We start from the raw sequence: 144,179 nt of genomic DNA, 5'->3' as shown, positions 1-144,179 counted from the left end.
GCATTCACTTATTTCAGGAAGTATACATGCTGTCCATTGAAAGCCTGGCAGAAGTAACAGCACGCTGTATCGAACAGCTTCATAAAGTAGCAGAATTAATTCTTCATGGACAAGAAGAGGAAAAACCAGCTCAAGATCAAGCAAAAGTTCTGATAAAGTAAATGTTATTTTTAATTTAAAATTCAATTTTTTATACACGTGCCATTCAAATACACACACACACACACACACACACACACACACACATCTCTACACACTCATTCACCTCTCTGGCTAACTACTCTTTGCTTATTACTGCATTTGGCATTATGGGTTGGGGAGCAAATTTTTAGTGGAAGAACCTTCCAAAAATTCAATATCAGTGTCTTTGTATTACTGGTGGCAATTTTCCCCACTTGTAAAGATTTGTCATCTAGTCTAGATTGTCATATCTAAATATGTGAAAATCAAAGATATAAGAACTGTACATTCCTGCTCTTAATATGTCTAGAAAAAATAGACACTTACCTTCAGTGTATAGAAGGAAGAAGAAAAGGCAAAATAAGAAAAGTTTAGAATATTCAGGAAAACATCTAAGTGCTATTTTATGTTTACTGTACTGATTTGAAAGAGGAGGGCTAACGTTCAGAAGTCCCTGAGTATAGATAGCTCTTTTCTGATTTCCAGCCCTGACTGTCCCGTCTTTACCAAGCTTCACAGCAAAGGGTAATAAGGCCTCACATCTGTCTGTATAAGAGGTGCCTCTCCACCCACTTGCCCCCAAATATACACAGAATGGCTCTGGGCTATCTCCTAGCATGACTCCTGACCCTTCCTGCAGATACATTTTGGGTGAAGGGATGGATGGATGGATAGATGAATGGATAGATGAATATCGTTCAATAAACTTGAATTCATAACTTAGATAAGGACCCCTATTTCTCAAAACAAAATTTACCTCTGCTGACTTTACTAGATTTTTTTTAACATGTAAGACTCTTACTTAGAATTATTGTTTTTCTAATGGTGTTTTAATTACTATTCATAAAAGTCATATATATTAATTATTTTTAAAAATCTGACAACACCCACATTGTTAGATGATTAGATTGTTTTCAGTTTTGTCATCATCTGTAATGTTATGACAAACATTGCTTTGGTGAAATACTTGTGATCTTGCATTATTTTCTCGGATAAAGTCCTAGAAGTAGATGGCTGGAAGAAACTTGGAGTTTTGATATGTCTTAAAAACATATTCTATAGGATCTTTATTTTGAGGCATCCAATAAAAACATAATCAAAATTTCAAGACACCTGAGTTTGAATTCCAGTTCTGTCACTTACTACTGCAAGTCCTAAGCAAGTTACTTAATCTTCTTTTTATAAATAATTTTTTTTATTTTTCAGCTACTGTTGGCATATAACATTATATTAGTTTTGGGTATACAGCATGGTGATTAGATATTTATATAACTTACAAAGTGATCACCCTGATAAATCTAGTACCCATCTGACACAATACATAGTTCTTACAATATTATTGACTATATTTTTTATGCTATACTTTACATCCCCGTGACTCTTTTGTAGCTACCAATTTGCATTTCTTAATCCCATCCCTTTTCTCACCCATTCACCTTACTTAACCTTCTTAAATGTCAGTTTCTTCATCTATAAAATGGGAATAGTAATATACCCTATGAGGTCACTATGGGTATTAAATGAGAGTATGTATACATAAGTATTTAACATAGTACCTCCATGCATGTTCATTATTATATAAAAGTGACCAAAAGCCTGGAGAAAATCCACTTGACAAAAGTCTTATACCCTACTACATGTGGAGCTCAAGACTACTATTTTCCTACATGTGGTTTTGATTCCAAAAAGGTAAGCTGAATTACCTTTACATGTTCTTTAATGAAGCATGTAAAGAAAACCAATATTAGATTAAACTGCACTTGTGAATCATGAAAGATTATTGAGAAAAACATTTCTACAGAGCATCTTCAAGCTTGTGTGCCATTCTTTTAAGTGGAATACTATATTTATTATCTTTATGGTTAACTTATTTTACTTTATTAAAAATCCCAAAACTAATTTTTTTTTTTTAAATTTCAGATTAACTACTGCAATGTGCAATGAAGTGGCCTCCTTATCGAAGAAGTTTATGAATTCCTTAACCACAGTTGGGGTAAGATTACAGTACTAATTCTTTTTTTACCTTTTTAGGGGAGATAGGTCTCTGAGGGGTCCTGAGGAAAAGTGGAGAATGCAGTGCCTTCTTTGATGGCTCCACAAAGCAGAAGCGCTGCCGTAACATTTACTAAAACCAGGCCAAGAGCACCTTCTCTAATGACAGGCAGCTTAAAGCTCTCATCTGGCTGGGTACGAGCCCTGACGCTGCCTCATCAGACATCTGAGATGCTGGATGGGTTTTCAAACCACTCTGAGTGATTTTCTTTCTTTCTTTCTTTTTTTAAGTGTCAATTGAAAGTTCCTTCCATTACTTAATATCTGGGATGTATAATTCAAGATTCTTTATTAAAATAATTAATTTTGAATATTTGCATTCACTGTTGCCCTCAGAACCTATTTGATAAGCCACCCAAGATGAAAAGTTTCTCGAACTTTTTTGTTACACTTCAACTTTAACCAAAAGAAAAATATTTTTTTACCAATTGTCTTAAGTGTCTCCTCAGCAATGAGTCACATTATATGACCACACCTTAGTGGGATGGAAGAAGACAAATGGAAAGAAATCATTTTTAACCTTTCTACTTTTTCTTTTAAAGCCCTGGGTGTAAGGGCAGATGATTCTTTCTATGAGAAAGCGCAGGTTTTACTTCCTGTTTTAATTAGAATGTCTTTTGGTTACAAATGTATTAGTTTCCTATGGCTGCTATAACAAGTATCACAAACTAGGCAGCCTAAATGCAGAAGTTTATTGTCTCACAGTTCTGGAGGCTGGAAGTGTGACATGAAGGTGCTGGCAGGGCCAGGCCTGCTCTGAAGCCTCTAGCGGAGCATCGTTCCTGGCTTCTCTCAGCTTCTGGTAGCCACAGGCATCCTTTGGCTTGTGGCAGTGTAACTCACCTTTTTCTCCCTCTTCACATTGTCCTCCTAAGTGCATGTCTATGTCTAAATTTCCCTCTTCTTATAAGGACAGTAGTCATATTGGATTAGGGTGTGACCAGTATGACCTCATCTTAACTAATTACACTTGCAATGACCCTATCTTCACATAAGGTCACATTCTGATGTATACTAGAGGTTAGGACTTCAACCCGTCTTTTTAGAGACACAATTCAAGCCATAGCAGGAAGTAACAGAAATAAGCTCTAAATAATGCAGACAGAAAAAGGACTTTATTAAAAGCAGTGGAGGAATGTAATAGCTGTGGGGACCCAACACCAGGGCTCATGTATCCTGTCGCTAAACTGTCACCATTAATGGGACACAACTAGAGCAGTTCCCGTTTCTCTCCATTCAGATTCTGGGTTCCTGGGTGAGAGGATTTGAAAGGCTCATCAGCAGGGGTCATCCCATGCATACCATACCTCTAGGTATCACCAGTAGTGACTGGGGACAGAGTTCTATCATGTAGACCTCCCTGGCTGCTAGGGTGCACCCCACCCCAACCCCAGGCAAAAGGCAGTTCTCGAAAAAAGTGGAAATGATTGTGGAACTGTCAGGTGTGTGTCTCCCATAGTTCTACAAGTGACTCATGATAAGGGGTGAGCTATATACCATCATTTCTTCTGGTTGTCTAGGAATCTGGTTTATTCCTCCTATTTTATAAAACATTAGCTTTTATATTTGTCTAATTTTAGGTTTTCGGCAATAGAGCATCACAGTATGCAGGCAGAGTGAAGGGGCAGGTGGAAGCTCGTTGATGTGGCAGGCTCAATAAAATGCGTTTATGTCCTCACTGTTGTCTAAGTTAACTGACACCCATGGCCTTTGGTGTAACTGCTGGGTTTACAGAGAGGTGTGAGATCTTAATCAGCATGGGATGGCCTCAGCGACTTGCTCCCCAAGGCTCTACAGTACCCTCATCTCACTCTTTCCACAGTTTACTAGGTGAGAAACTGAGCCCCAGAGAGGTGAACTGATTCACCCAGGCCTTGCAATTGATCTCTCAACGTCCACTTGACTGCCTATCAAAACATCAGACAGCCAACTGTTTGGTTCTCTACGGTCATCTAGCAATATGTCTCCATGTGTGTGTGTTGTATGCTGTCTATGATTCATGTTAAACATTAACTTATTTACATTAGTGGATAATAGTTATGGTATTGCTTTCCATTCCTTTTAACATATTGTATTCCAGTACAGTGCTTTTCGACTCTTAATGTGCAAGAGAATCATCTGGAGATCTCGTTAAATGCAGATTCTGATTCAGTGGGTCTGGGATGAGGACTGAGTTTCTACATTTCTAACAAGCTCCTAGGGTGATAACAGTGTTCCTAACCACAGTCTACATTTTTGAATAGCAAAGCTCTAGTAGATGAATGTTGTACTTGAACTTATATACATATATACAGTTGATCCTTGAACAACATGAGTGTGAACTGTGCAAGTCCACTTACACACATTTTTTTTTCAACAAACACTGTAAATGTATTTTCCTTATGATTTTCTTAATAACATTATCTTTTCTGCAGCTTCCTTTATTGTAAGGACACAGTATGTAATATATATAACATATAAAATATGTGTTAATTGACTATTTATGTTATTGATAAGACTTCCGGTCAATAGAAGGCTATTAGGAGTTAAGTTTTTGGGGACTGAAAAGTTATATGCAGATTTTCAACTTATGTGGGAGGGTATCAGTGTACCTAACCCCCACATTGTTCAGGATCAACCATATATACACATGACTATAAACAAATGTTTAGTGCACAAAATCAGGAACACACAAGTTATTACTTTAGAAAAAGAAAAAGTTAAGTCTAAATAGAGTTTACTGAAATGCCATCTCGCCACAATAATCCTCATCTTGTGTTGTGATGCATCATTTACATTAAGTCATTGTTTCTGTTTTCTAAAGCGGCCATTATTCATAACTTGAAGTTAATGAGTGTGTATTGCTCTCCAGACTCTATTAAATTTGCTTGCACATCTCATTGAGTCTGAAAACCAATGTCATTTTATTGCCCCGATTTTGATTATATTTTAAAGGTTTATTGATAATCAAATAAACATGAAAGCAAATGCCATAATGGATTTTCTGGTTACTTACTAAAATGACTGGGTTTTTAAAGATTCCTTTTTTCCCAAGACTCCATTATGGTCTCCCCAGTAAGACGTTACTTCACCCTCAGCAGAGTAGTGTGAATGAAAGTGGGCTCTTCTGGCAAGATGTATTTTATTTACATACTTTTGTTTACCATAAAGTCTTCTGAGTACAGTGAGGAAAATCAACCAATTAAGATTGCCCTCTTTCTTTCCAGGCCCTTTAATATTTATTGTCTAAGAATAAGTCGAACATTTTAGATAGAGAAGACTTATGATGGATAGACCTATAGTGGAAATAATAATCATGATGATACTAACAGTAGCTCTCATTTTTTGAATATCTACTTTATATTAATATTAGGCTTATTTTTGCAAACTGGGATCTGCAGACCTGTTTGCAAGTTATATTTAAGAATGTTTTTGTTTTGCTAGTAACCTGGAAGGCACATCCTATAACCAAGTACCCATATTTATATTTAGAATAAAAAAAAAGACTAAGAAACAGAGCTGGGACTAGGATGGGGAGTGAGGTACTTAACACACTTGCAGAATTTAAGGGGCCCCAAGAGAGACAAAGAAGCAACTTCAGTCATCTAGATAGTAATTATAGTGCAATATTTTAAAAAATCAAAATGCATGCAAGAACATCATGATGATGAACAAAATATCAACATCTTAAGTAAAGATAGGATTCAACTTGCACTTGTACAACTCAGCCTCACTCACCTCAGCCTAATCCCAGACCGGCCGGCCATAAGCTTTTAAATAGTTATAAAGGTCTGAGTTTAAATTTCTAGCTATGTGACCTTAAACAAGCTCCTCAACTTTGCTGATTCCTACTTTCTAATCTTTAAATTAGAGTTATCATGGTACCTATCTACCTCCTAGGATTTCTGTCAAAATTAAATGAGATCATATAGTAGAGGCAGCAAATATGACACCTGGTCTAGAGTATGCATTCCACTTCTCTTCCCCTTCCTTTCTAAGAGATCCTTCAACAAAGCCAGTATATGACATTTTATGTAGCAAGCCTTGTAGTATGAGTACCTAATCTGTCAATTTCATCCTTTGATTCCACAGAGCAACAAGAAGGCTGAGGTCCTTAACCCCATGATCAATAGTGTATTGTTAGAGGTAAGTGGCCCCAGAGAGAAAGTACTTCTGAATCAAAGCAAATGTTAGAGCTACATTTTTGTTGTTGTTGTTTTTCTCCCAGGCAGCAAGTGTTACTGCAATTCTAAATCTTATCATCAACAGTCTTTTTGAGTACATTTGTGAAGCTCAACCAGCTGTAAACCCTCGGGTGAAGCAACAATACCTAATTTTCAAGAATTCCTGATTATAAAGAGAAACGCTAAGCTTGCATGTTATTTCTGTCACTGTTTCCTCTGGCAGAAGCAGATTTTTGCTGCCAAGTTTGACATCAGATTTAACACTATGATTATTGACTGCAATGAGGGATTCTCATTCAATGGCGATTTCTGTAAAAATGGGCACTTCCTTCCATTTACAAAACCTTTGATTTAGCTGGGTCTTAGCTCCAGACTGGAAAAATGATAAGTAGACAATTTAGCCTCTGCCTGTTCAGTGACTAGAGGCACCCTCTCTGCAACCACTTGCCCTGTGGCCTCTCCACTCACCAAGACTTTATAGCATAGGTAGAAGGTGCCCCGATACTACTGCGTCTTTATCAGAAGCAGTGATATGAGAAGAAAAGAGTCCCAAGAACATTCTTGAGTCATAAGGCACTGTGTTCTACCTGTGGCTGGTGGAAGAAGACCTTCTGTTAAGGGCCACACTATAAGAAACTGGCATATCTATAGCCACAGAGCACCCAGCTGAAGGCATAAGGTGCTGACAAGTTTATACATGGGCAATGCATATGCAATAGTTTTTTTTTGCTGTCTGAAGTAACTGTCAATTGCATAGTTTGAAAATTACCAAACTTCAGGTCACAGAGGGCTACCTGAATGTTTATAGCGATGTTTTTAGGAGTCATGCCTTACTGTTAAGAAAATACTACCAAGGTACAAAAGTAACAAAGTGGTGGACCAAGTGTTATTTGTAGGGCACAGCCACACAGTGGAATGGAGTCGACCAGAAGGAACAAGAAATACAGGGGCAGTTTCCAGAGGGACAGACACAGTTGAGAGGAAACCTAGGCAGTGATCAGAGGCAGAATCTGGAACAAGAAAATATCTCCCCTGGCTGCCCAGAAGGCATTAGCAGATTAATTTACCACATCAGTCACGAAGAATATGAGGGCAAATGTTTATTCATTCTCCCAGTGGAAAATTCCTCATAGTTTATTTACCTGAAATTTTAAATGCTTCCTCCCCACCAAATACTGTACATTGAAGCATCACAGAAAATGGCAACATCAAACATCCAAACCAAGTAGACGGTATCAATATGTGTGAGAGGATGAGAGTGTTCAAGGTTTGCTGTGAATAACTGCACAGTAATACTTCCAGTTAGCTTTATATAGACCATACTTGTTTATTCATGTATAGGTAGGACAAACTATAGCCTCCTTCATACTGTGCTTTTGTGTTATTTCAGGGCAGTGGGGTTGGTCTGGGAAGTGGATAGTTAAGATTGGACATATTGGGTCATTAATACACATACAATGATGTGCCCTAAAAGTTTATGGAAATGGCTTGCCTCGTTTTGAGTGAATTCTTCTCTCTGTTAGTACAGATAATTAAAAGCCGGACTCACACCATCCGAAGGAATGTGTTTACCTTTGCTTTAATCACCAACATTACAAGAAAAATATTATAAAATTAGGTGAAACTTGATGAGAGGAAACATTATCAAACTGGAAGAATTGTCAAGATTGAACTATGAAAATAATCCTTTAACCACATTTTTCTCCTCTCTCAGGGCTGCAATAGCACGACATACATACAGGATGCCTTCCAGCTGCTTCTGCCTGTTCTGCAGGTTTCACATATCCAGATCACTTCAAAAGCACAGCCATGACCTAGCCAGACTCTATCAAGTTCAAGGAAACAGCAGGCTTTGATATGTTTATTATCGAAGGTGATGCTTTCTACACATCTGGCCTCAGACACCCATTTGAGGACACTACAAGCAACTTTGCACAGACAACATTGAGAATGCAAGTTTAAAGCGAGTATCATTTCTCTTAATGCACATTTTTTTTTTTACAAATAATTGTGTTTTCTTTATGTTAATTTAAATGTACAGAGCTTTGTATTGATTATTTCCTTTAATATGAAATTCATTCACAAATGCTTATTGCCATTTTCCTGGTCAAGCATGCTCTATTTAGAAATCTGTGGGCAGACCGTAGACTTTTTTTTTAATCCTTTAAATTTCCACCTTTAAAATTTCCACTCTTGTAGTATTACTTTAAATTCATTCTTATACTGAACTTAGTTTCGTTACATAATTGTCATGGGCAAAGATAACACTATTTATATATAGATTTACCAATTATGGTTAAAGACTAATATAAGTATCTTTTTATAGCCATTCATTCTTGAAACAAGCATTTATTGAGTTCCACTGTATGCTCACAATAGAGGAACATGCTCTCACCCCAATACAAACAGATATTCTGAAAAAGGATTTATAATAATTTTTAAACTACTTTAAAATACTAATAAAGTTTCTAAACCTTAAAAAATTTGAAGAACAAGGTAAATTGGTGGTTTTAAAAATGTTCTACCCTTCAATTTATTGTATTTTTCCATACTCCTTGAACATTTTTATCCCAAACTTTACATATGGGATGAAAATATATATGAAAAGGGGTGCTAAAGAGTATTTAGTTTAAAACTGACTTCTTATGACCATAAATACATGATAGCCTAATTACAAAGCTTGGAAGTAGTCAAATAGAAAATTAAAAGGAAAAATAGAAAATTAAAATTCAACACAATAGACTCCCACGAATGCACATTTAAATCTACTGCAGTTGAGTCAGGCTGTTTTATGAATATACAGAACATACTCACCAGTAGCAAATACCATCATTGCTTCTAAAGTGCAGCAAATACTGATGTGTGGGTTGACTAACTGGCTTATTGATTCTTGAGAGGCTGCACAGAAGACCCTGCGAGGAGAAATGTTGTCAATGGCCACTTCTCTTGAGCTCCAAACATTCATATCGGGGTGCTATATGATGCTATTTCAGGGCCCCACTGACACCCCTACAGGCACTGTCACGAGACATCTAGCCCTGTGTCTCTCTTCAGGGCAAATGAGACCTATACTTATGCAAGTGTGAAAAATACTTCCTTCAGATTTGCTTTTACTCCCCTGATAGAGTAGACTGCCTTTGTTCCATACAGGCAAAGTAAGGATATTTTTATATCATCCTACATCTTATAGCATTTCATTTGTCTATATCCTGCTAGATTCCCAGAATTAAACTTTAAGCCTAACTGTACCCATTTAGTGCATAGCAAAATTTTAGTCAGAAAATAAATTATCAATCTGTAAAAGAATGAGATAATTATTTTTTAAAAAGTGGGTGACATCATTTACATTGTATTTTCATTTGTGTATCTTCTGAAATGGCCACATAGAAAACATAAGAACAATTTATTTACAATTTTGAAAAAAAGATCCAAAGGAATCAATTAAAGTTGCTTTATTTTTTACTTGCTTTTGGATTACCTAAAATATTTCTGCTATTAAGTCTAGAGAACAATTAAGTGATGAACGTGTTGCTTCTACCTCCTCAGAAATTTTAGACTTTTAATATATAGATCGGAGAAAAGGACTTAGATTTTTAATTTTTTACATCAGATTTTTTAGCATCAGGTAAATTTATAGACGTTAACTGGAAATGTAAAAGAAACAAATAGTTTCAAAGAAGCTAGATTCTCAGAATTTGACTTTAAGCCTAACTGTACCCATATGGTACATAGCAAAATTTTAATCATAAAATAAATTAGAAATCTGTAAAAGAATAAGAGAGATAATTATTATTTTTAAAGCAGGTTACATCATTTACATTGCATTTTCATGTCTTTTGATCAGGTGAAGACATAAACTGAGAGATGATTCTCTGGGCCTACTTCTATGGTCTGTGGATTACATTATTTAAGAGAGAATACTCACTTAAAATATATCCACCCTCCAGGATTGCTCTCTTTCAATACTGCTTTTCACTATCACTTTTAAATAATTGCTTCTTTGCTTTGCTTTAAAAGCTGGCAAAGCACAGGATCCAAATTTGGACAAGATGTCAATGAATGATTTAACAGACTGACTTTGGAAGTTTTTTATTCCTTCAATAATCTTTTACATAAATTGGGTTCATTTCACTCTGTGCAATTACCCTGAATAAGCGTGCCAGATTTTTCTTACATCAAGTGCAAAATAAGTTCTAGTCTAAATAATGAATGTAGCCTTGTGCCTGTGCCTTATTAAATCAAAAGCTTCGAAAGTCTATTTCACATTCAAAGCAAAATGCATCCAAGAAAAACTCCTTTGGGGTATTGATATGTACACTGCTAAAGGGCAAAACTGAGTCCCAAATCTTAAAGCAGAGGCCTAAACTTAAATATTCTCTCCCACTAAGAACAGAAATCTCTCTTTTCCCTGGGTCTCACTCTGGGCTGCACATCAAGCTCATGGTTAAATGAGTGGTGTGACTAGCTGAGGCAGTGTCAGGAGTGAGCTACTAAGGAAACATGGACCTGCAGAGCTCACAGGAGATGAAAGAAGCACCAACCTTGAGCAGTCTAAAGGAAAGTGCTAAGTATAGGGTAGATGTCTGAACCCAGAAATGAGAATGTGTCTGTGCTTTGTAGAAGTCACTGGCCCAGGTGCTCAAATATCGGGGAAATTACCTTCTGCACAGGCCAGCCATGCTCTGCTTAAGTTAGAAACAAAAGCAGACAGATTCCAATCATAGCCATCCCAGTGGTCCAGGACATAACTTCTTAGGGAAGCAATTTAGCAAAAATGTGAAACAAACATATTTCTCTTCTTCCCTGAAAAAATTACACACACACACACGTATACACATGTGTGTATGTGTATATATATGTATATATACATACGATATATATGTATATATATATATACAATATATATGTATATATACATACTATATATATATATACATGTATATATTGTATATATATACACATATATGTATATATATTGAACAGATGGGGTAGATCATGATACATAACTTCAATCTGTATTTAATTTTATAAAAGCAATTATTCAGGGTCAGGCTAATTTTTATAATGTAAAAACTACCCTTTGAGCTTCCTCTTAAGCGTGCCCTACATTTTTATATTCAGATCCAGGCTTCAACTTGATTTCTTAAATTCTTGTGTTTGTAAAGGTGCATCAGAAGAGATCATATAGAATGTCCATCTTAGAACTACAATTTTGCCCTGATTTTGTGGTTGGTTAGAATTTTTGAAACCGTAGGAGTAGATTCAGGCCAGCTATTCATCACATTAAAAAAAAAAAAGAATCCTGTGGTTTACCATTTGTTTTGTTTTTTAGATATCGTATAACTTATTCAGGTTTATGTTCATTTTCTGTATGTTCATTTATAATAGATGCTCTACTGCTAATATCTGCTATTAAAATCTGAGAAAAGACACCATTCTGGTTTTTTGGGATTTTTTTTTTGCTTAGATCTTGAAAATAATCTGAGTTATTCTACCCTTTAGGCATTTGACCTTCAGCAAGGATTAAATTATTACAACCCAACAGTAAGAAATGTATCGATGGCATTTCTGATATCTCTGATGTCTAGGGTCATCATACACTAGGAACAGAGGCTGATCACAGAGGGTTAAGATTTTGTGTTGGGATTTAAGCTACATTTACCTTTGGATCAAAGAGTATTTTTCTCTGCATGAGCTGTCAGCCAAAAAGCAATAGGATTATGTCTGCCGTGGCCACTGCTGACTCACTTGACAGGCCTGTCTCTTGTATTAGTCTAAAAGGAATTCTATCCTGCAAAAGAATAATATGTACATTTCTTATATGCCTTCACTGAGTACAGAAATTTGGGGTGATTCAGAGATGGTCCATCTGCCTGCCCTGAGTTTTACCACCAGGCTTCTAGAGCTGCCACTTGGAGGGAAAAACCAGCGTAGAAGCCAAGGCCAGATGGATGAAATCTCGGCAGGAAGCAAAGCTAAGCCTCTGCCTTTGAGTTCCTGCCATCCTCATTATTTTTCTCTCTCATGCTTTTTTAAAGTCCTGCCTCTCTTTTCCACATCTTTTCTTTCACTTTCTCTACATTTATATTATCCTTTCTTTCTCTATCTCACCGGAAAACAATCCATCTAAAAGACTTCAATAATAATAATTAGTATGTATTTACCATGTGCCGGGCACTGTGTTTTCTATGCATTATCCAATTTAATTTCCACTATGTGTTGACACATATATCAGGTAGATATTATTACAATCATCATTGCACAAATGAGAACACTGAGATCCAAAGAAATTGTATAACTCAGCTAATATTACACAACTAGAATAAACAGCCAGGATTCAAAACCATTTCAGTGTGACCTGACTAGCTAGCATTTTAAACTATTACACAGTGTGTCTTAATGAAAGAGAAATGTAACATGTTATTTTTAGAGGCATATAAACACTTAAATGTTTAGCTCTCTTTATGCTGTGAGGTAGATTTATAGCTGAAAGACTTGGTTGTCAGCTTGGTTTTTTTCCATGCAACTGAGAACAAGCTGGGACTAAAGAGACGCAAAATGAAGCCACACGAGGTTATTGGGACCCTGGGTTGTTCTCACCAAAGGCCTCTTCACTGCTTCACACACATTTACATCAAGCAGTTTCCTGGTCATCATGAATACAGCATCCTGTCTCACAGGTGCCTTTGCTGTTCCTAAAATGGTTTTATTTCCTCCTCCTGCTCTCTTTTCTCTGCTGCCGGAAAAGCCCATTTGTAAATCACCACCCTTCCTGAAAATCCTTAACCCTCTACTATCTGCCTAGAGTACTAGAGGATGAGTTTTTAATGCTTTCCTTGCCTTGAAGATTTCGATTTGTCTAGGCAACCTTTCAGCTGACTCTTCAGTACCAGGTGCTATGAGTTACAGATAAATGTTTTAAAGACGTGCTAAATAATGCCTTGCTTCTGAACTTGGTGCTGTTCCCTATTAAGCTTAAGAAATGGTGTTGGTGGTGATACTGGTGATGATGATAATGATGACGGTGGTGGTAGTGTGACTTATTCACTGAGTACTGACTGTTAAAAAAATGTAACTTCCGTGGCTGAAAGCATTTTTAAAAAGGAGGGTTTATTGAGCCATAAAACACCAGGTCCTGGCCTGTGAAGTCTAAACTATGTCCGTCATCTTGGAGTTGACGGGCTTTTTTTTTTTTTTAGGGGGAAGAAAGATGTGAATTGTTTTGAAAATATTTATACTGGCTACAGATTCAGGAGGAGTGGAGGGATTAGGTAAAGCAGAGGCAGTTCTGGGATAGGTAGAAAGAAGTGGTTGCTCCTTTGGATTAACTGTGGGCAAGTCTGGAAAGTTCATGCCTCAAAAGAAGTGGAGGTTTCTGGGGTGCAGTGCACCTGGCCATTCTCTGTTTGGAAATTGAAGAAACTGCCACCTGGAAGTTAATTCAGAGTTCCAACACACACTCAGGAACGTGAGCAGTCTTTAGTCAGCTGGCCCTGCAGTTGTTAACTGATTAAACTCTTCCTGGCTCTCCCTTCTACCCTCTGGTCTGCTGTAATTTAATTTAGGACATCTCAGAATTTTCTCCTTGTCATTACTAAGTTCCAGACACTTTATCTCCATAATCTCTTTTAATCCCCAATGTCAACCTTCTGAGAGAGCTACTATTATCATACCCATTTACAGATGAGAAACAAAGCTCAGAGAGATTAAATAATCTGCCTAAAGTGACCCAACTAATAATTGGAAGAGCTAGGGTATATATCCAGGCAGTTCTTGACACATAGTAGGTATTCAGCTATTACTTGTTAAAATGCTAGATAGAGCCCATAGACAGACAAGGAGCTACCTGGTCATAAAAAGGAAAAGATGCTAATTTTCCCCTGGGTTAAATTCTTCTCTTCTAGTTAATGCTTGGGTTCTCCTCTCTCTATCCTCTGGCCTCAGGCAGAAACAAATTGCTCCATAAATCTCTGTCAGAGGGCTAACCACATTTTTCCTGCCAATGCCTCTGATCCCAAGAGAAAGTGGATAACCTATATGTCCCATACTCCCTTACGTTATAAACCTCATGTTGGGTGATCCATTTCTTAGAAAAATATGCTAGCATTTTGACACTTCTTCAAGAAAGCTCTGGTCTGCTATCTTTGGAAAAATTCCACTGCTGGGAAATGTGACAAAGGACAAGGGACCAAATGATGAACTGCAGGGCAGAAAAATCGTGGCCATTTGTCAGGCATCTAGAGGGCATCTTAGTCAGGGTTGAGCAGGATGCTTTTCTTGCAGACAGGCTCACAGCTCCCTCCCTCACTTCCTTCACATCTTTATTCAAAAGCCACTTTCTCAGTGAGGTCTCTCCGGGTCCAGTGTTACCCTCCCAAAACTTTATATACCTTTTCCCTGCTTTGTTTTTTTTTTCTCCCTAGGATATATCAGTATCTGACATCCTTTGTATCTTACTTATTTGTCTATTATCTGTCTCTTGCACTAATATGTAAGTTCAGGAATAAGACACAAGACATGGATTTTTTTTGTCTGTTACCATATTCTCAGCACTTGAAGCAGTTCTTGACACATAGTAGGTATTCAGCTATTACTTGTTGAATTAAAAAATGTAAATGTATAGTCTATAAATACCAGATAAGAGACTGGAGATAGCTTTTTATAGGGTAATTAATGATTTAAAAAATCTGGTTGAGTTACATTATAAAATGTTAACTATAGAAATAATGGAATCCGTATTAGTGGTATTTGGTGTTGTAGCATAAATAGGTATGATTTGAGGGCTTAGAAATGTACAAATTTTTTTTCTATTAAAGTGAATTAATTTACTTTTTTCTCACTTAGAAAAATTCGCTCTATGAGGGATTTTTCAAGACTCATCATCTGTCAGGGGTAGACTATAGTGAAAAATTAGAACCACCTAACTAAGTATCTGTGGTATGCCAATACCGTGGAATAGAAGGCAACAGTTAAACGGAATAAAAAGACTATCTTCGTCAGTTTGGTTTGCTATAAGAAATATGGCATAAATTAAGTGCTTTAAATAATTAACATTTATTTCTCTAGTTCTGGAGGCAGGAAAGTTCAAAATCAAGGTGCCAGCAGATCCAGCGTCTGGTTTGCAGATGACTGTCTTCTCATTGTATCCTCACATAACAGAGAGCAGAGAAGATGAGGGGAGGCAAACTTTCTTCTGTCTCTTCTTATTAGGACATTAATTCCAGTTATGAGGGCTCCGTGCTTATGACCTACTTACTTCCCAAAGGCACTGCCTCCGAATACCATCACATTGGGGATTAGGCTTCAACACTTTAATTTTGAAGGAACACAAATTTTCGGTCCATACCAAGATGAAACAGACCTCTATACTGACAGATCAAGCCTAAGGTGTATTATTGACTGTAAATAGAAAGCTACAGTATGGTACTTATAATATATTTACATAAAATAACACATACATGCACAAACACAAATGGGCCACACACACATGCACATGCATACACACACATGCACACACATAAACACAGTTATTGAAAAAGATCTGGAAATATAGACACAAAACTAACAATGCTTATGACCAGGGGTAGGAAGCGTTGTGATAGGGTGGGGGAGAATGTCAGAATTTGACTTAGTAATCCAAGGGAACTCCAGTATTATTTTTAATATTTAGATATTTTTATAATGAAAATGTATTAATGGATGACTTATGTAACGAAATTTTCAAAAATTAAAACAAGAAGCAAAAGAAAACTGCTTCTTATCAGGGAGAAAAGACGATAGGGTCCTGACAGAGACTTAAAATATAAAACCCACAGATTATTTTTCAATTGAAGAGCCAGAAGTATGTGAATGAGAGCATCTAAATGATTTGAATTTCTTTGTCATCAATGTTCCTACAAGGTTCTAAGACAATTTTGATGACTATGAATCTCTCTTTGCTTTCCTCAGAAAAGGCCAAAGTATTTCAACATAGTTTGCTAAGAGATGCAATGATGTAAACAGGAAAATTTGTCATTTCCATCTCCTTAGAAGAGGACTCTGTCTTTAGCCAGATAGTCTCTCTAATCTTCCTATTCAACCTAAACAGCTCAGGGATACATCACGACTACAGAAGCAATTTCAGAAATTTCTGGAGGGAAACACCACTCAAATGAATAAGTCTGTGGTTCAGAGTTATTAGCTTGATGCATATCATATTTTCAAGAGGCAGTTTACAATCTGCTGATCTTGACAAATGTAGCACAAGGGGTTTTAATTCCTGCATTTGCAATTGCTGTCTCTCCCTCTCCAAATTTATGGCAAAATTGTAGACGCAAATAAGTATCAGGGTTGGATGAATCGAGACCTCTGCTCTGCTCCTGCAGCTTCCTCTCACACAAAGGAGAGTAATAAATGGAAAGAAAGTTAAAAAAAAAATCTCAGCAGATAATGAATCTGAGTCCTAATGACCTTCCTGAACTATAAAATGGATTTGTAATTTACTTGGCATGGCCCAAACCATTTGGTGCATGTAGTGAAGTGTGAAAAACATTTTGGCTATTTCGGGCCACAGCTGCATTTTAAGCATTTCCTCAATGATTTGTGAAGGGTCAAAACTACCTTTCCCCGGAAAGGTAAAAATCATCTGTCAATGATAATGGAAAACTTGTTTCCAATCTGCCCTGTATATTGCCTTGATGGTGGTGTGATTGATTATTAAAGAGTGTCGATGTATTCTGCAGCCCTTGATACCGTGGTATCACTATCAAATGTGCGGTTTTTACAAGCCAAGGTCTGGTATCCCACTCCTCTTTCTTTTAAAATCATTTGTTCTCTGACAAGGAATGTAGACTAAACACTCACATTTACACAAGGAAAGTCAAGTGCAAAATAACATGTTTGTTTGCTGAATAGTACCCAGTGTGTCACCTGGCTTGTCATCTCCATTTGGATTTGCTGCAAAGGCAGAAGCGATTCAGTCACCACTTGGGCATCGTTACCTAATGAGAATAATATACATCAAACACATCTGAAATTAGCTGGCTCATTGATTTTTAAAGGCAAGAATAAAGTCTTCCATGTATCACCTCCAAATGTTGCCTTATTGCTTCTTGGAGGTTGTCATGTTTTTTTCCTTTCCAGAGCAAAAACTGAAACAAATTATGCGATAAAGTCTAAGAGGAGAACATCTATTGATGTTCAAAAACCTATACTCTTTATTCATTCAATCTTCCATCCAACTATATATCCATTCAGTTGGTGCACAAACTATTGCAACTGTTTTGCACTCTACAAAATGAAATAAGATTCAATTTGAAATTCACTTTGCACATCTCTCATCTAAAATTGTACAAATCTGTTTGAGCAGAGAAATCCACTGGGTGTATTCATGGTTTCTGCAACCACCCACCTATATGCTGATGACACTCACATTTCTACCTGGAGCCCTGACTTCACTCCTGAATTCTAGCCATAGAGTCAACTTCCTACCAGACACCTGTACATCAGTATTTGGGTGTCCCACTAAACTTAATCGAAACATGTCCAAATGAAATTCATCATCTTTCTCCCTCTTCCTACATCCTCTGTCTTAGTTGGATGCACAGCGTAACTTCTTCCAGAAGCCTCGCTCTCACTCTAGGCTGTTGCTTTTCTTTCCCCTCAACACCAAATCAGTTTCCAAGTACAATCAATTACTCCTTCTTTGTGTATCTTCCCCTATCCTATTGCCTCATTCTTATTTATTTTATTCTCTTCCTTTATATGAACTAGTGTAATAGATACCGAAGGATAGCAGAATATGCTACCCCAATACTATATGACTATAGGAGTTCAGGACATGCACCCCAAATGTGCTGCTTTGTTATGTTGATTATTTTGAGCTGTAGGCACTTGAAAAACAGCAAATACAGAGAGAGAGGCTTTCTCTGAACTCCCCTTAGCTGCCTAAAGACAGGTCCTCTAAAAGAAACTCAGTTGTTCAAGAATCCCCTCCCCAGGAGTTTCATCATCCAAGGAAGATTGACTCTTATCACAGGAGAGGAGGCTAGAAGTTGACACCACACTCAGACTGTCACAAACTATCATACTACCCATCTGGGTCCATTTATCTTTCCTAAAGTCATTTACTTTCCCCTAAGAGGCCTGCATCCCCACTCCTCTTTCCCTATTAAGATAGTATTGAATCCTGAATTCCAAGCCACCTCTTTGAGTTACTCATTTTTTCCTGGGTACTTCCCATGAGGTTACATTTTAATAAACTTTCATTTGTTTTTCTCTTGTTAATCTTTCCTTACAGGGGTCTCAGCTAAGAACTTAGAAGGATAGGTTATTAATTATTTTTCCTCCCCTACAATACCAACCTGGTATCAGCACAGGTCTCAGGCCTCTCTAATTACCCATGATGGTAGTGTCAGTATAGACTCTCTAAGATTTCAAATCTGGTTATTCCTTTGATTAAAACCTTCATTGGCTGGCCCCAGCACTTGGAAAATACACAAATAAGGTCCTTAACAGTTTGACCCCAGCCTTCATCAATTTTCAGGCACCTTCATCAATTTTTCCCGTCAATTCAGGCACCTTCATCAATTCCTCGTCAAATCAAGGGTAAAACCCATAAAGACCCTTGTGGACTGCCATTTGCGTTGTGTACCCCCTCACCTCTATACAGCGGCAATTTAATTTCTATAGCTGCCACCATGCATTGTTTGGGGCCCATAGAGGACCAGTATGAATCAAAGGATTCAACAGTGTTGATGATGTCATAGACTAATGCATTCCTAAAATTAGTACAGGAGGTCCTTGAACAAGGCCATTTAGTTGAATGTCATTTTGTTATATTGTTGATGAGATGCCGTAGAACTTAGCTCTTGTTAACATCAATTAGCCTATGGTAAAATCAGTTTCATTATACTTTGTTTTGCATAAAGTTGAAGAACCTATCAGCGATGCTAAGTGACGAGTCGCTATATAGCATCATTAGCGCAAATAAAATTGTACTTTAAAGAAATTTATCTTTGACTTTTTTCTTTAAATCTGGCTATAGTATAATTCCAAAAGGGGGATAAAATTTCATAAATCCTCAATGTCTCAATCTTCTCTTACTGTAATGATTCAAAAACTGGTATTTAGGGGACAGCTGAGAAGGCTGAAAAAAAGGATTTTCCTGGGAGATGTGTTTAACCATTAATAAATTTTCTTTTTTAACACTAAAGGAACATCCCGAACCCTTTAGTTTGTAACTATGCATTGGAGCTTTCCAAAAGGGAGATTTATGGTGCCACTTTTCTCCAGGTTGAACAGAGAAGCCTGCAGTGGCGTCCGTGGGAATGCAATCTGCTTTCCTCTATTCCAGTAACTGCTTGTGTTATAAATCATTCTTCTAGTTGTGCAGTAGCCTTTCAGGCCTGCCTGCTTAATCTCTAATTGGTTAATCAGTTACAAGCTCAAATTATGTGGTGCAAAAAATATCACAATAGATCACAGTATTGTCACTTTTCCCCTGTAGAACTCTGACATTCTCAAGCTTCACAAGGCTCATCTCTTGCACATTAATTACTGTAATGTCCTTGAAATAGAGAAAAGCATAGATATTATTATTTGCCAAGAGATCATACTTCTGCGTCCTGCATGTCAGGAGCGTGTGTGTGTGTGTGTGTGTGTGTGTGTGTGTGTGTGGAGTCCCTTTTCTATATATGTGTTCCTTCCACCCTAGCCAACTAACTTATCCTTTAAGACTCAGATTGTGTCTCCTCCTCCAAGAAGTTTTCCCTTACTTCTGTCTTCCTCCTTGACTCAAGTTCTTCTTCGTTACCCTATAAGCCGCAAACACTTATTGGATAATTTCTATATAAAGCACCTGGCTTGATACTGGGACTTCAAAGATGGATAAAACCAGCTTCTCAGAAGTTAAGACCCAGCCCAATCCTTTCCACATTGCATTATAACTGTTTGTATAACCTGTCTCTGCTATAGGACTGTGCCTGGCATAAGCTGGGTGTTGCATTAACAAACAGATGGATAAATAAAAGACCTCCACTTCAGTTATGTTAATAACCAAAAAGGAGCCCATTCAAGGCTTTACTGTATAATGAACTCCAATTAAATTTTACTGAAAAAACTGCTAATAAACTAAGTCTGGGTGTTGATATGATGGGAAGGTTCTGCACTGCTCAATTGTTGTGGGGTGTTAATTAAACAGGAAGGAAAGATGGGGTCTCGGGCACTGGCTTGGTAGGGGGACAGGTGGGCCTATACATCTGGCTCCCAAGAGAGATGGAATAACCTCCTTTCTCCTCCGTCTTTCATCTCCCTAATGTTCCTCCACCACTTTTCATCCCACCCAAACCAGCAGATTCCTTAGAATATAGCCTGAGTGACATCTGTCTCCGATGAAATTTCTGGCACTAAAATATGCCATTGAAAAGGATCCTTTTTGTTCACATCGATCTAATTAATCTGTAACAAACCAAATATTACTGAATAATGGGAAACTTTTCTCCTAGGATTAGTCTGTTACTTAGATAGCTGAAATAAAGTAGAGAATTTTTTAAGTACCCTTTTTCTACCAAAGTTTTCATTCTGAATAAAGAATAATATTAAAAAATCTCACTGTGATGTAATAATTAAGCACGATTAGTTTGTCTTAACATAGTAGACCTTTGTTTTGATAAATTGCTTAAAAATAAAAACTATATTGTCTGTTTGCCAAAATCGGAAGGGATTAGAGATGTTTTGTCTCCCTGAAGTACATTTCAAGTAGAAAAACATGTTTCAAACCCAGTTAAGTGGAATGGGACTGTTCAGATACTCGGTTCACAGCCTTTCCTCATCAATATTTGGGTGTTTTTGCATTGTAATTAATATCTTTCATTATAGGGAATCTTGAGGTGAGTTAAAAGAATTTCACTCTTAAATAATCGATGGAACAATTACTTATTGATCCTATGTTATGAGCATTCGGGACAAAAAGCTTCATTCTGTGCAATTCTCACAAATCTCAAATAATTGAGTTCTTTAAAGGTACCTTGTTGCATGGGGAGAGACAAGAGAAGTGTTTGTTGAGTAGGAGTACTCTGTGGTGGAATATTGTTTGTAAGTATACCCTTCAGCATTGTTCAGACACAAAAGAGTCACGATGCAGAACCTCCTGTTAGATGTGTTTATGAAAAGCCATTAAAGTCTGCATAACGTCTGCATTGGGCAATCTTTTCTTTCCTAAAAACAAACAAACAAAAAATCTACTTTTACCTCCATAAAGAAACTCTGTGATTAAGATGTAACAAAGCAGAAGGTTAAGAGCATGGACTTTGAAACCAGACCACCTGAGTTCAAATCTCAACTCTGCCACTTAAAAGCTGTGTGACTTTTACCAAGTTACTTAAGTTCCCTCTGCTTTAATTTCTTCGTCTATAAATTGAGATGTTGATAATACTTACCTACAGTATTGTAAGATAAAATGAATCAACTGATTAACATGCTAAGTGCTTAAAATAATGTCTGCTACATAATTAGTACTATTATTATTAATCCCCTCTCCTCCATTGAGCTATTTCAGCAGTGGTTATATGAGCTGTGACTGCCCTAAAGCTACTGAAAAATAGAGTATATATATATATTAGTGTGAGTCAATAAAGGGTCTCCCCAAATGCACACAGCCAGAAGCTAGACTTAGGAATGGTAAATAATCACTGTCAGAACCCTAGCCTACGTGTTTCCCTAGAGCACACCACTTCCTTTCCAAACAGGAATTTTATGCCTGGAGAAAATAAACACTTAAAATAGCTGGAAAGAATCAAGGCACCATATAAGGATATAAACTGATGCCTGTCTTTACCTGATGCCAAATCTCTGAGAGAAAACAAAACAAAACAAAAAACTATCTCTATAACAAGTTTTTAAGCTACACAAAGCAAATAGTCAGTTTGGAATAAAAATTAAGATTTTCAAGTTATTATTTTCTATTAAGCATTGCAGAGAGAGAGAGACAGAGAGAAAGGATGTGTGTGTGAGAGAGAGGAGAGCAGAGGCTGTGGTTTATACTAACAAGGGATTAAAATTTAAAGTAGACTGTACTACCATGGGTAAAGGGGAGCTCATTTTTTTCAAAGTTCTGTCACCGACAAGCTCTGTTACGTGAACTTTGGTAAAATCCTCAACCTCTGGGGCTTCAGTTTCCTCAGCTATAAAATGAGAGAGTTGAGCCAGATGATTTATAAGGTTTCTTACAGCTCAGACATCCTTGACTTCGTGAAATAAAATAGATGTTCGATGTTGTATTCAGCAAGCAACAGAAGCCAACTCTGGAAACTTAAGCAGGAAAAGGATCTTTCTGCAAAGATCTTGCAAAAAAGGATCTTGCTCACGGAATCAAAGGGAAGGATGGAGAACCAGGATCAGAACCAAGGCAGTTGGTGGGGATGGGGTGGGGAGGGGGCTTGGGGGTGCCTAAAAGCAACTCTGCTGCTAGAATAAATAAGCTCCAATAATTTTTTTCACCATCATGTCACTGAACCCATGACATGAGGAGAAATGTGCTGGGTGAAGGGTAAGGCAAACTTTTTGTAAAGGTTTCTTTACTCTTAAAAAGAACATTGTGGTCTAAGAATGTGATTATTGTTGGGCCTGTGGTACCACCATTTAATACAATCGTGTTTTGAAACTATGACAGGTGAAGCCTGAAGACAAAAGCCAACAAACTAAAGATGGCAAAGTGGAAAGAGAGGAAAGAACCAGGATGATTGATAATGTGAGTTCTTGAATTAACCAACCCTGAAAACACTACTCAGAATTTATATTAGGTAAAATAATAAGCCTTTTTATCTTTTAAGTTATTTTGACTGGGGCCTGCTGTTATTTGCAGATGAAAGTGTCCTAACTAATAACCTACAAAATGATATTCCTCTAGTAAGCAGCAATATTATCTCCATATTTTCTTCTGGTAACAGCCTTAATTCTTGGTGGTGGGGGCGGGGGGTATAACTCTTCTACAATATTTTATGAAGTATTACATTTTTGCTAAAATATTTTGTTTTCTCTCTGTCCATGAAAGGACTTCATCATGTCCTTCAAATCACAGAAGCTTCTATACTACTCTGTCTTTACTAAAGTGTGGATTCTCATATAAAAGATATTTTTTAAAATTTATTTTTGGTTGTCATACCCCCAGGGTAATCTACTAACATACTTTATTTAGATTTTTAAAATATAAGAATGTTTTTCCACTCATCTTAAGATCATCACCCACCAGAATAGAACCAAGAGTTGAAAATGATTAAGAAAGATGCAGACAGAAAAGAGAAGATAAAAAAAGAGAGAGGGAAGTAAACAACGTCAAATTATGAGAATAAGCTGTCAGAAAAATGAGTCCAAGTCTTTATTCTACCATTTTTACATGAAGGAAAGAAGTATAGTTGGGAGAGAGAAAAAGACAGACAGACAAATTATCTACAGTCAGAGGGTAAAAAGAAAGATGCAATTCATATAATATTTGTCTCTTATAAAATTTGGTTTTATTAAATATCAAGTAGGTACAAAAGTATATTTTAAAATATATGTAAGCTACATAGAATCATGACAATGAACTCTCACACACCCACTATCAAGTCTATAAAAGAACATTACCATTGTGTTAGAAGTCCCTGATATGTAGGTATTTAATCCCACCCCCTTCCCCATCCCCTGAGAGTAACCACTGTGCTGAATTTACAGCCAACATCTGTCAAACTCCATTAACCAAGATGAGTATAACAAGGGAGGAGAAGGTAGGGAGAAGTGAGTACTGGTCCTTGGGGACTCAGAATCTAGAGAAATAAGGTTTCTAGTCTTACTTGTAGACCAGTGGAGAAGCAGACATGAATACAAGTAGCTGTAATATGAGGTAGAATGTGAGAAGTACTATAGTAAGCAGACTAAATCTTAGAGAAACACGGAAAAGAGAAACATTATTCCAGCTGGTGTGAGCAGGGAAGCTCCATGGACAAGGTAGCCTCTCTGCCTTCGCAGGGTGGAGAGGATTTCTACAGGCGGAGGGAAAGGACCAATGTAACAGACAGAAAAGAGGCAGAGAAGAGCAAAGTGGTCTGAAGAATGCGAGCTTCATCTAGGTTGACTAAGTATAGGAAGGGAGAGACTAGAACCTATGGCTAGGAAGAAAGTTGAGTTTGAAGGGCATCTTGGGGAAAATGAAAATTCTTCTAGAAACCAAAACTAGCTGCTATAGGATTGGGCAATATTGTTTCCCCCACATGGAAGTCTGGAGGGTTGCCATCTGTGTCTCTTCTCTTCCCCTTTTCCTGCTCCATCCTCACTCTCATCCCTATATCAAGTCAGTGCCACCAATTCTCCCTTCAGATCTTCTCCTCTATCTGTCCTTCTAATTCCACTGTGTTCACTCAATGACTGAACAATTCTGGCAGCCTTCTGACATGGTGCCGTGTTTCTTCTCTGCCCTCTCCAATCTACACCTGCATTCATTTGTGTGTAGGGCTAGGATCCTGCTACTCAGCGGGACAGAGGTCAAGGAGGGAGTATGGGTCACAGCTGGAGAAAGAAGCCTGCAGTGAGAGCCACAGATGCAAGACTGGGCTACAAGTCATAGGGAAGGGGTGCAGGGTTGGTCAAGGTCAGACTTGGAACCAATTGAAAAGCTGGGTGCGCTAAAAGCCAAGGTCAGTGGTATAGATTGGAAACCATGAATCACACTGGGCATCAAGGACCACAGATTCATTTTTATGGGAGCCAGTTGGGTGGGGAGGAGAGCAGGACTACCAGGCCAAGGGAGACATTCAGGACTAGCGACCGGGCAGCAGTTGCAGTAAGATGTCTTCTTCAAGGGCATGGTTAACCCAGCCTCCCTGCACTCCCAGAAGAGCACGTTGCTGGTGCTCTCAGCTGGAGCCCCTTTTCTCAGACTTCCCCTCCGAGTGGCCTACTCCCTTTGTGCTTATACAGCGAGTAACAAGGCTTCACAGCCCCATAGACCTAGGACCGAATCCACATACTAGTCCTGAGACCAAAGGCAAACTAGTGAGCTTCTCTGGACTTAGCTTCCTCAGGAATAATGACTTCTGTTTCAAGGAGTCATTTTGAGAAAGAAATGAAAGTATACACGGCATATGCCTTGTGTATAGGGGGGCTCAATAAATGGTTCTTCATCCAACGGATATTTATTAAGAACCAACCGTGAGCCAAGCATCATATCAGATGCCAAGGATACTGTGGTGAGCAGAACCAGTCTAGAGAGGGAAACAGACATTAATTTGTAACCACAAAAATAATTGTAAGTAGCAGACATGAAAGGGGCTATAGAGCTGAGAAAGTGTATACTTAGGAGACCTATTCTGAGAGATTGGGAAAAGCCAGCTTCAATGCTGCTCTAAAGCCACTTTCTTAAAAAGTCTACCCTGATTACCCCGACTGGAAATGATTTTTATTGGCCTGCGAGTTCTCAGCAGGAAGCATGGAGCCTGCAAATGACACACTTATCTCACTCTATTGTGTCTAGTATTATAACTAGTGGTATGCGTGTCCCGTCTCCTCTACCAGATTGTAAACCTTTGTGGGCAGACGGCAGGCCATCTACATCTTTGAATGCTTCACAGTATCTGTTAAAGTCTTTTATTTTAAATAAGTGAAAATAGCTTCCAGAAATCTGACACAATTTAACAGAACTTCGAAGCTTAATTTATGCCTTTTGTAAGCCAAGTTCCCATTGATTTCCAAGTCATTTGTCTGAAACATAATAGAAGTGTACATGGAAACAATAATTTGGCTTCTCAGAAATTGTATAATATCCATGCTTCATGAAGTGTGAGACCCCTAAACTCCTGCTGAATGTTCCAGAGCTGAGCCCGACTCACCTATTCATCAGGGACACAGATGAGAAAAAGTGAGACTAGTAGAATCCCACTTGCCAGATCTTTAAACCTAAATTTTACAATTAGAATCTCAGTTTGTGATCTAGCAAAAAAAAAAAAAAGAAGAAGAAGAAGAAAGAAAGAGCGAAGAAAAAAGAAAGAAAGAAAGAAAGAAAGAAAGAAAGAAAGAAAGAAGAAAGAAAGAAAGAAAGAAAGAAAAGAAAGAAAAAAAAAGTACCAGAAAAATTTCTGTGTGTTAAAACTTTGTTTCTGCTAAGTTGCTAAATAGTATATCTAACCCTACACTTTAACTCTGGAAATCTACTCAGCTAAGCAATTTTAACCAAATAATAATGCCAGGAAATTAAATCTCACCATAACTATGAGAAGGTATTTTTATAGTTTTCAATATTAAGAGCTGCCCTCTAATCTACATGTACTTTTATTGTAATTGATAACTATAATTATTGTTGATATCAACATAACTATCAAAATACAAAAGCCAAAAGAATCAGAGGAAACATTTTGCTATTAAATTTAAATATTCAAGTTTCATTTAATATTTCACTTAAATTCATTTCATTTTAGTATCTTTGAAGTTTTTTAAACATCCTCAGTGCCAAAAGGAGGCAAGAGATTTATATATCCATACAAATATATAAACAAACAACTCAAGCCCTCTGAAGTAACTTGCCAAAGAGAAAGAATCCATTTGCATAGGAAAACCCACCAAATCAGAATCTGCAATGAGATTTTCATCTTTGACCCTGTTTTTGATTTTCAAAACCAAAATCTTGAGGCCACTGTAAGCTGTATAGTGATGGATAAACAAGGAGACATTCTCTTGCTATTTCCACAGGTTTCATCAGCTTGTTTCTGTGACTCATAATGGCTTCCTGAAAAAAAACCTCTCATTTCTTTGATCTCATGGGTCCAATGAATGCTCTCGAGTTAGTTTTCATCAACCAGCCAGCATTCCTGCTATTTCCTACCATGTATTCTCAACTGGTCTCATATATTTACCAGTTAATTCATTCCCCAAATAAAATTATGAGTATTCTTCAAAAAGAGTTTGGTCCAAATTGTCCAGAAGAATTGTTTAGAAGGATATTCTGAAGATTAAAGAAAAAAAAAACAAATATTAATCACACAAAAGTTTTGTTAAGTATTACTGGAAAAGAATTCATGGAAAACAATTTAAAAACCATTTATCAAAACGGTATCTTATAAGAACACCAAAAACTTCCTAAAGATACTGATTAAGTCCTCTTTCCAGCCCTGTGTTAAGCAGTGGAAGCTCCATTATATCCAAGAAGACAATGTTATTAGTGGTAATAAACTTCTCAGCTTGGGAGCCAGATAACCTAGAATCTTCTCCAGCCTCTGCCACTACAATATGTTTGGGTTATTCTCCACTTATATAAAATGAAAGTGTAAGTGTTCATGCAAGTTTCTTTTGATTATAGAATTCCATGATTCTAATAGAAGTTGGGACTTAATCATTCACTCAGAAAATATGTATTGAACATCTGTTAAATGCTAGGCAACATATCATCTAAATGAGGAGGTCTTTCTATTATGCTCCCCAAGTCCCCTGTGAATACATCTATTATGTTACTTGACACTCTATTGGAATTAAGGTTTCCCTAATCCAATTCCTCCTCTGACTGTATGTTATTTTCGCCAATGAGTAGCAGAATTCTTGGCACACAGTAGGTGTTCAAAAAGCATTTGGCGAATGAACAAAAGGGAGCTCTTTTTATGCAAAGTTGGGCCAGAATGAGAAATATCAGACAGAAATCCAGTAATATTTCATTAAAACAATTGTGTGATTACATTATAGTTTACTTAGGAATTTCTGAGCCATCAGCAGACCCTGATTGCACTAAGAGCCAAGTACTAAGATCAGCTTCTCTCTAGTGCTAAACACAAACATATCCTTAGTCTCAAGTTTAACATACTAAGCCACTTACTCTGGATCCCTTCAGTTGCCTCTCCTGATCTGCTCTCCACTTTTTCCCACCCTGCTTGGTACCCTGAGAGGCCAATCTATGTGAAGTGCCTCAGTTGGGTTTCAGTGTCCTCTGGCTCTGGTTGGGATTGGCCACTGGGAAGTACTAGCACACCGTGTAAAGGGAGAACAGCAAGTTGGGATATTTATTTTCCATCTTCAGGGCAACCACAGGCTGTTGTGTCCCTTGACCAAACGTCACAGTTCTTGTCAGGCATCCCTCCATGCATATTGTGTGTGTGTGTCTGTGTACATGTGTGTGTGCATGTGTCTGCCTCTGTCTCTGTCTCTCTGGGTTCCCTGCCCCTTTAGTCAGAGACAGTAGCAGTGCCCCATTGTTACTAGTCCTAGGGCTCTACACTCTCCTTTTTGTTTTTCCCACATCCTGGCTTGGTTCATGCTGTGAGTGATAACTGCCCAAGTATTATGAAGAGTAAATGATCTATCACCACCAAGCACGAAAGGATACTAATAAATACTAGTGTCCCTTCTCTTCCCTGTTACAATTTTTATACTCCCTATAATGGCTATCAATAGTGCCTTTAACATAATAGCTACTTGTTAAATATTTATTGAATGAGTAAAAAAGTTTTCAAAGACACTTCTGATTCAGATACATGGAAATTAATGTGTATTAATCTAGACTATCAGATGTTAAATTTAGAGAAGATTTTAATTCCAGTAACTGAGGATAATGGGTAGTTCTGCTTTATAAATTTACATTCTCTCTTCTCTCATTCTTCAACTGAAACAACAATTGACCTGCTAGAATTATGACAACCTCAGGAAACAGTACCAAGGAACGAGGTGACATTCCAGGGGCACGTGTTTTTAACAGACTAAAAGTTGAGTTTACTGGTCTTTTCTACACCTTGGAGGAAAAAGTAATTTTATTTCATGTCGTCTAATTCATATGAGCTGATTTTGCAAGTTCGTCACTTTCTGTCTCCTACACCAACATAGAAATGTAGTTTGAGATCTACTTTATCTTCTTGGATCTCGTCATGTTTGCAACAAAGTCGAATCATCGATAAAGCCAAATCATTACTTACCGTGTATACTGATCGTGCTGATGCACTGTGGAAGGAACTTCTAGTTCTGGTATTGGAGAAAGCACTTCCTTGACTTGAGTCAAGGGCAGCCTCTGCGGGGTCTCTGCTATTTAAGAAGGAGAACTGTTTTAGTCTATAGTCAATAGCAGTATGCAAAAGCAGATACAACATTTTCTAATGTAGTGAGAGAAATATGCCTTCCATCTAGAAAGGATTTGGGCATTTCCACCACTCACTAAATTTCCTACCTACAACTCTGATAACTTTAACCCATTTCTTCCAACTCTATTTCTTGCTTTGCATTCCTCCTTTCTACCACTTCCTAGGCACAAGGCCTGAAGCATAGTTAAGAAGGAACAAAGTAGAGGAAAAAAATTTTAAATACAATGTCATGTAACAAGACAGACATTTTAGTTTGGAAACTGACTTCAAACATTTCCTTCTATCACATATTGTTGAAATGTGTCCCTAAGAAGAATATTAATTTCAGAGACAATTTTATCGAGATGCAAAGTTATAAATTAGAGGAATTCCAATCTGTCTTTCTTTACTATGACTATGTGACTTTATCAAATTCTTCCTATATTATCTTTAGCTGACTTCAAGGGCAGAGATGAAACTTCTTGTCCATGGTATAATGGTATCTCTTTTATTCCACGGAATCTGGAGTCTTGCTTTTATAGTTTTTATATTAAAACTTGTGGGGTTTGCTTTACAAATGTCTTTACTTTCTATACAAAGCCCTGAACAGGGATGGAAATGAGGTGACCTATAATTTAAAGATAAATTTGGGTAGTTGCTCCTTAAGGAGAGAAATCAAAATGAAGATTTAAGTGTAATCAAGAATACAATGCTTCTTGTCCATGAAGATGATTAAACACTGATATGGGTTACCAAAATAGAAATACTGTTAAATTTTCTCTTGGAATTTTATTCTTTTAATTAGAAAAAAATGTAATGAGAATAACTTATTTTTTGGATTTAATTTTTTGAATACAGAATACATTCACATGATTAAAAATTTTTACACTATGAATGGATATTCAGCGGAATGTCTCCCTCTTACCCCATATCCCAGACAATCACTTCCCACCGCATCACATATTTCCATTCCTTCTCCTCTTCCTTTGCCATAGGCAACCTAGGTTATTGGTTTTTTGTTTATTGATAGATGATGGATGGATAGATAGATAGATAGATGGATGGATGGATAGATAGATAGATAGATAGATAGATAGATAGATAGATAGATAGATAGATAGATAAATAGATAGACAGATAGTTTTATACCTTTATACATATGTATATGTTATCTTTGTCATTCTTTACATACTATAGTAGCATACTATATACATATATGCTTAAAGATATGTCTTAGAGATCTTTCCACATAAGCAATTCCTCATTCTTTTTTTATAACTTCCTAGTATTCCATAGTATGGATGTATTATCATTTCTTTAAACAGTCTCCTATTTAGATTGTGTCTAATCTTTTGACATTGCAAACACACTAGCAATAAACACTGCATATATGTCATTTCTTTCCCAGGTGAATAAATCTATAGGACAAATTCCTAGAAATAAGAATTGTTGGCTCAAAGGGCTTATACATTTGTAACTTTGATATTCTGTTTACAGACATCCAAGTTGATTCTGATACACATTAAAGATTCAGAATGAACTTACCATGCAAATGATTGCTTAGACAATTAGGTTAAAATATCTAAAGAGCTTATTCATTAAACTAAATAATTATTAAAGAAAATTAACAGAGCTATTTTGGTTAGAAAGCCAAACTGCTCACCATTTGCTTACTCATTCAGTTTGCTGATGTTTTATAGTATGGTGTAACTATAATTTACTGTAGAAAGCTATTATCTGTCAAAATGATGGCTACTCCAAAGTAACTCTCTAGTGGGGTATTATCTTCTGTTTTTCCTAGTATCCAAAGTCATGTAACTTATATGCTAATAGTAAAACCTCTGGAAAATTGATAAAAAAGCAAAAAGGTAAAATATATGACATTTTAATATCTTCTTCAGAATAGTTAAAACAGGTAGAATTTTTTTTGTTCTACACTGGGAAATAGAGTTTCTTTCGAATTATATTAATTCACTAACACTAGTTAAAACAGTAGAACAGTCAGAAATGTTTTAAAACTTCACAGAAGTCTTTTCATGAATTTGTCAAATCTCTGAACCAAACATTTCTTTGACATTTTTAGGAACCTCAGAAGAGCCTAAAAAATTAAAAAGAACCCCAGTTGGAGTTTTGACCTGGCTGAATCTAGTGAACAGCAGCAGAAACTTTGATTAAAAATAAAACTCCATGCCTTATGTTCTCGAATAAAGCCCCTACCGCACTGCCCGTGACAATGTCCAGGTTGCCCTCTGATAATTTTTTAAAAAGATTACTAACACTTTTCAAAAGTGCTTTATACCTATAACATCTGGCATCTAACTTCAACTTATTCTTCCAAAGTAATTTTTAATTCCCACAGAGTAACAGAAACTTGCAAGGTGCTGTCTTCACTTTGTTCCTGGTAGTTTTCATGTCAAAGACGAGATACATCTCCTGCAGTAAAGACACGTCTAAAGTGTCCTCATCCTACTAGGCTCTCTTGGCTGCTAAGGGAATTTACTCCATCAATTTTTTATACTCTTATCTCCAAAACTATTTGTTCAACTAAATTTTACTTGGTTATTACATTGGAAAGCCCAAACAGCTAAAAACAAAACAAAACAAGAAGTAGTAACCAGTGTTAGGTGTCCATATTATATAGGACCCTCTGTGACCTCTACTTCCCCAATAGTGAATGTATCCAATTTTGCTGTAATTGATTATTTATCCTCCTTTTTGTGTACAGAGATTATATTTTATGCACAGTTATAATTCCTAGAACCCACCTTGGAGCATGACACCTAATAGGTACTCGGTAAATACGTGTTGAATGACTGAAAGAATGTCATTTAATTTCTTTGTGCCTCATTTTTCTTAACAAAAGGGTGTGGGAAGAAGCACTACAAGTTAACTGGGCTGCCATCTAGGAATTTGGGGAAAGAAAAATAAGTGACCTCTGAGTGTTAATCAATAAAACCAACCCATGATCAGAGTGGAAACATGAAAAGTCATCTTCATAAATAATCCCCAGGCCAAAGCCTATTAAATGTTAAATGAGCCTATCAAGCTACTCCTAAAATGGGGAGGAAGGCCTCTCAAGTTATTGAAGAAAAACCTCTCAAGTTGGCAGAAGAATCCACTTTAAGATCTAACAAACAATACTTGGCTATGATCTGACATCCTGCTGTGGTTCTATCTAAGGAGAGAGAACCACATGTGTTTGCTGTCAAAGTTTTTTGGTCCATATTTCTCTCAACTGCATTACTCTTTGTGAATTAATACATTAGTCTTCTGGTTATATAAACCTGTTGGTGTGAGCTGGATTATGCAATGGATCATTCTTGGTGTGCTGCCATTGCAGGAAGCTGAACCCACAGGCCTGAAAGAAAACATTAGGCCAGGTAAATTCACCTACGTGAGGCACATGTGTGGCCTTGTGGGCAACAGCAGCCAGGCAGCCCCAGATGGCAGCTTCCTGTCCTCACCCCACATGTGCCGTATAAAAGTTCAGGAGTGGGTAATGACACCTGAACTACTGAGATCATTTCCTTATGACTTCAGCAAAGCTAGTGGGTGCCTTGAGGCTAAAAGGAAGAAAATCAAGGTAAGGGTAAAATGAGGTAATAAAGGTGTATTTTGATATACTGTGAAAAATAGAAAGTACTATTAAGTACAAAACAGAATGTTTTTACCAGCATATTTTAAGCCCACTCAAGGAGTATGCTCAGAATTTAGTTGGACCCACATCTGTGCTCAGCAGGGGAAGGCTATGGATAGCTAACCTTGGAGGTGATGACCTCAGTGCATCCTTCTTCTCCTTCATACTTTTGGGGGAAAAAGAAAAAGAAAGTGGTCCCCAACCAATTTGGCACCAGAGAACTGGTGCTTCTATGATTATTTAATGCCTAATGATCTGAGGTGGCGCTGAGGTGATGATGCTAGCGCTGGGGAGCGGCTGCAAATACAGATGAGACTTCGCTCGCTTGCCCACTGCTCACTTCCTGATGTTGGTTCCCAACAGGCCACAGACTGGTACCGGTTCGTGGCCCCAGGGGTTGGGGACCCCTGCTTTGGAAGATTCAGCTATGACTCTTTCTGGAAACAATGGCAAGAAGTGTCTAAACTTACCTACAAAGTACTTGTTTTTTTTCATAAGAGCTTCTCCAAAAAAGGAAGAAATTCAAGTTCATATTCACAGATTACAGTGTAAGATAGATGTAGAAAATTTCAGATGATTTGGCGATTCTTATTTAATTCTCTAATCTGGCTTCAAAGACCTTCCATTTGTAATGATTTCTTCTTATTGTCGTAGCAAAGCAGAAATTCACTATTGCTGTACATCATTCTAACATCTTCATCACGTAAAAATATTGGCACTTTTGTACAAGCCCAAGATAGCTAGAAGCCTTTTAGGGATAATAGAGCCAATTGTGGTAGCTTAAAATAGATTTCCATTATTCAAGGTGCCAACTCCCTACTATATTCAAAGCTCCATCTGTTATTGTTAACAGTGATCCCCAAACTACTCCTCTGCTCCCAATCTGACCAATGTAAAAATCAAATGAAGATGGAAAAATAAATGACTGCAAAATTATCTAGATTTAACAGCTAAAGTGAAAAACACCCTCCTTCAAAAGACAGTTGTCAATATTCTGCGCCATTGACTTAGTTTCCAGTTTATTCACACTGCAGATATTTTTAATACTCCAAGGAATGAATATTAAGGAATTTCTTTAATTTCCTTTTAAAGGAAAGGAATTTTGTTTTTGTTATTTTGCATTATCAAGAGTTATGATTTGGGGGGGAACATATTTAAAAGATCTTTGTAGACTGTGGCAGTCATTCTTTCAACATAGTCGATGTAGAGTCATGCTTAGTTGATAAATAGTTGCTGGGCACTTACTAAATGCTCTTATACGCTTGATGCTATGATCTGGGAATATAGCGATGAGTATAATCAGAGTATCCCTACCTCAATGAGCTACCTGGGAGACATATCAATCAAATAATAATAAAAATATTAAATAGCAATAGTAATAATTGCCCCAAAGAGAAAATTGTGGGGCTCTGAGGATATGCACTGAGGGAAGTCGACCTCTTCTGGGAGGTCCAATATGAGTTCCCTGTGGAGGTGTTAGTTAGACCAAGATCAGAAGGCAGAGTTGGAGTTTAGCAGACAAAGGCAAGGTGAGAGGAGGGGAGGTTTTCAAGAGGTGGCACAGGAGGCAGGATGGTTCAGCCAGGGAGAGTCTGTGCAAATACAGAGAAAATGTTTATCTGCATATGTTGTGTCATCAATTATTTCATACCTGGAGTAAATGGCTATCACATAAAGGCATTCAATGAATGAATAGAATAAGTCACCCTATTCTGCCTATAGATTCTTCACACTTACAAATTTCTTCCTTCATACAGAGTCACCCTCTGCATTTTGACCTATTCTGTAACCAAGCAGATGGCTATAAGTTTTATGAACTCAAATCTGTATTTTAAGTCATAAATATTATAGTTAGAAAGTAAAAATTAAATTTTCATGTTATCTTGCTTGGTTGCTATCCATCTGGCACCAGTAATTTATCTTCTCTTTTGCAGGAAATTGAAACCTGCTTAGTCTTCATTATACTGGCCATAAACATGTTGCAAATTACAATTTTACACTGCCACTAGTTTTATTTTGGGGTAATACAAATTACTGGGTCATCCACTTTTGGCATGCAGTAATTCTCTTTCACAATAAAATTCCATTTTCTTTGCTTCATAGTCGCTACGAACTCAACCACATTAACAGCATCAGCTGAAATGTTACTTTGCAGATGACTCGCATTGTCTCACAGAAGCTTCTACAGCCTTATAGAGGAAATGTCTCATTTCTCTTTCCAGTATTAGATGTTAAAGGAGCATAAAGAGTTTTGATCTGTGGCTTGAACCAGCAGAGGTAAGCTCCCCTGTTCACCATTGCCATCGATGTGCTAGAAAGTGCATTCGCTGGACAGAATGAGTTTGAGCTCTGACCCTGCTAGGGGTCAGAATGGACCTGTGGGTCCATTATTTAAACTCTCGGAGCTTTGGTTTTCTTATCAGGAAAAAAGTGAGGTTTCTATGAAATAAAATGATGTGTGTGAAAGTACTGTGCATATGGAAGTTACTTAATGAGTTTTTATAGTTTATTTAGTTTCCCTTCTCCCAAGGCGACTGGGGGTAGAAGCTCTTTAACTGTGATATCAGCTCTGTGAAGGCAGGGACTATTCTGTAGTACATGCCACTGTGTCATCCAGGCTTGACATAACTGCTGTTGAGTTACTGATCAGTAGATTTTGGTTGAATATTTGAAGGTGAAGAATTTCAAGTTTAAAAAATTTCAGTAGTTTTAATGGACATAGAGGTGAGAGATGAAATGACACCTTTAATGGACCCATGCAGCGAGAACATGTGGAAGCCCTAATCCCAGAAACCTGGTATTACAGAGATTTGTTTATTGACTCTCCAGCATATGGACATCTCAAGAGTATTTTCAAGTATTCAGGAAGCCAGAAGGGCAGTTATTTCCACTCTACTGCTTCCTGGCACCCAGAGTACAAATCTGTGGCCTGCACTCAGTTAGTCAGATACTCTCCCTTGGGACTTGCCATCCTGGGCATCAATGCAAAACAGCAACGTGGTCTAAGGGTAGCTGTGGCAGCCCAGGGGCAGCGTCCAGTGGTGGTGACATCAGCGAAGGCATTCTCACCAAACCAACCCTGTGGTAAGACTCTGGCTGTATTTTTAGTTGCCTGGCCTCTCTTAACTATTTATTTTCCAAGCTCAGATTCCCTAACCTTCCTGCTGCTTCCACGGGTTCCCTTTTGGCTTTCCAATAAATTTTCTTTCTGCCAAGTCAGCCACATTGGTTTCTATTGTTTGCATCCAGTGATTCAGGTCCTCGTTTACTGCTTCTGCCCCTGGCTTTGGTCTCCCAGCGTGGCGAATTCATTAAGCACTGTTTCTAAGGGTATGTTTCAAAGTTACTTTCGTATAATTCTCAAAATCTCTTCTTCAAGATGCTCAGCGTTTTTCATTATTCTTCACTATCCTTAGCAATTCTATGAAATGTGTTATATGTTCTTTAAGGAAATAGAATTATATTCTCTCTGATCACCCTTTGTCTCTTTGTTTGCTTCACCTTTCCCAGTCCCCAAGATTCATTTCTTGCTCATCTGCTCTTTTTACTCTATACTCATTTCCCCTCAGGGTTTGTGTGACTTAATAACCTTTTATCGTGCATGAACTACGTGCCAGATATTATGCTGGGACAAGATTCCAAAGGTGAATAAGACAGAATCATCGCCTGTGTGCAGATAATAGTCGAATGAATAAAATGTAAAGTAGATGAATGGCAAGACAGGCAACATAAGCCACCGTGCTTCTCAAAGCAAGGAAGAAAATATTAAACTTATAAAAGCTTGAGATTTGATTCTGTCTGACATCTCCTACAGCAATGAGATTCATTTATTCCATCAGTGTTTCCTGTGCCCTCAGTACATGCCAGGCCCTGTGCAGTGCCAGGGTCTTGATCATCTCCCTTTATTTCTCTCTAGTCTTTTTGAGGGTGTGAGTCTATCCATGTCTCTGTGTGTACGTGAGTGACAATACTTACTTTGTAATACATGAACGACTGGAGAGACGTTCTGGCATGTACAGTCAGAGCCGGCAGCAAGCTGTTCTGCTGAATGTGGCTACAGTCACTGCTCTCTTTGAAAGACATTTTTTTCAGTCGTGTTACTGCTTCTCCAGAGAACCATGCTGGCACATTTTTTCCTGCATTCTCAACTGCTGCCTATAACCCATCATTACAAAGAGAGGCCTAAAAAACGGCACTCAGGGGAGATATTATTTCCTTTCCATTTCTCTCTCAGAAAGAAAAACTTATATTGGGATAGGGGAAAAAATCACTTTTAGGTTAAAGAAATATAAATAACAAGAAAGAAGCTGCTTCTTTCCCCCTTTAAGAGGCCAAACCTCAAAAACGACTTGGTTTTTTAAAAAAAAGGCCACCCCCCGCCCCTTGGCCTGCTCTAAACATTAATAATATATACCAGGTAATAAAGCTGGGGGTGGGGGGTGGTTAGTGAGTGCTGTGAAAGGGAAAAGGACAGCTGTGGCAGGTTTCTCTGGGGGATGAAAATCACAGGCTCATAAATACGATGTGTGAGGTTAGCCCGTTGGTTAGCAAGAACTTTAAATTTGCGATTCTCCTGATTATCTGGGTTGATAGGGGAGCTATTGACTTTTTCTCAGATAAGGCTTCAGTGCTCAAAATTATGACTTGAAAAGAGAAATGATTGGGATTCCTAAGACAACCAAAAGCCCCTCAGAGCCAGGTTAAAACATTCCTGGGTATGAATGTCAGGCATGTGTACTGGAGAAGAGGAAAGACCAGGGGAAACACCGTTTTCTCTCTTTAAAGATTAATTTTGCCACTTGAAACAACCCTGTTATTTTTATTTCATTAATCAAACAAAATAGTCATTGATCGCCCAGAATTTCCATCAACTTTCCCCACTTTTAGCTGGTGTCCAATGACTATTTAGCTAATGCTTATTATTACCCATAGGTTAGTAACTTTACTGCTAGTGATGAGAGGAGAAACTCTAATTTTTTTTTAAGGGATCTTTTAAGTGCACCCAATCCAAGTTTTCCTCAAGCTAGGGGGCTGAATACCTGCTAATTAAAATAGCTAAAAAAAAAAAAGCCTGGGGAGAATAGTCCACAGTGAAATGCCTTTCGAATCTCCATGTGGCTACGGACACAGCTGCAGTGAAGGGCTCAGGGTTTGTTCAGTTTCCTTTCATTTTTGAAAATGGTTTACATACCAGACGTGAAGCTTCCATATATAACTTCTCACAAAGTATAAAATAGCCTGCTCTCTGGCTGTGCATAAGCAGCTGTAGTAATATCACACATAATTCTGTAGTTTTCAAAGACTCAAGAATATTATTTCTCCCTGATGGAGAATAAGCCTTTGCCCGTGTCATATTCTCCATCTCTTTCTTTTTCATATGATTTGACAGCCTGAATCCAGAAGGAGGCTTCACAATTAGAAGAAGGAGATGGAACCACAGCATCTGTGCTAACAGCCTCCTTGCTACTCGAATTAAGATTCCCTTATTCCATTTCTATTTCTTGGGAGAGGACAGGGGACTTTTTAATTGGGGCTATTAGAAGTTCTCTTTACACAATGACACCCTGTGCTAAGTGAAGGCTCCAGCAAAAGCCGTGCCCACTCTGCAATTACTTCTTGCAATTCTGAGGAATAATGGTATCTTGTCTCATTTAAAAATAAATCTGAGGCTTATTCCTTATTGCTTTTCCTCCTCTGCCTACTCACATGAATGTCTCCTTGGCAATTAAGCAAACTTTCCATTATTTAAGGAGGTAGTTTTGATCGTAACTGTCCTCTGATATGATTTGCCCATAGCTCCATTCTTCCAGATACAAGGCTAATTTAAATGAGCTCAGATATTATGATCTTGAGTTTATACTGCAATGATGAAGCTTTGGAATTTCCTAAGCAGTGTTCCGTTTGCATGTCACCGAGCTCACCTGAAATAACCCGCACATTCAACGTTTGAAGTTTCTCAGAATCACTTCCTCTTAAGAGAACAGATGAAGGTTTGTATTTATGACCTATTCCAAGAAAAGAAATTAAATATTAAGATGAAAAACAAGCACATTCTTCATATGTACTCCCCATATTGGTTCAAAGGATTACCAAAGAAAAAGGGCCATTCGCAACAGGGCCTGAAGTAACAAAACATGAAGTTATTTTCCATTAACAAATGCAGGTTCTTTCTAAAACCAGTGGTCTCTCCATTGTACCATCTCCTCTGATGAAAAATCTGGCTCTTATGTACAGAATATTATATTTAGATTGTACACATAGATATGATATACAGAATATGTAATGTTATTTAATATTTAATAATAATAAATGTCCTAAATGATGTGACATTTTTCATTACTTTATATGCTTAGATTTGTAAGGCAAGACTTTGAAAGCCTCTAGGCCTGTCATTTGGGTTGATGTTCATAAGTGACTTAGTGTCACTCCCCACTATTCATCTCTTTCTAGACATTTTCCATCTGGTTTCTCTCTCTCTCTTTCCTAATGTGTAATTATATGAAAAATGAATCAAGAAACTCAAAACTATGCACTATTTGCAAATAACATGCATTTACTTAAAATAATATAATTTTCAAAACTAGAAAGACCTTGCATCTTTTTATTAGTTATATAACTGGAATAAACACATAACACTTAATTTCTCTGAAGCTCAGGGTTTTTTAATCTATAAAATAAAAATAATAGCACATATCTTGTTTATATACTTTGAGAATTTAGTAAAAATCTTGTGACAATGGTTATTCTATAAATATACATTATGATTATTAACCAAATGCTTTTGGGGTCTCAAATACCAAGGTATCAATGACAATACTTGATATGCAACTTCTCTCAGAAATTTTTGCAATAAATACTTAATCAAAAGAATTAATGGCTCAAACCTAGAGGCAACCCCTTGTTTTGCCTATTGAAATGACTAAGACAGCCTTACCTGGTAAAGAGCATAAGAGCCCTGGGAAACGGCACAAGCGGCACAATACTACTCTCCTTTATTGAGAATTACTATTCACTAGACACTGGGGTAAATTTCTAGTGAATAGTAATTCTCAATGAAGGAGAGTCTCTTTAGTTCAATCCTTACCTCAACACTGTGTGGTGATGGTGATTAGCCTTGTTTTACAGAGGTAAAAAGGAACACTCGGATACAGTGAGCGACTTGCTCAAAGTCGTGTAACTAGTAAGCGGTAGGATTTGATATATTTTCTCTTGTCTTTAAGACACAAACTACTTTCCATCAGGCCTGATACTCAGGCAGTGTACTCCTGGGTACACACCAGCAGGGCTGATGTATGCGTGGGTCTATCAGTAGGACCACACCAGTAGTAAACGATCAGGGCCCATCCTGACAGGTGGGTATCGTATTAGTTATTAAATATTTTATCATCATCTCTATTGTCCTGATTTCTAAGTACACATTTTAGCTCAGCCCAACCAAAAATCTACTGACACACTCACACTTATTAAAGATTGGCTCCCACTCACACTCACTGCCAAGAGCCAATCCGATCAAGGTCCCCAACTCTAAAATTCTTCATCTCCACTCCCCATTCTTCTACCTCTCTTCTGCCTTCACTTCCACTATTGCCCCTGCTCAACCTCCAGTCTATCAACTACTTCCAATTCACCCATTCTTTCTCCCCTCCTACTCACTTGTCTGGATAGGAGAAAGACACATGAAGCTCCTTGAATGTTGGCACTGTGTCTTACTTATGCTTATATTCCTAGAATCACTGCTTACACACAATAGGTGCTCAAAAAATGGTAAATTGAACTAAAAAAAGAAATTGAATCTATAGATAAGATTAAGAGTTCCTTGAAACTAAATTGATTATCCCAAATGGTATATTTATTTCTCAATACTTACTCTGCCACTTCTGCACTCGCCTATGGCCTTCGAGTATTTTGTGGATAGTGAGGATGAGCAAAAATATAAAAACTAATATTACTAAAACATACCAAGTGATCTTCATGGAACAAAAGAAATCTGCAAAGAAAAAATACTATAAAAATACAATAATATGATGCAATAGATAAGAGGCTATGAGGTGGTGTAGCTGGGTTCTACTACATATTCTGCCCTTAACTAAAAAGCTGAATATATAACATCACTGTTACAGGGTCACTTGCTCTCCTAAATTCTTTACTGATGTGTTAAACGAGGGTATTAAATGAGGAAACTTTACCAGGTGGCTTCCAGAGATCCATTTAGTTCCAAAATTCTAAGGTTAATTTCACTTAACAGGCAATGTTGATGTTAGTTCCGCTATCATTTCTATCACTAGGTTTAAGACCACAACATAGCAGAGTACCAGAATCAGAGCCATTTCTAATCAATAATTTTGGCCCTAGACCAAGCAGCCAAAAATTATAGTCTCAAATCAACAAAGATACACTGAGCATAAGGAGGATGGAGAAGAAAGGGAAAGACAGACACAGAGAAAGGGCTGGACTGAGGCATATAAAAGGCCAGGGAAGATGAATAATTAGACCCATTTTCATCAAGGTCTCTCATGACAATGATCAGATCAAGCACATACCTTAATAAGACATATAGTTACCCTAGACTAAATTTAACAAGGATGCAAGTAAAAATGTTCATTCAAAAAACAGTGAGACAACACGGGTAGGGCAGTCACCATGCAGCAATAGCTTAGCACGGTCTCCTTTGGTCCCATAAAGACGCAGTGGCCAGTTGACCCAAGCATCAGTGACTTAAAAAAGAGTGACCTTGTCATGTCTAGGACACAAGTGTCTGACTTTCTAAGCCACTTCTGTACCCTCTTGCACACAAAATACAGCCAGTACTAACTCAATTTAGTAAGACATGTAATTTGTTTATACTCTTGGATGACTCCCCTTGTGGAGCTTATGATCTGGGTATCCTTCCCACAGGACCTCCCTCCATGAGCAGATGTACAATAAATAGGTAGACAACATTTATTTAGAGAAGAGGCTCAATGGAAGAAAGGTAAAAGTTGACTGGGATGGCAGCACTCAGACACGCCAATATCATTCCATGCTATTCAGCTGCCAAACTTGCATTTCTCACTGAAGATAAAAGCATGCAGTTAGCTGGAATAAAATAGTAATTTTTTAATCTCTTACATGTGGCAAAATGGTTATAGTTTTTCTAGGTTACAAGATTATGTATTTGTACACCACCATTATCTTTCTGAATTATGGATGCAAAAAATTAACTATTATTTCACTCTGACTAGAATTTATGGATTTTTCCATTAACACAAAAGTAAATCCTGACTACCTCAAACAGTTTTTGCACAGCAAAGGAAACCATCAACAAAAAGAAAAGACAACCTATCAAATGGGAGTAGATATTTGCCTATTTTACTTCTGACCAGAATTTATAAAGAACTCATACAACTCAACAACAAAAAACTATCCAATTAAAAAATGAGCAGAAGACCTGACTAGGTATTTCTCCAAGGAGAACTTACGGATGGCCAATAAGCATATGAAAAGATACTCAAGGTCACTGATAATCAGAGAAATGCAAATTAAAACCACAATGAGATATCACCTCACACCTGTCAGATTGGCTGTCATCAATAAATCAAAAACAATAAATGTTCATGAGGATGTGGAGAAAAGGGAACCCTCATACACTTCTGTGGGATTGCAAATTGGTATAGCCACTCTGGAAAACAATTTTCTTGAAAAATTAAAAATTGAACCCAGCAATTGCGCTTCTGGGTATTTATCCAAAGAAAATCAAAACACTAGTTTGTAAAGATATCTGTACCTCTGTGTTCATGGCAGCACTATTCACAATAGCCAAGACATAGAAGCAACCTAAGTGCCTATTAACAGACGATTGGATAAAGAAGTTATGGTACATATATACAATGGAATATTACTCGGCTATTAAAAATATGAAATCTTACCATTTGCAATGACATGGATGGACCTAGAGGGTATTATGCTGAGTGAAATAAGTCAGACAGAGAAAGATAAATAACATATGATTTCACTTATATGCAGAATCTAAGGAACAAACTAAACGAAAACAATCAGATACAGAGAACAAACTGGTGATTGCTAGAGAGGAGGCGGGTTGGGGGACTGGGTGAAAAAGGTAAAGGGATGAAGAAGTACATATTAAAAACTACAAAACAGTCACAGGGTTTTAGAGGATAACGTACGGTGTATAGTCAATATTATTGTTTAATTATAAAAATTTAAAATAAATAAATCCTCTTAAAATCATAATAATGAAAATGCTTATTTTCCTTCATGTTTTAGAAAATATAAAAAGGAAATGGATACACAAATGTACATTGAAATAAATGTGTCTTAGTATCTATAATCCAAACCTCTTTATCTTTCAGATTTCATCATAGTCACTTTCCCTATGTAGCCTTTCAAAAACCTTCCAACTCACTCCTGAACAGGATGGAATTGCCCCCTCTGTTCTGACCTTCTCACATCCTCTTCCAGGCCCCTCATACATACACACACCTTGAAATACCTGCTAATTGCAGAGGCTGTAGGGCCCTGGGAAAATTAATTCACAGAAAAAATTTCTTTGAAGTCATATATTTTACTTTAAGATGCATACGTATTATATATTTGTATTTGCTTTAAAATAAATATAAGATTTTGAAGAGTTGCCTAAAAAAATTAAAGCTTTAGAAAAGCATTCTAAAGCTGTCTGAAATGCTGCCATATGTCTGGAATATCAAAAAGCACAGCAAACTACTTACCATAGCACCTGTCGCACTGAATGCACTTGGTTGATTATTTTATATTCATCCATCCCTTTGTCCCCAGTGCCTGCATACTGCTAGGCATATAGCAGGCGCTCATGAAATGCTTCTCTCGTAAAATGCTCTTCAAGAGTAGGTTTTATGGGTGAAGTGAGGGCAATTACTTAGTAGAAAGGATCAACTGTTATCATTTAAAAGAGGGTGACTAGGAAGTTAATCAGCCTTAAACAGAATTAAAATATGTATAAGTTTTGTCTTTCTGGCTCTTTCCCTTCCCCAGAGTTATCCAGTGACCCAAAGTACCTAATCTATATCCTACCTATCTTAATCCAGGCCTGGTTCTCATCTCTGAGAGGATGTGTGAAATCAATTAAAAATAAGATTTTAATAACACCACACTGTACATGGATATTTCCATTTAAAAATAAATCGCATCCTTTCATTCCCAAGTGTGATAGTATTACTTCAAGCATAACTGGTAGGCATGTCCAAAGTTATTCTGGACAGAGGGTCTTTCTAATGCCCCTCAAATCATAACCCATAAATGCCTCTTTTGCCTTTAGGTACAGCTGAGCCCCATGAAAAGAACACTTCAAAAGATAAATAAATAAATAAATAAATAAATAAATAAATAAATAAATAAATAGATAGATAGATAGATAGATAGCTAACATTTCCAGCCATACTATTTCATCAATAAATTTCTTCAACTATTTGACTTTTCAGTGAAGTTAATGTGGTAGCCCTTATTTAATTTTTCTTTTCCCCCTAATTTCCTTAAAAACTTACTTTTTACATCCATTTCTAGGTGCAAAGAAATGTGTATACAATTATGTGGATATTTCATAATTCTACAAGTATGGTTTATAAAGTTTTCCTTGGCTGGGTCTTCCTCCATGATTGGTGACCTTCTAGTGTAGGTTTTTATATTACAAGTAACATTATATTCTTCCAGGTGGTCAACTGTAGGAGCTACAGTGAAGTTAAAATGTTGACAAAGTGAATGAAAATCATTTGCCATCACTTCCATTGATCCTCGCATGATAAAAACTGGAAAGAGATTAAGAAAACGTTATTCGCAAAATAGTAATACCTAGTAAGAAAATACATACATTTTAAAAATAAATCTATTTCCTGTACAAAAAAGTAGAAACAAGTGATTAAAGGGCTTACATTTTTTTAAGATTGTGGAAACCAGGTGACAGTAGGTTGAAATAGGATCAGAACATCTCAAAGAAAACACAGACATTTCCCTGGTGACTTGAGGAATAGATTTTATTTTCCAAAATTGTCACAACACTATTTTGTGTCCGACATTACACTGGTTTGCTAAGGCTGCCATCACAAACTGCCATAAAACTGTGTGGCTTAAAAAATAGAAATTTGCCTTGCAGTACTAGAGGCTGAACTTTTGAGATTAAGGTGTTGGTGAGGTTGCTTCTTTCTGCAGGCTACAAGGGTGGGCCCTGTTCCAGACCTCGTGCCTCACTGCTAGGGTTTCCCTGGCCATCTTTGGCGTTCCTTGGCTTGTAGAAGCATCCCCTGATCTATGCCTTTATCTCTACATGGCATTCTCCCTGCGTGCATATTTGTGTCCAAATTTCCTCTTCTCCTGAGGACACCAGTCATATGGGATTACAGCCCATCTTAATGACCTCGTCTTAACTAATTACGTCTACAACAACCCTATGTCCAAACAATGTCACATCTGAGATACTGGGCGTTAGAACTTTAATGTAATTTAACTCATAACGCACATGTTAACCTAAAATTTTGCCACTGACACCATAAATGGGTGGAGTCTAATATCTTTCCCCTTGAATCTGGGTGGAAGTGTTTGTGACTTGCTTGTAACTCATTGAATGCAGAAGAAGTGACACCACACGGTGAGCCAGAAAAGGTGAAGCAATTTCCTCCTAGTTCCTTGGAACATAATATTGGAGTCTTGAACAGCTTTGCAATAGCTCAATAACTTAAGGCCATCATATTATAAGGAAACCCAAACCAGCTCAAGTAGAAAGACCACATAGAAAAGCTCTGAGAGAAAAACTGCAGAGAAAGAAATGCCCACCTGCCTTTAGCTGCCCCAGCCCTGCTCTGCTGTAGCTCATCACGGTTTAGCTCCAATAGTATAAAATGCTCCAAGCCAGAAATGCTCAGTTATGCTCGTTTCGAACCCCCGACCCCCCAAAACAACAATAATAAAATGATTGCTGTTGTTTTAAGCCACTAAATTTGGGGTGATTTGTTACACTGTCATAGCAGTTGGGGTAACTTGTCAATACACTGTTTTCACTTTTCAGGGAAGCAGAGTAGCATCTGTGAGCAACCAACCCTTGAAACACTTTCTAGTTCTTTATTATCATAAGAATATTTCCCTAATTTGCTTTCTGGTGAATTTGACTCAAAATCCTGCAATAGTTATTGCACCACTTGAATAAGAATTTACTGAAAAGGTATAAGCAATAAATTTGATGCTTAGGCTTGAGGCCACCAGTACATTTTATGACTATAAGTTAATTTTTTAATCTCTCAATGATCCAGATATATTTTATTTAATTAAATAGTATATATTGATCTCAAAATAAATGCAAGATTAAGTTAGGCACTACAGATAATATGTAGTTATTCTTTTATTTATTCATTCATTCATTAAACAAATTTTTGAGTGCCTAATGTCAGACATTATACTAAGATATAGAAATATACGAGTGAACAAAGCCTTTGTCATCAAGAGGTTCATTGGATAGTCAGACAAGCAAAAAGACAATTCATTCAAAGTGGATAAATGTTAGATGGAAATAGTTACAGATGCCAGATATATCAAGGGTTCAATGACTCCTTGGAGAATCAAAATGTGCTTTTACTATGAGAACCTACAAGTTTATTTAGAAGTTTTTAATTCACTTTTAAAAATTCACTTCAAATCCAATACCTTTGAAGAAAGCATGTTAAATAATCCTTTAATCATCAAATGTATGTGAATTACAGTGGAGTTTTGATGTATTTTAAGAACAGACATTTTGTTTTTAATATATCAAAGTAAACTAAGAACGAACAGTATCCCAAAGCCTTGTATGTAAGTCACTCATCAAGAGTCACCCCACTGAGCCTTTCAACACTACAGAACTTAAAATTGCAATATATTTTTAATATCTTTTTTTAACAGAATAAGGTCATTTATCCTTAATAAATTTTATTCTCACTTTCCCTTTGCATTTACCTTTTGATGTTTGTTCCTGAGAAATCAATTCTATGTTTCCTTTGGACTCACAGACCAAACATGAGGAGCACATTTTAAATTCACTTGTGATGTCTTGGCAAATCCTGGTGAAGTTTTGAAAGCTGGAGTGATTTAGAAAGATTCCCATCAGAGTCTGAGTTTCTCTTACTGGTTGCAGAAAAGTCATGAGAGAAAAATTTAAGGAGGAGAGTGGATAGGTGAGATTAGGTTGTAAACACACTTCCAGACATGATAGCTCCAACACGTTTCCTATAAAGGGGGGAAAAAACTTTCTTTACTGCGAAATTTCGAGTTTTAGGCATTCAGATAAATACACAATAAGCTCCCAGTTTTTCTTAGGCGTATTTAGTACGTTTCAGCTAATCAATGACAAGACTTTGTTTTTACATGAATTAAACAATACTCCATTTAAACATTTCTTTCTAAAATTTGTCAACATTCCCTATTAATTTCTAGGGAACAGAAGTCCTTGTACAGAAGTGCTTGGAAACTCTAGCATTTTAACCATTGTCTCTTCTGGGAAAGTTTTAATGAAGAAACTTTAGGTTCTTCTGAATTCGTCTTTTCTAAAATAGAGGTTCAAATTAATTTCGTGAAATTGACCAGGAAATGGAAAACTTGAACGGTAGCTGTATTAGTTTCTAAGGGCAGCTGTAATAAGTTACTACAACCTTGGTGGCTTAAAATGAGGAATTCATTCGCTCACAGTTCTGGAGGCCAGAAGTTCAACACCAGTTCTACTGGTATGAAGTCTAGGAGTCCACAGGCCACGCTCCCTCTGAAGACCCTAGAGAAGAATCTGTTCCTTGCCCCTCTTCCAACTTTTGGTGGTTGCTGGCATTCCTTGGCTTGTGGTTGTATCACTCCAGACTCAGCCTCCATGGTCACATTACTTTCTCCTCTGTGTCTCTTGTCTTCTACTCTTCTATCTGTGTCAAATTTCCCTCTACCTCTCTCTTACCAAGACACTTGCAATTGGAGTTAGGGCCTACTAAATAATTTAGGATAACGGCTCCATCTAAAGATCCTTAATCACATCCGTTGAGACTCTTTTTCCTTATAAGGTTATATTTGCAGGTTCTAGAGATTAGCACCTAATATCTTAGGGTAGCCCTTATTCAGCCTCCCTGAACCTCCCAAGACAAAATTTAACAGAGTGACAGACATGATTTTTATTTTTGTATGAAGACAAATATCAAGTATGGAGATGATGATATAATAGAAAGAACACTGAGTTCGAAACTAAAGATAAAGACTCCAGTGCTTTATCTGTCATTAGCCAATACACTTGGACAATTAATCTCTGTGAGTCTCATTTTCTCGTCAGCAAAACAGAGATCATAAGTCTTGATCCTGCTAACCTCATGAGGTTATGTTAGCATCGAGTGGTATATATAGTACATATGAAAACACTTTTGAAATTTATATAAATTTATATTAACTAAAATGCAAACCCATATTTCAAATTAAAAATTTATCCATCATTTGGGATAGGATTATCTATGATTTTAATTCACACAAATACTTAAAGCTCATGACATAAAAATCAGGAAGCCCTATTTAGCAATAGGTAATTTCTCTTTCAGATATTCTCAGTCTGACAGTCATTTGCTACTATAATAAAATAATTGATATGCTGTGCTCACTTCAGCAGCATATATACCAAAAATATTTGACATGCTCAATTCCACTTTTATATGTCCTTTTTAGACATTTCTCATATAATCATATAGGACAAAATATATTTTTTTAATTTTCTAAATAATATGAAGCATATTAAAAGAATTACTACTTTTTTTAGAATGACAATGTCTAGTCATACATCTTGATTCAAACTTAACAGCAAATCAAGCTATTGATTGATATTAAAACATTTTTTTACCTGTGGAATTTATATTTCAATAATAATTCCATGAGTGTTTCGTTACTAACGATTATTTTTTATTATTTAATAAATTAAAGGCTCATTACCCTCGACATTAGAAATTGCTTCTGTAATAACTCACATGTGATTTCCAGCTATAAACACATTTTATACTTGAATTGCTATACAGGTTTTTTGGAAGAGGGGGTGGTGTTTTACTCAAATACACAATTTTATAATCTCTTAATATATCTATAAAGTTGTAATCAAATAGTAACTAATTTTTTAAAATATTGTCTTCAATCATGATGTCCCAGGAAGGAGATAGAAATGTACCACCTGATGAAACTCTATAATTTATAGCTATTTTTGTATTACTAAAACACTTGAAATACTTATTTCTCACCATCTTTTTACTTTTCTTACTAGAATTTTTCATCTTATGAAATTTTCAACTTTTTGAATTTATATTTCTATGATATGACCTAGAAGGGAGATAGAGAAGTTTTTACTGTCGATATTGCAGTATTACCCACTAAGTGACTAACTGGGCTCTCTAGAATTGTTGGTATATATTTATATTTGGCTATGAAGTCATCTTATGATGATTTTTAAACTTTAGTTTTAAATAATTCAATTGGAAAAGAAATAAAAGACACACACATCCTTTCCTAGTACAATTTTAAGAAATAAATGAATTCTACTCAATCATTTTTATTATCAGGTGGGCTATAGTCTCATCTCCATAAACAAATATTTATGACCTTAACTACTGCCATTAATATTGCTGGGAGTCAGACATATAACTCTCGCTCCTACAGACTGGAATGCATTTCAGAATACTCCAGTACTAAGGCTGCAGTCTCTCAGGGTAAAGTATTCTATATGTAGACTACTAAACAAAATTAGGAAAATACATTGTCATAGGACAATGCCCAAGTCAATTATTTTTTCTTTTGAAAGAAAAGCAATGAGTAAGACTAAAGAAACATGAACTATCTTTATTTTCTTTTTTAGCTTTTATAAACTTATATCATATATAAGCATATATAAAATGTATTGTGCCAGTGAAAGAATAATGAAAATAAACACCGTTTATTTATCACACAAATTAAGAAATAGGCTATTACTAACATCTTTAAAGCACCTTATCCCTTCTCATCCCTGCCCACTCCTTTCCCAGAGGTTAATTAAGCACTATCATAAATTTTGTGTTTATTACCCCTTTGCTTTACCTCAATCTTTCCAAAATGTATATATTTCTAAATAACATTGTTTCATTTAGCGTACTTTAGAAATGTATACATATACATGGAATATACTGTATGTATTCATCTATGACTTCCTTTTTTTTCTTAATATGTTTTAGTCATGTTGCTGCATATAGTTGTAGCTAATTACTTATGATATTCATTTGAATGACTTATACCACAATTTCTTCATTCTTCTGACAGAGAACATTTAGGTTGTTTCTATTTTTTGCTATTTGAAATAATGCTGCTATGAACTATAACTCCATACATTGCTGGTGGGAATGTAAAATAGTACCACCATTTTGGAAAATAGATTTTCATTTTCTTTAAGTTAAACATACTTACCATATGACCCAACAATTCTACTCCTGAGAATTTACACAAGAAAGATAAAAATATATATTAACACAAATACCTGTAAATAAATTTTCATGGCAACTTTTCGAATTTACAGTAGCCAAAAACTTGGAACAATCCTTTTAGTCACTTTTTAACTTCCCTGTCTTATGCTTTGACTTCTGTCCCTCACATATGGCCCAATGAAACTTAGACTCTAGGCCACCAGGATTTGGCAGATGTTCTCAAAGTGACCAATTTGTTTGCTGTTGCTTACCTGTCTGGATTTGTAATTTCTTGTCATTTTCCCCCTTTTAGAAGTTTTTTTTATCGGTTCAACTATGTATTTTTTAAGTTTTTAATATGTTTTATTGTACATTTTATATTTTTTTGTGCTAAGAGTATTTTTCAAGGTATGACTGCAAGAACAGAAGTCTCAATTCTCTGTTGACCTTCAAAAATAAATGAGAATTTATTATAAAACCTTCACTGTTTGAAGACAGTGAGGGCTCCAGAAACTACTTTATGTCAAGTCATATTTTCCTAATACCAAGGTTATTCCTCTATTAAGTAGTTGTCAGTGAACTTTAGAAGAAGCATGGATTATTTCAGACAATGAAAATTTGAAATTATTGCTTCAATATATTAAATGTAAACTAGGGCAAATAAGAAAATTTTGCCCCTAGAAACATAGGTAGTACAATCATTTTGGAGAAACATTTGGTGCTTTCTTATAAAATTAAATATACTAAACTATTTCACTGCTAGATAATTACCTGGAAAAATAAACACATATGTTCATACAAAGATTTATACAAGAATATTCATAGCAGCATAATTATAATTGCCCCAAACTAGAAACAGCCCAATGGCTGACTGAGCAAGTGTGGTGTATTTATACAGAGAACTACTTAGCCAATAAAAAGAAAAGCACTTAATAACACAAATGAATCTCAAAAACATTACACTAAGCTTTAAAAAGCCAGACCAAAAATAGATCCTGTGTGATGATTCCATTTATATGAAGCATAAGAAGGCACAAAACTAAACTGCGGTGGCGCAGGTCGTAAAGTTGCCTTGAGAGTGGGAGAAGAATCAACAGGAACAGGCAGGAGGAAGCTTACTGAGAGTGACGAAAATCTATGCCTTATATGGGATGGTAGTTACACAGGTGCACACAATTGTCAAATTCATGACAGTGAACACTTTCCATTTTATTGAGTGTAAATTATGCCTTTAAAAAACATAGTCAAAAAAATAAAACATAGCCAATTGTTTCTAAAGATCTTTCATCATTATGGAATATTCTGTATCATAATTCAGAAATTTAAAAATATTAGCTACCAGGATAGGAGTTTACAGTTTTGCTGCCTTGTTTGCAGAGACGTTGGTTAATACATGTTGTTTCCCTTTGGTCACAGGTCTGCCTCTGTAACAATTGGCATAGATCCAAAAGAGTATTAATTTCAGTAGCAAAAACTCAAACAATTACATTTCCATTTGGGGCCCAATAGTTGACACTTCTCTATTAATATTAAGTGGGAAAGGGTTAAAAAATGTCTATTGTGTTGCGTGTGGATGATACACCCACAATGTTAGCCATACTGGGAACAGGGAAATCTAGATAGGATATGAATTTATTTATAAGACATTTGGAGAAGACAATTTAAAATATTTTCTGGGGGAAAGGAGCAAAGTTTCAGGTTACTTTTAACTTATGGTAGCGGCACATGAATGGCAGGTTTGGGACAGAAGACAGAGACTGCTGGTTTTACTTGTCAAAACAAAAGATGTAAACACATAATATGAAATTCTCTATGGGAAAAAAATGGTAGGAAAATGACTCAGGGTAAAGAGACATATATCTTTTAAGTGAAAAAAAACTGTGAAATAAATTTCACAGGCTGCACAACCTAAAAGTTCTAGGTTTATGATGACATTTTATGTTTCAAAAATGTAAGAGGATGATAATCATGTCTGGCCTGCCTAAATCAAAAGATGGTTGCGAGAATCAGATGAGAAATGCTTCCTTCAAGAATATTTCCTTTTTATTTCCTTTACAATAAAACTCAAATTAACTCACTCAACAAATACTCATTGAGAGTATAGGTACTGTTCTCCTAATACGTCAGGTACTGTTCTAAGTGCTCCAAATATGAACAAAACAGAGAAAAACCTCATTTTCATCTAGCTTACATTCTAGTTGGAGAAATCAGACAACAAAAAAATATACAGAATAAATAAGTAAATTACATAGGTGATAAGTGCCATGAGAAAAAGTAATAGAACAGTGTAAGGAAGAGGAATACTATCATATTAATGTTTTAAAGTCATTTTTTTAATAAAAACAAAAAAGATATACAGAGAGAGGTTTTATCTACCAATGGAATTAGACAAGCAATTAGAAAGTGGCCCAAGCAAGGGTTGTTGGTATCATAATCTAATAGTTGAGAGAATAAGGCCAGTTCTGCCAAAGTAGCAAAAAAAATTATACTCAGCAGTGTTTTTTGCCAATGCGTGTAAAAAATATTTGTCCATTAGTAGCCATTTTGAAACTATAAAGATTCAGAGGATTTAGTAAGAAATAAAATCTGATAACAAAATTAATTTATTTATCTAGTTTTATTTCTTCATTTTGAAGATTTTTAGGATACTCTTGAGAATGGTACTTAATCATGTATGAGCTGAAATATTTAATGAATTATTATATGTAAAAATACTTGGTATAGTACCTAGTAAATGTATAAGAATTTATTAAATTTAAAAAATTTTTAAAGTCATAAAACTGTATCTCAAACCTTACTACTGATTCAGTTTTTAATGAGCCAGTCGATATGAGGAAAATAAAATGCCCATTTTTGAGAACTAGGATAACACTTTCAGACAAATTAATTGTAGTTACCCTTAATAACACTTTTTTATACTATAGACATAGGTAATGTGCACATACGCTTGTATACTTCAAGATTTATCTTATAGTTCGTAGATAAAGTTCCTTTATCCTTTGTTTCCTTCAATTGCACTGCTCATTATATTACCATTTCCATCAGAAAGTGTAAAATGGAAGGAGAAACAAAAGCTGGTAAACATAGTTTATGTCAGTTTGGCTCTTAAAAGTAAGTGAAAAAGTCAAAACAGCTACATAAAATTAGGTTTGAGGTGTTTTCATCAGTGCTATTCCTGCCTTGCGTCACCTCAAATAATCCGGAATACACTTGTATAACCCATTACGGTTCCTGGTTTCAAGAATTTCTGAGATATTTATATTAGTGCATTTTATTTGAAAATCAATAATAATTGCTTTTCTTAGCATATGCTTCGTCAAACAGGTAAGAAGTAATATTAGGTGATCATCAGAACTCTGACAGTTATTTCTCTTTGCAACAAAAATGGAAGGAGCATCTTCCCCCAGACAGGCCTGGGAGCAACTTTTAAATGCCCATTCTACATTTTTACATTGCTGTTTTAGTAATTACAATATCATATTTAATTATTTATGAGTCAGTCTTCCCCCTGACTGAAAACTCCTAGCTCTGGGTTCCTAGCATAGGAAGACATTATTCATAAGTGAAAGAATAAGTAAATAAAAGATCACTGAAATTAAGTGAGTTAACCAGGTCCCTCTTTCTTAAACACTGTAAGTCCAGCAAAAGCAGATTGCTAAAGTCTCTTGTTTGGGGCAACCCATATCCTTTAATTGCATTAAGCTCTTAATCAAAAAATATCCATTATCTTTTACATCTCCATTATCTTCATGTAATATAATTGTATCAAATCATTATATTAATTACTGTATCTTAGAATAAGCTGCCTTTCGAATAAACTGAAAGTATTAGAATAAGCTCTCTTGCCAGTGCAAATCCAATGCAAACTCATTAAAACTCCCAAACACTGTTAAAGTTCCTCTTCTTTGGTAAAGTTAGAATAGTTTATACTGTGTAATTATGATAATTGAATATTCCAAGTAATGATTATTCAGAGACTCAGATACATTCTTGATGAAAATGATCCAACACAGTGCTCTATTTTTAACTTGGGACTTCAGAGGGTTTATTATTTTGAAATCAAATCTATTAAACTCCTTGAATACATTATTCCTTATTAAGTTTCCTTTTGAATTCATCTGATGTGTCAAAGACAGTGTATCAGTGAATAATTTATAAGTAAAAGTCATTTATAATATTTATCTTAGAAATTAAAGTGAATAGAACATAGGAAAAAAATGGGGTAAAAGACACAAGGAACTGATAGGGAGGGTGAGACTATATAAGGAAATCTCAAGATTAATTTTAGCATGTCTAGAACATTCTTAGCTTATAATCTAAGTAATTTTACCAGGTATTTTCTTTTGTGAAATATAGTGGTTAACGAGTCAACTCATGTCATAAGGCAACTATTATTGTGATTTAAAAATTACTAAGGAGGGTAAAAAGGAAGTAGAAGAGGGTAAAGGCTGTCAAGTATATGGTAACAAACAGATTTGACTTTAGGTGGTGAACACATGATGCAGTATAGAGATGATGTATTATAGAATTGCACACTTGAAACCTATATAATTTTATTAACCAGTGCCACCCCAATAAATTTAATTTTAAAAAATTACTAAAAAAAACAAAACAATTATGTACCCTTAGTTTAATCAATACAGGACTGTATAAAATGAAATGATATTAACTTATTCCTGATGATCCATAAACAATTATAAGATAGAAAGCATCATTACACTATTGTATGTATAATACATTATTATTCCACTATTGTATGTGTAAAATATTTTGTCCAGTAATCAATTTTTGTTTAAGGCACTGTGCAAAATTCCTTCTACCACTAAATGACATCCTGATAAGATGGTGGTTTTCAAACATTTTCGTTTGTTGGCCTCAAGGAAGATCCTTTGAAATAAAATTCCCTAAGTCCATCACTACAAAGAGTCCAAGGAAATATCTATACTGTTCTTGAAGCAAGAAAAAAGAAATGGCTACTTTAAGTTTGTGGTGGCAGTAAAGGTAGTTTGGGGAAGGTTATAATCAGTTATAAAACTAAGAGAACAAAATTATTATCAGTGCTGGTAGTCAGCAGTTCTCATAAATACTAACCAATATTTAGCAAATAGTTTATAAAATCTTTTTTAGGCAGGTTATCTAGTTTTTAATAGATCCAACCTGATTTTTTGAAGGTGCTAGGTATATTTACGCAACCTACCTAAGATAACAACTAAATGAACTTACTCTCAGCCCACAATAGCTTATAATTTTAAATGGGTTATCTCTAGTCCAATTCTAACTATTTTCTTTATATTTTCACTCAGTGAAATCAAGAATTAAAAATATATGCTTTGATAGTTTAATCTAAGCAACATAATGCCAGAAAAAAGAGATATATGAAAAATTCAATTGCCCACAAAATTGCACAGTCATGGTATTTATTTATCAAAAATATTTTTATCTGGCTATTTAGCATCATGTATGTGCAACATTAAGTATTCACTGCAATATGTCATCAAATGTGATTAGCAAAGATGTTTTTATCTGGTTACTTAGTATTATTTATATGCAACAATAATTATTGCAGTAAGTCATCAAACATAAGATTTTCCCCAATTTTAATCAAATTCATATAACTTTTTAATGATAGAATACAGCATTTTTTTAGTTTTTCTTATTAGATATTAGGGAGCACGATTGACATCCAAACAATAACATTAATGTTTTCAATTCTCTTACTGACATATAAAAGTGTTTAAATTTACATCTATTTATTTTCTTACCCTAGATTTCAGCAATCATAACATAATTCTCTGAAATACCCACAGTTCACTTTGTTCAATTTTTCTTTAGTTACAAATGTTCACACACATACACCTGCTTAAATTTGCATTCATCTTATTCTAATTGTATTTTAAAAATACATTTTTTTTCAAAAAGCAGTAGTAAATTATTGTGTGAAATAGTTGTGACGAAGGGAATTCAAGCATTTTTAACATAATAAGTGTTATTTTCTTTATAAAATAATTCCAGATTATAAAAGCATATTTAAAAGCATGTTTTTGAAGGAAACTCTTTCAAAGAGCAAAATCATGTGATGAGAATATTGTAAACTCAATTTTTGAAATCTAGGCCGCAGATTGTAAATACTTCTTTACATTTTTCATTTCATTATTGAATGCTATAATAATTAAGTACTGTGAATAAGGTTGCTGTGCTATGTAACAGTCAACTGAAATTGTAATCTCATTTTATTAGCTTTGCCGACATAGAGCTTCGGCACATGCAGCATGTATTCAAAATGAAGACATTTCCTGTAACTGATAGCTATTATAATTTTTAAAATTAGAAAAAGAGAAGATAAATTATGATTATATACTCACCTTTTGGTGTTTTGAAATAATCCGGCAAAATTAAAATGAATGCGATCACTATTGCTAAAAGTAATTTAAGGAGGGCTGTTTTTGTCATTTCTATTCACATGACGCATGTGTTCTCATCTAGTATATTGATGGCTTGTTTCTTCCTGCTTTAAGTTTCATTTCTGCAGTACTTTAAGTTTACGCAGTTTACCTCATACTTCCTTTTGGGTAAATCTTAAAAAAAAAAAAGAGGTCTTGAACTGAGACTTCTTCATTTTGAGGCACTTGGCATTAAGTAAAGTATCCTTGAAAAAGCACTTTCAAACTCTCTTCTAAACAAGATAAAGAAATGATCTCAAGAAGCAAAGGGGTCTGTCATCTTCTAAATTTGAAGTTATTTTCCCTAGTTTACCAATATGTATGAGTAAATATAAACCCACAATGTACTCACCAAATATAAAGTGATTGAATGTCAGCAGTGTCCAGGTTGTATGGACATTGTTCATTCACTTATTAAAATGATTGTTGACTGCTTTTAAATGCCAGACAGGCACTGTGCTAGATTCTAGGGTTCTGAAAATGGTATGTCTAGAAGACAGTGAACAGTATAAAATGTAAGAATAAACTAAGGACACATGTCAAATTTTAGTTCTATTTTACTTCCCTGTATAAAAGTAGTAGAATGAGACTCATTATCAATATGCCTATCTGCTTCTTGTTACAGAATTCACATTTTCAGTTCTGATTTCAAAGAAAGATCTTTCATTATGAAAATCCCAATGAAATAAAGTACTTTGTTTTAGAATATAAATGAAGGGTAGGGAAATTTCTTGGTGAATAAATAATATGTGCAAACAAATATTTTTATTCCTTTGTTCTTGTTTCCTGTTTTTTTAAAAAAAATGGTACCAGATATCTCCGTTTTCTCCCTGCTCACTCCCTCTTATACTCCCACCACCGATCTGTTTTCATTTATCTAATTTCTTGTTCTTACCCACCCAACCCTGGGCTTTATGGAACAATGAATGAGTGGGGAGTAGGAGGCAGGGATATATTTAATACATTGTGTAAATATACTGTGAGTATGTATTAATTGTCTTTCCTTCTAATTGAGTGTGGCAATTTAATAGACAGCTGGGAGTTATGGGTTAAGAGACTTTAAGACCTGAGCCTAAGAATAGTCAAAATGGGAGTAGGGCTTCAAACATTAGACTTATTTTATAAACAACATCAAGAGTCATTCAAAGAGAAGAATTGATGAGAGTAATTACTTGCACTGCTTACTGAACTGAGATATTTTGAAATACAGATCCAGCCTCGTCTTCAGTAGAGATGCTGGTGGGAAACGGTGGGAGTCCCTGGTCCTTAATTTTTCTCCATCTTACAGGTGTCACGAAGCCAGTGGACCTTCTACTTCTTATTTTGACCCTGTTTTGATTCCCTCAGCCATTCTAACTCTTATTTATGAATACGAACATTCCATCCCTATTGATGGAAATGAAATTAACCAAGAAAGTTTTTACTTTTTATAACACTATTAAGTCAGTTTAATTCCTTGATCAATTTTTCTTTAAAAGGCAGTTAAACCACTTCTATGTTTTTCAACCCGAATTTTGATTTTACTGATGTTGGTTTTAATAGTATCTATTCTTTTCTGTGAAAAACAACGCTTTGGATCATTTATTAATTCTTTTGTCCATATCAAATTTTACTGATTCATGAGTTTCCTTTGTGGTGGTATTTCTTGCAGACCAGCTTCTCCGTTTCCCATCCCCTACCACCCAATATGACCTCGAGCTGCTTATCCTGTTCTTGAACACCTGGAAGACAAACTTCCCTAGCAGCTCCCTGGGTCCTTTGTCGGTGAGGGGCTGACTCAAGTGCTCTGCATCTGGTTTCTCTGGCACTGTACAGATGGTGGATGTCAGGAGACCAGTCTACTGGCTACTTTGAGGATATAGGAGATCAGTGTCTCACAGCTGGCCTGAAATCCACATGCAGAACACCATTGTGTCATCTCTGATTTAGTAAATCATGAGAAAATTATGATATATTCTCAGGTATGTCAGGAATCTTTTATCATTCACAATTGTTCTATTATATTTAAATTTAATTTTTGTAAATACTTTTGTCATTCTGACTACAGTTACTAACTGCTTAAAGTGTTAGCAGAACAATAGCTAATGACAAGTTCTGAATATCCTCTGGGTCAAATCCTCCAAGATTCAATGGCAAGGATTAAAATTAAAAAGTTAAAATATCTCATTTTTTCCGACTATCATAATTCATCTACTAAAATGTTTTATAACTGAAATTGCTGTGTAAAGTACATCATTAAATATTTTAATTTTAAACACCAACAATCACTAAAATTTAATTATTAAGCTGCAGTTTCCTGTGAGTCATCCAACTTAAATCGATAGTGTCTTAGAAATAAATAAACATAAATTGTGCTAACTCTTGATTTTATTTAACTTTTAGTTCTAATTTTGAAGCTAGAATTGAAACAACAGAATAATTGGAAACAAATAAGCCTGGCCTAGACAAGCATCTAGTGGTGTATAAAACATTTTCTTTAACAATGCTATTTGTGGCTTCGATTTATTAATGAAGAAGGACAGAGATGTAGCAAGCTCTAAACCATCAAGTGTGTGACTTTGTTAGAATTTAATGTGGATATTTACCCTGAGGAACTGTGGGAAGCCAAGGCAATTCCCCAGAGCTCAGAAGTGGGCAAGGGGTCTCCTTGATACCTGGTGCTCTTCCTCTGATGTGCCTTCTTGCATTTGTGCTCTCCTTTCTTTCATACTTCTGTGCCATCGCCTCTCCATCAGCCAAACATGAAGACTCTGCAGATTATAACTTATTTCTAAAGATGTCATTTGATTGCTAATGGTCCACAGATACATCGTAATTCATTTAACCATACTCCAATTACGTAATTTAAAATTGTTATATAATACCTCGATATGAATATTAATACACATAAATTTTTGCATAAGTCTGATTGAGTAGAATTACTGGCACAAACAGTACAAAGATTTTTGAAGCAGTTAATTCACACACACAAAACTGTCCCCCAGAAAAGTTGTGTCAACATACACTCTACCAAAAGTGTATGAGAGTGCCCGCATATCACCAAACTAACACTGGTCATTTTATTATTTTAACCTTTCTCAATTTGAAAGGAAAAAAAAAAACTTGTCTTTTTAATTGGCATTTCTTTGATTGCTAGTAAGTCTGAACATTTCTCATATTTGCTGGAAGTCTGAATTTCTTCTCTCATGAATTGCCTGTTCATGTCTTTTATTGGAGCATTCATATCCTTGTTGCTTTATAGGCCTTTTTCTCTTAAGGAATATGTGTCCTTTGCCATGTATGTTGCAAATGTTTTTTCCAGGTTGTCCTATTCCTATTTCATTTTGTGTATGGTGGGGTTATCCTCCCCAAATATTATATGACAGAATGTAAAATATGTTAGATTATGTACTTGCGCTGAGAAATTTACGCTGAGAAATACAGTTCTTCCTCACTGTATTTATATTATACCAAATAATTCACACTTTACCAAGTCGTTTATTTTAAAATGCAAATTTTACTTGCAGTCTGATTTTCGGTGTCTGGAATGCATACTAACAAAGTGGGAAGCCTGGCCATCTCCCTAAAATGGGAACACCTGATCCTCTAATAACTTGTTAGAGTTGATAATAATGGTAACGGTCCACATTTGCATAGTTCTGTTTTACAATTTCCAGAGCACCTTCACAAATATTAGATTCTAAATGGAGAATGGCTACAAATCCGCAATTACTCACCCACTATGGGTTTCTCCTTCCGACCTCAATAAAGAAATGAGAGATTAATAAATCTAAAACACAGGGGTCGTTACTATTGCATTAGTGCATTAGTTTTAACGTTCCTAAGTCTTGTATTTCATATTTCAGATTCAGGTTCTCATAATACTTTAATGTATCTATATTTCTAATCAAGACTAAAAGTCTTGACTGAATTTTTAAAATTAAAAAATCCTTCATTTCTAGGAGCTGCTCTACCAGGAAAGCAAGAGGAATGCACTTTTAAGAGATAATAAGTAAGCAGCCTTAAAATGATGGTTGTATTTAACTTCTATGTAGTGATCTCCTATTATATGAAACTTGTCATATATACTTTATATGAGCAATGTATTTTCTTCTTTTTTTTTTTCTTATTGAAACTAGCCCCAGCCCCTTCACTATATCCTATGGAGAGATCTTTTGGGGGATAACAACAGCAATGATGGATGACATTATTGAACATTTACTATGTGCTACTGCACAGTATTGAATGTTTCATATGGATTATTTTATTCAATCCCCCATCAACTCTCTGAGGGAGTTACTATTGTTATTCCAATTTTATAGGCAAAAAATGTGAAGCATAGAGAAGTCAAGTAATGACATAGTTCGTAAAGGGTAAACCTAGGCTTGGAACTCAAAGTCTGACTGAGACTCCATCCTCAAAATGTGTGATAACATTTGACAAGAAAAGTCGCTTATAAAATAATAATGGCAAATACAAATATAGCCCTTACTATGTGCCAGACACTGTTCTAACTCAGGGTATCTCACAGGTGGCCTAGATAATTACTGACATTTTGGTCTAGATAATTCTTTGTTTCTAGGGGGCTGTCCTGTGCATTGTAGGATGTTTAGCAGCAGACGCCAGCAGCAACAAAACAATATGTCTCCAGAGATAACTAGATGTTCCTGTGGGGGCAGAATAGCTCCCAGTTGACAACCACTGAGCTGAACACTTCATTTACATTAAGTCTTTTAATCCTCAAAACAACCCTAGGAAATAGTTACTATCATTATTTCCATTTGACTCACTTAAGAACAGTTCTAGTCTAGGTAACTTAATCATCCAGAAAGTGACTTTAAAAGACAATTCATAACCTGAATCAGCCTAATAACTTTTAATTGTGTTACTTGCAGAAAAATCATCTACTTTGGCAGCACGGTGATGCTTGGATTAACAAACACATTTTGTGGGGGGAAATCATCTCTTGTTTCCGAGGTCTGCCGACATGTGGAGAGGATTTGGGGAATTTCCAATGTCCTCATTCATTTTGTAGCTTGTTCTACAAATATTTACTGAATAGGCAGTGTTCTGAACCCTGGAGATGAAGTAGCAAATGAAGCAAAGTCCCTGCACTCACATTCTAGTGAGAGTGTACATTTCAGTGACAGACAAGAATCAAATAATGACAATAGCTTATTTTCAGATAATATTAAGTGTTCTGAAAAAAAAAAATAAGGCAAAAAATGATGCGGTTACAGAGAGTTGTTGTTTTAAATAAGGATGTTAAAGACGGCCTTGTATCATTCCACCAGGGAAAAGGCAAAACTACAGGGACAGAAAACACAGTAGTGATTGCCAGGGCCTGGTGGTAGGGAGGGATTGACTACAGAAGGGCATGAGGGAGTTTTTAAGGTGATGGAAATGTTTTACATCTTGATTATATCTTGGTGATATAAGCCTCAGTCAAAGCTCTAAAACTGTGCACTAAAATGAATGGATTTTCCTGGAGGTAAATTATAATTCAATAAACATTCTCTCTCATTCATTCTCGCGCGCTCTCTCTCTCTCTCTCTCTCTCTCTCTCTCTCTCTTTCTCTTCTCTCTCTGCACAGGCTTTTTTCCTGTTTTAAAAACAGAGATGATTGAGAAAGGGGCTGGGATGTTGTTTCCGAGGCTGGGCATCTGGACAGAGCTTGAACTTAATTGAAGAAAATTCCAGAAAGAGCCTCAGGTCAGGCCAGCTGGAGAACATGGCGTTGTCCCTGCTTTCCTTCCGTTGCTGTGGTGAGAGTGTTGCAAAGAAATCCAGGGCATGAGGGCACACAGAGGGTCACCCTTTTAGCAGCCAAGTCAGCCAGGCCAACCTGGGAAATACAGCCAGCCCTTCGGTGAACCAGAAAAGTTGCTCGGCATTGCTCAGACCACAGACTATGGTTCACTGAGCTGCTTTCTCTTTGTTTACCTCCCCTCTGGGGAACATCTGGTTTAATCTGCCACCACTGTGCTCAGGACATTGTCTGCGCAGAGTTCACACACTAGCCTTCTCCTAAGCAGCAAATGCATGGCTGCTCTACCTACACTGTCACTACCTGATCAACTGGGGCAAGAAGGGCAGAGTCTGTTTTCACTAACAAAACCCACTACACTGAGATAGCAGACCATGCAGGAAAGAATCCATTGGAACTACTTTCCTTGAAAGGAATATGAAGCAGGCTTGTCTTCCCAGCCAAGTTACTCAAAGATAAGGAAGTGCTGGTGGTGAGGGAGGGGGCCAACAAGGGAAACCACCCAGAATGGACTCCTAGGACCACTGTAGCACTTCAGTCGCTGGGAACAAAGCTTCTGACAAGTAATTTGACATGAAAATGCATCATCATGTTAATTCTATATATAGACAGAAAAGCACAATCAAAACATTCTTTGTGCTCCTAGAGTTTAACAACCTGATTCTATGAAATTGAGTAAAATCAATTGCTCATTCTGAAAGTATTCAGTGCCATATAGGTCCAGCCTCAGATAAAAAGAACTGGCTGCAACAAGAAGGCATTTCAATATCAAATTATGAATGCATGCCATTCTCCTCTCTTACATCCCCAAGAAAATCAAGAAATAATATTACTTAGATTCAGAAGAGCCCTCTTGTTGCAGCCAGTTCTTTTTATCTGATACTGGACCTATTGGACCTAATGCTTTCAGACTCAGCAACTGATTTTACTCAATTTCCCAAAGAGTCAAAGGTTGTTATATGTTAGCATCATGAAGAATGTTTCAATTTTGCTTTTTTGTCTCTTTACGCAGTAATCTATAAGGAACACTGTTTCTTGATTTTCTTGGGGGTAGAGGGGAGGAGAATTAAATGCTTGTTTTCCTTTCTCTTTACTGCTTAAACCATTGACTGAATGTCTTCGAATGTGTATGGTACATGCCGCCTCGTATTCATCCATTGTTTTTCTATCTCAGGTCAGCTGCTTGTTACTCAGCCAGAATCTTTCCTCAACAATTCTGCGCTAAGTATAGTCACTGAATATAGAATGCAAGTGTGAACACAGAGGGATGTGTGCTTTTGAAAAGATGAACAAAATGGAGGAGGAAGAAGAAGTATAATGATTGATAATAACTTTTCAGTTTACATATCGGTCTGATTCATCTTTGTTTTTTCTCTCCCCCATAACAAGTAGCACTGTGTCTTCATAGGTCTCTTCATAACACTTGGAAAATGTTACTGAATGGGTATTCAATAAAGAAAACTATCAGTAGAATAACAAACTTGAGTGCTTAACTTTATAGAATGGTAATAAACATTTTCTGAGAACATTAAAATGAAAGCCAGATTGAATGGTTCTTATCTGTTAGTGAATCAGGAAGTAATATATCAGATATGGAGATATGTCTTGGAACATCTTTTAATTTGTAAAAACGAACATCAATATGTGGTCTTGCAATTTTCATTTTTTTCAAAGCAAGTACATTGAAATACTGGCAGAATTTTTTTTTTTAATGCATGGAAATAAATACAAGTAGTTTGTGTTCATCCCTATGATGCTCGCGGCAGAAAATGACCATACTTAACAGTTGTTATTTCTCAGGGCTTTATACGTGAGGGATGATTTTTCATTCATTCATTCATTCAACAAATATTGATGAGCCTGCCATCACAGACCTCTCAGCTGGTCAGGGAGACAGACAGGTTAGCCAAAGTTCGCAGCCTATCAACTACCTGCTACAATAGAGGGGCATGGAGGGTACTACAGGAACTCAGAAGAGGAACATGCTTAGCCTGGAAATTTCAGGATAAAGATTGCCAGAGGAAGTGACACTTGAGTTGAATCTTGAGGGACTTACACAAGCAAAGATTGGAAAGGCAGGGCTGTCCAGATGGAGGAAACATATTTAAAGGAATAACTATGACAGAAATGATTCAATTGTCCCAGATGGGCACAGGCCAGGAGAGGTAGAGAGGGGTCAGATTGTAAAGGATCTATGACCATGCTAAGACGTTCGAACTTTACCGCGAAGGCAACAGAGAGGCACTGAAGTGCGTTAAGTTGGGTCCTGGGGGTGTGAACAGAATTAAGTTTGTATTCAAGAAAGTTTAGGGAGACTGGCAGGAAGTGTTTAAATTCATTTTACAGAAGATCGCTTTTGCCAGTCAGAGAGTGTGGCCTTGTAATAGGAGGCCTGCTTATAAATGGGTGGGTGGAGACAGGCCCACAAGAGCACGCACACTCCTTTACCATGTTGCAGTACCATGTAGGGCGGTTTCCTCGTCATCATCGTCGTTGTTGTTGTTTGTTGCTTTGTTTTGTAAAAAGTTGGTTTAATTTGTCACTTATTCACCTTATCTCAGTTATGTCATTTTGGCCTCCACAGTGACAGTCCCCTAGAAGCTGAGGTCAACCCCTCCCCCCATCATGATCAGTAAGCACACAGCATGAGCCCAAGCCTCACTGGGCCTCACTGAATGGTTGTAGGCTGCAGGTAGGGATGTGGGGCAACTCCCTTGAGGCCCAGGGCCCTCCCATTCACAGCCCATGAGTTGGGGGACCGCTGCCCTGCCTGCCAGAGGCCACAGCTCTTCCGTGGGTGGTGCCAAGCAGACTTTTGGAGGACGGCATTATTAGGTCTCTGCTCAGGACTGGGTTGACAAGGCCGCGTGTAATATGGTGATATGCCCTGGACTGTGGGTGGACAGACCCATCCTGGTCCTGCTGCTGACTTCATGGGTGACTTTACACAAGTTATTTCTTATCCCTCTGTCTGTTTACTGAATAGCACTGCTAGTGAGGTCTCCTAAGAGCCCCTCTTGACTCAGACAGGTGCCAAGTTTGCCACCTCTACTAAAGCATGACCGTGGCTCTGTGCTTCAAAGGCCACTGTTTGCCTGCTGCTGGCAGGGCATCTCTCTCCACAGGGCTGCCCTGGCCCCAGTGCTCCCTTCTCAGAACTAGAGCATCCTCCAGCAAAAACCCTCAGGCAGCCAGTGCCTGACTCTGCTCTCCCTGCTGCCAAGCACTGCCAGGCGCCTATCCCTGAGAGGAGCCTCCCTAAAGGCCTTTGGAAAGATTCCAGTTCCTAAGATCTAGGTCACCTGTTTCTGTGAACAGAATTTATTTTAGACATAATTGTGTATGCTATGGGCATTGAAAAGAGTGGCCTAACAGGGGGCTTGTGAAGACGTTTCCTCCATGTGTAGAGTTCCACTTGAAGAAAGGGCACTGTGTCAATCTCCAAAGCTCTGTGATTGGACTAGGACTATACCGCTTGCCTCTGACCAGAAGTAAGAATTGAACAGGAGTACAAATGAGGCTTTTAGCCTTGGTTGTGATTAAAACAAGCTTGATGGCTCCCATGCGAAAGACAGAAAAGTGACCTTATCATGTGGTGTAAGAAAGGGAGCCAAGAGGGAAGGAAACTAGGCAGATTGCCTGCAAATTTACGCCTGCCCTTTGGGGATGGAAGTTTGTTCCTGGAATAATAAAAACTGTAGAAGAGTAGCTGACCAAATGAATGGAGTTATGGATGTTGCTTATATTTTCCATAATAATTTCATTTCTTTAATCTCCTTTAGACTTTAGTAACATTCGTTTTAAAAAAATCTAGATTAACTTGGCTGTAGTGAAGAAAAGCAAGTAAATTTTTTTTTTTTAAAAAAAACAAGTTAAAAAAGGGAACAAGTTACCTTGGGGAACCAAAAGAAACCAGAGTGAGAATCTCAGGTGAACTTCAAGGAGACAAATTTTGGATTGTGTTTACTTTGCCACCTGTCTCTCCCAACCTGGCGATTCTTCTTTCAGGGATATGAGGATCTGCTCACACCTTTTAAAGCTCTGTATTTTAATGACGGCTGTTTCGTGTCAAAACATGGATAGCAGCAGTACTGTTCCAAGTAATCTTAAATCCTCTAAAAGAGATCTCATTTCTGTGATCCAGATTTTGACCATAGATACTAAACATTATGTATTTAAGCTTTTAATCCTCCCCTCCCCCCGACACACACAACTGGTAATAAGAGCAGAAAATGAAAAAATCAAACCATTTCTTTATTGAGGGCATCTATCTACACATTAGGATTAAGTTCTGCTTGCTACCTATCAGTACCACAGTTTAACCAGATGAAAACATTAACCTCACAATAGTGATTGTTGTCAATTAAAATCATTTGCGTACTCACAAAGGACATTGTATTAGCACCACTTACCAAGTTATCTGTAGAGTAATCAAGTTTTAGGTTCATTCATTTTACTTCTTATTACTGCTATATTATTCCATCTCAGGGGAAACTATTAAGACTTTGACTGAATTTATTGATTCATCATTACTCTCTGATTCTATGGATCCATTTATGGGCAAGTTGTAAGATCTCATCAAAAATTCTTAGCTGTGAATCCTTCTTCAAATTCTGTTCCTTAATATTGCCTGAATGAAAGACTAAAAACAGCCATTTCAAATCATAATTTTAAAAATGGCTCTATTTCAGATCTTATTAATATGTCTAATTCATATGACTCAGTTATAAGATAAATTGTATGAAAGCCCTCTGGTCATCACAAAAAAGAATACAAGCTATCTTTCCTATGTAAAGTCCTTCATTCATTCAAAAGATATTTGTTGGGTATATAATACTATGTGGCAGATACAGTAAGTAATAGACAAGTTTCTGCTCTCATGGAACTAACATTCCAGTGGGAGTAGAGAGATAACATGTATATGTCAGGTGGTGCTAAGTGCTGAGAAATGGGGCAGCAGGGGGAGGTCAGGGGTTTGCAGGTTAACATAGGATAGTCAGGAAGGGTGAAGTGAAGGAAAAGAAAGACAGCTGTGTGAGTAGCTAAGAGCCTTCCAGACGGAGGGACATGCAAAAGCTCCACAGACAAGTATTTCTTGGCGTATCGGCAGAAGAAAAAAGAGTCCAGTGTGAGGAACAGCCTGAGAGCAAGCAAGGTAGAAGCTGAGGCCAGCAGCAAGGTGCCAGATCACGAGGGATGTTTTATTTGACTTGCTTTTATTTAGGTGATGGAGCAAATAAACTGAAAATACTGATTGGTAAATTAAAGAGAATAAATTTCAGGACAGTACAAACAATACATTTAAAGTGAAAAATAAAAGGATTCATGTTTTATTGCAATTGTAATCTGGTTTGATTGCAATTTTCTAGTCTTTCTCGCTATAAACCCAAAAGAAAACGACCCAATTAAAATCCCAAAACTGAACAACAAATTGGGTGGGGGGAAGGACTATGAGAAGAATGTCATTTGCTCTTAACATGCACAAAAGTTAACACTGAAAATCAAGCGAGGGCTGAAAAATAGTACCAAATTCCAAAAATTCAGGCTACGGTTTTACACAGCTGTCTTTTGTACTTACACACAATACTAATGAAGTAATTTTTCTTTATGCAAGTAGATGGTGATTGCAAAGGTGGAATGGGGAGTCTCTTCGAAGTGGCTCTGATAAAAAAATATATCCTGTGCTTTGTGGTTGGAGCCCTCCATGGTAGATTTTGTGATGTATCTCCTTCCTGATTGTGACAGTTTTAAATTAGCCCTTCCGCTTTCCTTTGAACAAGCAGTCCATGTCAATGCTTCATTGTTTTACATTATATTGCCTTTTCTAACCACTTCCCCCAGTGGGAGTGTACAAAATAGATCCCTAAATAGATCTCCCAGCAACTCCAGGTTACTGCCCCAAGTTGGTTATGTTATTATTGTTGATGACTTTATTCATCAGTCTTCCAGACCACTTGCTTGCATTGGATTTTCGTCATGGAGACATACTGAAAATGAACCGAGCAAAGGGTATTTCGGGGGTTGGGGGTGTAGGACCACATTTAACCCTTTCAGAAAGCATACTCCTATCCTAGCTCAGAGTAGCAAACACCGAATCTTCAAGTAAACAACACATGCATTACTTGAAGAGGCAAGGGCAAGTGGACATTTCATTTACACAGCACTTTGAGACAAACTAAGGTAACTCTTGTCTTCTCATTGCCACCATGAGCTCCATGGGGGCAGAGACCTTAGCTATTTTGCTCTGATTATGCGTTAACACATGTAAAGTGCTTTAGATTTGTGTTTAGCATATAGGCGCTGAGTAAATTATTGTTATTCTTAGCACTTGGTAGTTTAATACACATTGGCTAGACTAGAGGGATGAGTAAGGAATCTACTTTTGTCGAATTCCTATTACTCCACTATTGGAAAATGATGATTATGGCCAATGTTGAGGAGCATAATTGCTATGACACAAACCCATATCTGGAGCACAATAGTTATCAGACTGTTGCAAGCGCTGGAAAAGAGAACTCTTGGTGAGTTTCCCCAAAGCTCTAGAACGATATAGACAGGTTCACCAAGTAATCGAAACCAAAGCCTGCTGTCTGATCGCCTTCCAGCCCTGCAGAGGGACCTCTTCCTAAACTTCCACCCCCAGGAATTCCCCATATCCCAGTTTCAAGGGGCGGGGAACAACAAAAAATCTTGGCCCCTCCCCAGGCCAGGTTGACGTTCCCCTCCCCCAAGGAGCTGCCCGAACCGCAGCCCGCACCCCTTCCTCCTCTTACTGCCCAGGCCTGGGCAGTCCGCCGGCGCCGCGCATGGGGGAAGAGAAACCGCCAACTCGGAGGCGGTGGCGGTCTCACGGGGCCCGCGGCCCGCGACCCGCGGCCCGCGGCCCGCGAGGAGGGGGCGGAGCCTGGCGGGCGGGGGCGGGGACTGGCGGGCGGGGGCGGGGCGGGGAGCCGCTCGCGCCGCGCCGGGACTGACGGGCGAGCGGGTCCGCGACCTCCACTCACCCGCTCGCCCCCTCCGGGATTTCCTGACCTGTTTTTCACCCCCAGACTTGGTGCAGCCTGACGGAGGGGGAGTGGCCCGTCCCGGGCCGGCGGACGCCGGGGGTGAGGCTGCCGGGAAGGGGCTGGGGGCGTCCGACGGGCCGAGCATCCCTCTCCTCGGCCCGCCGCCCCCCGTCCCCCGCCGGCCCCCCTCTTCTCGCCCGGCCGTGCAGCCCCACGGTGACCCCCGGCCGCCTCAGGAGCCCGACGCGGTAAGTGCGACTTCCTCCTCGGCGTCGGGGAGGGGGCCGCGGCGGATTGGCCACGCGACGCGGCCCGCTCCCCGCCCCCACGCGACCCTCCTGCCGGGCCTTGGCGGCCCGAGTCCCGCGGCGCCCTTCGGGAGGCGGCCCCGGAACATCTGTCTCGAGGGGTGGGCCAGGCGGGAGGTCCCCACGCCGCGTTCGGGGCTCGAACACGGGTCCTGCCTCCCCGCCGCGCAGCCGAGAGCCTTAGAGAGGCGCCTGGGCCGCCCTAGAGTTGTGCAAAGTTCTGGACGCGGCGTTTGTGGCTGGCCTGCTGTCCAGAATCATTGGTCGTCCCGGTACAGTTACATTAATAAAACAAACTGGAAAGCATTTCGGAATTTTTTTTTCATTGTTACTCGCAGACTATCATAATCTAAGTTTCAATATTAAGTAATTGCTTCACTCGGAGTGCGGAGAAATCAGAAAGGCACTTTATTTCTATAAAAACGGGCGTGCCTCGTTGAAACTTTCTTTTAGGCATTGCAGTGCATACTTTGGGGATCAAAAGCTTAGGAAGGAAGTTTGCTGTATCAAAGAGTAAAGCATTACTGCCACCTTTATTATTGTCCCGTTTGATTTTTTTAAAAAATATATTTGAATACTTGATGCGTTCACAATTCAAAAGGTACCAAAGAGATAATCTATACAAATTATCCCCCTACCCTCCGCCCAATCCTGCGCCCCCAGCCAACCAGTGATACCAGTTCTTGCTACGTATATGCAAATGATCTTTTTTAAAAAATAAAACTTTGTGTATTAGTAAAGTGCCCGCAGCAACTGGTTTCCAGTGAATGTTCATTCTCCTGTTTAGAAAACAGTTTAATAAGTCTTTTTGGTTATTAGACCACTGGATAAAAAACAATGACTTTTTTCTGGTTTTAAGCATTTGTGGATTTGATCATATTGTGAATGTGTATGTTGTATTGGCTTGCTGTAACTATGTGAAAACCTTTACCCAAAGGTGAATACACTGATATTTTGGGGGTAATGGGGCAGGTAGGGAGAAATCGGTATGAAATTGTAAGATAGGTCTTAATATGTACAATAAATAGTTGTGAAACTAATTTGAAGCAACTTAGTGTCCATATAGTATCTAATACAAAACTAAATGAGAAAATTGAGGCCTAGTAGGAAATAAAGAATACAGAGTTACTGGAAAAGATAATACTAAGTGCATACTGTATAAGTAGATCTGTGTCACAGGTTTTACTCTGGTCTTTCTAGCAGAAAGAGCGGGGGCTTAAGGGGAAAGAGAAAGGGAGGGAGGGAGGGAGGAAGGGGGAAAGAGAGAGAGAGAGATTGATTGATTGATTGAGATTGTGTTTCCAAGTCCAAGATAAATACAGACCACTTCTGCCTAAGCAAGGCATTTTCTAGTAAGAAGGGTTTAGAGGAACGTTTTCTCATGAGCCCAAGTAAAAAGGGATATTGTACGATGCAGTTGACATCTTTAAAATATCCCTACAGAAAATAATGAATTTTGGACAACAGTGTTTTTCAATATATGGTAATAAAACTCTAAAGATAAGTTCTCTGAAGGCTTAATCTGATCAATTTATAACATTTAAAATTACCTAGAACAGTATTTCCTAAACTGTCCTAAGAAATGAGAAGTCAGTAGTTTATTTCTTGAAGTAAGATTCTGAGCTTAAATAAGTTTGAGTTAGCTGGATAAGACAGGTTTCAATAGTTTTTAAACTCAATTTCTTGGCTAATGTCCAAGTTTACTTTTTTAAAGGGGGATATATTTTGTGATATTTTCCAAGTTTATTTGGAGAATACAAATTGAGAACCACTGAATCTGTAGAAATAGATGGATTGCCTATCCTTCAGGCAGTTATTCATGACTATTTCTTACAACTGAGATTTAATAAAAATTGGAAAGCAAAGAGTTTGAGGTTAGCCAATTTGGTAAGAATCAAAGTGAAGATAATCTAAAAGTCAGAATTTTAATGTACTATATATCAAAGGTAAATGCTACTTTCCCCCTGAATTCTTTCATAGTTCATCATTCCGCAAGTTGCCCGTTGGACCAAATGATCTCTAGAACTTCTTCCTATTTTGTACTTTAGGGTACTCAGGATCTTGAATTAGACTATGTGTAGGCAAACAGAATTCCTTAAAGAATGACTTCAGTTAGTCTCAGGTATAAAAATATGATTAACCTGTTCTTTTCATCATAAACACTATTAATTTACTATCACATCCTAGAATCTGAAGCATTGTACGTAGTGGAAAGGAATTTGGAACCAGAAAAGGTGGGATTCTGCCACTAATGTGCAGGGTTGTTTCTAGCAAGTTTATGAACCCCTCTTAATCAGTTTCCTTATTGGTAAGATTAGAATGATGACAGCACCCAGTTCATTCAATAGATGTTAAGAGTCTAGTGGGTACTAGATAGTAGAAGAACAGCTTTAAGGGTGCAAATGAAATAATGAATCAAAAATCTTTTACAGTTTAAACTGTTTCATTTTTGAGGGGATGGCAAGAATTTAGAAAGGAAGAAATATTACCTTATCCAAATGGGCTTGGTTCCTGAGATTCAGCTAGCAAGTAGTGACTGAGCGTTGAAAGAATGAGGGATTAGTCCAAAAGTTTATCTGAATTCATTCACTCCCTACATTTGGATTTTGAGAGTTTGGGCGTGAGGGATATTTCTACAAGAAAGTATTCTATCAGTGATGTAATATTATACAAAATGTTACCATTTTGAAGATAAATGAGGGCCAGAGCTAGTCAGTATCTTCACTCTATGAGGAAAGGTAGGATAAAATTATGCTGTGGTAACGTGTTTAGTGGTTTTAAACAACAAAGTTTTATTTCTCAGTCACAGTACACATTCAGTTAGGGTCAACAGGAGAACTCTGTTCTAGGTAGTCATTTGGAGCCTCAGGTAGTCAGAGGCTCCATCTCAGCACATGCTTCCACAGTGCTTAGGGCAAGGGAAAAGATGTGATGAATTGCACATTGGCTCTTAAAGGCTCCTACCTTCTAACTTCCACTGCCATTTCATTGGCCAAACAAGTCAAAATACTACACTTGACTTCAAGGAGGCAGGAAGTACAATTCTATCCTGTGTCAAGGAGAGGTAGAATAGTTTGTGGACAGTCTTGATGACCACTACACTAAGCAGGCATTATAGTCCTGTGAGTTAACACAAAATCTGAATAAATCAAATCCAAATTATGTTTTTTCAGTATTCTATTTAGAAAATAGAAAACAGCATTTCTTTGTGTATGTATATGTGTGTTTAATCATTGAATTTTGCTAATGAGAATTATAAAGAACATTTTTTATTAATTGGAAATGAAAGCATTTGAAAACTCTACAATTAGATATACTATTTTCACCAAGTGGATCTTATTTTTTTTTTAATATGTTCATTCAATAAACATTTGTTAAATGTGATGTGTACAGGACACTGTGTTAGAGCCTTTGAAGATAAAATAGATGAATGGGAAGTTTATAACCCCAATAGAAAATAGTTATAATTAGGTTGTCCCTCTTTTCCTTTCTCTTTAAATCTACTTAACGGAATCTTTTAATATGATAAAATGATTATGTATATATACACTGACACTTTCCCCTTAACCATGCTTTGTGATTTTAGAGATTATTTGGTGATAAGTTACAGAATATTACTTATAGTAGCTTATGCAAAAAGAATGTTTTGTTAGAAGAGGGATTAGCTTTATGTCACAGATTCCAAGGGTAGGAAGTACAGCTGAGTCTCAGAGGCAAATAGTATCAATATCAGAAAGTTAGGCGCTGGGGCTGCTTTCCCTCATCCGGTCTATATGATTTCTTGCCAGTGTCTCTTTCTGCACATATACGTCATTCCTCTTTTACTGTGTTGACTGGTTTCCTCTGCTGTCAAATGGGTGTTTTAACCCAAGAGTTCATACACTTAAAGAAAACTAAAACCTCTAACAATTACAGAAGAACTATATTTTTTCTAAGCGCCACTTTTTGGTTAGTTCTCAAGTTAACTATCAGAGTTTGGAAATAATGGAGTTGGCCCTAAAGTATAACAAGTTAGAGTAATTGGCAACTTTGTAATAAAGAAGCAGTTCTAATAGTTTGGGACTAAAGAGACCTGTGTTGCCAATTGGAAGTTCTACACAATTAATGTCAGTTTGCATATTCTAGTTTGACAGGAAAATTTGGATAATTAGGATTGGTGTTTACTTATAACAACAATATCCCCTTCCTGAACCCAGGCATATGCCATCTCCATTATAATCCTTTCATCTGTCCCTTCTCCCTCTCCCTAGCTACATACAGATTACTGAATTGTCTAACTCTTACAAGTCACCTGCTTTTAATGCTGATACAGGGCTCCCTGGCTTCTCCCTATGGTTAATAATACAGGACGACAAGAATATTTAATATACTGCCTTTCTCTGCTCTTTTCTACCATCCAAATTGGTCTAGATACTCTGGACATTTTACACTTTAGCATTCTACTGCCATAGTTCTCCACCAACTTAACCTATTTTTCTCAATAAATTTTCTTTTTCTGTAAACTGTGTATTTAGCTTCTCTAGGAAAGTTCTTTTGCATTCTTTACCTATGCTATAAAAATATCCGTAGCTTCACCTCAGCAGACGGCTGAGGGCATGGACTATGAGGAGGTAGTACATGTTACCTGGAAGAGGAGGTTCCCCAGGAAAAAGAATAACAACAGAGAAAGGTGAGTAAAAGTTGTGTATGAAGTTAGGTGGATTTGTCAGGGATGTATGTTGGACTAAAAGAGCAAGCAAAAGGAAGGGGATTGGGTTCAAATTGTAGAATATCAGAACTGTCATTCTAAGATGTTCTTATACTCTTGTTGCTTACCAAAAGAATGCATCTTCTTAGGTTCAAACAAACATTCAGGCTCATAAAACGACCATAGGCTTGTTTATTCAGAGGGCTATCAGACAGGAACCGTAGCTTGTCAACAGGGCACCATCAAGTGTTCCTCATCAGTGGCTGTGATCCGCACGACAAGCAGTTCACGTAGCCATCTGGGAGACATCCTTTCAAGAGAAAGCGCAAGTGCAAGAAGACGAAGCTCACATCAGGTAGATGCAGCATCTGCCATGGCTTTAAAAACTTCATGTCCCACAGGAGACAGTATCTCTTCTACAACCATATAGACTTAGCTTCCAGCATCTCCAAAAGGGATATGCCAATTACAAGAGCCTTCACACTCAGGCAGATCAAAGCTATGGCTTTGGCTTTTCTATTGGGCATTTATAGTTTTTTTATAGCTCTTCTGAGTCCAGATGCAAATTTGTTAATCATTTTTATAGTAAAAACAATGTTGCCTAGTAACATAGTTGGCATGTCTACTTCTATCAGAGCTAAGAGAGTTAACTGAAGGTTAAATGCAGAAAGGGGAAAGATTTTAACTCTACTCACGTTAGTGTTATCCACAGTGTCTTCCATAGTCCTTTTATTTGGGAAGTATTCAATAACATTCATTATGCTTCCTTGAATGTAATATGTTTTAACTTTTTATGTTGAAAAAAGTGAAATCGGATGAGAGGTTGAGAGGAAGGTAAGATTGGAAAGGCGGGCAAGGTCTACTAGATTGTTAGGATCACTAATTCCATACTAAAGACCTTGGCTTTTATTTATCTTCTAGAACTAACTAACTAACTAACTAAATAAATGCTTTAAGAATGATGTGGTCAAGAATTGCACTTTGGAAGGATACTTTGGCTGTAGTGTGGAAAGTGGCTGAGAAAGGATTAGACTTGAGGCTGGCTGGTTCATTTCTACTTAATATTTGCCTTTCTTTGGAGAGAGAGTTCTCTGATAAGCAGAAAGAAGTACTACTTAATTCTGTGCTCTACAGGAGTTTGAATTTGCTGAACAGATTCAGCATGGTCCTTTGGAGGGGCCTGAACCAGTCTGTCCTTCTAAATGTACTTGTCACCTCCATCCCCACTGGAGATCAGGAGAACTGCTATGAACTGCCTCCTAAGAACCTTGGATTGACACTAAGGAATTCTCACCTCCATGGATCTCCACTGATCTCCATTCGATTTACTAGTATGCCTCATTTTGCTTTTTGTTAGAGTTAAAGCATATAACATAGTGACTTTTTGTTTGTTTGTTTGTTTTTAAGTCTAGTTTTAGGACAAACCAAGGAGTTTCATTAATGGTTAACTGTTTTAATTAACATTTGTAGTGATTAACTATTTCTAATTACAAGCAGTTGAGGAACAGAGTGCTTCACATTTTTCTCCTATTGCCAACATTGCCCTTTACTACCTTCCTTACCCAGTTTATTCTATTCAGTCTAATATAAATATACAATTTATAAAATCTGATTGGTTCTGCCGCAGAATCAAGTTGATATGTGATTGATTGGCTCATTATGTGTGCAGAGAACCCGGGCAGTTTTGCTTGATTATATTTATGTCCAGAGAGTATTGATTGATTATTACCCCCTCCCCCATCACCATAAAGCTGCATAGAAGACAAACACTTACTAGATTTGGTTCAGGTCAGTAAAAAACAAAATTATGATTATCCAGACTATTACTTTTTATGGCACATAATACAGTGGGTGTCTCGGCACCTGCCATACGGGGAATTGAGCAGTGGTTTGCCATCCTCTTTACAGTGTGACAGTTCTCATCCTTGTGCCGCCGCATATATGTACAAAATCTAAGGCGTGGGTGTCAAGGGAATTTTTCTTTTTTACCTGTCATCAAGTCCAAGGGCTTTTTAAAAAAGTAAATATTTTGTTATAATCATGCTGTGGTAACTTTTATAGATGAATTTGGAGATAAAAAGGCCATAAAATAATAATTTGGCTGATTTTTAAACTATTGCTTGCTCTGCTACAGATATTAGTACCGACAGGCAGTTTAGAGATGAAAAGGTTCTTAATGTTAATGTGTGTCAGCACTGTGCCCTGTTAGAAATAGTGTCAAAAATAGGGAAGAGCCAAATGGGGAGAAGTCTGTGAGGCACTTGTACTTGGTGAATAAATGCTGTTTTGACATTTAATTGCAATTATGATAAACTTAACAGTGTTTTATTAGGAGTAATGTTCCTTAACTACTCTGTTTTTTTTCTTTTTTTTTAGTGCCTTATTTGTTTTAAGTTTGGTCAGATCTTATTGGTAAAGAATTTAAATCTGCTCTACTACTCTCTCCCAGATATCTATCCTTGTACAAATCAACTATACTCTGAATGTGCTTCCTGATTCAGACAATGGGGGTAAATACCTATCCTTCCTTCTCACAAGGTAGTTGTGAGTTGCAAATGAGAACATTTTGAAAGCAGGAAGCAGTGTGGTATACTTGAAAATATATTGTCTTTAGAGTCAGTCCTGGATTCATATAGAACTCTGCTTACTCACTAGATATATGTAACCTCATTTCACTTCATTGTCCTTATCTATAAGTGGGGGCGGGACGACCCCTGTTTGCCAGAGTTTTTGTTACAACTAAATGCCTCAATGTACAGTATTTCACATATTATCTTGTACATTTAGGCTCTTAGAAAATAGTAGGTGCTGTTGCAAATCCAGATCTTTAGTCAATACTTGCACATGTTACATTCTTAAATCCCATTTTACTGAAGAGTAAACTAAAGATCAAGAAAGTGAAATGATTTGCCCAAATTATAGAGTGAGCTGGTGAGCCATTTAGCTGTTGACTCAGGCTCTTTCTGCTCTACCACTTAGGCTACCTTTAATAAGTGATAATGTGGGAAATTAAGAGCATAAGCACCCTCAACCAACTACCTCTGAACTCACTTGTGGCTTTAACTGAATATACTCTCTTCCCTCTGTAAAATATACTTACTGATCCCAAAAGCCAACTGAATGCTCATGACTATGTAGGCTGCTCTGTAGTAGACATGCACCTCTGTGCTTACCTGTTGAGTTGGGTACTTACCAAAAGTTTCGTTTATTCAGAAACCTGTCTTTAACAGGTATGCTTGTTATAGTAATTATAAAACTTAGTATAGTAATTATAACTGGTAAACATGTAAATTAATGAGAGTATAAAGAAAAGAGGATTATTTCCTTGAAAATTAAGTTGAATGCTTTGGAACATCTCAATATAAATGAGTTATTAACAAATTTGCTATCAAATTGGAGAAAAGATGGATAACTGTAAAAGATGTGGGTGGGTAGGGGGAAATCATCAAAGTCTAAAGCAGTGCCTCTCAGTGTCAAAATCCATGGGCCAGCTAACTGATCGTTAGACTATTAGCAGTTCTCAAAGAAATAAGGAGCTCACACCAGAATACAAATTAACTACATCACTGAGCACACTGTTTAGTTCAGCTGACATTTTTTTCATGGTAAGACTTTTTTTCTTGAAAGAAGTAGTGCATTAATTTATATCTGGCACAAGCTTTTTATCTCACGGTGGACAGACCACCGTGATCTAATGGATTCTGTATTCATGTTCTTTCAGAAGTGCTTTTAAGTTCTTTCTCCATGTATAAAAACCATAAGTGGAAATCATAGATGATAGACCATTGTGGGCATGACATATACAAGAAAGAGGACCCAAACTCTGTAGGAGGCCCATGTCAGATATCTGGCATTAACTCTATATGAGAAGATTTGTGAATGAATGTCCATTTATGTGTTTAAGTTAAAATAAAATCTTTAATGATATGTAAATATCATTTTTTTTACAATTACTGCATTCCCCCACTATCTGAAATTAAAGCATTCCTATGAAACCGTTCAGAAGCTGAAATAAAGTAAAGCAAAGAAGCAATTACTATTCACTATTCATTTGTATGGGAAAAAAATTTAGTATTCTCAGACCCAAAAAATTACAACCAAATTATACCAAAAAAAAAAAAAACCCCTAAAATAACACTAACATATGATAAAAGCAGGAATGTGTAAATAAATCAAGATAAAGCACAGATGCTCACAGACACAATTCAAAGCTCTGGCAGCTTGAGCTGAGATGCTGAGTGTAGTTCCTGGAGAAGGAGCCACTCTGGTGCTACTTACTGCCTCTGTAATGGCTTGCTGCCAAGCAAATACTCAAAGCTATTTTCAATTTTTGTCTTTTTTTTGTAAAAATGAAAATCCTCTTTAGATTTCTTTCTGCTAAAAATAGGTTCTAATGTAGGTCTTTCATAAGAGTGAGGTGGTGTATTGTGAACTTTTGAAAGTCGGGAATACCTGTACTGACTTTTTCATTTAATGGGCCATAAGTTTCATCTGACAAAGAGTTCCAACTTGACTGGAAACATATCTTTGAGTTGCACAGCTATCTTATGATCCTATTTATGCCCACGTATAAATAGTAATTGCTTCTTTGCTATAAATTGAATGTCAGTTCCCGTATTGTAAGTGCCTTGAAAGCCATAGTCTATAACCTTCGTAGAGTTTCTAGTCTAGAGGAGAAGGCAGACATTAAATAAGTAATTTCAATGAGATTATTGAGTTATCTGAACAAGTAATTTGGGATGCTATATGATTATATAGCAAGGAGACATAATTTAGTTTAAAGGTTAAAATTTACCCCACTTTTCCACCTTGATCTTATGTAAGTATATATCACTGTGCTTTTAGAGTACACAAAGAAATAAAATCCCTATATTAGTGGCTTTTACAATGAAAGCATCCTTCAATTTTCATTGTGTATCAGAGTTCTTGACTGCTGAGATTTCAATCTACTATGTAGCCTTTTTTCTAGGTAAATTTAAATTCAATACTTATTTTTAATTTTTATTTACTGATTAAATCAAATAGTTCCTAATTATTTTTAACAAAGTAATTTAATATGTGCTAATTCAGATTTCAGACTGTATTCTAAGTTTTTTTTTAATTTCAAAGAAATTCTGATGCAACATGTTTGTGGTAATTAGTTGAAAAAATGCAAAGATAAAAGATAACCATTCCTAAGAGCCTAGGATTCATCTCTCCACACTTTAAATTTGATTTCTTAAAATAGATTGATTTTTAACTATAAGTTAGATGTGGCTTTAGACCCCTATTTTTAGCTCTTTAGTTGCTAGATACATAATTAAACCCAAATTGGTCTAAAGCTACACCCAATCTTTCTGAAACTACCCTTCTTACTTTCTTACGGTAATGTTAACATTCTTCTTCCTGTCACCCAGGTTTGAAAATGCTGTCAGCTTTGAGTCCTTCCTGTCCGTTTGCCACAGACATTCTTTAAGGTCTGTTCCTGTAATATCTTTTAACATCCATCTCCCTAGCAGATCTCTTTGCTTCCAGCCAAGGTTAAAATATACTTCTCACCTTGAAGAGTTTTCTAACTGGTTCCCCTACCAATAATATCTTCCCTCACAAAGTCATTCTTCACTGTTGGCAAATATTTTTGCACCATACCTCTAAATCCAACTCAAGAACCTCATCCTCTCCCAAATAAAGCACGTATTTATTCCTTGATAATTCAGTAAGGGTTTCATTCAAGACCCTCTTCTGCTAGATTTTAAGATCTTCCAAATCAAGGCTTGTGCCATTAATTTATTCATTTATTCTGTGATTTAAGTTCAATAAATATTTAAATGCCGTGCACAATACAAGTGGTTAGGGATATAGTGATCCTTGTTCTGATGGATTTTACTACTTTCTCATCTTTGAGTTCTTTCTGCATTTAGCACAAATATTTATTGAATTTACACAAATAGAGGATTTTTTTGCATTTATAATGTTTACTTTTATGAGATTGGAGAGGAGAGTCACAATATCTGATATATTTCAATGATTAAAGTTAAAATTCAATCTCAAATTTTTTTCTACTCTGGGCAAATAAACTGATATTTTCTACTGTTATACATTTTTACATGTTAGTGGAATTTAAATTTTAGTAGAATTATATTAGTTTTCAAATTTTTAAAATAAAATATTCTGATAAAAGACTTAATTTGACAAAGTTTTAAAAGTATCCTGGAATATCTAAAAGTCAAAGGTATTTCTGTTGTAACTGTAAATAAACTTATCCTAAATGTGTTAAAGCATATTCTTGGATACTCTTTCCTCCAAAATCTGAAGGCTAATCCAAACCGGCATGTTTTAGAATATTAAAGAAAAAAATAACTATTTTTAATACCAGCCTTTTAGATTTCATGAAGATTTTGATTAGGACTAATTGTACATACTATAAGCATTGACAAAACTTCAAAAGTTCCTTTCCATGAAAGTAAAATACTCAATATCTAAAGCCAAGTCTGGCATGGGAGTTCACCGTTCAACATTGGCTGTTTTGTGTTTTATGTTTATAACATTTGTCAACTTTCTTTTACAAAAGCTACCAAACTCTAACAGATTCTTCTAAATCATGTGTTGTAACTCATTCTTTTTATAGTTGAGGGAAAACTTGGGGAGGTGAAGTGCTGCTGGGTTAATATAGTAAAATTCTTGATGTATTTATGTAATATGTATTGCACACTTAAAACTATAGGAATAGAGTCATTAAAATTGATTACTTATAAAACAAATACTGTTGTCTTCAAAACTCTCTGTGAAAAAGGGTTTGTATAATGATTCCCGCGTCAACCAGTAACTGAATAGCTGGGATTTAAATTGTTGAGTGAAGCCACACTGTTGAGCTCATAGTCTTAATGACATTTCAGTGTTGCTCTTGTAATATTGAATAATGTCATCTTTTAAATTCACAAACTAACATTTTAGCAGATTTGACACAGAAATTGCATGTGGATTCCTTAAATACATTTTGAAATGTATTCTTAAGTAACACATGTATTTTAAATAGTGGGTGAACTTTTGTGTCTCAAGTTTTAAGTAAAGCAAAGTCATTACAAGAGAAGTACAGAATATAATTTGATAATTAGTTTGAAGAAAGCATTGTCAGTCTGAAAAGACATCTGCTATTTCGCCATTAGATTTTAAAGTTATAAAAATTTTATGCCTAAAGAATGAAATAGAAAAAAGAAGTTCTTCGAGTAATATATTGTGATTTTTCTCCTTAAGTTAAAAATATACTGAAAAGAGGTATATACCTCATCAGAGGTATATGTTTTCTAATATCTTTATTAATATTAAGTTCTTAATTTTTTTATAATTTAAAAACATACATTATAAATGTATACTTTTATTATCATTCCTATTATTGTTGGAACTTACTTTGTAGTCAGAATAAAGACAACAAGTGAATAAATGTCTAATATGCCAAGTGGTAAGTGCTGTGAAAACAATTAAGAGGGCCAACGGGGTAGAGAATGAATGAGGGATCTAACTTATATAGAGTGGTCAGTGAAGACCATTTTGATAATTTAACAATATAATGATTTTAAATATGTATTCATCTTTTATAAATACTCTTAAGTTCTCATCAGATCTGGGTAAATTTTTCGCAAAAACAATTTTATATTGTTTGGCAAAAGTTGATGAGACAGACAAAAGAAAAAGCGTTATTTAAATAAATGCTGAATTTCATGCCAAGAAAAGAATTCATGCTTAAGCTTGCTATGTATTTTTATAAAGAAAGCATTTGGTCCAAGAAATCATTAAAGCTAGGAAATATTTCTGTAAACTGCTTTCTAACATGGGTGGTATAACAAGCTACTATATCAACAAAAAGTCACTCAACCACATTAGTGATCAGAAAAATGTGAAGTAAAACCACATGAGATGCTACTGCATACCCATCAGCATGACTAAAATTAAAGACTGACAATACTAGTGTTGGCCGCATGTGGAGTAACTGTAATTCTCATATGCTGCTTGTAGAAGTGTAAATGAGTAACAACAAAGGCGAACATACATATACTTTATGATCTAGCAGTTTTGTTTCTGGATAAATATACACAACAGGAATGCATATAAATGTCCACATGTATACTTGATGACATATACTCTGCTCATAGCATTCTTTGCAAAAGTCTAAAACTAGAAACAACTCAGATGTCTATCAGCAATAGGATGGATTTTGCTTGTCAGATATTTGTACAGTAGAAGACTATATAACCATAAAAACCAATCATCAACTGCTGTATTCAACAGCATAGATTAATTTTAAAACAATGATGAAAACAGTACATTTATATAAAGTTCAAAGGCAGTTCAGCCATCTTTATGCTAAAGATGGTTGGCTACCTTTTGAGATGAGGCATGAGTAAGACCTCTTGAGTGCTTTTCGTAACCTGGGTGGTGTTCATAGTGTAATAATTCATTGAGCTCTCCACTTGTGATTTGTACACTTTTCTATTGTATGTCAAAGTTTAATTTTAAAATGCTTTTAAAGATGCCAGCACTAGTTGCTCTCCATTTGGAAAATAGAGTAGAAAAAAATATGCAAAACAAGACAGATAAAGAGTTAACATCTATAATATATAAAAAGCTGCTAGATAGTGATAAGGAAAAGACAAAGAGCCCAAGAGAAAAATACTCAAAGAGTATAATTAGGTAGCTCAGAAAACTAGAAGTTAAAATGGCCAGTAAGCCTATGAAAATATGCTTAAGCCCAGAAGTCATCTGGAATTAAAAGAATTATAATACTCATTGTTGGCCATTGGGCCTATTAATATAGATTAGAAGGGTACACGCACTTTACTTTTGAAAATGTGAATTTTAGGAATATAAACCATGTATCTAAATGTAAAATACACATACCTTCAATCCAGCAATTCTATTCCTGGGAATAAATTCCATAGACATAAAAGCCTTGTACGTATTTTAATTTTTATCTTAATAACATAAAACAAAAACCTGAACTCAACCCAAGTGCCCATTAGCAAAGAGATAGTTTAATAAATTGTATTTTACAATTATGAAATATTATGCAACTGTTAAAAAGATGATTATTAGTTCATGTATGTATGTATTTAATTGAGAAGAGCAAAATGCCAAAAAGATATATTCAATATGATCTCTCTTTAATAAAACAATAACAGAAACTCCTATACATATGTATATAAGTTTGTATATGATTTTTATAAATGTAGAGAAAGATGTGAAAGGTTGTACATCAGCCTGTCAATATTGATTACCAGGGAGAATGAGTGGAGCAGGATTGATAAAATAAAAGTCTCAATAAAAAAAAGCATGTGATACAAGTCCATGGATACAAAAGGTTTTAGGTTGTGGAGATATATATGTGTGTGTGTGTGTGTGTGTGTGTGTGTGTGTGTGTGTGTGTGTATTATGTATGTATGCATGTGTGTGTATGTAAGTGTATGTATATATACATACATGTACACACACATATACACATATATACACACACACACATATATATAAATAAATAAATAACTAAACCCACGATCATGATAGCAGTGGTTAAATGCTGCTGTTTTCCTTTGTCAACCTGTGATCCTGGTATCCCTTTAAAATCAGGAAGCCTATTTCAAGGGCTAATCTCTCACCTGCATCTCTAGCCTAATCAGAACAGCTACTACATCAAGGAGGTCTATATTTAAATATATTAGTGGAAAGGATCTTTGGGCCCTCTTGGAAGTTGGGGCATGGTTTAGTATTTTAACATCACATCTTTTTAAGTTTTTGGATTTCTTCTCTGTGCTATATTGAGAAAGTTCTGACATCTCAGTGGCCTTTAATGAAGTTCACTCTTGAGTTCAGGCCTCAATTAGTCAACCAAACAACAAAACAATTAAAATCACTTTTAGCTATTATAGCCAGCACATTGTAAGTAGAATCTCTGATAAATACTCTCTCGTTGATACATTGAATCCAATTTAAAATTATATTTATATAAAATTGTATTTATCAAAATATATTCTTCATAATGTTCATTTAATTATTCTTTTCTCAGAATTTAAGTTTAAGACCTCTTAAAAAAAGATTCATTATTCATCTTTCTATCTCTGGTGGTACCTCTTAGGTATAAATGCTTGGTAGATACTTATTTGAACAATGGCAAGATCATTATGAACTACTGCAATAGCAATCCTTCATTGTGTGGGTCTGTATCATACATTGCATGATGTTTACCATCTCTGACCTCTGCCCACTTTGGTCATTCCAACAACTAAAACTTCACCTAGTCCCCCAAACCTCCAGCACCGCTTTTGGGGTATGAGGGTGATGGTGTTGGTGCTATCTTTTTGAGAATCACAAGGCTAGAGTAATTGGAGAAGTCTTTCTGAGGGTAGTAGTGCCTGTGCTAAACCTTGAAGGATGAGTAGGATTTTAAAACTACAGAAATTGGGATACAAACAGCACATAAAAGAGGGAGCAACATAATATAGGCTCTGCCTTGACTGATGAAGTGGTATGTCTATGCTGGAAATAGAAATAAAGTTGGATGAGTAGAGTGGAGTTAGAAGGAGTCTGATAGAAGAAAGGGAAAAATGTCAATTCACTTTCTAATACATCTTGCATACTACTGTCATTAATTTTCTAAAACATTGCTTTGTTCAACAGTCCATTTCATATTGCCTACTAGTCTTTGCTTTGGGCTCTAGGCATTTTATCTCATTGTATTCATCCAACTTTATCTCTTACTACCTTAAAACTAATTGGGTATGTCTGTCTAGCTGATTAAAGTAATAATTTCCCCTTTCTTTGTCAATATTCTTACTTTATGCTTTTAAAATACCTTTCTTCCTTTATAAAGTCTATCATCATTGTGCCTATGCAACTTCTTGCTATTCTTAGAAACCTTTTCTCTGATAAAACTGGCCCATACTATCTCACATTATCCTGACATCTCCTTTCTGTTTCCTATAGTATTTATGGTTTGTCCTATAGTATTTAGCACAAAATTGTATATGGCTTTTCATGCCTCTCATCCTTGGTCCTCTGAATAAATTTTATTCTCCTAAAGAGCTGCGTGAGGTTAAAATATATAGATATATGCCTCACAATGTATTTTAAACCTCCAAAGCAGCTTTATTTTTCCTTTGTCAATTGGTAAAAGGCATTGCCTTTTGAGTGAAATATTTGATATACTATTAGATATTGAGCACCTTGAAAACGTTTTTTATATCAAATATTTTTGTTTCAGTAATGAGTTGTAATTATTATTATCTATTATTTATTTATTTACTTTAATGTCTGCATCACCTGGTCTTCCTAGGTGGTCTCCCATCCAAGTACTAACCAGTCCCGACCCTGCTTAGCTTCTGAGGTCAGATGAGATTGGGCACGTTATGGGTGGCATGGCCATAGACAAGTTGTAATTATTTTTTGAGAGTAGGAACCAAGATGACTGTATCTGTGTCCCCAACAATGCCTACCAGTTTCTTGCTCACAATAACTACTCGATATTTTACAATTTGATTGTATTTCATTGATTTTTATTTGTTTTATCAGTTTGCCTTAACTGTAACCATGTTCTGACCATTGTTTTGTTTTGCTAACAACAGAGAGTACCATTAGGGTACCTGTACACCCAAGAAATAGTCCTATCCTGGTTTTTGGTACCTTTCTTGAGCCACACTTTTCTTTTTCTAAGTAATGTCATAGAAATTTGGATATCATATTAAATTATAGCTGAATCCTAATTATAGAGCAGTATTGGCTTCATGTTATTTATTTGAAAATGTTTTTAAGTACTGCCATATTTTGATCCTTGGTAATTTTCAAACTTTTTCTTCTCCCTATTTTTCTTCTTACTCTTTGCTCAAAAGAAATCTTACTCAAGATCTTACTGTATTAATTAAATATACTTTTTTCCTGAAGGGAGAAGATAGAGGTGGAAAGCAACAAACTGGAGCCTCACCTTTTACTCCTCTCTCTTCATCCCCCATGCAAAGAGCACAGCTTGAAAATCACTATAACTCATCTAATTAAAAAATGCTTTTAAAAAAACTTTTGTTTTGCGACATCTCATTTAGAACTTAGTATAAAAATAGAAACACTTCAGTTTTACGGTGATTTTTAAATACAAATGAAAATGCTCTGGAATAAATTTCTTGTTTCAGCAATAAAAGAGTTAATGTACCAAGCAGCAGAGACTGAGATACTGCAATGGGATGGTGCTTTCTGTCTCTTGTCATTTGTGGTTTAAGGAAAGGGGGTGGTGTTCTGCATTTGAAAGGACTTTAATGAATGCTGTCAGTGTTTGTGAGAGCTAATGGTCAGTATGGGAAAGGAGAGCAGGGAAAAGTGGTCTAGCTGCTTCAGGATAGGTGGATGAGAGTTTGCTCTGATTGAACGGAATGTTCCACCGTGTTTCATCTTTATTCATTATCCATTGTTCTTTATAATCTGATGCGTTGGTTTAAAAGTAAATGAAGATATATATGTGAATGTGATTTATTTTCCTTTCAATCTGTTTATTGTGTACAGCAGGGCATATACTTCTCTTGTCTTGGTCGGATGCACAAATCTGTGTGCAGTGCTTTTTGCCCGTTGCCTAGACGATCACTTGGTTTCTCTGAGGATGTCTGGTTCTCGTAAAGAGTTTGATGTGAAGCAGATTTTGAAAATCAGATGGAGGTGGTTTGGCCATCAAGCATCATCTCCTAATTCTACAATTGACAGCCAGCAGGGAGAATTTTGGAATCGAGGACAGACTGGAGCAAACGGTGGGAGAAAGTTTTTAGATCCATGTAGCCTACAATTGCCTTTGGCTTCAATTGGTTACCGAAGGTCCAGCCAACTGGATTTTCAGAGTTCACCTTCTTGGCCAATGGCATCCACCTCTGAAGTCCCTGCATATGAGTTTACAGCAGAAGATTGTGGCGGTGCACATTGGCTGGATAGACCAGAAGTGGAGGATGGCACTAGTGAAGAAGAAAATGAATCTGATTCCAGTTCATGCAGGTTGATTATTTTCTTAATGTTAGAAATGGGGCATGGGGGTGTATCATTTATATGTTTTGAAATAACTTAGTACTATTTTTTAAAATTATGAATATATATGTACCTCTGCATACATACATATGTATTATATCTTGGTATGCATATGTGATATTTTTGGTAGGATTTAAAAATATATTCAAATAATTTTAATTCTATAAAATTATAAAGATAAATAGCATTCATTTTGAAATATCTTGTGTTCCCTGTATAGATCCGGCTCTGTCTTGAAAATAATATATAGTAACAGTTTTATGCATCATTGCCTTACAGTTTGCTTCATTCATTTGCCCTCCTTAATCATATCAGAACTATAGAAGACATTTCCTTAGTATAAAATTATTACATTTTAGCTTGTATTGTAGAGTCACTTAAATTTTAATGAAAATGAAAGGTTTTATAAGGAGATGCACTTGTCAACAATATTTTTCTTATGTATTTCTCTTTGTCCTATGTTGCAGCTTTCCACACTAATAGAGAGAATACAGTAACGTCTTTTTCTAAGATGACAGCTACTAATTCCTGTTACCTTCACTTCATGGAAAATTGTGCTATGTAGGGAAATGAAGGACATTCCTTCAGGAGAGTTAAAGGGAACGGAGGGGTTAGATGTGGTCAAGTGGTAAAAAGGGGGCAAGGAGAAGGGCAAATGAGTTTGAAGAGAGAAAATAATGAAAACATGAGTAATTTCATAATAACTTAATCCATATTCAGTCTTGGAACCTGGCTTTATCTTCGAAAAGGATTTTCTTGTTAATCTGTTTAAGCTACTATAGCATATTATGTAACAAGTTAGAGCATGAATGTCATCTTTCTGATTCATCTATACTCAAGTATTTCAAAATATTTCAAATAGCTTATCATTTGTCTAGTTCGATTATGGATTCTTTTTCTTTTAAAATTTCTTTGCAGGTTTTGGTAACATTTGTAATTTGTATGTTGGTTATTATAGGCATTATAAGAGATGGAGACAAAATGAATTTATATATTCAAATATATCTTACTTGGGGATATTTACCAACCTCTTCTTCTAACCTTCAGAACATGGAATTCTGAATTGTGGTGTTGGAATAATAATAAATATAGACCAGTCATCTATAATCATTTGTGTAATGGAGAGGAGGGAATATCTTTACATAGGTAACTAGCATATTTAATTACAAATTTTTAAAATTAGCTCTTGACTTGGCATTATCATAGGGAATAGGAGCCACTAATAATTTTAACATGGAGATCAGTTGAGTTAATATGGCTTGTTTTGTATTTTCTTTCAGACTTGTTGCCATAGGAGAGTAATTTATATAATAAAAGGTTCAGGGTTTATCAGTTTTGTGGGAAACCAGAGTAATCATCTTTCCATTTGAAAGTCAATATAATGTATTAAGAATATTTTAACAATATTAGACAAAACAAACCATTAATTTACCAGCATAAATTATAAAAAGTTTAACATGTTATCTACTACCTAGAGATATTATGCATATGTGAGTATAAAATTTATATACATGTATAATCTTGGAAAGGTTATACATACATTGGTTATCATATTTCCTTACCACAAAGGTAGTTTGCATAGCTAATGATTACTAAAATTATTCTTTAGTATCCATATTGAAATATCTTTTTGGGATATTCATTATGAAAGAAAAAGATTGCCTTTTTTTGACTGAGAGATTGCTATGTGCATACTTTATAAAGTTGATATTTTTATTTATAGGAAATATAAATATTAGAAAATAATATTTAAAAAATCTAAAATAAATATAATTGTTTTTTAAAATGTTAATCAAGAAGATTAATAAAGTAAATAATAAGTGAAAGTACAGTTCACATGTGTAGAGACCAAACTATTTCTAAAATATTATTTCAAAAATAAAATAATTAAAATGTCTCTGATTTTAATGTATAAAAGGAGAAATGTGTCAAAGCAATTTAATATTCTTGATGCTTTTAAATTTTAACATTGCAAAAAAGGGAAAAAAATTTAGATTTTAGAAATGTCATTTGTGTGTGTTTTTACTCCTTCATTTTTTTCTAGATTAATGTACCTAATTCTCACATCTTCTTTCATCCCTCCAGCTCTGAATCTTTGATCTTTGTCATAAGGATGGATTCATTTATTTGCCCCCAGTTTTTTGATTAAGTGAGCAGTCTCTCTAGGTGGTTGCCTGGCTTCTGTAAACAAAAACTATCACCGTTAATGTCAAAAGAAGCTACACTGACATTCATCACATTTTTGTTAATAACTTGGGAATAATTTTTTTCTTATATAACATTTGCAAATAATAAACTCTATAGTAAACGTCTTGGGTATACTATAGATTGATATCTTAACATATTAAACACAAAATGGGGAAATGCATACGATATATGGAAAATTTCTTATTTAGGCAATAATGAGATTTATATAGATCTCAAAACTTAGACTGAACTTTTCAGTTATTAGAAAAAGTGGAAGACAACTGAACAGTTTTCCATATACAGAATCACAACACCTAAAGTAAGATCTGGAAAATTTAAAGCAGGAGTTAAGAGGCATATATATTGTTACTTTTTGATCAGTTGTATTTTAGTTAGGAGAAATGTCTGCTTGAGCCTTAGACTTCTGGTAATTTTTGCTGTCACACAGCTAAGTAATTTAAAAGTTTCTCTTTTTTTAACTTTGATTTTGGATCTCTAACCTAGCTACCTTTTCTCTGTGGGAATTGTCTAAGTCATTACTTTGGTATTAAAATACAAACTTTGTTTTTTACACCATGAGGAATTTTAGACCTTAGGTAACAGAGCTGTCTGTCACCTTTTACATGAGTGGTAGGTTACTAAGACCTTAATTCAGGGTGAATTCTACCAGGATCAGCAAGGTTTACACAGTGGCTCACCTTGTGACCACAGTTTATACGTCACTTGATTTGCCAGCTTTGAAATTATGTAATTTTTGACATTTTTGATTGGGGGAAATTCATTATTTCAAATTTTGTTTATAAAGTTTAATATTTTATGTCAGACTATATTTTTAGTCAATATGCATAAAATGTTATTGTACTTACAAATATTCAAAAATAATACAGTACAATAAAACAGTTAATACTAACTGGGTGCTTACTGTTGGTGAAACATTGTTCTAAGCACTTTAGCATATTAACTCTTCACAGAGTTAATATGCTAAACAGATTTCTGAGTTAGAGTGCTACTGTTATTCTAATTTTACAGAAGAGACCAATGAGGCACAAAAAGGCTAAGTAACTTGCTCAAGGTTAGTAAGTAAAATAAAACTGCATTTAAAAAAATGAATTTATATTTTTAGAACATTTTTAGAACAGTTTTAGACTTAGAGGAAAATTGCAATGATATATATGGTAGTGAGTTCATATACACCCCACACCCAGTCTCCCCTATTACTAATATATTAGTGTAGTGTATCTGTTACTATTAATGAATCAATATTGATGTATTATTATTAACTAAATTCTATACTTTATTCAGATTTCCTTATTTCTAGCTAATGTCTTTCTGCTGCAGGATCCTATCCCGGATACCATGTTACATTTAGTCATCATATCTCCTTAGGCTCCTCTGGGCTGTGACAGTTTCTCAGACTTTCCTTGGTTTTTGTGACCTTGACAGTTTTGAGAGTACTGGTCAGATGTTTTTTCAAATGTTTTAATTAGGATTTATCTGATGTTTTTCTCATAGTTGGACTGGGGTTGTAAGTTTTGGGGAGGAAGACCACAAAGGTAAAGTGCCGTTTTCATCACATCATATCAAGGATATATACTACCAATTTGACTTATCACTGTTGATATTGACCTTGATCACTTATAAATAGCTGCATTTTGAACCCAAACAATTAATATGGAGATCATGCTCACATACCAGTACACAGTTCCCTGTGTCTATTCATTTAATCACCAAGTTCAGCTTAGATTAACCTAATAGTTAGTGATTCATTCTAACCAGTTTCACCTTCCCTTCCCAGCTAATTTTCTGCTTTTTCTTGACCTCCTTTATGTTGTCTTCACATCCATTGTTTGAACCAGTCTCTTCTGGTTTAGTTTGAAATTAAAAATTTCTACATTTCTACCATATTTTGTTTCCAGAGATGGCAAAGAAGTTCAGCTATAATGTACTTGTATCTGGGAAGGACTAATTACATTGTCTTCCCTCACACATATGCCCAAGTCATATCATGGATCCCCTTGACATAAGATATGGAACCTCTCCCCAGAAAATACTGTGTGTGTTAAATATTTCATATACAGTTCAAGGAGTTCATGAACTCCCTAAAAGCCTGTCAGTACACTCTATCAATCAGCATTCTTAGTTTTAAGCAACTGAAATTGACTGGCCGATTTAAACAGAGGAATGTATTGGAATCATATTAGTTCCCAGAACTACTGGAAAAGCTGGAAAATCAGCTTAGGGAAAAGGATAGGTACTATAGTTGCACAATTGGCTTTTATAACTCCAAATTTTTAAGGCAAAAGTACCTATCTTTATGCCACTTATTGCTTCTATTTTATTTTTATCCATTTGTAACTGGATAGTGAGGTTTTACATTTCTAGAGTTGGATATATTAGGCATGTGAACAATCACATATACACACACACACACACCCCACATACACACTCATATGAACCTAGCCATAATATTTGGTCATTTAACTTTAGGGAGCATATTAGTAGAGAATTAGGCTAAATGATACGACAGATTTAGAAATACAGTGGTTCAAATAAGGCGAGTTTATTTCTCTAACAAATGGACACGTGGTAGCTCTACTTCACAGGGCAGATAGTAGCTCTGCTTTACAGTTTCACCCAGAGACCCAGATTCCTTTCATATTGTTTCTCCATCCTATAGGATGTTATCCTTTCTCTACGGTCAAAGCTTACTCAGCTCCCTCTGTGTGTTTTAGCCTGTGGGAAGGTCCAAAGAAAAAAAAGGAGGACATTAAGCAAACAACACAAGTTTCATATGTTAGTTCTGCTAACATTCCACTGTTGAAAACATAGTCACATGGCCACAACTAGTTGTATGAGAGGCTCAGAAATGTAGTGTCCACCTGATAAGCCATGTGTCCAGTTAAAACTTATTACTGTGGTAGAAATGAAGAGTGGTTTGAGGGTTAAAATTAATAGGTTGCAAGAGGTGAAGACAAAGGAATAGAACTCTTCAGAATTCTTTGGATCTAATTTTTCAATTAGTGATTTTTCCCCGTATTACATAATATTTTTACTATAGATACATTGGAAAACAGATGAGCAAAAATGATAAAATAAAAATCACTGATTAGCTTGCCACCCAAAATAACCATTAACAATTTGGGGAAGTATCCTAGTATATTTTTCTATGCAAACATAATAAAAATATGTTTTTAGAATAAAAATCTGAATTTTACTGTACATACCCTTTTGGGACCTGATTTTTTGCCCTGATATAAATATTAAAATTAGGACTCTGATTGCAAAAGACAGAAGCCAAACTCAAACTGACAAGCAAAAGCTAGAAATTTTTGGTTCACATAAGTAAATAAAAAGCCAAGAAGAGCCTAGGTTTGGACATGGCTGGATCCAGATTCTCATATAACTCTAGAAACCTATTTCTCTCCCTCTCTAGATTCTATTTTCCTTTGTGATAGCATTTTCTCATGTGGTAGTCAAAAAGCTACTAGCAGCTAGCTTCAAGTTTACTTTTTATCACCTTAACAACCTCAGTAGAAAAGAGAGTGACCCTTTTTTTAAGAGTGCCAACAAACTTCTTGAAATTGATTCTCATTGGCCTTGTTTGGATCATGTGTCCACCCAAAGTGATGATTATTGCTGAGAGATATGTTAACTCTTACTGGCCAGGCCTCAATCCCTTTCTCACCTTTGCCCAGGGGAAGACTCAGCTCTGCCCAAGCCGTGTGGACTGAGGTGGAAAATGCATGGTTTCCCAAATGGTAGAGGTGGATTTGTTACCATAAGTAGGAATTCTGAATAGGCAAAAACAATGTCCACTAAAATAGTTTTCTATGTCATTAAATATTCTCCTGTATCTTTTTTAATGGCTGCATCATTCTCCCATGCAGAGATAGAACTTTTGTTTGTTTAACCAGTATTCTGCTTTTTTGGAATTTAGATGGTTTTCAATATTTTCCTGTTAGAAATAACCTGTGATAAACCTTCCCTGTTGCTAGATCGCTATACATATGGATGATTATTTCTTCTGGATAAAGTCCCAAGGGAATGCACATTTTCAGGTGTTCTCAAAGTCGTTTCAGGCACATTACTGCTGTTTTAATTCTCACCAGCACTGTGTGAGAGTTGCTCACTGCCTGTCCCCTTCACACTGGTTATTACTGAAGAAAATTTGATTCTTAGAAACAACATTTAATTCTCTTCACCACAGATATTTTTGCCATGGGACCAGGAAAAAAAGCCCTTAAATTCCAAAATCAAAAAAATATTTGTCTTGAGAAAGAAAGAGGTACCTATTGTTATTTCTATTTATACAAATGCCTTGTCCTCTCCTTAGAGGGGACAATTCCAATTCTTCCTCCTTACTCATTTAAACTCTTAAGACATGTTTCAGATCTCACCTGCTACTTGTTACCTTTCCAAACACTAGCCATACTGATCTTTCCCTTCTTGATATTCCAATAGCAATCACATTTCAATTGGGGATGTATGAGATTATTGGTTAGAGAAATGGTTAAAAAAAATAAACATATATATATATACACACAAGTACACATATATAATATATATCAGAACTCCTGTATTATATCTTAGCCTTTAAATCTCTTTTTCCTGTGCTTTATCATAGAAATAATTGTACTGTGGTATCTTTATATCTTTTAAAAATTAGTAAATATCCATGTATTTGAGCACATGCTTGAAAGTATATTGAAAGGGCTATGCGTAAAAAAATGAGAGACTGCTAGCCTATACTGAGCAATTTACATTCTTATTTTACATTTATGGTTTTGAAAATTTGTAAAAGGTGCCCAGAGATTCACAGTGTAATAATTTACACTTTTGCAAAAGCGTGGATTCTGAATGCCACAAACTTCGAGGCAGGTAGCTCGGAATAAATCACTTACTAGGGAGTGAGCCAAACAGAACATTTAGAGTTTCAATGTAGCTTTGTTTTCTACTCAGAATTATATACAGTATAATTTTCAAGAAGTTATTTTTTAAAACTTCTTTTGAAAAATTACTTCATTGAAATACCTAACGAAAATTCTGATGATGAAAGTGAAATCTAAGTAGTTTATAATAAAATGGTAATATCAGCCATGGTAGAGATTGTGTGTGTGTGCCTGTGAACATATGTGTGAAACCTGAGGAACTGCAAGTGTTTTTTTTTTTTTTAGCTTATGAAACTTGAGTCTTCAAATTCCAAGTTGCTTCACTAAATATCTTTCTTTGCTTCTCCACAGCTTCTAACAACTATGCTGCATGTTAGGAGTTACTCTGTAAATAGTTGGTGACGATTTTGTTTGAAGCTTGCATCTTTTCTATGCATTTTTCTGCCTTACACATTTGTTGCCTGCTGCAGAGAGACAATAAGCTAAAAGTTAAATGTTTCCTTATAGCCTATAAATATTCAGCAATGTATAGTCGCTTATAGTAAAAGTCTATTAGAAAAGGTTTGATTTCATGTAATTCTTTGAAATGTAATTTACCATCTTAGTAACATCATATAAATAAGCAGAAATGTTGGATGTTTTTCCTGTTGTTATGTAAAATATCAAATAGAAATCACAGAGAAATGTGTTTTGATGCTCTGTAAATGGCCCATTCTCGGATGTTTGTATTGTGGGTTAGGATATCTCCTGGGTTTATTAAGGTCATTTTAATTAGGAAGTATGAAATTTAGTTATAGAAATTGATAATGCTGGGATCATTTTTTAAAAAGACAACCAGTCAACATTATATATAGACAAAAGAGTGAGATTATAGGTTTTCACATTGGCCATTGAAAAGCGAGATTCTGCTAATAGTCGCTTACCTTGATTGTGTATGTATTTTGTGCTGGGGCTATGCATTCATTATTGCATAGTCCTCTCATGAGGGATTCCCTAAAACAGGGGTCCTCAGTCCCCAGGCCGCAGACTGGTACTGGTCTGTGGCCTATTAGGAACTGGGCCACACGGCAAGAGGTGAGCAGCAGGCGAAGCTGCTTCTGTATTTGTAGCTGCTCCCTAGCGCTAGCATCACCACCTCAGCTCCACCTCAGGTCATCAGGCATTAGATTCTCATAGGAGCACCGGTCCCTGGTGCCAAAAAGGTTGCAGACCACTGCTCTAAAAGAAAGTACTATGTATTTCTTGTTCTCATTTTGCTATTGAGAAAGGTAAGGCTTAGAGAAGTTAAATAACTTGTCCAGAGTGATTCATAGTGACAGAGAATTGAATCAGGAGTGTGCAATAGAACTTTCTTCATTGATAGAAATATTCTATATCTGCACCATCCAGTTTGGCAGCCACTAACCCCATGGGGCTGTTGAGCATTTGAAATATTACTAGTCCAACTAAAGAACTGAATTTTTAATTTTGTATAATTTTAATTAAATTAAAACAGCCCCTGGGGCTATTGGCTACTGTATTGGATTAAAAGCATTTTAGAACCTTCCTAAAATGCTCTTAATCATTACATCTACCTCTCCAGTTCAATCCTCTAGACCAAAGCACAGAAGGAAAAGAAATAGTAAGGAAGTATTACCATTATAAATTATACAGAGCTGGAATATTAAAGGCAATTTGATCTCTATCCCATGGGAACGTAAAAGAAACTTGATCTCATACCTAGTTAAGGAGCAGTCATATAACAGTAGACTTTTGTTTATGATCCTTAATTCTAATGTATTTTTTCTATTAAATTTTCCTCATTCATAGTGTATTAGCATTTTCCCTTCATACCCCTGTGTTCATTGATGCCCTAGAGTAAAGTTAAGCAAGAATTTTCATTCCTTTGTAAGTGGTTTGGCCACCACTCTGAATGCTTCCTGATACTGGATTTGTAACTAGCTGCCTATGTGTCCTTGGTTGATCATTTTGGCCACTTGGGGCCTCTAATTTTCTCATCTGCAAAATAAGAGAATTGAATTAAAGGATTGCATAAGTTTCTTCTAGATGTAAAAGTTCTATGTATAATTTTTCTAATGCCTAAGGTCCTATAGTTGTATATATATGCAGTAAATTATTTTTTAAATAAGTTAAAATATATATACATTGTTAAAATATATATACAAAGTCCCTAAATTCTTCGTTAAAATTGCATTGTTAAAATATATATACAAAGTCCTTAAATTCTTAAAAACAAAACAAGAAATGCTAGAAAGCTATGCAGCTCTTTAAAGCTATTGAGTAGCTCTGTTCCTTCCTCTTTCATGCTCCTTTTATGAAGAGATAGCTTCACTTTTCCATAGAATACAAATCAAAGCCTGCACTTCTTTTGGTCTTTCATTTGGAGCAGTGGAAGTGATTGCTATACCCCAAAATATCAGTGAATTGTTGCATTGAAATAATATACTTATTTAACATGTGATGGCAGTTGAAGCCTTGAAAGCAAATAATAAAGTTTGAAATGTTATTTTAGAAGCATAATTTGTTTTGTTAATGTGTGTGCCTATAAAAAATTTAATTTTTTGCCTTTATGCTCATTTTGGAAATAATAGATATTTCATTAAGTTCTACTGTTCATTTAAAATATTTTATCAAAGGAATTCAGTTTACACATATTTGAAGTAGTCTCTATTGCGTAAATCAATGTTTTGATCCTGTAAGTTCATCACTTGCTGATTTCTGTAATGTATCCATCTCTTGCCTGAACTACACACACCAGTGGTCTTCAGCATGTGATATGTGTTAGGATCACCTGTAGGGCTTTTTAAAAATATGATATTCAGGTCTCACCTCAGACCTAGTAAATCAGTCTTAGGGAATGAGGTCCTGAACATAGATGCTGAAGTGCTCCCTCCATTATCCTGATTCATGCTAGAGGTTGAAAACCAATACCCTGAATGTCTTTGACAAGAGTTGATCTGTTTGTTAATTGGACTTACGTCAACATCAATGCTGGCCTGTAAAAATGTAGTGATGATAATATCATAAAATTCGGTTCTTTCAAAATTTAACATTAATTAGCATTTATGTTTGATGCTAGCAGTTCACTCAAAAAATATTCAACCAATTCATTTTCTAATCATTATTGTTAATTTAATATGAAGTATAAGAAGTGTGATACAAAAATGTAGGAACCCTAGGAAAGAAGTACTTGATTTATTACTTCAGTTTAACTTGTCCTTGAAAGAATTTGTGGCTTATGAAAATTAGATGTTATAATTTTCTCTCATCCTTAGATTACTAATACTCTTAAAATCATTTGTCAGTATTTTGACAATATAAAACTTCATGTTATTGAAATATGTTTTAAATCTTCAAATTGTTATTCATCAAATCCACCACTATTTGTTTTTGCTTATCTTTTCTCCTAGGTTTTAAAGGGGTTCTAATTCTCATTTATGTATATAAGCAACATATAGTTATACATTGCTCAGTACATTTTTATGTTAATGACCTTAAATGTAAAGTTGAGTGTAGTATAATGGATTTTCCAAGTCATTACACCAATAGTATTCATAGTATACAGTACATCCTTTCTAGATATATATTTTGCTTCTATTAGCATTATTGACAGTTATTTGGAAAGAACATTTTTTAGGGCCCATATTAATATGGTACCAAAAATATACTGGGCTGGGAGGATTAATATAGAGATATGTATTAGTCAGGGTACTGCAAACTTCCAAAACTGATAAATCTCAATGCAGTGTCAGAGTTCTTGTGAGTATAGTCAATGTGAGTGTTCTTACTGGAGTGACCTTCCATGCATGTAGTTTACCTCATCCTTCATCTAAGTTCTCAGTCCTCTCTATTAAACTAGTGGATAGAGAAAGAAAGACTGAGTAGGCACACCTGCCCCTAGCCACTTTAGCCTGGAGGTGACACAGTTCATTCCATCCATCATAAGATCATGCTTGTGTTGGAGAGAGCACAACACAACTATTTGTGGGAAAATAGTCTAGCTATATTTACAGGAGAAAAAGAAAAATGGTTTTGATGAGCATGTAGCAGTCTCTGTGACAGCCCTGATTCTGCCATGAATGAACTCTGTGATTCCGGGCAAGGCACTCAATCTGCTTGACTTCAGTTCCTTTTACTTTTAAAAGTAAAGGATCAACAGGCTTTTTCTTTTTTTTGGTAAAGTTTCTTAGATATTTCTATTAAGAAAATTTTTTTAAGATATAGTGGGGCTTGATTTAACAAAGCATTTGTCAGAATGCTAATCTTAAATGTGAAGCTGATGAGAAATGAAAACCACGCTATGGCACAGTTGGTGGTTTTGTAGTTAATTGCACAACCACTGGATGTTGATTACTTAATTCAAGTGATCTTGGAGAAGAGATCTTGTGGGGGTGATTTCATTCTTAGTACTAATTTTTTACTTTTTACCATTTCCATCAGTAAATCATATGAAAATATAGAATTTATACTCTCCAAATTATAATTTGGAAATTTCAGATTATTTTTAGGTACCTGGATTAGGCCATCAAATTCCTTTAACCTGTAATATAAGTTGTAGTTTACCTGAGCTTTTGAAGACTGGCCAGAATAGCAAATGAATTATTTATAATACATTTTATGACAATGTTTCATATTTTAAATATCTTATAAATGAAGTGTGGAACATAATCCATTTTTAAGTAAAGGATGACTTTAATTTATATCTCCAAAATAGTTTAATCCTTCCTGCCTTCAAAAAATGGTTTCTTACACCCTTAAAATAATGTTAGAAGATATGGCTATTAATATGAATATAGCTTGGCTCTTTTTCAGCAGAAATGTTGTGTTGACCAGAGAAGAGACCTCAAAAATGGGCACTGCAAAGAATATGGTTAGCTATTAACTAACAGATGCCCCATTCACTCACAATGTTTGCAAGACACACAGAGGATTTGAGCCATCATTGATTTTTAAAAGACAAAAATGATGAATGATTTACATTAATATTGACTGATAGTATTGATTACTTCTATTACATTTGAAGGCTTTAAAAGCACTTGATAGGAAAGATTTTTTTAATGTAATGGTGATATTTCAAAATGTGTATTCTCTCTCTTTTCAGGACTTCCAATAGTAGTCAGACATTATCATCCTGCCATACTATGGAGCCATGTTCATCAGATGAATTTTTCCAAGCCCTTAATCATGCTGAGCAAACATTTAAAAAGATGGAAAACTATTTGAGACATAAACAGTTATGTGATGTCATTCTCGTTGCTGGTGATCGCAGAATTCCAGCCCATAGGTAACTGTTTTTTAAAGTTCTATGTGTGTGAAATATTCCCTTGATAATTTAGTTATATATGTTGTGATAACTTGTTCCAGTTGACCATTAGGGTAGAATGTTTTGGGGTAGGAGTTTATTTCATGGAATTTCTGCAAAAACAAACAAACTGCATATGAAATTATTACACATTAAATGACCCCAAAAGAGTCACTTTCCTTCTGTAAAAGCATAAAAAAACACACTAGCCTCAGATCAGTCACTATTGTTTGGCATAGATTTCAGCTATAAGCAGCATTCATCCCACCTAATTCTACATATTAAATAACTTTAAATAAACTCAGTGGAATTTAGAGCTGTGAGTATTTAGAATCAAAAAAGCTGGTGGAATGGAGTGGCAAAAACTGTTAAGAATTTTCTGATAACCCTAGCTGTCCCAACTTCTATTTGCTGACTTCCAAGAAATCTGAGAGGTAGTGGTGCTGGAGAACAAAAGCCTTTAACGCAAATGAAGTATTATTTCCTGATGTAAGAAAAAGAATAAAAAGAGCTGTTTACTAAATAACAAGTCATTGTTTTTCTTCTAATAATTTCATATTCTGTTGTTTAGTGTTAATTACCATTATGATCCCAAAGGTTTTTTAGTGCTTTTCATATTAATTAACATCCTGTCCCAAAGGTTCTGTTAAACCCTCCAAAGTGGAAGTAAAATCAGGACAAATGGGCTTGGTCTTACGATTTTCAGTGACTTAAATCAGCATGAGATGCTACTACGTACTGTGACAAAAAGTCCATGTTACATGCATCAATTTATTAGAGAAGGTATTTTAACTTGAATTTCATAGAAGCATCTCAAATTCTCTATTTCTGAAACAAAACTCATTACTTACTTGTCATGCTAATATAAGCCTTCACCGAGTCACTTAGATTACCAGTGAAAGAAACTCCTAACTACTCTTCTTCCCTTAATTCTTTCCCCTACATTCTGTTTTCTACACAGCTGCCCGAGTGACCTTTTAAGTAGAACTCAGATCCAGTCTCTCCTCTGATCAAACTTCTCAATGACTCTGTCACTGAGTGTGAGATAGCCCAAATCCTCGCAGTGGCCTGTGTGATCCAGCCTGTCATGGTCTCTTTAATGTGCTATGCTACTGCTCTTCTTGCTCACTCTGCCTGAGACACACAGACTCCTTGTTGTTCCTCACATGAACCATGCATGTTGCTCCTGCCTTTGGATTTTTTCACTGGCTGCTCCTCTCCCCGAATGCTGTTTCCAGATTCCTGTATGACTGATTCCTGCACCTCCTTCGATTCTTTGCCCAGTTGTCACCTTTCAATGAGACCATCTATTTAAACCCACCTCCCACTCCCCATTACTCTTTACCCTATTTTTTTCCCCATGGAACTTACCACTTTTAAATGTACTACAGAATTTATTTCTGCTGTGTATTGTTTATCTCCCTTCCCTCTAATTTGTAAGACTCTATAAGAGAAGAACCTTTTCTCTATTTTACACTGGTAATGTCCCAAGTATCTAGAATAGTGCCCCATACTTATTAGGTATGCATTAGAATTTTAGAATGTTCAGTGAATAAATGAATGAATAGGCATTTCTCAGAAGATGAAAGCTGAATGGGCAATAAACATTTGAAAAGATCTTCAACCTTACTAGAAATCAGGTGTATAAAACAACAGTGAGGTACCATTTAACACTTTGCAGATGGCCAAAATTTTTAACATCTGACAATATTGTAGGGAAGTATTAACTCTTATCCAATCTTGGTAGGGGTTTAAACTGGCACAGCACTTTGGAGATTAGGCAGACCTTAGGACTCAGCAGTGCACTTTTGGGAAGGGAGGGGAATGGAATGAGAGAGGAACACAGAGGGAGCTTCAACTGTTATCTGTATTGTAATCTCTATTTCTTTTTAAAAAGTGGATAAAGTAAATATATAAATGTGCCAATATGGAAATATCTTCAAAACATATCAAATGAAGAATACATGTTACAAAAATGTATCTATAACCTGTTTTGTTTATATGTGACTATCAAAAATCTAGACAGAGTCATAGCTAATATAGAGTAATGTATTATTATAACAAAATATAGTTTTATAGGTTATAACAAAAATAACTTGCTAAAACCGTTCTCAAGTGTCTCTCAGATATTTACTACTTCTATGATTAAATAAAAAAAGTAACCGGTTTTTTTTAAAAGTGATAAACAGAAAATAACCTTTATATTTTTCTCCTTTATTTATTTATTTATTTATTTTTATTTTAAAATTTACTTATTTATGTATTTTTAATTGAAGAAATTATTTTAAATTTTTTTTCCCTGTCTGCCTTCTCCCTCCCTCCTTTCCCCACCCTCTGGTAACCACTACTCTATTGTCTATGTCCGTGAGTCTCTGTCTCCTTTTTTTATATAGTCAGTTTAATGCTGTGGGCTGGTAGCTTTTTTCCCCTGGATGTTATAAATCGATATTTGAGTAGTGAAATAATTTACCACAGCACAAAATTTTCAGTAATGGTAATTTATTATTCAAAGGAAGGAACTAGAGTATAAAGCAATTTGTCAAATTTAAAATACATTTCCCAGTACAATGCACTTTCTATGGGTAACAAAGTTTAAAAAAAAAAAAAGGGAGAGGGAATAAAAAGCAGCATTTATTAATGAACATCAACTTTAATGTGGTCATTGGCTTTTTTTTTTCTTTCTGATATGTTCTCAGATTGGTGCTCTCCTCTGTCTCAGATTATTTTGCTGCCATGTTTACTAATGATGTCAGGGAAGCAAGACAAGAAGAAATAAAAATGGAAGGTGTAGAACCAAATTCACTATGGTCCCTGATTCAGTATGCATATACAGGTAATAAGTCTAAAAATATTAATTTAAAACCTCTTAGTTGTATGTTGTATTATTAGATTTCAGATTTCTGCTTTTAATAAAGCCTGTCACAGCTAACAGTTAATTCTGCTATTATAATCACTACCCCAGCAATACCTGTTAAAAATCTCTATATTAGAACCTTTAAAATGGTTATCATAATTAAGCTTTGAATATTTTTAAATGTTAATATAATAATTAGATTAATTCTATAATGTTTTTAAATTACCGTTTAAAATTAGAGTTACATATAATAGATACGTTACTAATGAATCATTCTTTAAAAATCCTGAAAATGAGCTATTAGTTATTTTAGCAAAAGTCACAAATAGCTAATAATCTTTTTTTATAGTTACTATTTTTTTGGGGGGGGAATGTCTTAAATCATCTAGGTCTAGAATACATGTAATGAGTTCTTATTTAGAATTATTACTGTTAACACCAATTAATTTATAAACTAAGGTCAATGTAGTCCCATAGTTAATGGATTTTTTTTTTTATCATTAAGGCCGCCTTGAATTAAAAGAAGATAATATTGAGTGCCTGTTATCTACAGCTTGCCTTCTTCAGCTTTCACAGGTTGTGGAAGCATGCTGTAAGTTTTTAATGAAACAGCTTCACCCATCCAACTGTCTTGGAATTCGTTCTTTTGCTGATGCCCAAGGTTGTACAGATTTGCATAAAGTGGCTCACAATTATACTATGGTATGTATTTTTTGAAAAGCATGAAGGCATGTGCTCTTTACCATGTTCCTTATTGTTGCAGAATTATCTACATGTTGCTGTTTCCCATGACTCTGCCACATGTCTCAAAGCTCAGGTACACTGTCTGATGTATCATATTTTCACTGAGTTATGAGGTAAAAACACCAAATAATATTTCTCCTGGACATACGAGTCAAGCTTTAAGTTATCACAGTTACTAAGAAGCAGAGCAGTGGCTTAAGATCGTTCTATTCAAGATTTTCAGATATGTGTTTTAAAGTTGGATTTTCTCTCAAACATTTTACTTTGTAGCATATGGGTGAATTTTAAAATTGCCCACATATTCACTGATAGAAGTTGGTGATGGCAATTGTAGTGTACTGGTGCAGTACTAGTACAAAAGATAGGGCGATGAAGGAGAGCTTTTATTAAGGGTAAATCTCATTATGTGTAAGAAGTATTTTTAGCAATATGGAAAGATGTTCTTATTAATTATAACAAGTTACGTGCTCAACATTAGTCACAGGGGGTTCTGATTTGGAAGCCCGGAAGATAATGGATACAGATTGATCTAGACCAGCAAGAAAATAAGGGCATGTTAAGGGCATATTGTTAGGCCCCTCTTTCATGGCCTTAATTATAGAGGGATTTGGGAGAGAGAAGGAATGTGGATTGTTAAAGAATGACCATCTTTCCATACTTGGGTCTTCACATCTGGGCAATGATTGAAGGAAGGCCGTTGTTTAAATGCTTCATTTAGGGCAATAGAGTTTCTTAGGAAAAGAATGTGAACATTCATATATACATATCAATTATCCACATCACTAATTTTATTAACCTTTAGGAGACATTTTTGTTAACCCTCCTGTCCATCCCCCATCCTTCCACCAAAATTTTTTATCAGTGAAGGGTTGATAGTATTTTAGGAATCTCTCACTAGAGAAACAGAGATCTGAAAAAATTATAATAATGGATATTTACAACTGTTAGGAAGATTAATTCTACCTACTTCATAAGCTTAATGTGAGGATTAAATGAGTTAATAGAAGTTTAACACTTAAAGCAGTAATTGACACATAGAATACCCAGTCCATAAATGATATCATCATTGTCACCATCATTGTATAGATTTACTCTCTTCAACACAGGGATTTATGTGCGTGAACAAAAGCACTCATACAAAAGCACAATCTTTATGATTCGTTTTCTCCCTGTGGTATAATTACTTTACAGAAATGTTCTTGTTTATGGATGGCCAAAGTGCTTCAAATGAAAAAATAGAGATTGTGCAACAGAATAATACTATATAGACCTAGCATAGTATTAGGTTAACATCTTTTAAATTAAGTCCTTTGAAAGACTGTTCCCCCTCCGTTTTGATCCTTCCTTGTAGAATTCTCATTTTAACCATTATAGCACAGGTTCTGATACTTTTTAGAATAACGTGACTATGAATAAAATAAAGCTAGATTTTTTTTACCTTTATAGTCAGTTCATAATTTAAATAATATCTCTTTTCTAGGAAGGAGTTTTATTCACATGAAAACATTCATATGCATTTAGATCTCCAGTTGTTTACAGTAGAGGCACAATTGCTGCTTTTTAAAGGCTTAGACATAAATTAAATGTTTTTAAAGCTCTTTTCATAGCCAATTAGTTGTGGTAGTTTTTTTTTTCAAGCCATTATTTGACATTATTCAGTTGCAGCAGAGACATGAAATTGAATTCTAATAACAATAAGTAATTTAGAGGCAGATTGTGTGATTTGAATTGCTATGGGAACTGAATGAAAATGTATAACAAAATTCAATCTTCAGTTTAAATAAATCCTTCAGTAATTCTATTTGCTTAAAAACTGTTCCAAACGGGGAAGGGGCATAATGTTAGCAAGTGTTTGGCAGCATGATAGATGTTTGTATCATAAAATAGACTCAAAATGTGCAGTAAGCATAGTGCCACACTTGGTAAATGGTGCACATACTTGGGATGTTCACTGATCCTGCATGAATACAAGTAGGAAAGGATGAGGAATTCCTTCTTGTAATCCTGAAATCTAGAAACTTTTGTTCTTGTTCTGACCACCTCTGAACTTGACCTGGAGCAAGTCATTTAACTTCTACAAAAAAATCTAAGACTGGTTATGTCATTACAAACATTTAATGTCAGTATGGATTTATATAATAAATATAAACATTTAATTTAAAAATTTTAAATTTTGTTTCTCGATCTAGAAAACCTATAAAAATATTGAATTTTGCTAAAATATCTACTTCAAAACCTGATGCTTTTGAAAGGCACTTGGAATTTAACCTTAAGTTCAGTAGTATTTCTATAAGTTGATGAAAAGCTTGATTTTTATTAAATATGAATTATACTAGAATGGAATGGGCATTATTCTGAAATAGGTATATCAACAAATAAACATCAAAATGAATATTTATATAATAGTCCTTTTCTCATTGATGAAATGCAGTTAATATATTGTGAAAGTATTGCAGTAGTTACATTGCTGTTATAGAAATGTTGATGACTGTACTATACTCTATACCTTTGAGCAGTTAGAAATGTGTATTTGATTTCTTTAGTCTTAGATAAACATCTTTCCAAGTATCAGTATGATCTTTGTCCTTGAAATTTTTAATGCCTACTTAATAGTCCACTGAGTTACAATGCCCTCTAGCTGGATATTTCCTATTTTTTACTATTACAAATAGTAATACAGATAAGCATCATTAGAGAAGCTTTATTTTCCTCTTGTAAATTATGTATGAAGGATGAAACTACTAGTGGGATAACTGGGTTGAGAGCTTCAACATTTTTATAGCTTTTGCTGTATGTTACCAAGTCATTTTATAATGTCAGTATATAATGGAGTGGAACAGTTTGCTTGAAACCACCTCAGCATTGAAATTTTATTAAAATATATTTCTGAAAATGATAATAAATCATTTAAAATAGATTCATTTTGGCATCTTGAACAAATCATGATGAATTGAAGCAATTGAATTTAGTTAATTATTCATGTATGGTTTTCCTCTTAAAAATTTCTACAGAAAGAAATGTCAACTCGAGATATATTTTAGATTAATACCTAACTTGGGTTACTGCAGGCTATATGGAAAATATAACTCTCATTTAAATATAGAAGATAGTTCCTGAGAGTCCTTATTCTAGCTCTAATTTAAACAGGCTTAGCTATTTTACTAAAACTGTATATGCGGAAACAGTCACAACACATTAGGAAGTATAAGAAAAACATTAAAGGACAATATGTCTAGCATTTGCATTTATATTATAACTATAAACAACCCAAGCATTAAGATTGGTGATCTTGTATACCAGAGAGTAAATTTCCCTTCTCTTCAGATTGCTTAGCATAATAGCTTCGTAAAGGTCATTTTCTCACACCTAAGGGCATTTCCATCTGCCATTTCCATCTGCCATTTCCATCTCCCATTAGGCCTGATTCTAGCGAGTGGCCGAAACTGAGTCATCATCAGTCTAAGGTCCTGGAGTCCCAGCGCATTCTAGGTCAATGCTTTTACTTTGGCTTTTTTTCCTAGGAGACCTTGTAACAAATCAGATTAGAGGAGGTTAAAGTTTTCAAAACAGACCTAAAATCCTGGGTGGTCTTATAAATAACATTAAAACACTTTTTAAAGGCCCATTTGGTCTTAGGATAGTTGTAAGGATATATACTCTTCCTGGGCAGTCTGAGAAGACTTCTGTGGTGCAGAATGGTCTTGGGAAATCTGACCAGCATGTAGACCATTTTTGAGTAAGAGAAATAACTTCACAGCTCACCCAGGTATTTGGCTTCACTTTTGGCCAAAATCTATGGAAACTACAAATCTAAACTAACTTTCAGTGTTAGAATATCATACATCTCAGTGTCTAATTCATTTTTTCTATCTTCCTTTGAAAGACCTGCCAAAACTATTCCCTAACTTGAGCAAAACAATACCTAAAAGTCACAGATCCATTTTTAAAATGTAATAATCAATATACCACTTTCATTCTACTTACATAGAAATAAAAAGTGTAACAGCATGATTGTTGTTTAAATGTTATTTTCCACTGTATTTCTCTCCTAAGACCAGTACTACGTTGTAAGGCAGGTCTGAAGTATAAACTGTGTTTTGGCAGCTAATTAAAAATTTTTTATTTATTTTTTTAATAAACTGTGATAGATAGAAGGAACAGTATTGTTTATATGATATTTTTTTTTTTCTCTAGGAACATTTCATGGAAGTAATTCGAAACCAGGAATTTGTGTTATTACCAGCCAGTGAAATTGCAAAGCTCCTGGCCAGCGACGACATGAACATCCCTAACGAGGAGACAGTATTGAACGCACTCCTTACTTGGGTCCGTCACGATTTAGAGCAGAGACGGAAAGACCTCAGTAGACTTTTGGCTTATATTAGGCTACCTCTACTTGCGCCACAGGTGAACTATTTTTGATTGTTTAAAATCAATGTCATAATTTCAACAAAGTTTGAGTATTCACTTAATGCTGATTATATTAATATGTACTTGCCTGTAGGTTTTGTCCTTTGCTATTCTAGCCCATAAGGTTATATTTTACATAGATTCCTATGAAATGTTTAGGTGAAAAGGTAGTGAACTAAAAAATTCTTATGTTTTCAACCCAGAAGGTCTGGCTACCTAAATTACATCAATTAAGTAACATTGTTGCTTTGGGGTTAGTAATTTTATTTGACTCAGCCACGAACTTATCCTAGCAACTGAAGAGTTTAGAGCTGCTAATAAAAGGAACACTGGACTCTAGGAACCAGAAATTTCAGATTAGTTTGTTTGCCACCCGTTTATTAAGTATCCACGAAATGCTAGATTCAGGTAATATGTAAATTAATGAGACATGGTAATAGTTCCAGCTCTGATATTTTAAAACTCTTTGACTTGGCATATTCACACACTTTAGTTTCTTTACCTGTCAAGTGGAGGTAACATCCTCTCTGACCACCTCACAGTATTATTCTGAGGATCAGAAAAGTGCTTTGTGAAATAAAATATACTATAAATAATAATGGTATGATTATTATTTTTGATATAATCTAGTTGGTATATTCAAGGCAATCAGTCATATATACATGCAGTTTCCCCTTTTTACAGTTTTGACTGGAATATACAAAAATTTCCTCTGAATACTTTGCTGTTCATTTTGAGGCCTTGAATAGAGAAAGAGTCCTTGAAAATAGAGAAAGAATGAGCTGTTACTGCTCAAGGTCAGACATTTTTGTTGTTTAAAGGCCTATAAATTTATCTTATTTATATTTATATTGATTATTTTCAAGATGTTTTGAGCAAAACTTACTGTTTGCTCTCTCCCTTACAGAGGCAAAAATCAGTGCTGATGCTTTATAAAAAAGATCTCCCTCTTCAGAGGTAGAATGTGGTATAAATTCATAGGAATGAAACTGCACGAATTGGTGACAATTCAGGAAAAATGACATCATAAAACATTTCTCTTAAAATCAAGTTTAAAGAAGAGAGTTATATTTTTATTGATACTAGTAGAATTTTTTTCTTATCTTTTCTAGATGAAAATCTAAAATCTGAAAATTCCTAGAAGACTTAAAAATAATTTGTGCAATTAAGTAATTTGACAATTTACTTCAATTGTACAGTTTCAAATATTTATGTACTATATTTGCATGACTCTCAGATATCTTTAAATTTTCTGTTAACCAGGATACTGCTGATAATCCTAGCCATAACAGCTTAGATTTGAAAGTCACTCTGGAGATCATTTAGTCTAACACCTGTCATACAAATGAACTCTAACATAGATCCTCAGACTTACATCTTAATTTGGCTCTTTTGCCTTTAGTATGCTGTCCTAGGTTTCCAGATGCCACAAACGTTTTCACAGTGACTTTTGTTAGAAACTCTTCCTTCGCTTTCATTATCAAAATATAAACATATTCTCAATATTATTGGTCATTAAAGAAATGCGAAGTAAAACTGCATTTTCCACCCACTCGAATAGCTAAAATAAAAGAAGATAGTAACAGTGGTTGATGCGAATGGAAAGGAACAGGAACCAAGTACATTGCTGGTGGGAATATAAAGCTGCAGCCACCTTGGAAAACAATTTGGTAGTTTCTTAAAAAGTTAACATAAACTTACTACATGACCCAGCTGTTCTACTCCCAAGGGAAGTGAAAACATCTATTTCTCCATGAAGACTTGCATACAAATATTCTTAGCAGCTTTAGTCATAATGGCCAAAAGTTGGAAACAACCTAAGTGTCCATCAGCTGGTGATCAGATAGACAAAATGTGGTGTATCCACACATGGACTATTATTCAATGCAAAAAAGAAGTGAGGTACTGATACATGCTACACAGATGGATGAACCTCAAAACGTGCTAAATGAAAAAGCAATACACAAGAAACCATATATAATTCTATGTATATGAAACATCTAAAAAAGGCAAATCTATAGAGACAGATTGGCACTTGAGAGAGGAGATGGGAACAGAGATTAACAGTAAACAGGCATGATCTAATTGGGATGATGAAAATGTTCCAAAACTGTTTTATGGTAATGGTTGTACAGCTTGGTAAATTTACTAAAAATCATTGAATTATATACTTGAAATGATGAATTATGTGATGTGTAAAATATACCTTATATTGTCAAATGCAATCTTGCAATGTATCAAAAGGATAATACATTGTGACCAGGAACGTCTTTTTCCAGGAATGAAAGAATGGTTGAGAATCAGGAAATCGGTCAAAGTAATTATTAATTATATCAGTAACTTAAAAGAGAAAAAGCCATATGATCATAACAATAGACGTGTAAAAGGTATTTGGAAAAAATTTAGCAATCATTTTTAATTTTAAAACTCAAGTGAAATAGGTAGAGAAGAAAACAACCTAAATATAATAAAGATGGATTACTAAATGCTACAGCAACTATTTATCTTAAATAATGAAACACTAAAACCATAGTAATTCAAACTAGAAACAGGAATACTCCCTATCACTCTAATTTTTTCACATTGCTTTGAAGGTTTAGCAATTGCAATAATAAAATAAAAATGAAATAATTAGCATACACGTTAGAAAAAAGATGTCAACTATCCTTATTTGGTGATGATTATTATATGACTGATAGCTAGAGTCTTATAAGGGTTGTGGTAAAATAGTAGATTATAATACAAGTATACAATAATCAATAGATTTATCTCTCTTCTAGCAAAAAAATGCAAAATGGAAATTTAAAAATCCATTTCCAATAGCAATAAAAATAATAATATATGTAGGAATATATTTAATAAAAGAAAGTCGTAAGACCTATATGAAGAAAACTGTACAAATGGGAAGGCTTCCTAACAGAAATTTAATATCTTAAAAATATAAATTCTCCCAAAATTAATAAATAAACAATGCTCTTCCTATTAGAATTACAACAGGATCAAAGTGGTGAAGGGGAATTTATCTTAAGTTTATATGGAAAGTAAAGACTCAAGAACAGCCAAGAAAACTATGAAAATGAACAGTGAGGGTAGATTTATATCAGATAATCCAAAATGTTATAAAAACACTGTAAAAATTATGGTATTAGAGTAGGAATAGACAAGTAAGATCAATGGAACAAATAAAGAATCGAAAAATAGATCTCATATATCCTGAGATCTATTTATGAGAATGTAATATATGACCAAGGTTCAATTCAATTAGAAATGAAGGATATTATTTAATAAACGGTGCTCGCACAGAATTGGCTATCCATCTGGAAGAAAATAAAAAATATTCTTCAACTCTTTAAAAATTAATTTCACATAAATCAATATCCTAAATGAAAAAACATAAAGCAATAAAGGGGTAGTAAGGATCGGGATGGAGAACCAAGGAAAAGAAATTTATTTTTTAAAAGGGTGTTACCATTTTATGCATTTATATAAAACTACATGAGTAAAAAAATAGGATTCAGTGAAGCACAAGGGATTTTAATTCTTTTAGAATAATTGCTGGTTAGTTTTTTGCCCCTTAAGAAACAGGTAATTGTTGTTTCTGCTGCTGTTTTAGCAGTGTAATTAAGAGAAGATAGTGTAATTAATCGATTTATAATTATTACTCAGTTAAATTATTTATAATTGAGAAGATAAAATGATTTATTTTATAAAATCTGGAAAATATAGAAAAGTAGTAAAAAAGATTATTAAAAAGGTATCAAGATTCCCCACCACCCAGAGATAAAGCACTATTAAGATTTAGATTATACCACTTATCCTTCACAATTTTTATTTTTTAATGAAATTTAAAATGTAAATCTCGTTAATGTTGCACATTTGACTTAAAAATAGGTGTCCAGACTTAGATTTTTTTTTTTTAAATGAGATCATTTCCATTTATGAACTATATAGTGTATTCTCTTACCCTTACTATTTTCTTGGTCATTCAGTATACATACTCACCTTTTTTTTCCCCAGTTCCTCGCAGACATGGAAAATAATGCACTTTTTCGGGATGATATAGAATGTCAGAAACTCATTATGGAAGCAATGAAGTATCATTTATTACCAGAGAGACGACCCATGTTACAGAGTCCTCGGACAAAACCTAGGAAGTCAACTGTTGGTACATTATTTGCTGTTGGAGGAATGGATTCAACAAAAGGTATTAAAAAATATTTAATAATATTTTGGGGGAACAGAAAAAATGAATTTTTTCTTTTGACGCCTATAGCACCTGGTATTCCTAGGTGGTCTCCCATTCAAGTTCTAACCAGGCCTGACCCTGCTTAGCTTCCGAGATCAGACAAGATTGAGCACATTAAGGGTGGCATGGCTGTAGACAAAGAAATGAATTTTAATTAGTAATAAATAGCTCTTTGGAGAAATGGCTAATTCTGGCACTAGGGTAGAAAAAGTACAAGATAAGTACATCTCGTAGAACCAGAAAGTAAGGAAGTGTGCAAAGAATGATTGAGACAGGTTAAGGAATACAGTTTGTAGGGGTAACCAATATCCAAATCTGGGATAATTTCAGCATCAACATAATTGATAGCGAAAGATTATGACCTATTAAATCAAGTATTCATGAGTCCACACTGGTTCAAATAAAGAAGGGAGAAGCAAAGTTCTTCCTTAAAGTAGAATGAATTCCAACTAATAAATGTAGAAGCAAAGATGAGATTAGAAAAATCACCATTTGGCAGTCATTATCATGATAACCGATTCAGTCAAGAATCATCAATGGATGCTGAGACTAGTGGGTTAAAGTTTCAGAACAGGATATTTAATATCAAAGCATCTCCCAGTCACTTGCTTATTAGTTACAAAGGGTAAAATAGTATCTTTACAGTGGAAAAAATTTGGAACACATCACAGTAACCAAATAATCAAAGGTCATTGCCAGTAATACTAACTGGCAGCATGTGCATTTTATAAGGTGTACTGAGAGGAACTCAGCTGCTCACTTGTGGTATTCTGGCAAAAAGTGTGTAATCTGACCTTAATCATAAGGAAAAGACAAATAAATTGAAGTTGAGAGACATTCTACAAAATAATTTGTAGTATTCCAAAATGTCAAGAAATATAGAAAAGATTTAGAAATTGTTTCAGATTACAAGAGATTGAGACATAAAAGCTATTATAATGCATCATCTTGGATTTTCTTTTGCTATAAGGACATAATTGGGACAAATAAAAAAATACAAATGAGGTCTGTAGATTAGATAATAGCATAATATAAATGTCAATTTTCAGATTTTGATGATTGTGGTTTTATTAGAGAATTTCTTGTTTTGAGGAAGATACACTGAAGTAATAGGGGTACAGGGCATCATCAACTTAAACAGTTCAGAAAAAAGAACTCACACATACATATACAGAAAGAAAATGTAATAAAATATAAACATTTGGGAAATCTGGGTCAAGGATATCTGGCAGTTCTTTATACCATTCTTGTCACAGTTGTTACTAACAGTAACAATGATAGCAACAAACAGCATATATACTGCCTACCCAGTGCCAGGGATTGTGCTAGAAGCTTTCTGTGTATTATCCTCAGTATACATTGATCTCTTCTTCCCCTGAATTCTTAGTACTAAGTCTGCAATCCCCTGATAATACCTCTCTGACTTTGGCCACCTCTCTGATCTAGGCTCATTCTACTTCTCCCCTCCCTCCTTGCATTCCAATTGCATGGCCTCCGTGTTCATCCAGTGTGTCAAACATCCCACCTCAAGGATTTGCATTAGCTGTTCCCTGTCACTAGGATGCTCTGTGCCTTGATATTGGAATGCTTAGTTGAAGTTATTCATTCAGATCTCTCGAATGTCAATTAACCAAAGAAGATTTTTATGACCATTCAGCAGCAATCTCTTGCCCATCACTTTCTAACCTTTTGTTTACCACGTTCTATCTTTTTGCTCTGCTTCATGTTTCTTTGTAGCACCTGATATGTTTGTTTATGGTCTGTCTACCTCTTCCCCCCAAGGAAGCTCCAGAACAGCAAGGATTTTGTTTTGTTTACTAATATAGTCCCAGAGCCTAGAACAGTGCCTTGCACATAAAAACCATCAATAAGCATTTGTCAAATGAATGAAGATTGTTCTCTGCCATCTCTTGAATTACTTGTATGACTAAAGCACTCAATGCCATAATCATGTCTAAAGATTTCTCTTCTATGTGGTATCTCTAAGGAATATTTAAAAAATGAGCTCTAATTGAAAGTCTTGTTATTTGACTTTTAGGTTCATGGAAACAAAGATATAAAGATAAAGATATTATACTATATAGCATATAACATAGGGCTATGTATTTATAGATGCTTAAGTTCTAAGTATAGGCTGTATTAAACGGTATGAAAAATGAAGTAAGATAACTGACAGAGCTATAGTATAAATATTTGAAAAAGTTTGGAGATCTCCACAGTCCAGGTAACAGATCTGCAAATATTTACTAAGTATCTACTATGTACCTAGAACTGGCGCTTGGTTTTATAGCCATTACTAGTGCTGCTTCTTCCCCTCTGTCTTTTCTCCCTTTTTCAAGGCTTTAACTGTTATCTTTGTGTTAATTATACTCTCTCATTTTGATTTTATTCTTATATTTCCAGCTTGTATACAGTATCCTATTTGATGTTCAACTTTCACCTCAATCTTCATGTGTTCAAATTTTCTCTGACCATGTCTCCCAGACTTAAGAACTTGGACTCGTAATTCATTATTCTTCAAAGGACACCAGCTCTGGCTTATTTAAGCAGATAAAGAATTTATTAGAAGGCTTTTGAGAAAGAGGCAGAAACTACATCCACTGTCCCTGCTTCTTTATAATTCCTGCTTTCGATTTTAAATCCTAGGTGTATGCATCCATTTGATTATCCTTAAGGTCAGTCCTGAGCCCTAAATTTCCAAGGAGAAAGAATGAATATCTATCTTTCCAACTTTCTAGAAGATAGGTTACTGTCTCTCATCAAGACTCATACATACAGTGAAAATTCCCCAAGCGTGGAAAGGAACTCAGATACTAAGTACTCAAAATAAATAATATTTCTCTCTCTCTCCCTCTCTCCCCTCCTCTCTCTCACTCTCTCTCCCCCTCCCTTCCTTACCTCTCTATACCTATCTCTCCCACATAGGCCTTAAAATTAACAGTCTCAAATGGATCTTATTCTTCCAAATTTCTATTGCTATTTTTCTAATTCCAGTTAGCCTTCTATCAACCTACATATTTTGATCATGTTAATTTAGTAGGAATAGCATTCATTGTGTTAATGTGTACCAGGCATTATGCTAAGCATTTGGCCTATATTATTTCATCTTCATAGCAACTCTCGGAGCTGAACATTCTTGCCATCTTTTATAGATGAGGATACCAAGACTTAGAGAAACTAAGTAACTTTCCCAGGATCACACAGCTAGTTAGTGACGGAGTGAGAATTCAGTCATTTTGACTCTGGAGGCTATACTCTCTGCTTTGTTAACTTTTCTATTAATATGCCATTACTCTCCCAAAAAATGCCAGCAGTCTTTATTTCTTAGCACATAAGGTGTGAATTTATCTTTCTAGATTTAAGACTTTCTGTAATCTGGCTCTTGTGGCTCTGACCTTCTATTCTATTCAAGCTATCTTCCTGGGCCTAACTTATCTTATTCCCAATGTCTTTATAATGAAGAGCAATTCATTATAAATTGAATCCAAGATACCAGTTGGATGGTATCTTGATCATGTGGTTCTTGGTCTCATCATATATCTGTTTGGTATAGAGCTCAACAATAAGCTGGGAATGGTTCTAAACAGCCAATAAAAGGTTAGCATATATTTTTACTTACTATTTTTAAAGGTTAATCCTTCAGTATAAATTAGGAAAGTTCTAAGTTTTTACATTGTTTTGCAATTGTTAGAATTTTGTTATTTCTCTGTGTGTGTGTGTGTGTGTGTGTGTGTGTGTATACATATATATATATGATATGTGTTTCAGACTATTTAAGATTTTATGTAAAAATTAAGTTCGATATTAGCAAAATAATTTTTAGTTACCAATTTATAAGATGATACTGCTTAGTGAACTAGATGTAAGAGAAATAACTTAAAATTCAAAATAAATAAAATGTTCTTAAATTCATTAGAAAGGAAAGGATTAGTATTGCCTTTTTATTTAATGAAGAAATTCTTAAGATTGAATTTAAAGTGATGAGTCAAGTATACTGTTACATAAAATAATCTGAGTGTGTGGGTAAAAATCTCATTATAGCTTAAAATTATAGAGAAGGATTATTCAAATCCAAACATATTTTTGAACAGCTACTGACAGCAAATACGTCTATTATATGGTTCTGTGAAAATACAGAGATGGAAAAAGACTTGGTATTTATTGCAAATAACTCAAAAATTTTGTAGGGTGAAAAAAATAAAAACAATAATGAGAAAATATAATATTCTCTCTATACATAACAAAACTATTTCTAAATTTTAGATTATCAATAGTATCAGTGCTCTGATAACTAATTGTCACAAATACTTTAAAATAAATGTTTGTCCTTATTGTAATTCTATAAGAACAGCACTGTTTGCACGTTTTATTAGAAGCTTAGAAGAGAGAAGTAAAGTAGATGCGAATCATCTCTTCATAACTGGGGGGATGAGGATGGGTTTTCTTAACTCCACTGGTCTCACTTCAAAAAGAGAACAAGAGTTCTTTGAATCTCCTATTTCTTAAAAACATGTAGACACCATCAGGCAGCTCTTTCCTAAACTTCCCACACTCATAGTTCCTAAAGCACATCATCCACACTTAGACTCTTGTCCTCTCTGGATACAATAGAATATCTCTTCCCTCCTCCTGTGAAAGCCTGCCCCTCACCTGTGCCCTCATACTGCCCTTTGCTGCTTCTCAGGAACTTCACACTATTAATTAAGATCCCTTCATCTCCTGTATTTTCAGCTTCTTTCCTTACAACTAAATCTTCCCATTAGCATTTAAACAAACTCAGGTTTTTCCAATTTTAAAAGCAAAACAAGACAAAATCTCCCTCAACCCACATTGAAATTCCTGTCTTTCCCTTGTATAGCCATGCTTCTCAAAAGAATTATCTTTGCTCACTGTCTCCACTTCCTCACCTCCCAACCATGTCTCAACCACTCAGACAATGGACTCTCAAAGTCACCAGTGACTTCCATGTAGTTAAATCCAGTAATACTTTTTAGTCTTCGTCTTACTCGACCCTCTCAGTAGCATTTAATACTGTTATTAGTCCTACTTGCTATAAACTTTTTTTCCTTCGGCTTCCGTGACACTGAATTACCCTGTTTTTCTTCACACTCTGGCTATTGTTTCTCAGCCTTCTCTGACAGATAATCCTTATTCACTTGATCTTTTGATACCAGAGCCTGGTGTATGCTCTGGAAAATATTGTCAGACTATGTCAGAGATTAAGCAGGGGCCAGATAATTTAAGGGCTTATTGAAATATAATAAAATAATTGTTATCAATGCTAATAAAATTATACTTGTGTATGTGTAATTTCCTAAAATACTCAGTCATGGTGAAATTTTTATTTACATAACTTCTATATATTACTATTAAGGAGCAACAAGCATTGAAAAGTATGATCTCCGTACAAATATGTGGACTCCTGTGGCAAATATGAATGGGAGGAGGCTGCAGTTCGGTGTTGCAGTGTTAGATGACAAACTGTATGTGGTTGGAGGACGAGATGGACTGAAGACTTTGAATACTGTAGAATGCTACAATCCCAAAACAAAAACTTGGAGTGTGATGCCTCCTATGTCCACGCATAGGCATGGCCTTGGTGAGTATGACTGCAGATTGTTCATAATATCATATATTAGACTTTGGCAGCACTTTTACATTCTGTGCCAGGCAGAAGACCACTATGGCAGCTGCTGAGTCAGCAGCAGTCACCAAGCATTTCTTCACATGCTCTCTGGTATCAGAGACAGTGAACATATACATAAATGTATGTATGCAGCTAGCACAAGTAAAAACATGAGTATTTTAGGGCAGTAGGATGGACTGATAAGCTGCCTTTTGACATGCATGTTCTGACAATTAGTGTTTCTAACCTAATTAAAATGCTTATTAAAAATCCTTAGCATTATTGTGTTTCATCTGTATCCTACAGTTTTTAATCAGAAATGAGTAAAACTCAGAAAAATTTGGAGGTGGCACAGGGAATGTAATGATAGAGACTTTTCATTTTTGCATTCAATAATTCACTTAGCAGACGTTGATTTACATGTGCCATGCTCTGCTCTGTAGATACGAAAAAAATGTGGAAGACACTATATCTGTACCCTCGGGGAGCTGATGGCTCACTCTGAGGTGATAGAAGAGAATTTAGCAATCTTGTATCAGATGATCTCTCTTTTCTTACAGGAGAAAGAACGGGCAGAATAGAATGTTCGAAGAGAGTGAGGAGATGGAAATTAAAATAAAAATTAGATGGGGCTTGAAATATAAGTACATCATCCAGCTTTTGCTGCATAATGAACCTTTCTAAAACTTAGAGGCTTAAAACAACCATTTATTTAGCTTATTCATCTATGAGTCAGGCTATTCTAGCCTGGGCTCTCTTTGATGACTTCTGCTGTGTTTTCTCATGATTCTCTGGTAGGCTAGCAGGTTGGCTGGTTTATCTAGGATTGCCTCACTCACATGTGTAATGGTGGGCAGATTTTTGGCCTGGGGAACTGGGCCAATGCCTTTAATCTATTCAGCAGGCTCACCCGGGCTTCTTCATATGGTGGCGGTCACAAGTTTTCAAAAGCAGCAAGAGATGGCAAGCCCCAGTGCACACTTTTCAAGCTTCTGCTTGCATAATGTTTGCTAACGTCCTACTGGCCAAAACCAGTCACATGGGCAAGCCCTACTTCAAAGAGTAGAGAAATAGATTCCTCTTTTTGGTTGGAATTGCTGCACAGTCACATTGCAAATAGACATGCATTCAGGGATAGGAAGAATTTGTGGCCATATTATCAGTTTATCACAGTTTGGAAAGGGTTTAAAGATAGTTGCAATGAAGAATTTGATAAGTTATCATAAAAGATGAAGTATAAGATGTGTGAGTAGCAGTGAAAGCATAGTTGAATTGAGATAGCACAGCTTTATACTATACTCAATTTATTGATACTGAGTACCAGAGTAGAGGCTACCCTAAAAAGACAATGAAAATTATCTAGTCATGAAAATTGGTACGGTAGCGAGTAGAGCAAAAGATCAAAGAGACAAAGGAGTCTACTAGTTGCAATTAGGTTTCAGTGAAAGGTGATCTTAACTTTCAAGTTTGGTAGAGGTAAAATCAGAGGGTTAGAGCTAAGGTACAGAGAGAGGAGCTTAAAATTAGCTATATGAATTTTGAGAACTCTGTACAATATTACTCTCAAGTTCATAAAATCACCTATTACATAGACACAGAATGGGAAAGTATATCTTAAAAGCAACATGAAAGAGTCTTAAAATTTGGGTTGACCATAAAATTCAGGGTCAATAGTATGATTCACCTGCAAATTTTCCCCTACCATTGGAGAAAAGAAACTTAATTCTAACTTAGCATTAAATTCTTACAGATTTGGTATACAGAATGAGACTGTCCGTGGTCCAGCCATGTTTTGTGTGGATTAGATTGTGCATGAACACTATCATTAGTTTTAGATACCCTACAAAAGACTGTTGAACAGCAGCACATTCAAAAGAGAATGATCATACAGCTCAAAATATCTTTAAACTTTTATTTCAAATTTTTGTGTCATTCAAAAGTCTATTCTTACTAATTCATCTTATAATAAATAATGTTTTAAACCTGAACTTAAAAATCTTCACGTGAGAAACTTTATCTCTTTATATGTGGGAATTATCTGAATAGAAAAAGTAATTCTGCTGCTAAAATTTCTCTTGTTTAAGGAGTTAGACTAGATGGACCCATTATTTTTGTTTCCAACCCCTCGATTACTCTCTCACACAAACACGGACACACAATTAGATATATAGTATCTATAATTGGAGTGTGTGTGTGTGTAATTATTATTGTGTGTGTGTGTGTGTGTGTCTACAATAGCCAATACTGGTAGAGCACAAGTGAGTGGAAGGGTATGTTGATTTGGGTCATATATGAATGATGAATATTTATAGTTCATCTGGCTATGATTTCTCAAAATATATTTGTATCACAAAATTTGTATTTTGGACCTCAGGTGTTCCATATATATCTCACCTGACTATGATCATTTTACATGTCCTCTCAAAAACCTCTACTGGCTCTCCATCTCATTTAGAATAAAATCTGAAGTCCTTATAATAGCCCAGCCACTCTGCATGATCTGACGCCACACTCTCCCTTACCTCCTACACATCCCCGTCACCCTGCCAGCCAAACTGGCCTCCCTGCTGTGTGGCAGACACACTAGGCATGCCTCGGGGCCTTTGTGTGCTCTGTCCCCTCTACCTCACCTTCTCCTCCCCCAGGTATCTCCATATCTGGTTTCCTAACTTCATTCACATTTTTGTTCAAATGTTATTTTGTCCGAGAGTTCTCCCTTGACCTTTTCTACCATTTTAGTCAGTTCTGTTTTTCTTATTAGCACTTATCAATACCTGAAATTTATTTTGTTTGTTTCCTGACTGAAATATTAGGTCCATGAGGGCACAGCCCTCATCTGCTGTTCTAGTAAGTGCCTGGCACTATAGTAAAATCTCGTGAATTTGAATTAATGGGAGAAAGGAATAAAAATGCTTTCTGAAATATATCTGAAATCCATATTACTGAAAAATGTTTAAAATGTGGAGTATGTGCATCCAGTGTCATTTTTAACAACTTGCCACTCTTGGGCCTCAAAATACTATCTCTCAACCTTTTAAGGTCAGAGCTATAGTGCTTTTTCTTCCCCTCACTCACCAACCTGTCTACCAAGAAAAGCCGTGAGGAAGCCAGAAATCTATATCACAAATTTTTGCTTAATTATATTTGCATGTTTAAGGTTCATTGTAGTTCTATTTCAAGTAAAACGTGGTTGTAAAGTCTTTCTTCCCTGTCTCCTCGTAGGTGTGGCTGTATTGGAAGGCCCCCTGTATGCAGTTGGTGGGCATGATGGCTGGAGCTATCTGAACACAGTGGAGAGATGGGACCCTCAGGCTCGCCAGTGGAATTTCGTGGCCACTATGTCCACCCCCAGGAGCACAGTAGGTGTGGCAGTACTAAGTGGAAAGTAAGAAAATATTTAAAGTTCCATTTAAAATGCAATAACGTAAATTTATTGAGCTATATCATGTGCAACTTTAAAATATACATAAGTTAATCACAAGAGAAATGCTTTAAGAGTGATGTAAACAAACTTTTAAAAGTCTTTTTAAATGGTAGTTCTAAACATAAATAGCTGAACAATAAGTTAGGCTTTTACTCTAACACGCAGATGTTATAAATTTTTAGTTATTTTGAGTGAAGAAATTTTATATAAAGGTTCACTGTAGTAAAAATCTGGTGGTTCATATGGCCTTAAAAGTAGATGGTCTTTTAAAGATAGTATAGTCTCTCTCAGGTTTCCCTAAATAATTCCCTTCATGTCTTTTACTGATTTACCTTTACTTTTCTTTCTTATCCTAGTAAGCTGCTGAAAACTAGAATGGATTTAGGAAGAGGTGCTCTTTTGCCTCATGTTTGCACTAAATAGAATAAATAGAATAGAATAGATTTGGATGGAGCCATCACCAATAAGCTCTTGGTAACTCAGAGACTGAATATCGTTTTCAAGCCTTTCTTCCATAAAATGAAGCCCTATGTGGTTTTAAGTAAAAGTTGTTTGTTATATACCTTTACTCACTCGAAGGGCTTAATTTACATCATTTCCAGAAAAAGGAAGGAATCAAGATTAAAGTACAGACACTTAAAATTATTCGTAGAATTGTGTTGTTGATTATTAACAGAAAAATGAGGAAATATTGGTCATATTTTATGACCTGAGGTCTTATTTCCTCAGGACCTGTTAGTTACATCCTACCTTTTTATTTTTTAGCACTATTCCAAGTGATAAAATAAAGAAATAGGAACTCATTCTTTAAATGTATCTGATCTCAGTACCCCTCCCCTCATTTGTTTTAGTTAAAGAAATAACTTCAAAACTCATCACTACATATCTTTCCTAATTCTTTGGTAGAAGAGTCAGCCACCAAAGAATCTAGTAAATGAGAAAAAAGAAAAAAAATTCTAAATAGTATCTACTCAGTTTTGACCCTTTGGTTTATACTTTTGAGATTCATGCATTGAACTAATTCTTGTTCAGTGGCATATTTCTTAGCCCTTATATCTGACTAAAAATACTTATTTCTAAAAGAGGACAAAAGAATAACTGCCTTATCTAAAACCCAATTTCCAGACCTTAAATAGCTGGGACATGTAGGCATAAAAATTTACTTTCTTACCCTCTTATGAGAAATATTTCATTCTTGAACCCACCTGAAGTACAATTTATTGAATATAATTCCGAGACAACCTAAGAATTGTATCAGAAGCTAAGGATCTCGTATCTACTAAATATTAAGACATTTGATTTTGAAAGTGCAATATATCTACATTATGATTGTAACTTGTCTTTGGGATATCTCCCAGACTGGTCACTTTGCTCCTAGTGTCAGATAAGTCTCATTTTAGAGACTTACCTAACATTCTACCTAAATACAAGTAGAACCATGTCGCTTTCCTGCTTAAAACCTCTCAGTTGCTTATCTGACCAAATCTCCTTTATGATCTTGCCTCTGTCCACCTCTCTAAATTCCTCTCTCCAGCAGAACTAACCTATTTGTGAAAAATACATTTCATTTTACACTCTATTATCTATTAACCCATACCATCTCTCTTAGAGTCCCACCCCCTGCTTTCCTACCTGGCAAACTCAGCATGCTTGAAACTTGCTCAAAAAAATCACCTCTCCCACTCCCAACTCCTCATTCCCTCTATGCTCATTGTTCATTCCAGGCTCAGCATTTTTACTGTACATAATTTGTGTATAATTGTGTTGCAGCATGTGCCACTCTGTTATGTAATTGTTTTCTAGTCCATCTCCTATGATAGATCATGGTCTTGTGTGACCTGGTCTGATTTTTTGTTCCTTACACCTACCACAGTACCTGGCACATAATTCGAAGTGTTCAACCTTATTGAAGAATACCCAGCTATCACTTAGGTTCAGTGGTGCTTTAGTCACCCAAGGAGAGTATGTGTTAATTCATCAATCAACATTTTTCTGAGCTTGCTTTAACAAAGTAGCAATATTTTAAACTATTTTGTTGGTTTCCATTATTAGGTACATATCCAGAACCTAGAAAAAATAGAAACTATATTGTTAGTTTTTTTAAAAAAAGAATGCAATTGATTGGAAAAAAAATTAATTATGTATCTTCTCTCTACCACTCCTTTGTGATTTAGTTAAAATCATTTCTCTGTGCCTTAATTTTTTTAATCTAGCAAATAAAAAGCCTGGATTAATTTGTTGTTATTTTAATTTATTTTACAATGCTTCTTGCTGCACTGTATAGTTGTTTAAGGGAAAACTGTTTCAATGTCTTATGAGTTGCATTTTGTATCTTAAAAATTTCAAAATGTTAAAATTTTTCTTTCTACCGTGTTTGACAGAAAGAAGCTTTATTTAGACTTCCAGTTGCTCAGGCCACTTTTAAGCCACTGGCTGACAAATATTTTTGGAAGTAGAATCTCTCTTTCAAATGAGATCTTACAAAAACCTCAACACTTAAGGCAAATGGAGGTTCAAGTTTATTATAAGCTTATTTTAAATTTATTATAAGTCTGTTTTAAAGACACCCAGATTATGTATATATTTTGATTTGGTTGTCCAGTATGAAGAAAATCCTGTTTCACAATTAAGAAGCTGAAATGGTAACTTATTTTAACTACGACAGCAATTTAATTGGAATCTCAGGAAACTTCAGTTAAAACGTTCAATTAGTTTGCAAATAGGAGAAAACATTTTTTTTTCCTAAATTTAATCTTAAACAATATCTACCAACTTTGCAGGTATTAGATCTTATAAAAGGCAAGACCTAAATCTTACAATTTAAAATATGTAGTACGATACTATCACAATTTGACATACTATTTCTTTTTTTATTGTAATAGATGCTGTCATGGGGAAGAAAGATGAGTTCTGAATCTTGCATGGTATTTAATTGAGCCAGGTGATATCTTTGAAAATTAAAACTACTTTCTAAAATTTGAATTCAAAATGAACCATTTTTGGGACCTACACCCCACAAGTCCTCTGTCGAATCCTTTTCTTAGAATACAGTTTAGAGGCTATTACTTGAGATAATGATTTTGAGAAAGTGTTACCAATACATTTTAGCCCTTAATATTAGTTCAGTATAAACACTGTACATTTAACATCTTCTAAAAATGATATTTTTCTAAAAAAATGCAAACAGAGACAGAACTCATTTTTCTCCTTAAACCGTTATACCATGTTTTAGGTACTGTTCAAACTACTTGAAATTCGACGATTAATAAGCCTATGAGGCAGGGCTTCTAGATCTTATGGATCATGAAATTAAGGCAGGTAAGAGGTCACAGCTAGTAAGTGATGAGTGGCAGAACCAGGATTCAAATCCAGAGACTCTGGCTCTAGAGTTCATGCTCTTAATCTCTGTACTGCACCACCTGTCACAGTGAAGACCCATGAATTCATTGTGAAGGAAATAGGGTGCTTTGAAGTATATTGAGGTATATGTATATGTCCATGTATTTTTAATTACTGATATTTTCTAGTTGTTGATGCTTTCTAATATTCCATAATCAAGTGATCAATACATAGATAATTCTATCAAGTATTGGTTAAAGCTTAATATTAAGTACATTAACATATAAAAGTTTAATATTAAGTACAATAACATATAAAAGTAGTTTTTAATAGATAAAAAATTTTAACAAATTAAAATTTCAAATAAATTTCAATTTCCATGTTAATATAGTTTAAGTTTAGAACAAGATATCACTACACATTATGTTGCTGTTCAAAGTATGGTCATCTTATTTAAGAACCAGTTTGGGTGGCATATTCTACTTTAAATTATAAATTAAAATTATGAAATCTGTCTTTAGAATATGTGTAGTACCCTAATATAAATACTTAGAGTTTTAATGGGTAGAAATTTGGTACAGTTCAAATATTATTTCTTGAAAATAAAAAGATAGTTAAATAGTTACTAAGCCATCTATAAATTAAAAACGTATGGCCTTTTGTATAAGTAATGAACTGAATTTATTCTTATTTTAAAAACTAATAGAAAAATATCTGTGAAGAACTTACCAAGTAAATGGTAAGTACAAGAAGGTTTTGTGCTTAATAAAAATATTTAAATATTCAAATATTTTAAATATTTTACATATATTTAGAGAAAAAGACACCAATTAGTACAGTATGTAGATTGATAATGAATTAAAATTGATATAATAGGAACATTTAGGTCATCAGCATAGCATATTTATTTTGGATAACTTACAGTATCCTTTTCTGTGATAATTTAAATTAATGATCACTATTTATATATGATAAATATATAAATGCATTTATATATTTATTTAAATATATTTATAAATTTATATACCATTGTTTCAAGCTATTCTTTTATTCTCCTATTTCATTATTACAAGTGAATCCCAGAAGACTGTTGACTATACAACTGTTTATTAATGTAATTATTTGTTCTGCTTCTTACTGGGTGACCCCATTCAAGTCTCTTAATCTCCATGAGTCTTCAGCTGTGAAACAGGGATATAAATGGTTTCTTGTAGCATCACTGTGATGATTAAATTAATACAGGTAAAGTATCTAGCCTGTGATAGGTGCTCAGAGAAGGTTAGTTTCTTTCCTATCTTAGTTATTTAAGAAATAAGTCATGTGATAGTTATATACGATATTTTCTCAGTATTCTAAGACACAGTTTAACATCTCTAAAAATTCAATGCATCTTACAATCAAGAGTGACTTGTCAAACAGATGTCAAACAGATGGCAGCTGTGAACAGTTGTCAATGCTCATGTGCGTTTATGTTTTCTTTTTATGTATATGATATGCAGTAACATCTGATATATGCATACATATGACATACATATGTCTTTTAATTGGTGGCATATCATCTTTCTAGTGGCACATAAATTGACAGCCTGTCTTGTAATTGATGGCACTTTAATTTCAAAGAAATACTGTAAAGAAGAATAATCTTGTCTTAGACATAATAATAGCACTATTTCTTAGTTTTCATTCTGTTCTTCTTACAGACTTTATGCAGTCGGTGGTCGTGATGGAAGTTCTTGTCTCAAGTCAGTAGAATGTTTTGATCCTCATACTAATAAATGGACACTGTGTGCACAAATGTCAAAAAGGCGAGGGGGAGTTGGAGTAACCACCTGGAACGGACTGCTGTATGCTATTGGAGGACACGATGCTCCCGCATCCAACTTAACTTCCAGACTCTCAGACTGTGTGGAAAGGTAATTTCCTGTGAAGGAAAACATCATCATCATCATCATCATCATCATCATCATCATACAAATATAAGCCTCTGATACTTCCAGACAAATTAATTCTTTATTGAGCATCTACCATATGCAAGGTGGTATGTGGTAGGAGCTTTGTGAATTTTGGGTTATCTGCTCTGGCCATGTCTCAGCCTGTCTCCTAACAGCCTCCTCAGATTCTTCTCTCATCATGTTGCTGCCTACTTAAACTTTATCTTAAATTTGATTATATAATTTATTAATAGAATCATATGACAAGTTTATTGTGGACCTATTTTGTACTGGACACTATATCTAGTAAGAAAAGGAGCTCGGTGAATTTCAGAGAGAATGAATTAGAGGCTGGAAGTTAAGTAAGAAGTGAAAAGGAATAGGACATTTCTAACACATTTTGGTATAAAATGAAAGAATATGAAATATTAAAATAAAAGCCTAATAAGGCTTAAAAGCTTTAATAAGTCATCCAAACTGACCTCATGAAACTCAAGTATGGGGCCAGGTAAAGAACCTAACATCAGTGGGAGATTCGGACATTAGTTCAGGTTCCCATCTGTTGTGTTTAGTCGAGTTCAAGGAATGAAGAAAATTGAATGGATTTAGGAGGTAGAGCCAATAGGAGCACGTATGAACACTCCAAAGCAGAAAGCAGTGAGATTCATTCAGAAAACTGAAAGGCGGCCGCTGTAGTTGGAGAACAGAGTGTGGAGAGAGTGTCAGGAAAGGAGGAAGAATGGGGTGGAGGTATCAGCAGGTCATGTAGAGTCTTGAGACCTTATTAAAGATTTTGGATTTTAAAGTGCAATGGGAAGTTAATGAGAGAGAAAGGGAGAGGGAAGAAGGGGGAGGGAAGGGGAGAGAAAGAGAGAGACTCGAGATTGATATAATAAATATAAATAACTAGAAGAAGAATGAAAAGTGAAACAGAACTTTGTTGATGACAATGAGCAATGAGTGCTTTCTGTGAAATAACAAGCAGAGTTGGCTGGTGTTTTTCAGAAAGCAGGAATGTTACACTTGAATGTCACCTGTACTGGGGAGAAAATATTCAGACTATGCTTGTTACATGTATAATCCAAGAAAGGAATATGGAAGTCTTTATATACTTTGCCCCATAAATTACTGCAGGCTCACTGTAGTATACATCCAATGAAAAGTTGTTCATCGATATAAGAGGTATTAGAAGCAATATAGGTCATCTTAACATGATATAGCTGCTCTTAGATAGACAGCTTTTGGCAGTTCTAGTTAACATCATGAGAAGAACAGAAGGTCCAAAAGTGGACAGCCACATGATTGAGATGAAGTCATCTTACATAGCTCTTCGCGTATTGATTTCCTCAGATTTTCAGTAGGCAATCTAAAACCTGAAAGCAGTTTTCAGTATTTACATTAACTCTCGAATAGTTTAATTGTTCTGCATCTGCTATGTAAGTTAAATGTTTTCAGGAAGATATTGCTGTTCTCTAAAATATACTCAAATGTACTTTATATAGTGGATAATAAGAAAAAATAGGCTTAAAGAACAAAACTATTTTTACGTAAATTATTGTGAGAACAGTAACAGCTTCAATTCTAAAATGTTCTTTCAGATATGATCCCAAAACAGATGTGTGGACTGCAGTGGCATCTATGAGCATCAGCAGAGATGCCGTGGGTGTCTGTTTACTTGGTGATAAATTATATGCCGTAGGAGGGTACGATGGACAGACTTACCTTAATACAGTGGAGGCCTATGATCCCCAGACAAATGAGTGGACCCAGGTATGGCATTTCATTTTTTATTATTGCACTCCCTCTGTTTTTGTTAAAACAATTCTTTTGGTAAGACAAATCCTTTCAATTTTGTCCAATATAGAAATATATAGCCTCAACATGGTAAAATCATCTCTTCATTAAATATAAGAAAATGAGGGAATGTTTAATTTTAAAATGTAATTAAAATCCAAAATTACCTTTAAAGTGTAAGCTAATACAACTCAGATAAATTATTATTAGTTGGTCTGCCACCATTTGCTTGCTGGCGATTGATGAAGAGTTATAGTATTGATAGAGCTGATAGGACCACAAGAGGACTACAAAAAAGGGAGAGGAGCCATCTTCCTTTTCCATCTTCCTTTTCAGTCCTTGCATGCAGGACAGCGAGGTCGTGAAAAAAGGACTTGTTGTGCTACCTCCATTTCCTCAGCTTCCAGTCCCTATACCATCTGCAGGGCTTCCAGCCGCACCATGTGGGGACAGAGCATCCAGAGGGACACAGCCTCGGTGGTCCGTAGGAGCTGCTGTGAGGAGGGCCCAGGGAAGAATTTGCTATTTTCAGTAGAAAATAAATGGCAGTTGCTAGCTATGATGACTGTGTACTTCGGATCTGGGTTTGCTGCACCTTTCTTTATAGTAAGACACCAACTGCTTAAGAAATAATGTTTCACGGATGTTTTAGTTAATCCGTGAAACAGATGTGAAGAGCATTTTAAGAGATGCAGTCCCCTTGAAAAATGGATCAAACTGTTGAACTCAGCATACTAGATACGTTTGAAAATAAACTTATGGCATATAAAAAAAGTGAGGGAGAAGAGATGGTGGAAAATTAGAAACAAAGATAGTAGTCAGAAAATTTGAACCACTTACCCATATATGACCAATAAATTTTAAATACTCAAACCACTGATATTTGGGAGCAGATCAAATGCTTGGTCAGAACCTAATAAAGATGGCAATCCTAAATTACATTAACTAGCAGGGAACTTGACCTGACAAGCTTATTAACAAAAAGAGTTCCAGCTGTGTCTATCTCTGGGCAGGCCCAATACTTCTAGGAATGATCTTTTGAGATCTTTCTTTTCATCATAACCAAGATCAGAATCAGGAATTTTGTGCCCTAATTCAGTATCTGGTACATAAAAGACACTCAGATGTTTAATTGAGCCAAAGTTTTCTTACAAGAAGCAATGATAAGTACTGCTAAGAAAACAAAACTTATGAGAATCTCCACTGTCATAGAACTTAACTACTTAAGTGAGATCTGCAAATGTAAGGGGAGAACCCACAATGTAGAGTGGGCGATGTGAAGTGTCCCATGGCATAGGCGGTGAATGGTATGGGAAACCAAAGAGAAAAAAGAAAATAGTTGTTGAGAGGGCTTCAGTGAGAAAGAAGTTGGACTTAAGCTAAGCATTAATGAATTGATCCAATTTAAAAAGGTAGAAAGAAAGGGAAAATTGTATGAGAAAACGTGAAAGAAATGTCACTGGAGCAGAATTATGCAGGCTATATTGAGGAAGTGTGGCTGGGTATAAGGATCCATGCTTGAGTAGAGTGAGAGTTCTTACTGGAGAGGAGGTTTGGGGTCAGATGGAGGGGCTGTGAAGGTCAAGCTGCAGAGTTTGGTAATGAGAAGCCAGTGGAGACTTTTAACCAAGAGAGTGATATGATAATAGAATGTTCACGTGGCAGCTGTTGGGGACAGGATACCTTGGGTTAGGGGCAGGAGAAGTGAAGCCTGGATAAAAGGAAAAACATTTAGAAGATTGCTCAGTGGTAAGGCTCGAAGAGTTAAATATATAGATGGATTCAAGAGATGTTACCAAATGCTGTCCTTTTCTTTCTACACTTACTGGGTCAAATTGAGAGGTGCAGCTTCTGAAGAAAACAGCAAAGGAATGATCAGAGAGAGTCTTAGAAGGTAACAGAATAGAGTCTTTAAATAGAAAAAGAGTGTTTCAACATTATAAGAAGGAATGGAGGTAATTTGTCGTTCATGAAGCTTTATAGGGACCTTTGAGAATATTATAGAAGCAGAAGCCATCACACAGTGGAAAAAGTAGAGAATAAAAGTAAATTAGGGAGTTAGAGAGGCATGAAATTTAAAATAATGATAGAAAGTTAATGTTTATCAAGCACATTTTACATACTAGGCTCTGTTCTAAGCACTTTAAATAACTTATTTAATCCTCCCAACAACCCTATTAGGTTAAGTACTATTATTTCCCCACTATATCAGATGAGAAATCTGAGACACATAGAGGTTACGTAGCTGACCCAAGGTCACACGGCAAATAAATGGTGGAGTTAGAATTTGAGCCAAGGATCTTTTTCAAAATAGAGATAGAAATGAGAGCAGAAAGAGTCCAAGGCTGGAGGCAGATGTGAATATGAGTATAGAAAGATACTGAGTTTATAAGAGATAGAAAAAGGGATTTAGATTGTGTGACCTTGATCTTGTTTCTTAAGTAAGCGACTTAAGTAAATGAGATCTCTTGGTGGAGGGAAGAAGGGATAATTTAAGGACTTGAGTTAGAGCTACAGGATTTTATTAGCTATTATGTGATTACCTCCCATCAGCCTTCCCAGAAGTAGTTGTGAATGGTAACCAAGGAGCCCCAAAATAGAGAGAAGACTGTCTTCCTCTCTGAGATATGCTTGATTTAGGCCAGTTATAAAGGAAACCTATTACCCAGTATTATTATTACAGATAATTAATACTTTATACTAAATCACTTTGTATCAGAATTAATAATCTATGACCACATAGCTATTTTGTGTGCACGCCACCTCTATTACTATTTTAAAACACCTAAATGTGAACTTAAAACCATGGCATCTGGAAAATAAATGTTTTCCATTCAGTGTTCCATCTAATGGACAAGAGAACATGTCCAAGGAACAAAATGAGATTACAAATTCTTAAGCCACCACCCACACCTCTACCAGCCTTGACTCAAAGCAGGAGGTGACTGCATTGTGTTTAACAAATTCTCTAAGCTAAACTTTCTAGTTGGTTGTCATGACAACATCTACTATTCATAATGTAGAGACTTAGTGTCTTGGGTGTTTTGAGAAAAGCTGCTAATTACAAACAAATGCTTTGATTTAAATGACTTAGAGGTCACTCCTAGAATATTGTAAGTAGATAAAATTTTTAAATAGATATTTGTTCAAGGAGATATAACAGTGATCAAAACCACTGAGAATTCTATTACAATTGAAATCTGCTTTGTTCTTAAAATGCGCTCATTGGTCTGGGGGTGGAGGTGTCAACTGATTTGGAAGTCATTTTGATATCATGTGTTTGAGAGAAACACTTTATGACATACCCCCACGTATATAAGTACAAAGACTTTCTTAATACTTTGTATTAGTCATCCTTCCCAAATGCTGTGTTTTGTTTCTCTTAGGTGAAATGCATAGATTCTTACTGTTCTCAGAGTAGTCCTTCTTTAAAAACTATTCTTTTTACACTTTCATTTCCACTATGAATTGCATAGTGTCTAGGGTAGGTTTTAAAAGAAGAACAATAAGTGAAACACAATAAGTGAAAGATTTAAGAGCTGTTCCTTATCCACAATAATATTCCTTCACCTAGCACCCCACACTTCTCTCTGTCATAGAGTTGACTCATCAGATTTGTTTTCACTGCTAGGGAGTCGAATGGATGGCATTTATTATTTAATTACTCTGCTTAAAAGCAGTAGAATGGGTTTAGACTTTTTAGCCATGCACAGAGAAGGCAGTCAATAAATGTGAAGTCACTGGTTCTCTGGAGTAAGCAGATCCCAGGCATGCAGTGTGTTTTGCCTACTCTCTCTGAGATAACATTTCTCATGCAAAGGCCTGTCTAGATAATACTTGGTATTTTCTCCATATTAGTCACCAAGTTGCTTTTAAGTATTCAGCATTTCTTCACATCTATACTGAACATCATTTTGACCAAAATATCATGTTTCATGTAGAACAATTCCTGAGCTATTTAAAAAAAAAAAAAAAAGAACACTTTTTGGTAAAAGATACAAATATTGAATCATTATGCAACTAATATAATGGTATATGGCAATTTTATCTCAATTAATAAAAAAGAAAATCACCTTTAAAGAGAAATGAATAATACATAATCATGTGATATACCCCAAACAATTTGGTCTATGAAAGTTTGACTTTGGGAGGGTTTTGGAGAAGGGACCACGCCAGTGATAGGCCTGGGGCGACAGGGTTTCCAGGCAGCAACTCTTTGCCGACGAGTACAGACTATTTCAGTATTTCACCAACCGATCTATTATTATCAACATTTTTACCTACAAACCTAACACATATATCTTCTTTTTTCTTTTTAGGTCGCTCCACTGTGCCTAGGAAGAGCTGGGGCTTGTGTAGTGACTGTAAAATTATAACATAGTGCTTTGATTTCTAAATGAAGATATCCTCTTTTATGAATTTACTACATTCTACTATCAATGGATACATTTTTAGTAAATTTGCAGTGCCACGTTCCTGGGCACAAAGTGCTCGATCTCAAAGTGAAGATGTTAAAACAAGGGAGGGTGAACCAGGATTATACACTTTCATTTCTTAGTAAATCAAAACTACAGGTGGTAGATTAAGAACATACATTCCAAATGTAAAATGAGACAAATGCACTGCTCCTAAACACAGCCTGGTGTTAATTGGGAACTTCATTTCTTAATAATCAAGCACATTTTACTCACATTATCTGTATTTCTCGTATTATGCCAGATAAAACTTCCAACATTTTGCTTTGTAACTTTATCATACATGAGTTGCAGTAATTTGTATTCACTTGTTTGCTTGTTTGTTTAAGTATAACCACTCTTTTAATGACATACTGAAGACTGTTATTTAGTTTTTTCAGAAATAGCTGTATTATATGTGCTTTGGTTGTAGATTTTATTTCTAAAATGGGGTTAGTTCCAATGAATACAGAAAAATATTGAGTTAAAACCATAATGACCAAATGAAAACATGATATGATTTTGGGAGTCTATTTAAATATTCATCCTATTACATCTAGGTTCACCAAGAACTAAATGTTATGTATTTTCAAATTGGAATTGAAACATGATGTTTTTCATTAAATTTAAGATATGCAAATTTATGTAGAGGAAATAAATGTTATATACCCTGTAATGTTCTTTCATCCAACTAGTGTATAATTATATGGATTTATTGTCTTTTATAAAAGATATTTTAATTTTGTCTTTTGATATTGACAAAAACTGGTTGGATATTCTGATGTTCTCAACTGTTATTTGCCTCCCCTGCCTTGTTTCTTATGTTTTACCACAGTTAGTAACCCTTCGTGCTTCTTTGTAATCAAACAGTTTGTGGGGGGGAATGGGCTTACTGAATGTTTGAAAAATAAGTTTAAAGTGTTTATTACCCAAAGTTTTGTACATTTGTAAACTCTAATTACATCTGTGAATGTTAATACTCAAAGTGAATCGTTTATTGTTTGAAAAAATACACTGAGTGGTAATATTTTATGAAAAATTCTTTAAGGTATAACTCATTAACTTATATCAAGATAAAATGAGTATAAACTAAATGCCCATCTTTTAAAATACAGTGTTATAGTTAGTATATTTTTACATTTTATATAAGATAACCTTTATTTTAGTTACTTTCTTTAAAAATTAGAGAAAACATTTTCTTGAGCTAATTTTGAATGCTGATGAAATGTTTCTACATTGTTTCTATTTTGGAAATCAAAAAACTGAGTACTGCTATTCCGAAAACAACAAATCCTGTAGTTATTTTACCAGTGTGGGTGCTAAGAAAATAGTGATAGTAACAAATACAATAATATTTCATATATTCATTATATTATATTTATGAATTCAATTACATTCCTAACAAGGAGAGATCAGCTCTAGACTATATATATTTAAGAAAGTGGCGAGAAGAGGAAAAGGTATAAGAAACAAAAGAAAAAAGTCTAAAGTGGAAACGTTCAGTACATCATCCCTTGTGAAGGTTTAGACCTGTCATTTAAAAGGAAGTACTTATCCTTGTGATCAGTCCTTCGAATGCTCATCTGCCATCTGGTTCCCTGTGCCCACAGGGGAGCCAGACTCATGTTAAAGTGAAGGAACTGATTCTCTCTGAGGACTTTCCTTTCTTTTGTGTGGGATTCATTAGAACAGTCTCTTTGATTTTCCCCCACTAGAAGGCCTCTCTAATGCAGTTTTGCAGTCAGTGGGACCTGTTTTCCTGGATACTAGTAAAGTATATCAGTTCTAATGACAAAGCATTTGCCAAAACATTTATTCTTTTCCTTGTCTGAGGTCTTATAAATCTAGAGGAAAATATGATTCTTCCTTGTATCCATCATCCAACATTGCTGCCTTGACTTTTACTCTTAGTCTCTCCATTGAGATGTCTAATTGTTTTTTATTTTAACCCCAAATAATGATCACCTTATGAAAAATAATATTTGCTAATAATTATTGAATGCTTATTATGAACCAGGAACCAAGTTTTTGCATGCATGAATGCACTTAATCCTCACAACAATCTTAATGAGGTTAGTTCTATTATTGTTATTCTTTTTTACAGAGGAGGAAACTGGGACACAGAGAGGTTAACCCTAAGATTAAACATGGCAAGTAAGTGGAAGAGCAGGGATTCTGACTCAGGCATTCTGGCTCAGGAGTCCACACTTATTCCTATTTCTAGGTAGAAAAAGAGAGCTTCATTTTATGTGGGGAATCATTGAGTCAGAAGAAAAATAAAGGTTTATGCTTTTTAGAAGTAAATTTATTCCAGTCACACTCCTATTAGAAAATTTTGGTTTCTCAGTATTGGAGGAAATTTTGCCTAAATCTCTTATGGAATTTTATATACATTTTGCTTTTAAAAAGTAAATGTAAGAAACAGGATGTAATTTCCAAGTTTTATAAATATTAGATAAATGTTATGGTATTTTGGATGACTGAACCATAACCAAATTTATTCATCAAAAGTAAGCTTTGTTGCCAACAAATTAGATAATCTACATGAAATGAACAAATTTCTAGAAACAAGTGAATTACCAAAACTGACTCAAGGAAAAATTTTCAAAATCTAAGCATATATATAACAAGAGATTGAATCAAGAACCACAAACCTTTTAACACAGAAAGTACAGAACCAGATGGATTCGCCGTAATTTCTACCAAACATTTTAAGATGAATTAACATCAGTGCTTCTTACACTCTTCCTCCCAAAAAGGAGAGAACACTTCCTAATTCATTCTATAAGGCCAGAAGTATCTTGATATCAAAATTAGACAAAGACAGATTATACAACATGCAAAGTAAAATTTATTTAAGACTACAGGATAGTTCAACATACAAAAATCAATCTGTCTAATATACCACAAACAGAATGAAGGGAGCAACAGGTAGAAGAAACTAGAAAAGTGACATGAAAATAAAGCTATTATTAGAAAAACAGAATAAAGAAGAAAATAAATGTGATCATCTCAATTGATAGGAAAAAGCATTTGATAAAATCTAACATCCTTTTATGGTAAAAATACTTAGCAAACTAAGAAAGGAATAGAATTTCTTCAACCTGTTAAAAAGCATTCATGAAAATCCACAGTTAACAACATACTAAGCACTGAGAGATTGAAAGCTTTCTCTCTAAGATTAGAAAAATGACCACTTTAACCAGTGCTGGTCAACATTGTACCAGAAGTTCTAGCTAGAGCAATTAGGCAAAAAAAAAGAGAAAGGGAATCCAGTTAAAAAGGGAGAAGTAAAACTCTCTTTATTGGCTGCTACGCAATCCTACAAAAAATTTTAAACTATCTCCTTCCCCCCAAAAAACACCTATTAGAGCTAATAAACAAAATCAGCAATGTTGCAGAATACAAGAGCAAGGCACAAATGTTGACTGATTTGTATACACTGGCAAAAAAAATTGAGAAAAATTAAGAAAACTATTTCCAATAACATCAAAAATAATAAAATAATGAAAATAAATTTAACCAAGGTGGTTCAAGGCTTGTATACTGAAAAGTTCAAAACATTGCTGAAAGAAATTAAAGACCTGCAGAAATGGAAAAGCTGACCCTAAAATTCATATAGAATTGCAAAGAACCCAAAAGAGCCAAGAAAAATCTTAAAAAAGAACAGAGTTGGAAGAGTCACATTTCCTGATTTCAAAGTTTGTTACAAAGCTACAGTAATCAAAACAGTGTACCGCTGTAAGGATAAACATATAGGCCAATAACATAAAACAGAAAATCCAGAAATAAACTATGGGCAGTACACCATGGTCAGTTGATTTTCGACATGGGTGCCAAGGCCATTCAATGGAGAAGAAGACTAGTCTCTTGAGCAAATAGTATTGAATAACTGGGAGGAAGAGAGAATGGGGAATGACTGCTTAAATGAGGAAGGAATTTCCTTTCAGGGTGATGAAAATTTTCCGGAACTAATTAGTGATAATGGTTACACAACATGGCGAAGGTACTAAATGTCACTTATGGATATTTAAAACAATAAAGAGCTTTATTAGGTGCATTACAAATTGTTATTTAAATGTCATAACAATCAGCATCGATAGATGTCACTAGGATTTAAACTCTGCATTTACATTCATCCCAAAGATAATTTTTAAAATATAATTTGCAAGTAAATGAATTTAAAAATCCGACAGGCTCTTTAGATCTTAATTCTAGTCTAAGAAAGTGATAAATAATGACAAACATAAGGGGAAAGTTTGATTGGGAGCTCTTCCCCAGACTCTGGTGCACGATATGTATTCCATAGATGTTTGTCGAAAGTCAAGATACATTATTTTTTCATAAATTCTGCATCATGTTTGGAATTGTTGGCAATAAGTCTTAGGAACAAATATTTAGTAAAATGACATATAATTTTGCTCTATGACTAAATTATAAATTTCCATGAGATATTTTTATTTTTTAATTGGTGTAAAAATATCAAATACCATGAAAGTTAATTTTTTATCCTCTGGATCTCAGATACTTTATAAGAATGCACCAGCCCCCTCGTCGGAGACTGCCCTTACTTGTAAGGCCTAAGAAAGAATATTTATTTTGTATCTACTCCTGGGCCTGAGCAACTCTGACACCTTGTGAATCTCTTGAAAAATGCAGCATTGGTTGATACGGGTATTAGCATCATGACAAGCCTTGACCGCCATCCTGTTTTCCCTCAGCCCTGGGTAATTATGTCCTTTGGGCTAATGAAATACATTTAGAGAGTGAAGCCAGGGAAGCTTGGGAACCATATTCTGTGTCCTCGGTCTTTGCCTGGCTGAAATTGGTTCCATTTGATGACATTTCTTTGTGGATAATAAACAATTATATTTAATTGATGTATTTTAAATAGTTTTATATTAGATAATGAATAATACCTGTATAATGTTTGTGCCTTAAAAATAACTACTACAAGTTGGGAAGGCAAACAGTGACTGAATGCCCACTGGTCATGCCGTGAGTGGTGGCGTGCCCAAGGTATTAAAGCTATTGTGACTGCACTATGTTTTAGGACTAGTCAGCTAGTTACATATTTCTGAATGAATTCTACTCAGAACAAGTGTCACTTTTTAGGTTAGTAAAAACATTCTACTTGAAATTAAGAAGGAGAATCAACTAAATTTTAAAAATAGTTTCCTTTAAAGTTATGTATCTTCATAAATCTACATGATAAACTGAGCAGTTCAAAAGCGATATAAATGAGTGAATTCTGTGGAAGGAAAGAAGACCTTGCTTAATCTTCAGTGGAACAAAGAAGTTAGAAGCGAGAAGTTTGAAGTCATTCAAAGAGCTGTCTCTATGTCAGTGACAAGAATAGCTGTGCTGTGTGAGAACTTCAGAGAAAGAAAATACTGGGTAATAAGTCTGATAAAAGCTGACCTACTTATCTGATTCTGTATCAGAAACTCAGTAGCGAAGCTGCAGAGAAGGGCTGGGGGATTGAGTTACTCCAACTGAGAATTCATGTAGCATAAACTTTCTGATCAATAAGATATTGAGCAAAACTGTAGAGAGACTAAAATCTTAGGTGATAATAGATCATAAAACAAAAAAAAACGGGCAAAGAATGTTAGTTCCTTCAGGGCACGTACTGGGGTATATTTCTGTATCCCCTGAAGCACTTAGCATTTTACCTACTGTTGTTACACCTTTACATAAATAGGCTCTTGCTAATTACTGGTTGAATATAAAAATGAAATAAACTTGGTCTCTAAGTCACCTCAAAGGTATTGGAATGCAAGTTTATAGTATCACAGATTCTGAAGCAGAGGGAGGAGAATCCCAGAGGTTTCTTTTTCACATACTGGTGTGTGTGTGGCGGGAGGGCAGGTAATGAAATTAGGAGAGGGCTGTAAAACATGAGCGTGGAAGTGGGAAAGCCAGAGGATGTTCAAGAAGTGAGGAAGCTGAAGCAGCATCAGATACGTAGAGAGGAAGGAGGGAAATGTCAGCTAATTTACTGTTGTATTCAAATTAAGGAAAACAGTTGTCTCTTCTATCTGTACATGACAAAATAATATGGAGAAGTGCCAGATGGTCAAAACTGCCAGAGATGCAATCTGCAGGCAGGCCTGCATATACCATCTGCCTGCTCTTCCCTTTTGACCTTATTTAAGTAGCAATATGGACTACTGACAGCTAAAGTATATTACCAAAATGGTCTATTTTCTCTTCCTCCAGCAACATTACAACAAATTTTCAAATGTCATGGGCATGCTACCCAATATTTGGGTGGTAGGGAAATTTTATAGTAATTTATGTTACTGAAATCCTTCATGGTACGAAATAGTCATTGCTTACTAGACTTAGTGTGATCACATTGTAAGGTATATAAATATTGAATCACCTTATTGTATACCAACTATACTTAAATAAAAAAAACCTAAAGAAATAGTCATTACAAAGATTGTGCTAGATGATTGCTCAGGTCCCTTTCAGCTCCAGGATTCAACAGTGTAGGTCAAATATCATCTGACCATCTCTTGATGTTCATACCTGTCAGATACAACATTTTGGGATATCCCAGAGTACTATAGGAGTTATCACCCCATTTCTTGCACCACCTAGTCCCATGATTCTATACCTTAGCATCACATTAGGATTACATAAAGAACTCTAAAAATATCTAAAGTGCTGGACTCTACCCCAGATATGACATTTCAGGATGTCAGTCCCCATCAGAACCCAGGTGAACCTAATGTGCAGCCACAGCAGAGAATCATTACCTCGGCCAACCTCACACAATGGTGGCTTTTGCTCCCCTCAGATTGTCACTGATAGACCAAGTTCAAATTGAGGCCCTCTTGTTTGCTATAGTCTGAGTGTTTGGGCCCAGCCAAATTCATTTGTTGAAATTCTATCCTCTCAAAGTTATGGTGTTAGTAGGTGGGCCTTTTGAAGGTGTTCATGTTGTGATGGTAAACCTTTCATGAATGTTAGTGTCCTTTAAAAGAGGCTTCAGAGAGATCCCTATCCCCTGCCACCATGTGAGGATACACTGAGAAGTCTGTGACTCGAAGAGGGCCCTCACTGGACCGTGCTGGCACCCTGACCTCAGACTTCCAGTCTTCGGAACTGTGAGCAATGAATTTCTGCTGTTTATAAGCCACACAGTCTGTGATGTTTTGTTATAGTAGCTGAACAGATTAAGAGGGCTATGCTATGCCAAAAGCAAACTTTTCAAGCGCCCACAAGCACTTTTAAGAGAGCCATTTATTCACATAATTATGAGATTGCAAATCATTATCTGTTCAAGTTCCCTGAGGACCTCTGTGAGATAATACTTTCCTAGCTTTATTTAGCATGCACAAGATATATATTTTAAAATAACATACTATTCAGAAGGTTTCACTAATTTAGGTGAGCTTTTCCCAAATTATACCAAATCAGTGAGGCTGTACAGTATTATTGCAGAAGAAATGGAATGTCTTCAACAAAGTTATTTAAGAAGATATTTGTGATGGTCTAAAATGAAAAGTAGTTTTTAAAATCATGGACAAGATAAGTAATAAATGAGCTAGATTATGAACATAAGATAATTCAGAGGAAAAAATATGATAAAAACAGTGAGATTCCCTTCAATGGTCAGTGCACCCCAAATAATAAGATTTACAGACCACATATTAAACTGATTATGGATAAGAACACATTTTCAGAAATTAGTTCAGTTTATTCTAGTAAACATTTGCTAAGTACCTATAAGGTACAAGTTAAAGAATGCAATAATTTTATTAACTGACTGCTTAATATGACACTATAGTACTTTCCTCCTACATGTTTTAGTTTCCTACTTATTGATCACTGCTTCATGTGGTAACAGTTTTCTCATATTTTCTATAGAGAATGGAAAGGTAGAAGGGGAATTCACTTTGCTTTGGTATGATTGATCATAGTGTTTTTTTTTTATCATTGATAGTTTAGAAAACCCTTTTTTGGCTTCACACTAACTATTGGTAATGTCATGTAAATTTTTGGGATTACAGAAAACGAATGTCAATTTCTTTAATACATGAGCTATTTCTTCTCTACTTTCCCCTACTTCTGTGCTTCCTTTACTTTTAGTATATATTTCCATTATGACACAATCACTAATCCTACACCTCATGTCATGACCTATGCCAGGAGAGCCTGCGATAACTTAATTATACATGAAAATGATGAACTGAAAATTGACCATGATTTTGACAATTAGCAGTTAACAAAGTAGAAGCAGTTGTGTCTTGATAAATGTTTAACACTGGACTCTGTGGGAGGAAAAAAAATCTCTGATTTGTAGCATTTACCAAATTCAGTGGTGTAAACACTTCCACCAGGTAACAATTTCAAGCTACCAACATGACATCACTAAATGCAAATTTGGGAAGACAGATGCACAATCAGCTCTCATGAGCCAGTGCTGTTGGGCTCCAGCGAACCACTGAGAAGGGGGAATAAGAGCCAGAATGCCTTGGGTTGAGTAAAAAAATGCGGAGGTGAATGATTGGAGTACTTTTCTCAGAGAAAAATTAGGAATCCTAAGTGAGGTCTAATGGGGCTGTGATTTTGTTGATTCGCATCACGAAAAGAATAATTTTATTTTATTTCTTTTTAAAGCACTTGAAAAGCAGTTTAATTTTTTTTTTCTAGTTCCAAAAGCTTTTCATCAGCCCCAAAAGCAAAGTTATAGCCATTAAGCAGTTTCTCCCCATTCCCCATTCCGCCAGCTCCTGGCAACCATAAATCTGCATTCTATCTCCATGGATTTACCTATTCTGGACTATTTCATATCAATAGAATCATACTATTTGTGACTTTATGACAGGCTTCTTTTACTTAGAATATTTTCACGATCCATCCATGTTGTAGCATATAATGTGTCACACTTTATTCCCTTCTATGGCTAAATAATATTCCACTGTGTGTTTATACCACAATTGGTTTGTCCATTCATGGACATTTGGATTTCCACCTTTTGGCTAGTGTGAATAGTGTTGTTATAAACATACATGTACAATGTTTGAGTGCCTTTTTAATTCTTTGGGATATATACCTAGGAATAGAGTTACCAGGTCATTTGGTAATGTTTATATTTAGCTTTTGAGGAACTGCCAAACTGTTTCCAAAGCAACAGTCATTTCACATTCCTGTGCATAGGTTTTTTAAGAGAAACAGCTATTCACTTTCAGAAATAAAACAGGCTTCCCATCTGCTTCATTGGATTTGGCATACTCTAGAATAAATTGATGGTTCTCTGGCTGTATACCACAAAGTTTTTTAAAATATGAAAGGAAGAACGAGAAAGGGAGGGAGAGGGTTGGGGAAGAGAGTAAGAAGGAAGGAAGGAAAAGAAGAAAGGAAGGAAGAAAGAAAAGACAGAGCCAGGCTCTTTCTCAAGAAATTCTGTTTCAATAAATCTGGGTTGAGCCTATGCCACCTCAGGTGACCCCCAAATAATTTTAATAGCAGCCAAGTTTGAGAACTACTCTATATGAACTCAAAGAAAATAATGCAAAATCTTTCCTCTTGAGAATAGGAATCATTAAACTGTAATGGATCCAGAACTAATTTTAATTTCTTAATTTCTTAATTTCCTTGGCTATTTGATTTATAGTCATGTATCATGTACTTAGAATTATACTTGGCACAGAATTGGACAAATTTAATCAGCTTAATGTTGAATATTCAATTTTATTTTAAGCTTAAAATTAATGATATGTAATAGCAGATAATTTTTAAGTGACAATATTTTTAGCTACTGATACTAGTTAGGAAACTAAAGGGAAATGTCTTCCACTTAGTTTCCCCTGATCACATATACTATCTTTCCCCAGTTATTGCTACGATTATTAGACTTTCTTTCTCTATAATTTTGATAGAAAATTAATTATTTCCTCGTAGCCATCATTTTAAAATCTGGAAATCTAAACGATAAATTGGAGGCAAAAATATAAGCTCAAATATTGGCATTTAGTGGAAATATAGAGTGCAATAAAAAAATCATATATTTTTAAAACCTGAATTCTACCTAAATTTCCTAGTTCCTTTATCAGTATTTTGTGTTAAAGGTCATTAATTTTCATCACTAATCCCATGCTATCCCTCTTTCTCTTCACTTTTCAACTCTCTCTCTCTCTCTTGAAAAACATTTTTCTGATGTTATAGCAAGTTATGTTATTCATTTTTTCCGGTAGCCTTTTGACAAGCTTCATGAAGTCCTTCCTGGCTTTTATAGTAGATTCTGATAAGAAAGGAGTTTTCATGATGTGATACTTATTCAAATAAATTATGTTTCTGAAGGTTGCTAAACAGATGTTTATTTATATTTAAACAATCAATTTTAAGATGTACAACTGTAAAAAAATAATAGCTCTGTGCAGTCTAGAATTACCCCCTTCCGCAGGTTGTATAATGGCTTGACTAACTCTTCAATGAATCTCTCCCAAACAAGTGCACACCAGATCCTTTCCCAGATGGACAGGCTTAATTGTGTTCCTTATTCTTAAATTTTAGAATGAGAAAGTGGATTTCTCTTCTTTCCCAAAATTTATTTTATGAAAGACTTTGTATTCAGGCATCTCCAAAAAATTACAAATATTTCCAGAAGACAACCACAAATAAAATATATTAATTTTTAAGCTCCATTAAAGACAAGGGAAACTGATAATTATCACTACAATGGCAGTATATTCAAATATATAAATGTATCAAATTAACATAGACATTATTCCTTCTTATATGTCAAATATATTTCAATTAAAAAAAATGTAAGAGGGTATATGAATACCCTAATGAGCACCCTAATAAATGTGTTATATTTATTATTTGACCTAAATAAATGTGTTAAATACACAAACACACCATAATTATAAACACATAGTAAAACTGGCATACACAGGGACAAAAACTAGAAAGAAATATAAAGATTAATATATTTTGATAATGGGATTTTCTGTTTTCTTTCTTCAATCTTTCTTTTTAAGTAATTTAATTTTCCCTAAAATGAAATTAGGTAGGTATTATTATTTCCATTTTAGACTTGTGTGCACAGATTCAGAGGAGGAAATTTGCCCAAGGTCAAAGATTGCTATGAATGGAGTTTAAACTGGGAGTTTATGACTGAATGCAATTCATTATTTATATCATGCAGTCCTTAAGAGAGTCATATTTTACAGTAGAAACGCATTTAAATATATAAACACGTATAAGGCAATGCACAAAAATAAAATTGTTTGAAAAATCCAAATAAGGTG

At 35.4% G+C, this 144,179-nt stretch overlaps 3 protein-coding genes, 1 long non-coding RNA gene and 2 pseudogenes across 13 annotated transcripts in view; 2 read left to right on the top strand and 4 right to left on the bottom strand.

Annotated features, from left to right (window-relative positions):
* FAM114A1 (family with sequence similarity 114 member A1) overlaps positions 1-11,200 on the top strand; it is a 61,104-nt gene extending 49,904 nt beyond the window's left edge. For all 4 annotated transcript variants that reach the window (XM_039848850.1, XM_039848849.1, XM_039848851.1 and 1 more), the window contains 4 exons: positions 18-157; positions 2,101-2,173; positions 6,304-6,357; positions 8,110-11,200. In XM_039848850.1, coding sequence (XP_039704784.1) covers positions 18-157; positions 2,101-2,173; positions 6,304-6,357; positions 8,110-8,208 — 366 coding nt within the window. In that variant the 3' untranslated portion in view covers positions 8,209-11,200. The remainder of the gene's footprint in view (positions 1-17; positions 158-2,100; positions 2,174-6,303; positions 6,358-8,109) is intronic.
* A 2,378-nt stretch (positions 11,201-13,578) lies between these two features.
* On the bottom strand, positions 13,579-21,916 carry LOC120591227 (uncharacterized). Its single transcript, XR_005649866.1, has 2 exons — positions 14,198-21,916; positions 13,579-14,167 (listed from the first exon to the last, which is right to left on the bottom strand). It is a non-coding gene; the product is annotated as an uncharacterized LOC120591227 (long non-coding RNA).
* A 4,574-nt stretch (positions 21,917-26,490) lies between these two features.
* TMEM156 (transmembrane protein 156) lies at positions 26,491-57,001 on the bottom strand. Of its 4 annotated transcripts, none has more exons than XM_039848704.1 (7): positions 56,863-57,001; positions 47,022-47,291; positions 44,588-44,848; positions 40,939-41,058; positions 38,993-39,076; positions 29,294-29,399; positions 26,491-27,342 (listed from the first exon to the last, which is right to left on the bottom strand). In XM_039848704.1, exons 1-7 carry the CDS (start codon positions 56,948-56,950, stop codon positions 27,330-27,332), a joined length of 942 nt encoding a protein of 313 aa, XP_039704638.1. In that variant the 5' UTR covers positions 56,951-57,001; the 3' UTR covers positions 26,491-27,329. The 4 variants fall into 4 exon arrangements, with proteins under 4 accessions (XP_039704638.1, XP_039704639.1, XP_039704640.1 ...); XM_039848705.1 differs by having other exon boundaries at positions 29,294-29,396; XM_039848706.1 differs by having other exon boundaries at positions 40,939-40,965.
* A 12,627-nt stretch (positions 57,002-69,628) lies between these two features.
* On the top strand, positions 69,629-133,894 carry KLHL5 (kelch like family member 5). 4 transcript variants are annotated; one of them, XM_039848892.1, is made up of 13 exons: positions 69,629-69,942; positions 87,203-87,679; positions 88,757-88,855; positions 99,887-100,069; positions 102,784-102,920; positions 103,447-103,643; positions 107,880-108,092; positions 112,113-112,299; positions 117,716-117,940; positions 121,190-121,352; positions 126,431-126,643; positions 128,260-128,431; positions 132,775-133,894. In XM_039848892.1, exons 2-13 carry the CDS (start codon positions 87,297-87,299, stop codon positions 132,829-132,831), a joined length of 2,229 nt encoding a protein of 742 aa, XP_039704826.1. In that variant the 5' UTR covers positions 69,629-69,942; positions 87,203-87,296; the 3' UTR covers positions 132,832-133,894. The 4 variants fall into 4 exon arrangements, with proteins under 4 accessions (XP_039704826.1, XP_039704827.1, XP_039704828.1 ...); XM_039848893.1 differs by lacking the exon at positions 88,757-88,855; XM_039848894.1 differs by lacking the exons at positions 87,203-87,679; positions 88,757-88,855 and having other exon boundaries at positions 69,630-69,942.
* LOC120591334 (uncharacterized) lies at positions 85,964-86,082 on the bottom strand (annotated as a pseudogene).
* Positions 112,360-112,478, bottom strand: LOC120591346 (uncharacterized; annotated as a pseudogene).
* Positions 133,895-144,179: the final 10,285 nt, after the last annotated feature.

The sequence above is a fragment of the Pteropus medius genome, unplaced genomic scaffold (assembly GCF_902729225.1).
Source record: "Pteropus medius unplaced genomic scaffold, Ma_sr-lr_union100, whole genome shotgun sequence".
Classification (NCBI taxonomy): domain Eukaryota; kingdom Metazoa; phylum Chordata; class Mammalia; order Chiroptera; family Pteropodidae; genus Pteropus; species Pteropus medius.
This window is presented reverse-complemented; position numbering and strand designations above follow the sequence as displayed.

Coding starts and splice junctions, on each gene's coding strand:
- TMEM156 (XM_039848704.1), bottom strand. CDS start 56,950: ATGACAAAAACAGCCCTCCTTAAATTACTTTTAGCAATAGTGATCGCA. Junction 47,292..56,862: donor TTATTTCAAAACACCAAAAG/GTGAGTATATAA, acceptor CCCCCTTTATAG/GAAACGTGTTGGAGCTATCA. Junction 29,400..38,992: donor GAATGTGCGGGTTATTTCAG/GTGAGCTCGGTG, acceptor CTTCTTAAATAG/CAGAGACCCCGCAGAGGCTG.
- KLHL5 (XM_039848892.1), top strand. CDS start 87,297: ATGTCTGGTTCTCGTAAAGAGTTTGATGTGAAGCAGATTTTGAAAATC. Junction 108,093..112,112: donor TACCTCTACTTGCGCCACAG/GTGAACTATTTT, acceptor TTTTTTCCCCAG/TTCCTCGCAGACATGGAAAA. Junction 126,644..128,259: donor CTCTCAGACTGTGTGGAAAG/GTAATTTCCTGT, acceptor ATGTTCTTTCAG/ATATGATCCCAAAACAGATG.